This window comes from Phacochoerus africanus, chromosome 8 (assembly GCF_016906955.1).
Source record: "Phacochoerus africanus isolate WHEZ1 chromosome 8, ROS_Pafr_v1, whole genome shotgun sequence".
Classification (NCBI taxonomy): domain Eukaryota; kingdom Metazoa; phylum Chordata; class Mammalia; order Artiodactyla; family Suidae; genus Phacochoerus; species Phacochoerus africanus.
In genome coordinates this window covers 19,697,220-19,807,500 of record NC_062551.1, presented here as the reverse complement: position 1 = coordinate 19,807,500, position 110,281 = coordinate 19,697,220, and the positions used below count along the sequence as shown (strand labels likewise).

General features: G+C 44.4%; 2 protein-coding genes and 1 long non-coding RNA gene across 4 annotated transcripts; all 3 read left to right on the top strand.

The window, feature by feature from the left end:
* The first annotated feature begins 36,134 nt into the window (after positions 1 to 36,134).
* On the top strand, positions 36,135 to 78,703 carry CSNK2A2 (casein kinase 2 alpha 2). Of its 2 annotated transcripts, none has more exons than XM_047789304.1 (12): positions 36,135 to 36,615; positions 37,405 to 37,516; positions 48,073 to 48,174; positions 51,201 to 51,251; positions 62,047 to 62,106; positions 66,557 to 66,640; positions 67,633 to 67,743; positions 68,044 to 68,145; positions 68,631 to 68,731; positions 70,528 to 70,676; positions 72,570 to 72,663; positions 78,258 to 78,703. In XM_047789304.1, the coding sequence occupies exons 1-11, from the start codon at positions 36,512 to 36,514 to the stop codon at positions 72,644 to 72,646; spliced, it is 1,053 nt and encodes a 350-aa protein (XP_047645260.1). In that variant the 5' UTR covers positions 36,135 to 36,511; the 3' UTR covers positions 72,647 to 72,663; positions 78,258 to 78,703. The 2 variants fall into 2 exon arrangements, with proteins under 2 accessions (XP_047645260.1, XP_047645261.1); XM_047789305.1 differs by having other exon boundaries at positions 36,475 to 36,615; positions 76,925 to 78,703.
* Positions 78,704 to 84,329: 5,626 nt separating this feature from the next.
* Positions 84,330 to 98,651, top strand: CFAP20 (cilia and flagella associated protein 20). The gene is made up of 6 exons (XM_047792059.1): positions 84,330 to 84,663; positions 94,781 to 94,860; positions 95,557 to 95,668; positions 97,043 to 97,231; positions 97,585 to 97,695; positions 98,220 to 98,651. Exons 1-6 carry the CDS (start codon positions 84,580 to 84,582, stop codon positions 98,223 to 98,225), a joined length of 582 nt encoding a protein of 193 aa, XP_047648015.1. The 5' UTR covers positions 84,330 to 84,579; the 3' UTR covers positions 98,226 to 98,651.
* Positions 98,652 to 99,934: 1,283 nt separating this feature from the next.
* On the top strand, positions 99,935 to 104,502 carry LOC125133455 (uncharacterized). Its single transcript, XR_007136441.1, has 3 exons — positions 99,935 to 100,128; positions 100,238 to 100,391; positions 102,655 to 104,502. It is a non-coding gene; the product is annotated as an uncharacterized LOC125133455 (long non-coding RNA).
* Positions 104,503 to 110,281: the final 5,779 nt, after the last annotated feature.

Below are 110,281 nucleotides of genomic sequence, written 5' to 3'. Positions count from 1 at the left end.
TCAATTCATTTAATCCTCAAAACAATCTTATGAAATTGGTATTATTATCTTCCTCTTACAGATCAGGAAATTGAGGAATAGAGTTAGATGAGTGGCCCACAGCCACCCAGGAATGGAGTTACCCTCCAGCTAAACCTAAATCCCTTCTGTTGACTTCTAAACTGATGTACATCATGGCAAGGATCTGCAAGGCAGCAAGGTTTCTGTCTGTCTGCTCCCACCAGGACGGAGGAGGACAGAGAGAACGATGGGCAGACTTCTTTGAGGGAGGGTAGGCCTGGATGTGGTTAGAAAGCAGGCTGTGATAAACTGCTTAGAATGAGGGTCAGCCACTCCCTGACTCTCCCTGCCTCCCAAGAGACACATGTTAGCATCAACACATAGTCACAGAACTCCAAAGGACTTTGGTTTTGAGGTTTAGGATGCACAAGTTTAGAGCCAGAGCTACTAGAGATGAAAGCAGGGAGGCTGAGCCCTACTACCCTTCTCTTCTCTCTGCTGCTAGGGCTCTTGGGATGGGCTCTGGAACCAATGGTTAATATACTCACATAACACGTAATGCAAATGGGAACCAGCCTCAAGAGGGCCCAAAGCAAGAAAGAGCTCTGAAGTAGGTCTGGCTATGGTGCAAACAGCCCCCATCACTTGGGCAATGTGATACAGCAGACCCTAGGGTACTGGAGGTATGAGTGGTGGGAAAAGATGCAGCATGAAGCTTAAAGCAAGATCTACTGAGAGAATCATAATGCAGGACCTGGGATTTTGGAACAAGACCATGCAATCGATGGCAGGGATTTTCACACCTTCTGAGAAATTGCACCTAGTCTGTTACTAGACCTTGGTAGAGACAATACTTGACCATGCATCCAGTCCTGCCCATCATGAGCTGAGTCCTGTTCGAACTACCACATCATGAAGTTGGGCATGCCTAGTCTCAATCCGTTGTAAAATGGGAATGGTTTATCCAGGATGGAGTCCCAGCAGGCCCAGAGAGCATAAGTAAGTGACATGAGCAGGTAACCCAGACCAACATGTCATAAACCTCCCCCCCCCCCCCCCCCCCCCGTTTCACACTTGTGACCATATTAAGGAAGGAGACAGAGTCATGACCAGTTGAAAAAGGAAGGTAAAACTTGAGTTTGGTTTAGGGAGTGGTCTGGCTTGCAATTTGGGTACACGCCAAAAATGGACAGTGGCTGCACTGCAACCAGATACATGGGACACCTTGAAAGACACTGGAGAGAGAAAACCTTCTCAATGGGCAGAGCTGTGAGTGGTGCCCTTGCTCATTTATTTTGTGTGGAAGGAAAAGGGATCTCAGATGAAAAGTCACCTCAGGGGATTCAGCTAATAGGCAACTTTGACGCAAGGACTCTCCACATCAGCCTGGCTGAATGTTAGAATGGGGCTATAGCCTGAGAAATTTCCTCCCCAATCCTCCCTCCCTTTTTTTTCCAAGCATGAGACGTGCATCATTGTTTGAAGTCTCTCTCTGTCTACTCCTGCTTCTTTTCCTTTGTCCATCACAGGCATTTCCCCAGTAAATAAATCTCTTCATGTCTAATTGTCTTGGCTTAGAGAACCAGAATGAACACAAAAAATAAATTTTTTTTTTTTTAGAGCAAGGGCAATCTTTATTTTTATTTTTTGTCTTTTTGCCATTTCTTGGGCCGCTCCCGCGGCATATGGAGGTTCCCAGGCTAGGGGTCGAATCGGAGCTGGAGCCACCGGCCTACGCCAGAGCCACAGCAACACAGGATCCGAGCCACGTCTGCAACCTACACCACAGCTTACAGCAACGCCGGATCGTTAACCCACTGAGCAAGGGCAGGGATCGAACCCACAACCTCATGGTTCCTAGTCGGATTCATTAACCACTGTGCCACGACAGGAACTCCAAAAAATAAATTTTAATCTTAAAGATATTATTCAGATTTAGTAATACATTACATGTATGAACTAAAATGTGCATTTGCCAACCAAAAATATTACACTTTGCTGTTCACACTGTTTCACTGCTTTACAATTTTTAAAATTGCGGTAAAAAAATACACACAATTTAACATAACATAAAATTTTACCATTTAATCCATTTCTAAGTGTTCAGTAGTGTTACGTATAGGCACATTGTTATGAAACAGACCTCCAGAACTTCTTTTTTTTTTTTGTCTTTTTGCCTTTTCTAGGGCCGCTTCCAGCGGCATATGGAGGTTCCCAGGCTAGGGGTCTAGTCGGAGCTGTAGCCTCCAGCCTATGCCAGAGACACAGCAACGCAGGATCCGAGCCGCGTCTGCAACCTACACCACAGCTCACGGCAACGCCGGATTGTTAACCCACTGAGCAAGGCCAGGGATCGAACCCGCAACCTCATGGTTCCTAGTCGCATTCGTTAACCACTGAGCCACCATGGGAACTCCAACTATCCTCCCCATCCTTGGTATTTGCTATGCTTTATTTTTTTCCCACAACACCATAAATAAAATGCCGTGTGTTTTAATTGTTCACTTCTTTTCTCCCCAGCTCCATCCCCTGCCAACTGAAATATAAGCTCCATGAGGGAGCTTCATGTTTTACAGAGCTTTATCCTGAGTAACCTAAAACAACATCTGACATACAGTAAGTGCCCAGGGAGGTTTGCTGAATCAGTGAAAAATGTCAAGGGAAGACTACGATGGGTTTAAGAGCGCAGGTTCTGGGATCAAACAGACTCCCACTGGAATCTGGACACAGTCATTCTCTTGGTGTATGAGTGATTCTGGGCATATCTCTCATCATCTCTGTCCTAAAGTTTCTTCCTTCATAAAAAGGTGAATAAGTGGGATCAATACCCATCTCGTGGGTGACTGGGAAGATTCACCAAAGCAAAGAGGAAGTGCAGAAGGGACGTGACAGGAGATGTTCTTAGTCTAGTTCTACACTCCATTCCCACCATCTTCCCTCCACTCCCACCTGCGAGGGAACAGTAACTCTTGAGGATCAGCAGGGAGGCCATTGAGCCGGCACCTGCTGAGTAGTCCCAGACTCTAGAGAGGAAAGTTAAAGTCAGCTGGGCAAGCCTCCTTCTTCTGGGCTTAAATTAGACATAGGATCCTCCTCTGAGGTGGGCTGGGAAGGGAGGGAAGATGGGGCCTGTTCACAGAGACAAGCTTCCATGCATTGCCCCTTTCACATCCCTCCCTGAAATCCAGAATCCAGCCTTGCATGGTAGAAAGTGGCACTTCCTCTCCCTGGGGTGGGTGGGTGGGTGTAGGTAGTCTCAGAAAATATTTGCTTCTCCTCAAGAGCACAGCCAGCCTCGGTCATCGGACTGCCAGATGCGCTGGCTCCCTGTGCACCACCACCTTCCAACATCCATGCCCTTCAAAAAAGCCAATTAAATCACATAAACTCTGCTTTCATCACACCCCTGGTGAGTACTGGTTATCGGGACAGCTGGTTTTCAGAGACATAAATTACAAGTTTCAGTTATCTTTCAAGGATATCTCCTTCCTGCCCACTATTCAGTCCTGGCAATTTAGCACGAGAAGTTGACTGGTTTTAAAATAAGCACTGAGAATACAAAGGGAAGAGTTGATACGTTGAGGCTTCCTGCTCCTGGCAGGAGAGTTGGCATGAATAAAGCTCATCATGGCATCATCTCCTCACCCGTGCTGCCTGCTGACTCTCCCACTGCCCCTTCATAACACCACCTCTCCATCTCTGCTCTAGAGATGCTTCCATTCCCGCAACCCTAACCTTCCCTCCTAGATGCCCTGGAAGAATGTTTCCTGTGGACTCCATTTCCCAGGCTCCCTTGCTTGCTGACTTCCGGCTGCTTTCAGCCAATAAGAGGGGTACTCACAGGAGGCAGGGGGCGGGAAGAGAGAGCTTCCAGGGTATTTCTTCCCTGCTCCCTCCCTGCTCTGGGACCCCAGTTCTGGTCAGGCTGAATTCCTTGAAGATGGTACCTCCTGACATCCCCTCATTCACAGGGCCAGCCCTCAATGGACATGGGTTTCACCATCTCTCCCCTTCATTTGACATCTAGAATGCTGCTGGTCCCTGGATGCCTCACCGTCTTTGTTGGATCCCTTAGCTTTCTGCCCATGTGGTAGTAAATAGTCCTTTTACTAAGGGCTCTTCTGCTGAAATGAGTGGAATTCTGTTTCCTGCAGGACTCTGACTAACAAGCGGCTCTGGATTCCACCTGTCTGAGGAGTTCATCTCAGCTCCAAAAACTGTCAGAGACATTTGCTGTGAAGATATCCCTGGGAGAGACAACTCTTGAATAGAAAGTCATTCACAAGTGTAGACCATCCATTCCTTTTCTAGGAGTCAGGCTTTTTAGACAGGAAGTACAAGGCATCTAAAAGTAGTCGGGAAGGGGCTGCCTGAAAGGTGGGGGAGTCAGGTGCAGAGTGTTTCAGTGGCCCAGGGTTCCAGTCCTGACTTGGCTTCTGGCTGCTTAACTTGGATAATTCACTTGATGTTTTCTGCTTTTTAGGGCTGTACCTGCGGCATATGGAGGTTCCCAAGCTAGGGGTTGCGTCGGAGCTACAGCTGCTGGCCTACGCCAGAGCCACAGCAACACGGGATCTGAGCCACATCTGCAACCTACACCACTGTTCATGGCAACGCCGGATCCTTAACACTGAGTGAGGCCAGGGATCGAACCCGCAACCTCATGGACACTAGTCAGATTTGTATCCACTGTGCCACAACCGGAACGCCGTTGCTCAATGTTTTTGTCGCTCAGTATCCACTGCTGTGAAATGAGGATGACACATTTTAAGTGATGACTCTATGCCTCTTACAAACTTCCTCTTGGGCTCAAATGGGACAGAGTAAGAGAAAGTAGGAGTTTGGAAAGTATGATGCGAAGATGGGAATTCCAGCACCTCTTTCATCTTTAAGGAGCCACTGCCCTGGTTTGTCATCAGTCCGTAGCAGATTTTTATGAGAAAAACTGACTGAGCTCGAAAGTTTCAAAAATGATAATAGTGATAATTGCCATTGTTATTTCTTAATATATTTATTACCAATTAGGTAGCATTATTGTTGCTTAATGAAAACACGGCAGTTACTGCTTCAGTTACTATTTGTTGAATGCTTGCTATGGGCTAGATGCTGTGCTAACTAAGCATGTTCTACGCCTTCCCTTGTTGCATCCGCATGATGGCTCTTTGAGATACACGTACCTTTTTCACCCCCATTTTACTCATGCAGAGACTGAGGTTCAGAGATGTTTAGTGGCTTTCCCAAGGTCACATAGCTATTCTGGGTGGGGCTGAAATTTAAACCCAGCTTCACCCCACTCTGCTCTGTCCTCTCATCATATTTGCCCCATTAGAGCAGTGTGCTCAGCCAAGGGGGTGGAGGAGACTATTTGCTTCCCCCCACCCCCTGCCGGGACATTCTGTAATGTCTGGAGACATTTTTATTTGTTAATACCAAGAAAGAGGGGTAATACCATTTCTGGAGTGGAAGCCAGGGATTCTGCTTGCATTAGTTTCCAGGGCTGTCATAACAAATCACTGCAAAAGGATGGCTTAAGACATCTCACAATTGTGAGACTTGTTGTCTCAAGTCTAAACGTCCAAAAGCAAGGTGTGGGCAAGGCCACACTCCCTCTGAGGGCTCTAGGGAAGAATCCTTCCTAGCTTCTCTTGGCTCCCAGCAATCCTTGGCATTCCTTGGCCTGTAGCTCTATCACTCTAATCTCCTCCTCCATCTCTATGGCTTTCTTCCTTGCGTCTTAGGTGGCCTCTCCTCTTTGCATAAGGGCCCTAGTCACTAGACTTAGGGTCAGCTCTAAATCCGAGATGATTTCATCTCAAGATCCTTAACTAATCACCTCTACAAAGATCCTCATTTCAAACGAGGTCACATTCTGAGATTCTACATGGACATGGATTTTCAGGGATGCTGTCCAACCCACCACACTCATAAATACGCTGCAACACACAGGACCATCTCCCACAGCAAATAATTATATCAAAATATTGCTGCTGCTGAAGTTGGGAAACCCTGCTTTAGAAAGAGTGATTTCTTCTCTGGAAAACAAGACCAGGTGTCTCTGAAAGTCTCAGAGCAGCTTGAGGTCCAGAGGCCACCCTCTCCCTCCACTTTTCTGGGACCACTTTTCTGACAGCCTCCAGTATCTCCATGTGGATGCTGCCCCCTGCCTGGCATCTTTGTAGAGCTATGCAATTTGACTTAAGAATCTTCTGCTCGGATCCACCCAAAGTATTAAGCTTCAACCATAAATAAGTGTCTGGCCTCTTCCCTCCAAAATCAAAGGAGCTCAGGCTCACAGGCAAATGACTATTTGCATGTTATGGCAAAGGGACTAGCCCTTCAAAGTGAACCATCATCTGATGGCTGCCAAGGCGTTTTCTTCTAGTCTTTCAACAAATATTTATTGAACACCTACTATGTGCTTGGCCCTGGGGATACAGCAGTAAGCAGCAAGGCTGGTGTGTCTGCTCACATGGAGTTTCCAGTCCATGTAAACAATTACAGTCCAGTCGGGGCGTGCTACAACAGGGAGGGACAAGGCACGCACGTCTCAAGGGGTCATGGAAGGCCTCCCGGAACGAGTGAGCCTAACCTGAGATGGGAAGACTGAGTAGGATTCAAATCCAGGTGAGTCTGACTCTTTAGTCCAAACTCAAGCACAGCCTTAGCCCCCAAGAGAAGACCAAGGGAAGAGTAGTAGTAGAGAAGAGAAATCCTGTGCAAAGGCCCAGAGGAGAGCGGGCACGTTTGGGGAATTGAGAAAAGGTTGTCTAGGCGTCACCCCTTTAAGAAGACAGTAGGGAGGGTCATTACTTACTCCCACCTTCTGGTTTATCTCCAGAAAATCAGCATCAGAGGCATGTAGCTTAGGGCTCAGGGCCATGGTCAACACCACTTGTGTCTCCTGCTTCCTCTAGATCATAGAGGAGCAAAGTGGTTCAGATCCTGGGTTCGGAGATGAACACAGCCTGAGTTCAAATCCCATCCCAGCTACTTACTTGTTTCGTGGCTTGGAGCAAGTCACCTCACTGAGCCTCATCCCTTAGCACCATAGTGCTGCCCCAGCAGTGTGTGTGTGTGTGTGTGTGTGTGTGTGTGTGTGTGTATGTGTGTGGGCATGCAAGCACGTCTAAGGGGGTCATGAGACCCTCCTGTAAGAGCTCAGCACAGGGCTTGGCACCCAAAAAGAGCCCAGGCCTTCGGGTCTGTTTTTTTCTCATCTTTGGCCATGAGCCCAGGTCCAGCCTCCTCCTGCATCCAGTTTCCAGGGAAGCTCTCTGGGCTGAGATGAAGGATGCAGGAAGTGGGGAAAGAAAATGGGCCCTCTGCTAGGGCATTCTTTTTTTTTTTTTTTTTTTTTGCTTTTTAGGGCCACACCCACGGTATATGGAGGTTCCCAGGCTAGGGGTCGAATCTGAGCTGCAGCTGCTGGCCTGCACCAAAGCCATAGCAACGCAGGGTCTGAGCCGCATCTGTGACCTACACCACAGCTCATGGCAACGCCAGATCCTTAACCCACTGAGCGAGGCCAGGGAACAAACTCAAAACCTCATAGTTCATTCATTTCCACTGCACCATGATGGGAACTCCGGGGTATTCACTTTTTAAAAAGTATGCTTAGTTATAGAGTTCCTACTGTGGCCCAACTGTTGCCACAGCTGTGGCGTTGGTCGCAGCTCTGGCTCATATTCAATTCCCAGCCCAGGAACTCCATATGCTGTGAGGCAGCCAACAAAGGGGGGGGGGTAGTTAATTAAAGAATAACATAGACCAAAAGGTACACAAATCATAAATGTATAGCTTGACAACATTTCAAACCCTGAGCACACCTGTGTAACCAGCACATGGCTGGAAAAGCAGAACATTACCCAGAAGCCCCCCAAAGACTATTTCACTGCTGCCATCACCTCCGTGGGCAACCAGGACACCAACTTCTGAAGCAGGCAGAGCACTGCCTGTTTTTCTATTTATACAAGCAGAATCACGAAGCACAGACTTCTTAGTGCCTGGCTTCTTTCCCTCGCCATCGTGTTGATGAGAGTCCTCCACGTTGGCGTGGGTAGTTATAGATCACTCATTTCTTTGGTTGTATGGCGTTGCATTGTGTGCATCCACTCCACTGTTGATGAGCTTTGGGGGAATTTCCAGCATAAGGCTATTTTAATAAGCACCGCTAGGAACATTCTAGTAAATGTCTTCGGGTGAACATATGTAGGCTTTTATGTTAAATATAAACTTGGGAGTGCAATGGCTAGGCCATAGCGTGCTCAGCGTTAGCACGTGCTGCCAGGTCTCCAGAGTGATCATACCAGGTGTTCATTTCCTAAAACAATCACGCTGCCTTCCTTCCCCAATGGTCAATCTTTCGTTCTCACACATTAATGAAGCCTGGATCTGGGCCAGGCACTGGATGAGCTATTGCAATGCCAAGGTGGAAAGATCATGGGCTAGCCTGAGATCATAAATCAGCCCTTTGGGGATCACATTAATAATCCCACTCTAGGAGGTATATTTTTGATACTGCATTATTTTTAATTTTTTATTTTGAGATAATTTCAATTGCAAACTATAAGAACTGTCATAACACTATTTACCTAGATTTTCCACATTCCCTAAACATTAACATTTCACTACACCTGGTTTATCATTCTCCCTCTCTCTCTCTCTACATATATATATATATACACACATACCCATACATTCATACATACAAATGTAAAACAAAGATACATAGATGAGTGATAATCTATACAGGAAAGGAATTGAAAAAGAGGAGTTCCCGTCATGGCGCAGTGGAAATGAATCTGACTAGGAACCATGAGGTTGCAGGTTCGATCCCTGCCCTCACTCAGTGGGTTGGGGATCTGTCATTGAATGAGCTGCGGAGTAGATTGTGAACGTGGCTCGGATCTGGCGCTGCTGTGGCTGTGGTGTAGGCTGGCAGCAACAGCTCCGATTAGACCCCTGCCTGGGAAGCTCCATATGCCACAGGTGCAGCCCTAAAAAGACAAAAGACAAAAAAAAAAAAAGAATTGAAAAAGAATGGATGTGTGTATATGTATAACTGAATCACTTCAGTGAAATTATCACAACACTGTAAATCAACTATATTTCAATAAAACTTTGAAAAGATACATAGATAAAACACAGTAGATCTTCATCTGTATTTTTCTTACTCAAATATTTCTTTTTTCCAACACATCTGAGAATGATTGTGGACCTGAGGTACCCCTTCACCCCTAAATATTTCAGTCTGTGTTCCCTAAAAGCTACATTATGTCATAAGATTATAAAAATCAAGACGTTACATTAATTTCATATTGTGATTTAATATAGAGATCTTATTTAAACTTTGTCGATTGTCTCACTAATGTATTTAATAGTAAAATAAATACATGAGCTTTTCTGGTCCAGAATGGCATTGAGTGGTCATGTGTCTTCAGTTTCCTTTGATCTGGAACAGTTCCTTAGTCTCTATTTTTGTGACCTTGACATTTGTGAAGAGTCAAGGCTAGTTATTTTGAACAGCGCTTCTCAATTTGGGCTTGTCCGATGTTCCCCGTGATTAGATTCAGGTTCTGTATCTTGGGGAGGAAACTCACAGAGGTGATGTGTCATTCTCAGTGCAATGGGTCAGGAGGCATTTGATACATGTGATGTTAATTTTGATCAGTTGGTTAAACTTCAGCACATGGCTGGTTTCTCTGCTGTAAAGTTACTGTGTTTCTCTTTGCTGTTCTCAAGCATCTAGTGGGAAGATACTATATAAATATATAAATATTCTGTTTCTCATCATACTCTCAACCACCATCATCAGTGGTTCTTGCCTGAATCAGTTGTTACAATAACAAGTGCCAAATGGTGATTTTTCTAATTTCAGGATTCCTTTTATAGGTGTTATTGGGATTCTACTCTATTTATTTACATCTGGGTAGACTCATGAGTACTTATTTTCTTCTATGAGTTGTAATCCCTTACCATCATTATTTAATTTAATGCTCAAATTATCTTACATCTAGCCAATGGGAGCCTCTTAAAGCACTTTTTCTGTGCTTGCTTACTTTCCGACGAGCTTAAATGTTCATCGACATTTCCCTCACCCAAATCTGAAATCAGCCATTTCTCCAAACAGCCCTAGTTTCCTTAGCAGAGAATTTATACTTCAATTTTAAAAAGGAGGAAGGGAGAAGAACAAGGAAGAGGGCAGTAGGGGGTTACAATTATTGTGGAATGTGTTTAAGTGTTTACATTTACAAATCAGAAGGGTTTTTTTTTTAACATGATGCAGGAGTTCTCTTGTGGCACAGCAGGTTAAGGATCCAGCATCACTGCAGTGGCTCCAGTCACTGCTATGGTGCGGGTTTGATACCTGGCCTGGGAACTTCCCCATGCCATGGGCATGGTCAAAAGAATGTGATGTAAATATAATTGTACTCCTCATAAGATAATTACACCAAAAGCCTACATTTGAGGTTCTTCCTGCATATGGGTCCAAATTCTCTCTCTGCCTCCCCAGCGCCCTCTGCTAATGTGCTCAGATGAGGAGGAAAGGGAATTCCACAGTGTGATGGTGAATCTCAGTGAGCTCAGCTCTGACTTCTCTGACACTTGACCTTGACTCCCACCCCCAGAGCAGCTTTTTTAGTATCTATTTTATATCTTCAAATATTAGGATTTTATTCAGTTTTATCTGGGGAAATTTTAGGGCAGTGGGGTGGGGTGATTTCAAATCGTGGATCTGCAAGTGACTTAACATCTCTATGCCTCAGTCGCCTCATCTGTAAAAATGGGCATTTACTGCCCCCAGAGGATTTTGGGGAGAGTGGCACTAGTTGATGTATGTCAAGCACAGGGAGAAGCAGCTGGTACCTAGAAGTATTATTACCCATGATGGTGGTGGCTGTCATGACTTCAGAGAGGCTGCTGCCTTTAGAGATACCTTCCCATTCTCAAATTCATCAGGACTCTCCCTGCCCTCAAGGATTGGTGCTCACAAACTATTGTTCATAGCCCAGGACTGGAAGATCTCCGCTCTGACGTGTCTTCATCCCCAGGCACCTGCAGGCAGCTGTGCATCAGTCAGGAACGTTTCCAGTGCAAGTGACAGAATCCCAACTCCTACCAGGTTACACAAAACAAGAATCCATTGATTCCAGGGGTGCTCTCTCAACCTTCAGGCATGGCTGGATCCAGGGACACAATTATGCCATCAGGATACCAACTCCCTCCATCTCTTCTGGACTCAGTTTTCTTTACTTGGCTTTGCTCTGAAGCTTCACTGTTATGTGGCAGCAAGATGATCAATGGCATTAGGTTCATATCCTATGTGCTGAGCAATCCCAAGAGAGAGGGGGAGGGAAGAGGAGCGGGAGGGAGGGAGAGAGAGACTTTCCCAGTAGCTCCAACAATGGCTGCTGACCACTGGTGTGCTTGCATCACGAGCTGTGCTAGATCTCTTCTGTTTGCCCCTCCATAGCCACTCCCCACACCTTCTACCCCTCTCTGCCTTGAGGGGCTGACTCGTGCAGCCTATAAAAACAGGATCCTCTGCCTTCTGGTTTTGGGTTGGGCTCAGCAAATGAAAGGCACAGCAGGAGACTGGAGGGTGGAGAAGGGGTATGGTCAGGATGTTTATTGCCTAGCTCCTTCCCTCCCAGGTCAGCATGGGTTGCCTGTGTGTCTCCACGGAAGGTCCCAGCTCCTGCCAGGGTGCCTTCTACTTACATCACCATTCCTCCTGGGGCCAGGGATCACTCCCTGTCCTTGCCCCTCAAGCTAGGGGAGATGATGGCTCCCTGCCCATGCAGGCGCCAGGGACGGCAGTAGCTCTTGCTGATTTCCTTTCATCAACTCTCCTCAGTGACCCTGTCAAGTATGCCACCTGTGTCCTGCTGATGCTCACATGAAGTCTGTCCTAATCAACTGCATAAGAAGGGACAGACATTGTGACAAAGTTGTGAGCGTAGAAATACTCTGTAAACCTCAAAGCCTTAGACCATGTTGGGGGTGTTGGTGTGTAAGTCAGGATCCCTCCTAGTCTTGGTTTCACCTCCTGAGTTCCACTGAGTGACATGACAAAGAGGAGAACAGGATTTGGAGTCCAAAGCCAACCACCACCTTCCCTCTTATAGCTCCTACTTGCTGTGTGACCTGATCAAGTTACTCAGTTCCTCTGAGCCTCCCTGAGTGAAGAGATATTGTGGACCTGCCCTGAGGGTCTCTAGGAGAATGATGATGGTGGGAAGGGATTGCTCAAGTCTGGACTTCCCCACTCACTGTGCGTTGTGGGGCTTCTTGGGTATCTGCAGGTGCCTCCTTCCTTCTCGCTGATGGTTCTATTTATTAACATTTTGGCCGCAGAGGATCCCAGTCCTCTGCCAGCCACTCTCTGCATGACCTTAGAGGTAACCTCCTGTAACGACCGCCCCTCCCCTGCCCCGTGACCTGGAGGCCATGAGGCTCAAGAGTGATAACATCTGTGACGGTCTCTCTGCGCCGATCTGCGGCTCCTAGACGACCAGCACACCATCTGTTTCATCCACTGTCGGATGCCCGTGCCTACGAGAGACCAGCACAGACCAAGCGCTCGATAAATACCTCCGTGAACAGAGGCAAAGAGGAGTCAGGGAGGACCAACCGTTGTTTTACTCCCAGGCGTTAACCAACAAAAAGAAGAATTATAAACACAAGGTTACAGAAACCGTCCGCAGGGCTAGCGGGGCATCACCTGCCCCACGGGCTTCTCGCGAGACTGACGCGAGATCACGTGCGTGAAGCTCAGCGCAGTGTCCAGCCAGCAGGTGCTCCATCGATGTCAGGGGGATTCGCAAACAAGGACCCCCTCAGGGACCGGCATTGTCTGAGGGTCCCTCTACTCCTAGCAGCCTGGCACCAGCTGCTAAGCTTACGTTGGATTCCAAAGAGGGACATCGTTGTCCTGGGGACAGAGGTGTCTTTCTGCTTCCTTCTCAAGGAGGGATCCTGCGCCAGGTGAAAAGGTAAGGAGAGGCTGTGGGCCGGGCTGAGAGGACACTGCCCTCAGCTCCTAACCTGCCCCTCAGATAAGTGGTCTCTTTTTTCCAGGCCTCAGTCTTTTCATCTGGAAAATGGGCATGTTTACACCAGCAGCTTCTGCCTCACAGGGGTCCTGAGGGCCAAATGAGGAAATCATTTAAAAGCTCTTTTAAATAAAAGGTCACTAAGGAAGCTCAATGGATGATGAAAACCTTTCACTCTCCCAAACCAGACCTCACAAGGCCCAAGAGGTGCCCAGATACCCATTTTAAGACTCTTTCCCTGCTGCCCTCTATCCCCTCCTCTTCATCCTTTGCTCTAATCAATGGGCCTTGCACAACCCCCAACTCCCCGCCCTGTGCTGGCTCTGAGAGGGCTTTGTGTAAAGGCAGGGGTTGCAATGGTCCCTTATTTCTGTTGACTTGGAAAGGACTCCTCCTTTAGGATGACTGAAACAGGGTGCTCTATAGGCCCCAGCCCCACGGGCAGCTCACAGCCATCTCCACCCCTCCTGAAAGGTGAGTCACTCTGTCAACATGCCTGTCTGATGTCACAGCTGGTTCGACCAGATGCCCGTGGAGCTGGGCCCCCACCCTGGCCCAGCTGGAACCCTCACCCTCCTCAGTGTCAAAAGCCCATGTCACATGCCAGCCAGAATACCAGGACCCCAGAGCCCCACCTACTTAAAATCTTTCAGAGTATCACAGTCCAACAATTATTACTGAATGACATAGAGGAAAAAAGGGAAGTTTTCTCTCCTTCCCTCTCTGTCTCTATCCATGCCCCAAAGGAACCCACTATTAACAGCTTGCTGTGGAATTCCTGTAGTGGTGCAGCAGAAACAAATCCAACTAGGAACCATGAGGTTGCCGGTTTGATTCCTGGCCTCTCTCAGTGGGTTAAGGATCTGGTGTTGCCATGAGCTGTGGTGCAGGCCCCAGTGGCTCAGATCCAGCATTGCTGTGACTGTGGTGTAGGCCAGCAGCTGTTGCTCCAAGTCAACCCCTAGCCAGGGAACTTCCATATGCCACAGGTGAGGCCCTAAAAAGACAAAAGACAAAAAAAAAAAACCAAAACCACAAAAACAGCTTTCTGTGGAACATCCTGGATTCTATACAATGCCTATTCTATTGTATTCATTAGGATTTTGGGCGGTTTTGTTTTGTTGACTTTTTTTTTTTTTTGCTTTGATTTAGGTGCAGCATATGGAAGTTCCCAGGCTGGGGATTGGATCGGAGCTGCAGCTGCCGGCCTACACCACAGCCACAGCAACACAGGATTGGAGCCACATCTGCAACCTACACGGTGGCTCACAGCAACGCCAGCTCCTTAACCCATTGAGGGAGGCCAGGGATTGAACCTGCATCCTCATGGATACTAGTTGGGTTCATTATGGCTGAGCCACAGTGGGAACTCCTAGGGTGTTTTTTTTTTTTAAGTTTGTAGCGTTGTGTTCATTTCTGATGTACAGCAGTTATACTCCCATGTATATTCTTTTTCATGTTTGTTCCCATTATAGTTTATGGTTTATGACAAGACATTGCCTACAGTTCCCTGTGCTATGTAATAGGATCTTGCTGTCTATTTTTTTTTTTTTTAATCATCAGGACTTTATTTTTTGGAGCAGTTTTAGGTTCACAGCAAAACTGAGGGGCAGGTACAGAGATTTCCCATATACTCCCAGCCCGAACACATACCTAACTCCCTCACTATTAACTTCCCCGACCGGAGTGTGCATTTGTTACAAATGATGAAACTTGATGTATGATAATCACTCCAAGTCCGTAGTTTCCACTATGGTTTACTTTTTGGTGTTACGTATTCTGTGGGTTTGGACACAATACATCATCGCATGTATCCATCATTACAGTATCATAGAGCGTATTTTCACGGCCCTGAAAATCCTCTGTCCTTTGCTTATTCACCCCTCTCTCCACCTCCGACCCCTGGCCACTAACCCTTTTATTGTCCCCAGAGTTTCGCCTTTTCCTAAATGTCTTATAGGTGGACTCCTATTGTATACAGATTTTTCAGATGGGCTTCTTTTACTTAGTAATATACATTTAAATTTCTTCCCATATCTTCTCATGGCTTGGTAGCTCATTTCTTTTTCTTTCTTTTTTGGCCACCTGAGGCATATGGAGTTCCTGGGCCAGAGGTCAGATCTGAGCCACACTTGCGACCTAAGCTGCTGCTGCTGCAACACTTGATCCTTAACCCACTGTGCCAGGCCTGGAATCAAATCTGTGTCCCAGGGACTACAGCGCTCTAGGGATAGCACCGAGGTCGTTGCACCACAGTAGGAACTCCCCTTCCTTCCTTCCTTCCTTTCTTCTTTGGCTGTGGTGTACAGTGGCGTGTTGTGGGATCTCAGTTCCCAGACAAGGGATTGAACCCCGGCCACAGTGGTAAAAGCGTCAGATCCTAACCACTAGATCACCAGGAGTTCACGGTAGTTCATTTCTTTTTTTCTTTTTCTTTTTAGGTCTGCACCTGTGACATATGGAAGTTCCCAGGCTAGGGGTTGAATCAGAGCTACAGCCGCTGGCCTACACCGCAGCCACAGTAACGCAGGATTCAAGCCACGTCTGTGACCTACAGCTCGTGGCAACGCCAGATCCTTAACCCACTGAGTGAGGCCAGGGATCAAACCTAAATCCTCACAGACACTTTGTCCATTCCTTAACCTGCTGAGCCACAATGGGAACTCCCAGCTCATGTCTTTTTAACACCGAATAATATTCCATTGTCTAGATGTACCATAGTTTATTTCTCTATTTGCCTACTGAAGGACATCTTGGTTGCTTTCAAGTTTTGGCAATTACGAATAAAGCTGCTAGAAACATCTGTGTGCAGGTTTTGGTGTATGATTGCTGGATCATATGGTAAGAGTATGTTCAGTTTTTAATGAAAACACCAAATTGTCTTCCAAAGTGGCTATAGCAGTTTGCAATCCCATCAGAAGTGAATGAGGGTTTCCTGTTGCCCCACATTTTCTCCAGCATTTGGTGTTGTCAGTGTTCCAGATTTCGGCTATTCTAATTAAGGTGTATAATGGTATCTCGTTGTTGCTTTAATTTGAGTTTCCCTGATGACATATGATGTGGAGCATTTTTTCATGTTTGTCATCTGTATGTCTTCTTTGGTGAGATGCCTCAGGTTCTTTGGCCCGCTTTCTAAATTGGGTTGTTTGTTTTCTTAATGTCAAGTTAAAGTGTTCTTTGTAGATTTTGGATAACAGTGCTTTTTTTTTTTTTTTTTTCTTTGCTTTTTACAGCCACACTTGTAGCATATGGAAGTTCCCAGTCTAGGGGTCAAATCAGAGCTACAACTGCTGGCCTATGCCACAGCCACAACAATGCAGGATCAGAGCCGCGTCTGTGACCTACACCACAGCTCACAGCAATGCCAGATCCTTAACCCACTGATCGAGGCCAGGGATCGAACCAGCAACCTTATGGTTCCTAGTCAGATTTGTTTCCACTGGGCCATGAAAGGAGCTCTTTTTTTTTTTTCTTTCTTTCTTTTTATTTATTTATTTATTTATTATTTTTAGATAACAGTGCTTTTTCAGATGTATTTTTTTCTAAGAATTTCCTAACGATTTGTGACTTGTCTTCTCATTCTCTTGATGTATATTCAACAGCCACACTTGCAGCATATGGAAGTTCCACGGTGAGAGTGGACTCGAATGGGAGGTAAAAGTTAAGGTTCTGATTCCACCCCTAAATTTAATTAAATTTTACAAGTAATACAAAATTTTACCTTCTTTGGGAAAAAGCTGCAGAACAAAATCTACCTTAACTTTTACCTCCCATTCGAGTCCACTCTCACCGTGACCTGTGTGTCATGCCTGTTACCTCTTCCAAGTGTATTCTTCCCCATTTTTCTCTTTGTGCTTTTTATTTGTATATACTTCTATTCCTCTGGGAAATATATAGCTCTATTTTGTGTGCATGTGTTTTACATCAGTGCTGGCATATTGTACTTATTATTTGCCTATCACAGTTGTAATGAATCCTGAAGACCCAGCCATGTCAAGACATACACAGCTATCTCATTGTAAGCATAGAGTTGCACGCCATTAAATGATATGTCACAATTCATTTAGCCTCTCCCTAGTGACATACTTGAGTTGCTCTCATTTTTTTCTTTTGCTCCTTTACAAAAGTTTTTTTTTTTTTTTTAATTTGATCAAATTCATGCCTCTTGAGAGTTTCCTTCATGGCTCAGCAGTTCATGAACACTTAACCAGGATTCATGAGAATGTGAGTTTGATCCCTGGCCTCACTCAGTGGGTTAAGGATCTGAAGTTGCTGTGAGCTGTGGTGTAGGTTGAAGACGCAGCTCTGATCCTGCGTTGCCGTGGCTGTGGTGTAGGCTGGCAGCTGTAGCTCTGATTCCACCCCTAGCCTGGGAACTTCCATATGCCGTGAGTGCACCCTCCCCCCAAAAATTCATGTTTCTTAATTGTATTAAGAATAAATAAGATTCCAGTGTTTACAGCAAAAATCAGTAATGCATTCCCTTGCCTCTCCCCTTATATATACATTTATATATCCTGCTCCTCTGAGAAAATGACGTACTACTCTTTCAGCTGATTCTTCTGGTGTTTGTCTCCATATTTCTGAGTAATATGTTTATATGCTCTTGGTTGATGTATCAACCTGAAACATTATCTACTGTCTTCCTATTGGGGTAGATGCAAATTTCTTGCTTTATATGCACCACACCCACATACTTGCCTCCGCTCTCTCTGTCCTTCCCATATCGTTATATGACAATTTTCTGGGACTTCTCTGATGGCCTATCGGGTTGAGACTCCTGCGTTGTCACCAATGTGGCTCTGGTTGCTGCTGTGCGGTGTAGATTCAATCCCTGGCCCAGGAAGTCCCACATACTGCCTGTGTGGCAAAAAAGAAACAAACAAACAAAAAACAAAAATCAAAAAATCCAAGAGAGAACCTGAAATAAATGTTGCCAGTCTCATTAAAAAAAAAAAAAAAATTCTGGTTAAATCAGTATTCTCTGTTTATTGTGACTGTGGAAGTTTGTTTGTTTTTTGGGGGTTTTTTGTTTGTTTGTTTTTGTTTTTTGGTTTTTTTTTTTTTGTCTTTTTGCTATTTCTTGGGCTGCTCCTGCGGCTTATGGAGGTTCCCAGGCTAGGGGTCGAATCAGAGCTGTAGCCACCAGCCTACGCCAGAGCCACAGCAACACGGGATCCGAGCCGCGTCTGCAACCTACACCACATGAGCTGTGGCAACGCCAGATCGTTAACCCACTGAGCAAGGGCAGGGACCGAACCCGCAACCTCATGGTTCCTAGTCGGATTCGTTAACCACTGCGCCACGACAGGAACTCCTGTTTTTTTGTTTTTTTTTTGTTTTTTTTTCCCTCCAAGCAGTAGTTCTCTACTCTAACAGCACCCAGGGAGCTTTAAAATCACCCAGGGAAATTTAAATAATCCTGAAGCCCAGCCTGCATCCCAGTTCTATTAAGTCAGGCTGTCTTCTACTTTTTCCTTCTCAAACGTCCATGCAATTTTTATTTCTGTTCTCACCTTTTTCATTTGCAAGAACTCTTTCTTGTTTTCTGTTTGCCGCTTGTAGCGGACACTGCTGGCATAAGCCCTTGGCATTCACCCCTGTGCACTGCCCAAGGCTGTTTACTGCAAGAATCTATGATACTCTGCCCAAGGGCTGAGTTCTTCCAAGTAGCATCCTCAGCCTGAGCACAAGACAAGCTGGAATTAGTGAAGGTCACGTCTCCTGGAAGCAGTGGATCCTTATGCACCGCTTGAGACACCTCCGAGGGATATTCTGTACCATCTTCAAGGATTCCCCAACGAGATCAAGCTCCAGATGCCCACAGTAGTTAACTGGCTGGAATGATGCACCTTTTGTTGGCTTCCTGTTGCTCCGTATCTCACTTCCCAACTCCTCAACCAGTATTTTCTCGGATCACCTTTCCATAATCACTTGCAATGAATCATTATCTTAGATTTGGCTTCTGGGGAAACACACCCAAGATATCCCCCTTTTTTAATTTAATAAAATCTCATTTGTGTTTCATGGATGCGATAACTTATTGTTTCTCTGAGAATATTAATTGTAGGGAGATCTTACATTTGTTTAATAAGTTTCACTCTTGGAGTTCCTACTGTGGCACAGGGGATTGGTGGCATCTCTGGAGCCCTGGGACTCAGGTTCAATCCACAGCTGGGCACAGTGGGTTAAGGATCTGACATTGCTGCAGCCATGGCATAGGTCACAGCTGTGGCTTGGGTCTGATCCCTGGCCCAGGAACTCTGTATACCACAAGATGGCCAAAAAAAAAAAAAAAGTTTCACTCTTGCTGCTACATGGAAACTTAGCTTGGCCCGTAATATCTGCAAGTTAGCTTTCTGGGGTCTCTCCAGAGATAATGCTCCAGTGTTTCAGGGAGGGTGTGTGCCTGGCTAACAGCATCCTTAGAGCCAAGAGGTGAGAGGAACCAGGGTTCTTCCTACTCAGCACACAGACTTTCCTGTTACATCCCAGTTTGCAGTATAGTGACTCTCCCTACCTTCTGCCAGACGTAGGTCTGGAGAATCCCCAGTTCCATTTTTCTGTAGAACAAACTTCTGCCAAGGATGGAATGGGGTAGTTGCCTAGTTGCATCAGATCCGAAAGGGGGCCTAGGTGATTCTATTCCGGTTACAGTTGCTAAATAAAAAGTTACCTCAAACTCATCAAAGCAGCATTTATTTTATCATTTGTCATAGTTTCTGTGGCTAAAGAATTTAGGAAAGTCTTGGCAGGGTGTTTCTGGCTTGAGATCTCTAGTGAGGTTGCAGCCAGAAAGTGACTGAAGCTGGAATAGCCAGGGGCCAAAAATATCTCTTTCTGTCTCTGTGTCTCTGTCTCTGTCTCTCTCCTTAGTCTCAGGTCCAGTCCACGGGTTTGGGGCACTACTTTGGGCTTCCTCACAGCATGGTGATCTCAGAACAGTCACAGCGCTTACCTGGAGGCTTAGGATTCCAGCACTGTGTAAGTTCCAGCTTTGGAAATTACGCAGCGTAACCTCCACTGTGTTCTGCTGTTACAAGCCTGTCCCAATTCAAGGGGAGGGGACAGAAATTCCATCTCTCAACAGGAGGAGTGTCACGGTCATCCACGTGGAGTGAGACAGCTGTGATCGTCTTTGGAAAGTACAGCCCGCCGCGGTGGTCTCACTGCTTCTCATACACAGCTCCTAGCCTGCTTCTGCTGGTCGTCCCTCTCCAGCTCCAACACGTCGTTCTGATTCAGCTCCTGGCATTTTTAGATTCAGTGAAGAAATATTCCTGCTTCTCATGGGCGCCCCCCTTGTACAGATCTACAAGCTGGGCAGTACTGAGTAGAACCATATCTTAGGGGTGCCATTTATCTTGTAAACACTGACTTTGTTTACTTGTTTTGATCATCTTCCAGCGGGTGGCAGGAAAAGGGGTGCAGTGGGAAAGAGCATATTAGGTCCATTTCCCACCAGATGGAAGTCAAGTATCTAGCGCTACTTCCTCTTCATCCAATGAGGCTGTAAGCCTAGCGGGGAGTCTGGCTGCTTGTTGGCACCCCCTTCTGCAGGTACTTTCAGCTCTGCTAACTCACCTGCTCTCCACCTCCTCCAAATTTAACACCTCTCATCTGCTACTATCCTCTCACCTGCTCTGCTCTTTTTGGTTCTTCTGTAGGTTGATAGGTTTCGGTCAGATACTTTGATTTGCAAAGGGCTTTGGGAGAGGGCATGTAAAATACTATTATTTTAACTGAAAGCACCATGCTTCCATTTTTTCCCCTCATATAAATTGCTGCAATAAAATCTTGTTGTACACTTAAGCAAATGTTAATACTTCTCTGTATAGTTGACTTTTGCAAAAATGCATCATGCTATACACGTTGTTGGGCAATTCCCTTTTTTCAGTTAATGTATCCTGGGCATCTCACAAGGTCAGTCTACCTAGATCTGCTTTATTCTTTATGATAAGAGTGTAATGTCCATGGGAGGGACAGAACTTTATTCCAGAGGAAAGCAAAGGGGGGGGAAAATCTCCTTTTCATCATCCTTATCCCCCAGGCAGAGGGATGGTTCCCCAAGGGGCACCCCCAGGTCGGGGAGAGGGTTTGGTGGGAGGGGATAGCATGCACATAGGTGGTGTAACTATATCCATGACTCTATGTACATAATCATAATCATAATGTGGACACTGCAGATCCCGATTTCCCCCCATGGCTTTATTGTTAAAAACCAAGTTTTCTCTTGGAGTTCCCATCGTGGCTCAGCGGAAACGAATCTGACTAGTATCCGTGAGGTCACAGTTTCGATCCCTGGCCTCACTAGGTGGGTTACAGATCTGGTGTTGCTATGAGCTATGCTGTAGGTGGCAGGCGCAGCTCGGATCCCGTGTTGCTGTGGCTGTGGTGTAGGCCAGCAGCCGCAGTTCCAATTCAGCCCCTAGCCTGGCAACCTCCATATGCCATGGACACGGCCATAAAAAGACCAAAAAAAAAAAAATTAAAACAAAGTTTTCTCAACTTGGGCACAATTCACATTTTGACTGGAGGATTCTTTGTTGTGGGCTGGTCTGTGTGTTGGAGGATGTTGTGCAGCCTCCTTGGTCGCTACCCACTAGGGTAGCATTTCCTCCACACCCCCAGCCAGCGGTGACAAACAAAAATGTCTCTAGACTTTGCCTAAAATTCCCTGGGGCAAAGTCACCCCCCCACCCCCGTTAAAAACTGATTTGAAGTTCTCTTAGCAACAAAGGACCCAGTTAGCTGTTTTTGCTTCCTTTGTTTCTGGTAAGACTAGTTGGTTATGATTTTCTAGGAGAGGACATAGGTTTCCACGATGCTGTTCCCTGGAGTTGTTAAGATGGGGGGTAATTTCTCTCAATTTGCGCCCAGATTTTTTTTTTCCTATCAAGTTTATTTACTGGTTTTCTTTTAAATAACTTTGAAAAACTTTGAAATGTAATACATATTTATGATCGAAAGTTGTCAAATACAGAAAAGCATAGAAAAGAAATTTAAAAATTCCCTTTAGGCTCCCTTCAGATAATTACTAATAATAGAATTTTGGTGATTCCCCTAATAGCCTTCCAGTCTTTTTTCTCCCTCATTCTCTGTATAGGATGCGTGTGTATAAATATGCATATTGTGTGTATAATATTTTTTTGTCTTTTTTTTTGCTATTTCTTGGGCAGCTCCCGCGGCATATGGAGGTTCCCAGGCTAGGGGTCGAATCGGAGCTGTAGCTACCAGTCTACGCCAGAGCCATAGCAATGCTGGATCCGAGCCGCGTCTGCAACCTACACCACAGCTCACGGCAACGCCAGATCCTTAACCCACTGAGCAAGGGCAGGGACCGAACCTGCAACCTCATGGTTCCTAGTCGGATTCGTTAACCACTGCGCCACGACGGGAGCTCCGTGTGTATAATATTTTTTTTTAAATGCCTATTTTTCATATAGCATGGTAATCTCTCCTCTTGCTTAGGTCCCAGATCATTCTGTATTCATGCATCCAGAAAGCTACTCCTTACTGTTTAAATTCTGATTGTGTATACTGATTAAGCCGATCACTTTTTGAAATACAGCAAATGACCTCTGTTCCCTGTTAAAGTATAACTTTAAACGCATTAAAAAACATGACTCTCATACAAATGAGCATGCACCCAAGATATATTTATTTTGCTAATGAGGGAACCAATAGGACAGTGAAAGATGGTGCAAAGCAGGATTAGAGGAAAAGGCATTATCCAGTCCATCAGGAAAGGCACGCTAAAATCAGTTTGCTAGAGTAGAGATAACACTGATTAATATCCCACAGGGCAGTAAAACTGTAACCTTTAGGTTGTCCTTTCTACCAGAGAAAAACCATTTGCATCTCTACCAAACAGCATTCTGCAAGTTTACACACAACTTTATAGGATCCAGTCCCCAAGCAACAGGCAAGTTTAAGTCAAACAAAGGTACATCCCCCAGATAAAGAAATCATTCAGAGGCGGTCTGTTAAACAATGCTCCAGCACGAGCTTAAAGGAGACGCACACCTCCTTCTGCCTTATTTTCAAGTTTGAGATAATTTTTCTTAATATCCCTATTGAGAGCTGCTTCTCCAGGCAAATTCTGCAGTGTTTCCCTAAGGGAAAGGGCCGTAGTCTCTGCGGTCTCCTTGACATCTTCCATCTTGCTGCCTCTTCCCACATTCTGGGGAGGTGAGCCCCCAGGGACCTGGATATTTCCATTTAACTGTCATGTTGGGCCAGGTTTCCTATTCCATATGGCCCTTCTCCTTCCTCTCTCTCTTTTTCCTTTCTTACTTACACTTTAAAAAATATATAAAACCGCTTTACTGACATGTAACTCCCTTGCCACACACTCATTTAAAGTGTACAATTTGGAGTTCCTGTCGTGGCTCAGTGGTTAACGAATCCAACTAGGAACCATGAGGTTTCGGGTTCAATCCCTGGCCTTACTCAGTGGGTTAAGGATCTGGTATTGCTGTGAGCTGTGGTGTAGGTTGCAAACGCGGCTCAGTTCCTGCGTTGCTGTGGCTCTGGTGTAGGCTGGCAGCTACAGCTCCGATTTGACCCCTAGCCTGGGAACCTCCATATGCGGTGGGAGCGGCCCTAGAAAAGGCAAAAACAAACAAACAAAAAACAGTGTACCATTCCATGTTTTTTGGTGTATCCACAGAGATGTGCACTAAGTTGTTAAATATGTTTATCATCCCCCAAAGAAACCCATTAACAGTCACGTGCCATTACCTCCCAGCTCCTGGCAAACAGTAGCTTACACTCTGCCTCTATGTGTTTGCCTACTCTGGACATGTTCATGGAATCATAACAGCATGTAGGTCTTCTGTGTCTGGTCTCTTTCATTTAGCCTAATATTTTTAGGGTCCATCCATGTTGTACCATATATCAGAATTTCATCCCTTTTTATTGCCAAATTGTATTCCATTGGATAAATATATTATGTTTTTATCAGTTGATGAACAAAGAAGTTGTTCCCACTTTTTGGGATCTTATGAAAAACGCTGCTATAAATATTAATGACAATGTTGCATTTTTGTGTGGATATATGTTTCCATTTCTCTTGGGTGGAGTTTCAGAAGTTAAATTTATGAATCATAGAGTAAGGTTATATTTGACCTTTTTAGGAGGTGCCAAGCTGTTCTCCAAAGCAGCTGCCCATTTTACATTCCCACCAGCAGTGTAGAAGGGTTCTAATTTCTCCACATCCTTGTCAGCAGCTGGTATTTTATTAATGCCAGCCTAATACTACCTAACCAGGTTCATTTGCCCAGCGTGCAATAAATCAAAATGCTGATATGCCTAGTTTTTCCGCAAAGAAAGGGTTTATTTAAAAGGGAGCCAAGCAAGGAGATGGGAGAACAAATCTCAAATCTGCCTCCTTGAAGGGGGGTGCTTGGGATATTTATGGGTTAAAGAAATAGGTTGGTCTTAGGGGTGGGGAAGGATGTAGGAAAAGGTGAGATAATTGGTGTTCTCTTCAGGCATATCTGAATTACATGCTTCTTCATGGGATGCATGTTCAAAAATGGAGGTGCTTAGCATGACCTGAGGGTAGAGTTTTTGGCCACCTGACATCCAAAGGTCACCTAGCTGACACTGGTGCATGCCCAGTTGGAGGGTCAGTGGCCCTACCCTAACTTGCTCTGCTCCAACCAGACACCAGCTGACTCCAAGTGCCTGGACAAGAACTCTGGCAAACATCTTACTGTTTAGGCTACGTGCAACTTGGAGGACGTGCAAGGTTTTTCGTAGCAGCAATTAAAACTACCTTGATTAGTGAAGGCAGGTTATGGGTGTGACGGACGTACCTGATGATTACCTGCGGTTTTACTGGTGGCTGTGCAATGGTATCTCATTGTGCTTTTGTGGCCTTGCTACTTAAACCAGTCTTGCACAGAAAACAATTTTGCATACCATCGAGGTACTCAGCCCAGTGGCCTCAGTTATAAGCTTCTGTTGGTGAGTTGAGTCTGATGGGTGAGTAAAGGCTGCCTTGCTGAGCCATCCCATAGATGGCAGCTCCCAGAGGGCCAGGGTGGCTAGACCAAGCCCTGTTCACCTTGGGGAAAGCATCTAGAATGTGTAGTCTTCTGGCCAAGAGTGGATTTTGTTTTCTGGTAAATGGAGGCGGGAAATACCCGGGTTGTTGTGTGAGGCAAGAGAGGGGAGGAGCCCAGCCTGGTGCTGGACTGGACCCCTGCAAGGAGGTCCCAGACCTCTGTAAGCTGTCTTTTGAGTCTTGGCCAGAAAAAAATGACCTCCTTCAACACGCTGCCAAACTGTCAGAGATTCCACCACTTTCCCAGAGCTAAGTAAATAAGTTGCCACCTTTTAAAAAATGTGAATGGTTCTGGGAGGAGCAGTCATCTTGCAAGGAGTCAATACCTTATTGTGAATTAGCTTATCAGATAACTACTCACATCCTGCAGAGACAGGGCTGGGAGGAAGTGGGAGTTTTGACTCATTGGGAAGTCGGGGGAGGGATGGGAGGGAGCTCTAGTTGAAAAGGGGTGGCTCTGCTCAAGGGGTAATATCTTAGGAGGCTAGGATGGGGCCAGAATTGGGATCAGGAGCCTGCTGGGAAAGTTTTCACCTCCATTCAGCAACTGATCAACAGAGATCATGTGTAGTTTAGTATATGTCTTATGTCCTGCTAAGTGCTTTGCATACAAGTGTTCCATTTTATTTATTCAGTGATTAACCAACAATTTCGTGCCCCGACATCTCTCACACTCAACATGCTACATCTATTTATTTTTTTTTATTTTTTGTCTTTTTGCCATTTCTTGGGCCACTCCTGCGGCATATGGAGGTTCCTGGGCTAGGGGTCGAATCGGAGCTGCAGCTGCCAGCCTACACCAGAGCCACAGCAACGCAGGATCTGAGCCACGTCTGTGACCTACACCATAGCTCACGGCAACACCGGAACCTTGCTTGACCCACTGAGCAAGGGCAGGGATCGAACCCTCAACCTCATGGTTCCCAGTCGGATACGTTAACCACTGCGCCACGACGGGAACTCCTCAACATGCTACATCTAATTTATTGCAGATTCTGTTGACTCCCCCTGAAAAATGATTCTGGAATCTAGCCCTTCCTCACCACCTTCCTAGCGGAGTTGCTCATTCACTGGTTTACTGCTGGTCTCTCCCGCTCGTCTTCCTGCTTCCCTGTTTGCTCACTAGAGCAACCCTTTGAAAACAACGTCTCTCCTGTATTTGATGCTCCAGTGCCTTCCTATCTCAGTCATTATAAAAACCGAAGTCTACCAAGTCTAACAATGGCCTACAAGGCACTCGCTACCTGAACTATTCCCTCTTACCTGGCTGACGCCATCTGCCTACTGGCTCAGCTACAAGACTCCTGCTGTTCCTCAGACACGCATGAGTTTCTTGTTCAGCTCGGAGCCATGGCAAGGACTGTGTGTTCTGTCTAGAATGTTCCTCTCCCAGAAACTGCATGGTTTATGCCCCTACTTGCTTCAAGTCTCAGCTTAAATGTTGCCTCCTCAAAGAGGCCTTTCTTACCACCGCCTACTCCACCTAAAAGAGCTTACAGGTTCCATATTACCCACCATCAGAAAAGAGGGTTACAAATATGGGGAGGGAGAAAACTAGAATCAATTCTATGGTGTAATAGTGGAATTAGAGATATGGAGTGAACTCATGGTTTCCAATATACGCAGATCTAGAGAGAAAGAAACATAGAAGGAAATGAGGTGTGTGTGTGTGTGTGTATATATATATATATATATATATATATATATATATATATATATATTCTCTAGCTCAGTCCCCTGGAGAAGGCTTGGCAACCGGTCCAAAAGAGTGAGCATGACTTATGCCCAGATCTTGGTTTCAAAATACTCTTTTCCACTGAAAAGTATTGGGACACCTTGGAGAAATGGTTGATTCTGGGCCTGGAACATAGAAAGTACAAGATGGACTTGGAACATTTTTTTGTGCCAAAAAATTGAAAAGTGCTCAAAGGATGATAGAACATCAAAAGGATACAGGAGCCAGCTTGAAGGAGCTCCCACCAGCCAGATAAGGGACAGTTTGAACATCAAAATAACTGATGACAAGAAACTGACTATAATTCATTGAGTAAAATAGGAATCTTTGAATTCATGACAATATAAGGAAATACATAGAATGTTTGATGAGGACAAGGATAATTACCAGTTTTCAAAACACTTCCCCGTAAAATACCTAGTCCTTAAAAAGGTAAACGACATGAATGTACAGTGGAGAAATCTGACAGACACTATCTTAATAATCAGAGTGATAGACGTTAATACCTCGGGGAGTTCCTGTTGTGGCTCAGCGGTAACAAACCTGACTAGTATCCATGAGGACATGGGTTCGATCCCTGGCCTCGTTCAGTGGGTTAAGGCTCCAGCATTGCTGTGAGCTGTGGTATAGGTCATAGACACGGCTCACATCTGGCATGGCGGTGGCATGGGCTGGCAGCTGTAGCTCTGATTTGACCCCCTAGCCTGGGAATTCTATATGCCACAGGGGTAGCCCTAAAAAGAAGAAGAAAAAAAAAAGTTAATACCTCTGGTAATGGGATGATAGAAAATATACATCACTTGATAGGATGGTATGAGAAAAATGTGGCATTATTTTTGTAATATTTCTGCCAAGGACATATAATCTGAATCAAATCATGAAGAAATATTAGATAACCTCAAATTGAGGAAGAGGCAACAAAAGTACTGGCTTATAATTTTCCAAAAGAAACTGAGGAACTGTTCTAAATTGAGAGAGACTAAAGAACCATGACAGCTGTAAGTATGTGTGGTAATGGACATTAACTAGACTCAATGTGCTGGTCATTTCACAGTATCTACACATATATCAAATCCACATGCTGTGCACCTGCAACCAATGTCATAACTCAGTCATTGCTCAGTTTTTTAAAAAAGGAACAACTAAAAGCCACATGTTCTAAAGGACATTACAAATGGCAATTGTGGAGTTCCCCTCGTGGCTCAGTGGTTAACGAATCCAACTAGGAATCATGAGGTTGCGGGTTCGAACCCTGGCCTTGCTCAGTGGGTTGAGGATCTGGCGTTGCCGTGAGCTGTGGTGCAGGTCACAGATGCGGCTCGGATCTGGTGTTGCTGTGGCTGTGGCGTAGGCTGGCGGCTGCAGCTCCAATTAGACCCCTAGCCTGGGAACCTCCATGTGCTGTGGGAGTGGCCCTAGAAAAGGCAAAAAAAAAAAAGGCAAACAAACAACAATAAGAAAAACAAATGGCAACTGTAAGGGGCAAATGGCAAAATTAGAACAGGGTCTAAGGATTCTGACGTGGTCAGAATGACACAATTCTTGTGTAAATTAATTAGGGTGGGTCCCTGCTTGATTCGACTGTGGCTCCAGCAACCTCCAAGGTCTAGTGCATTTGCCACCTTCTCCCAGCTGTCTCTGTCACCAGTGTTTGTGTGTCCTCCCTCACTTTCTCAACGAAGGGATTTGTCCCCACCTTAGCGTGTAAAGTTCTGGTTTTCTTCTTGGGCTGGGATTGTCTTTCTGGGGCTGGCAGGTCATCCACAGGGAACTCCTGTTGTACTTTATTTTATTGCGGCAGCTGAGCTGGCAGGCCTGTGCCTTCACAGGAGCAGCCCATCACTAGCATTTGGGCTTCCCATGTCATCTTCTAGTCAAACAGGAAGACTTCTGCAAGCATCCAGAAAGGATATGCACTTCCTAAAAAAGAAAAAGTAGAACTTTCAGGTGCATCATCTTTTAGTTTAGCTGGTTCTTTGTTGTTGTTTTTGTGTGCTTTTTGTTTTTACTCCTCAGGCTATATCCCCTTGTATCTGTTGGAGGAAATAAAAGTGTCACATTTCAAGCTCAGAGTCTTCTAAACAGAGGCCTTAAGATGAGGAAGAGAGGGGGCTGGGAACACAGGGGGGAAAGCCCAACATCAGGAGGATTCCTCCAGATCCTTTGCCTCCACAATCAGAGCAGCTTTCCTGCTTTAAAATAAGACAAACCGGAGTTCTCACCGTGGTGCAACAGGATCAATGGTGTCTCTGCAGTGGCAGAACACAAGTTTGATCCCCAGCACAGTGGTTCAAGGATCTGGCATTGCCGCAACTGCGGTGTAGGTTACACCTTCAGCTTGGATCTGATCCCTGGCCCAGGAACTCCATATGCTGCAGGGTGACCAAAAATGGAAAACGAACAAGAAAAAAACGCCAACTGTAAATTGACAAGCAAATATCTGGGATTTCTGTGGTGACAAACTTGCAGGGACAGCTAATACTACTGTGCTTTGTTTTTATTCTATTCTATTCATTTCATTTCATTTTGCTTTTTAGGGCCACGTTTGCGGCACACTCAGGCTGGGGTCGAATCAGAGCTACAGCTGCCAGCCTGGACACAGCCACAGCAATGCCAGATCCAAGCGCTATCTGCGACCTACACCATAGCTTACAGCAACACTGGATCCCCAACCCACTGAGCGAGGCCAGGGATCGAACCTGCATCCTCATGGATACTAGTCATTTCTGCTGAGACACAACAGGAACTCCCTATTAATTTTCATACTACATCTATAATGGGAAAAAATGCTAAATTTTATTTAGAGGTTAGTGAAGAAATTTTTTTTCAGCCACGTTTATGAGCCTGCTGATTTCTAGCCAACCACCAAGTTAAGGACCCTGGGTTAGCACATGGTGAGTCTGACAGCCCAGAAATGGCTGCAGGAAAGGACTCACAGAAAACCCAAGGAGGAAATGATTCAGGCTGAAATCAGGGCCAATGCTGTGGGCATCTAGACAGGAGGGTGGAAGGGAGCTGCCAGCTGGACAGAAAACCAGCTGGACCTGGTGATGGATAGGAAGTGGGAGTTGATGGTGATTCTGGACAATTTAGAAGAGCATTTGGTTTGCCCGGAAGAGGATAAATGTTTTCGAAGTACAATGGCCTTGCCAGAGGGTGTAGTGCCTGCCTCAGTAGCGTTCAGCCCACGCCCCTCCAAATGCCCCCCTCAACCACTCAGGGTGGGCGCAGCTCTCAGGAAAATATTGTCTGCCCTCCAGAGTATCCCTCCACAGTCACTTGCCAGTCTGTGATGAAGGATCCTGCAGGACCTTTGGGTCCTGACCCTCCTTAAAATGCAAATCCCTTTTAGAGAGCTGTAATTTACATTTTAGTCTGAAAGAGTTTATCTATCTTTCCCTGAGAATAATGGGAGGGTTTAAATTCACTGAGCTTTTCAGAATAGGTGGGTGATGGGGCAGGGATGAAAAGTGTGACCCCAAACAAGGCTGAGTAAAAGGGGACCCCTCAGCAGCACCAGCAGAAAATTTCTGTTTTTAGTCTGGGCAGGCTCTGCCACATCCCCTCACCCCTCTTGGTGGGCATTTTCTGGGAGAAGGGCACACCATCATCCACACTTTAAGGATGATGAAGAAAAAAAAAAGAATCAAAAAATGATATCCCTTAGCACGTGGTAGGAATGGACTCAGGTGGAGGGCTGCTGTCAGTGGGGCTCAAATGAACAACTTGATTCACCTGCCTGGAACCTCAAAGACACACAGAGGTGGGAGCCCAGCAATCCCTGTGGATGCTTTGGATTCCAGAGGGAATTAAAACCCTACTCCCCCACCCTCTGCAACCTCCCAACTGGTGAAGAGCCCTCATAAACCCATAGATAGTTGAAGGGAAGGGCTAAGATAGTCAACAGCATCTACACATTGGTTATTTTTTCAGACTATAGAAGCAAAATCAGGGAGTTCTGTGGTTCAGTAGGTTAAGGCTCCAGCATTGTCACTGCAGTGGGTTTGATCCCTGTCTGGGGAACTTCCACATGCCATGGTTGGGGCCAAAATAATAATAATAATAATAATAATAATAATAATAATAATAATAATAAAAGTAAAATCAAATGATTCCAAGACTTAAAGGCACTTACAGTATCTCCTTGCTGTTCTTTTCCTATGCATTTGTTACAAGCCTGAGAATTTACCTACACAGTATGTGCATACACTTTGGTACAAAGCAAAGCAAAAGAGCATATGTTGTATTTTTTTATTGCAGAGAAAAAGGCCCCGGAAGAATACACACCAAACTGCAGGCATGTGGTTCACATTTTATCTCACTGACTGAATTTCTTGAAAAAAATGTTTGGTAACTACATTCTACTGAATGAGTTTCTTATTGCTGTTATAACAAATTCCACCAACTTGGTGGCTTAAAACAATACATATTTATTATCTCACAGTTCATGGGTTCAGGAGTTCAAACTTGCCTATGCCATGGGTGCAGCCGTAAAAAGACCAAAAAAAAAAAAAAATCCTATTTTAATCACATCTGCAAAGTCTCTTTTTCCATGTAAAGTCATATATTGACATACTCATCTGTCGCAGAGACTAGAAAGTCGATATTTTTGGGGAACAAGGCTGGCATCATTCTGGTTATCACAAATACTTGTGTAGTTTAAAAAAAACTATTAAAAACTTTATATAATTTTTATTATATAAAAATGCTAGAATTTTCTCATTACCTAAAATCCCTGATAATCACAATTTCTAAAGATGTCTAATATTTCACTGTAGGGATACACCATAATTTATTTCACCTGTCCCCCAACTGGGTATATTCAGGTTGTTTTACATTTTCATGATTTTAAAATGATGATTTTCATGAAGAACATCTTTGGGTCTTTTGAGGGATCTATTGAATCCAAAGTAGGTTAAGAGGAGTTGCCTGGAGGCCTAGCGATTAAGGACTCAGCCTTGTCACTGCTCTGGCTTGGGTTCGATCCCTGGCCTGTGAACTTCCACATGCTGCAGGTGTGGCCCCCCAAAAAAGGAAAAGAAAAAGCAAGAAAAGAAGTGGGTTAAGAAATAGACCTGGTGGTCAGAAAGACCGGAGTTCAAATCGAAGCTCTGCTTCAGTTATCCGTGTCATTAGAGTCTTTGCTTCTGCAACTTCGAAATGTGGATCTTTACAACAGCTTCAATATTACTGGCTTTTTAAACAGCTTTCTTGAGATATAATTCACATACCACACAATCCACTCCATACAGGGTTGAATTCAGTGGCTTTTAGCCTGAGGGTTTTTGCAGGATTCAATGATATTGAACACACAGACTGTTACTACTCTGGATAATTCTTTGATCATAATTTTCATTCTTTTCTTGGACTAGGTTCTTAGAACCAGTAATATAGTATAACAGCATGTAACTGCCTCAAATATTGTGGAAACAGGCCTTGTGAAGATAGAAGTTCTTGCAAGGGTTTTTTATGGGGCGGGGAGAGTTTGGAGAGTTATTTTTTAGTATTTGGATAGAATTGTGGGGCATAGGAGGAGTTGGTATGAAATTGTTGGGCTAGTTGACTCAAGACGCCCTCTTTCCTTCTCCCTTGTGTAACCCTGAATTATGCTCCCCCCAAACCCACACACACGGAGCAACTAGGGAAAGTCATTCTGGTTCACTGAATGTCCCTGGCATGTCTCCCACCCCTGAAGAGCCACTGGACTGTCCCTCTCCATATCCATCCAGTGAGAGTTGCATTGGCACCATCTCTGGTGGCCCATCTTAATTCACACCAAGCACATTGCATGGCAAACTGGCAGGAAGGAGAGGAGGTGGGTCTCCACCAAGTCTACGGGGTGTCTGATCTACCTACTAAGAAACCACAAAGGCATACTCCATTTGGCCGTGGGAGGACTGACTGCAGATTTCATGGCCGAGTTAGCAAAGTGTCAGGCAAACCCAAGAGCATGTTGCACCAGAGCGATGTGTGGGTGAATCCTCAGGCATCCCAGCAGGCGTGGGAGCAGGTTACATGAGATGGGTGTGGGTTTGCTAGTGAGGAATGAGAGGAAGGTGCAGGGAGGGTGGGTGGGGTCAGAGGTGGGCGAGGGTGGAGGTGAGGAATGGGGCCCCAGCTGGGGTTGGACCTAGTAGTTAGACCAGTAGTTTGGAACCATTTTTGGGTCATGGCCTCATTTGGGAATCTGATGAATGCTAAGATTTCCTGCACACGCACACACGCACGCGAGCACACACGCGCACACACACACACACACACACCCCAACCCATAAATCTTGCACACAGTGTCAGGAGTTCCATCAACCTAAAAAGCTCATCCAGGGGCTCAGGATTAAAAACCTCCGATCTAGACTAGTTCACAGGGACTTGTCACAAAGAAATCCAAATGCTGCATTAAGAATTTGAGAACATTTGTTTTTTTTTTTTTTTTCGTGTGACAGAGATTTGGGGAGTTTTGCAGGTTTGGGAATTAAATTCCAAGGCCCACTTATTCTATAAATGGTTTTTTCTTCCAATTTTTATTTTGAGAAATTTCAAAGTACCAAAAAATTGCAAGCTCACATAGTCTTTAATCACATTCCCCAAGTGTCAACATTTCTCCTGAATCTCTCCCCTCTCCCTGTTCATGCTTGTGCTCTCAGGAACTTATGTTTCTCTGCAGAACCGTTTGAAAGTTGCAGATGTTATGATACTTCATCCCCAAACATTTGGCATGTAATTTCCAAGATCAAGAGAGTTCAACCACAATATAATCCTCTCACTCATAAAACTGAACATTGATACTTTGATACTTTTATGTATTCAAGTTTCCCAAGTAGCCCCAATACGGTGTCCTTTTATCTGCATTCTTTCTCCTTCCCTTCCTCCCTCTCTCCTTCCTTTCCTTCCTACCTCTCTCATCTGGGATTGAATCCAGAATTATACACTTTATTTAAAATAGTTACATCTCTCAGTCTCCTTTAATCAAGAGCACTACTCCAGAGGTTTTTTGGGTTTCTTTCTTTTTTTTTTAGAGTCCAGGCTAGCTGCTTTGCAGAAAGCTCCCCGGTTTTGATTTGTCTGATTAGATTCAAGTTAAGGTTTGGCGGCAGATGTTGTGTCCTTTCTTGGTGCAGCACATCAGAGGGTCCCTTGGTCCCTTACTGGATGATGTCAAGTGTGATTCAGGATTAGAGTGATGACCTCCAGGTTCCCCTTTGTAATTAACACGTGCTCTGTAGGGTAACACTGTATTCACTGAAAGCCTTGAGCTGTGGCAAGTGCAGGGTGAGCCAGTGGTGAGCACCTACCTAGACTCAGTTTTTGCTCTTATGCTGTTTTTACAGTGGAGGAAATAGACAATAACCTAAGAAACAAATAATTACAAAATATGCAATTTTCTGAAGAATGTGGATGGGTGTTGAGCACTATCAACTCTAATATTTAAAATGAACTTAAAGCACTGGGAACTATATCTAGTCACTTATGATGGAGCTTGATAATTTATGTGTGCCTGGGTCACCTTGCTGTACAGTAGAAAATTGACAGAACACTGTAAACCACCTATAATGGGAAAAAAATCATTAAAAAATAATAAAATGGGAGTTCCCGTCGTGGCGCAGTGGTTAACGAATCCAACTAGGAACCATGAGGTTTTGGGTTCGATCCCTGCCCTTGCTCGGTGGGTTAGGGACCCGGCGTTGCCGTGAGCTGTGGTGTAGGTTGCAGACGAGGCTCGGATCCTGCGTTGCTGTGGCTCTGGCGTAGGCCAGGGTCTACAGCTCCAATTTGACCCCTAGCCTGGGAACCTCCATGTGCCTCGGGAGTGGCCCAAAGAAATAGCAAAAAAAATAAATAAATAAAATGAACATAAAAGTGAGACTTGGAGAGGAAAAAGGAGTCAGGCAGAGAAAAATGGAACTGGAGGGGGTAGAGGTGATGTCGGCCAAACTTGGAGGGTAGAAAAAACTGAAAGATGGGCATCTCAAGGAGAGCAATGTGTAGGGAAAGGCCCTGGTCAGATAATAATCATATTGAGCACTCAGTATCTGCTAGACACTGTTCTAAGTGTTTTTCATGGTTTATCTTGTCTAATCTGCTCCCTAGTCCTGTGAAGTAGGTGCCATTACTGCTTTTATTTTGTAAAATCCACAGCATAGAGAGGTTAAGTTATTGGCCCAAGGTAACACAGCTTGTAAGTAGCAGAGCTGGCATTCAAACACGGAAGGATCTAGCTTCAGAGTTTGTTCTCTTAATTCTATCAAGAAGGAGGAAGCAGGGCCTCACCTAGAAAACAGAATATGAAAAAGGATTGGATTCAAAGCAACCCAGGCTGAGTGAGGAAGTTCTACTGATTAAAAAATGTGGGATGGAAAAGCAAGACCAAAGAAAGGCCCAGAACATCAAGGAGAGAAGAGTGTTCAGGGCTAGAAGACAACCTAGTAAAATAGGCCAAAGTTTGGTTGGCCACCCCACCCTCAGTCCATACCCAACTCCTAGCCTGTCCCTTCAAGGCAGGACTCTCACAGTTCTCCTGCTCTCTGTCCTCCCAAACCAAAACAAGGTATTTATATGGTCTCAAAGTGTCTCCACGCATTTTGCTTATTAATTACAAAGGGAAAAATAGGAACTTTACAGTGAGTAACTTGGCTGACTCCAACTTAACCAAGTGAGGATATGAACATAAAGAGAGTTCTTAGGGAAGGTTCTGGAAGGATATTTTGGGGAAAATGTAAGATAAGGGTTTTGTGGATGAAGAGAGAAGGGGAAGTCTGGAGGTTCAAGAGTCTGTGGGTGGCAGGGGAGAGTCTATCAGGGAAGATGGGCTGTCTCTGGGAGGGGTGGGGAAATCAGGAGTTGGAGAGGTTCTGAGTGAAAAGAGCAAGTTTCATGAGGGAGGGACTTGATGGGAACAGTTTGGGTGACAAAAGTGTCACAGCAGGGTCGGTATGGGAGGTCTGGTGGTGAAACTCTGGATGATGAAAGGGTAGAGGGCTTGGGGTAGGGGGTCTCCAGGAGAGTCCTGGAAGAGTAGGCGAAGGGGCAAGGCTCTAGGACAGCAGCCTGTGGGCGGGGAGGCCCTGTGATGAGCGCTTTCTGCCAGACCAAGGATGGGTAGATTTGGAAGGGGATCCTGGAGGGGCGGGGCCAGGGGCGGGACCAGGCCGGCGGGCGGGTCCCCCCGCGCTGCAGGGGGCGCTGTGAGGCTGGGCGGCCCCGGGCCGGGCGTCGGCCGCTCCTAGTGAGCGCGGCCCCTTTTCCGGGTTTCCTCCTCCTCCTCCTCCTCCTCCTCCTCCTCCTTCTTCGCCGCCGCCGCCGCTGCCCCTTTCCCGGCCGGCGGCTGCCGCTGCTGGTGCCGCCGCCGCCGCCGCCGCCGCCGCCTCGGGGCCGCGAGCTGAGCGGAGGCCGCCGCGGAGCGCGAGCGCCGTCCGCCCCGCCGTCCCGCCGGCAGCTCCAGGGCCGGGCCGGCTTGGCCGGCGCCCCCCGCGCCCCCAGCCCGCCCGCCCCCGCGGGCCCGGCCTGGCGCGGCCGCCCGCCGCTGCGCTCCTCCTCCTCCTCCTCCGGCGGCCCGCGGCCCGTCGCCTCCTCCGCCCGCCGCCCCGCGCCCCCCGTCGCGCCGCCGCCGCCGCCCTCGGCGCCCCGCGGCGCCCCCCGGTCCCGCCCGCCATGCCGGGCCCGGCCGCGGGCAGCAGGGCCCGGGTCTACGCCGAGGTGAACAGCCTGAGGAGCCGCGAGTACTGGGACTATGAGTCTCACGTCCCGAGCTGGGGGTAAAGCCGCCGCCGCCCCCCGCCGGGCCCTCTCACTCCCACCCCCGTCCGGCCGTCCCCCCACCCCCCCGCGCAAACCGCACTTGTCCCTCGCTGTCTATCTCCTCGCCTGCCCCTTTGCTGGGCCTGCGCTTCTCCCGTCTGGGGTGGGAGGTCGACTCCCCCCACCAGTGCCCTCGTCTTCCTCTCCTCCCTTCCGCTTCTTCCTCTCCGTTGTGCGTACCCCTTACCCAAGGGTATACTTCCTTACAAATGTAGGGGTTCAGGGACCAGAGCCCGGTGGGAGTAAGGGAGCAGCCTTTCCTTTTACGCTTTGGGGTTTCTATTGGGGTGGGAAGTCAGCAGCTGTCCTCTTGAGCTATTAAAATTCTTTGCTTTTCTATTTTTTTGAAATGAGGATGGGTGGGAGGAAATTTTTTAAGGATGTCCAGATTCTCAAGGCAGGCGGTGTCTACCTTCTGGGTGTGCAATAGAAGGCAGGTGCTGGGCAGAGGGGCACCTCTGGGCCTCCAGGATGGATGCTTTGCTCACCTCTCTAGATTGAGTCAGACCCGTGCCTTCCACCTTATCTCCCCTAAGTTATGAGGGACCAATTAGGTTAGGAACTGCGTCTAGTGCGAGGAGCCAAGTTTATGTTGTGGCTTTCATTTAGGGAATGAGTTGTGGCATGATGTGTAGACACTTCCAAGTGCTTGATTAATGGAAGCGCCTGGATGGGGTGTGTAGTGGGCATAGGCTTGGTTAATCCTAAGTCCTGCCATTTATATTTGTCGCTCTTGGCTTTCACAGTAATCAAGATGATTACCAGCTGGTTCGAAAACTTGGTCGGGGAAAGTATAGTGAAGTATTTGAGGCCATTAACATCACCAACAACGAGAGAGTGGTTGTAAAAATTCTCAAGGTGAGTGTCTTATGAGCGGCGTTAAAATTTCTTTTTCACAGGTCAGAAGGGTATGAACTATTTCAGCCACGTTCTCCAATGAGCAGTTTGAGCTCTCATTTTGCATCTGTTCTGTCTGATGTCCCTCTCCTACTCCTCCCACCTCATTTTCCTGTGAACTTTCAAGAAAATCTGCAGAAATAGGCAGACCTGTTTCAACTCTAAGTGTGATGGTTCAGGAACATGCTTGTTCTGAAATGTAATTAAAGGCTTCCAAAGTGAAACTTCCAAAGGGGCTCCATTTGTTAGAAAATAAATAGGTATTCAGAAGCAAAAAGAGCCTTTTCATGAAGATCCTATCAACGCAAAGGCTCCTCAAGTACTGAATTTGTTATTCCAGAAAGTTGTAAAAAAGTAGCTTCAAGGATGCATTTGAAACCTGAGTGGAGGGAACTACTCCTGTGGATAATGACTTGTTTTTTCCTTCTTGGTGTTAAAAGTTTCAGGTAAGATGGATATAGTGAGCCAGTAGTGCCAGGAAGATTCGTTGTTGCTTATCAGCTAGTAAACGTGAAGTTGGGTTGTTTTGAATTGAAGCAAAACAACCTGTCTAGTTTATAGAACCCTGAGTTTGTCAAAGATACTTTTTGTCATCTCTTGAAGGAAGGCTTGATCTTGATGAACATGAAGAGTTGGCTAAATTCTCTTCTGAGTAACTGGTTGTGTAGCTTTGATAATGTGTCAAAGGCATATAAAAAATAATTCTTAGACTCTCTTCAATGATCATTGCCTGATCATTTAATGCGTGTGCATGTCATTTAGTGAAATCGTGAGAAGACCAAAGAGTTGATTAGTAGGAGCATATAAGCACTTTCACATATACAAGAGTTCCATTGTGGCCATTTTGGAGAGGCTCTGCGAACAAGAATGTAGGATTGAAAAGCTGTTTTTGTGTCTTAAGTAAAGTTGGGGCAGCTGTGTCCCGATTTAAAAAGGGAGGTCAGGCTTAGACTGTCAGAAAATCACCTTTCAGAAAAGTGATTGACTCTGTTACTGGTACCATTCTAGCCTTGTGATGAAGAGGCAGGTTTGCAGAGAAATAGGCAAGTTATTTGTGCTGTCAGAAACACTGGGGGGGGAGATGTGAGGAATTGATACTGAAGATGGGGAGTTTGACTCTCTTCTTCCCTAAATATGAACTGCTCCTACAAAGTCATGTGGTCTTTAATTTTTTTCTTCACAAACAAATATTTAAAGAAATATTCCCATCAGAGAAGTCACCTGGGAAACCATACAGTTTTTTTTCTGTTAAACATTAGCGTAAATGTTTTTAATAGAGCTACTTAAAATCTCTCTAGGAAATAAGCAAGGCATAAATTGACATTAGGAGTACCCATATCCCACTGTTGTGCAATCAGAAGAATAAACTGCTGACTCTAAAGCAATTCCAGAAAAATGTCTAAACTTTGATGTGATGGTAGCATTTTTAGAGTTAAGTATGCAACTTCCTGTGGCATCTTTTGAAAGGGAACCACATTCAGGTGTGTATATAAGTAATAGTACATTCATTTAGGGAAGTGTCATATTGTCCTTTTGTCATCCTTGTGGAGAACTTCATAGCCTCAGTTGCTGGATAGTTTTTTCCCCTGCTCTAAAGATTTATAGGATATCTTTAGGGTACCCGATATGGAAACCGAAGGACATTTTTTTTTGTCTTTTGTTGTTGTTGTTGTTGTTGTTGCTATTTCTTGGGCCGCTCCCGTGGCATATGGAGGTTCCCAGGCCAGGGGTTGAATCAGAGCTGTAGCCACCGGCCTACGCCAGAGCCACAGCAATGCGGGATCTGAGCCGCGTCTGCAACCTACACCACAGCTCACGGCAACACCAGATCCTTAACCCACTGAGCAAGGGCAGGGACCGAACCCGCAACCTCATGGTTCCTAGTCGGATTCGTTAACCACTGCGCCACGACGGGAACTCCCGGAAGGACATTTTTAACCAACCGGAAATTTAGGCACCAAGAAACATATCTAACGTCACTATGTTGAAATAACCCTTGGCCAGAACTCCTGTTTCCTATTTTTTCCTCTCTCTTACTGTTTGTTTTAGTGTTAGGTTGTAAGATCTTAACATTGAGCACAGAGTAAGTTCCAGTGTTCTAGAATAAGTCTTGGGAGGCCCCTTTGATGCTCTAGTTAATGAAGTGTTAGTGCTTAGATCTTTTTCACACACGTTCTTTTCAGGGTGCAGCCTGAACCACCTTGTTTCCACTGGTGAAAACTACTCTCAGTCTCTGTTTTTCAAAGCCCTATGACATTTCTGTCCAGATTTGTTCTATCTGAAGGATGGGGTTAGAAATTGCCTAGGGTACTGTTGGATTTTCTCCTTCTAACCAGCTGAATTAAAAGTAGGTTAAAAGTATTTTTTATATATATATATATATATATATATATATATATATATATATATATATATATATATATATATATAAATAAATAAAAGAATAGGGGTACTTCCCGCTGTGGCTTAGTGGGTTAAGAACCCGACACAGTGTCCATGAGGATGCGGGTTTGATCCCTGACCTTAACTCAGTGGGTTAAAAAACCACTGATGATGCAAGCTGCAGCATAGGCTCCTCGTGTGGCTCTGATTCGACCCCCTAGCCTGGGAACTTGCATATGCTGAGGGTGCAGCCATAAAAAAAAAAAAATTTAAAAAAATAGAAAGAGGAGTTCCTGGTGTGGTTCATCCATGAGGATGCAGATTAAGTCTTGGCCTTGCTCAGTAGGTTAAGGATCTGGTATTGCCATGAGCTGCGATGTAGGTCACAGACATGGCTCGGATCTGGGGGTTGCCATGGTTGTGGCATAGGCTGGCACCTGCAGCTCTATTTGACCCCTAGCCTGGGAACTTCCATATGCCACACTTGTGGCCCTAAAAAAGCAAAATAAAAAATAAAAAGAATAGGAACTTGGAGTTCCCTGGTTGCTCAATGGGTTAAGGATCTGGCATGATCACTGCTGTGGCATGGGTTCTATCCCTGACTCAGGAACTTCTGCATGCCTCAAGTGCAGCCAAAAAATAAAAATAAAAAGAATAGGGTCTTTACCCAAAGTTATGTGCCCCTATTCAGAGAAGTCAAATTTGTGACCAATACCTACTGTGGTATTTGGCCACAGGAAATTATGTCCTTAACAGAGGGCTAGATGCTCATAATTTGGAAGAATCTAGAAAAAGGTTCCTCTTCATATAGGCCTACTGTATTTCAATTGTGGGAAGAAACTTTTTTTTTTTTTTTTGTCTTTGCCTTTTCTAGGGCTGCACCCTCAGCATATGGAGGTTCCCAGGCTGGGGTCTTATCAGAGCTGCAGCTGCTGGCCTACACCAGAGCCACAGCAACACCAGATCTGAGCCGAATCTGCAACATATACCACAGCTGACGGTAATGCTGGATCCTTAACCCACTCAGTAAAGCCAGGGATTGAACCCACAACCTCATGGCTCCTAATTGGATTCGTTAACCACTGTGCCATGACGGGAACTCCTATTGTGGGAAGAAACTTATATATTGATGTTTACATTGTGACTGAGGCAAAGGGTACATTCCTTGAGGACAGGGCTGCCTGCCTTTTTGGTCAACAAGATTTGCATCCAATTCTTTCTGATATGTGAGAATGATTAGATGGTGAATGACCACGGAGGAATTTTATATCATTTACATCAGTAGATTTCTAAATATTTTTTTTGACCAAAGTATTGAAACTATGAAGAGGTTTTAGGAATTTAGAAATTGGTGGAGTTCCCTGGTGGCTCATTGGGTTAAGGATCCAGCTTTTTGGCTTGGATCACTGCTGAGGCTCATGTTTGATCCCTGGCCTGGGAACTTCTGTACATCGCAGGTTTGCTAAAAAAAAAAAAAAAGAAAGAAATTGGTGAGCAGAATGTTTCTGTCCTGAAGTGAGATTCTGGGGCTGAAATGGTTAACTTTCCAATCAATAGGGGATGATATCCTTTTTGACAGAAATTGTTTTGAGAACAAGTGGAGTGCTGGTGGTAAGGGTTAACAGAGCAGAGCAGAAAGCCACTTTTGTGCTTGAAGTTTCATCTTTTGATTCTAAAAAATCAACTTTTCAGTTCTTTTGTAGTACCTCTTAGGAAGGTTTACACAGAAATATAAGCATTTGGCCATTTTGGACAATTTTTAACATTTTGTAAGTACCACCTCTATGGATTTCATTTCTTTTTGTGTTCCTGGGATCCTTCAAATTCAACTGCTATTTCCTAAACAGAAGTTAAGAGCAGTAACATTTAAAACACAAATGTGTAGGCTTTTGGATCTATGCTGCAAGGACTGGAAATCCTCATATAAGACTTCTTTTTGGTAGTTTTACTTTATAAAGAACTTGATTAATTTTTTTCCCTCCAGAAATTATCAGGCTTCAAAGAATGATGGTAATACAAGTTTGTTTTTTCCAAGCCTGCTTGTTTGTAGACATTTTAAAAATTTGTGCTGTCAGGAGGCAGTGTTAAAAGAAGAATAAGGTGACTATTGATTACAGATTATTTTTCGTTACTTTATAGTGAGCTGGTGATCATTTAGGTCATAACAAAATGGTGTTTTCTCCATGCTGATACTGTACTTTTCCCTTTATTGTCTCAGGTGGTAGTTTTTTTACTCTCCATTTACTTTATTAGATGAGTGTACCAAAACATCATCTTCCTAAAGCAAGACATTAATACTAATTTATCTAATTTTTTTGGTATTTCTAGTTTTCACATGTCTCATATAAAAATTGTTTTAAAAAGTATTATTAAAGTATTAGTAACATTAAGGATAATATAGGAGTTCCCCTTGTGGCTCAGCGGTAATGAACCCAACTAGTATCCATGAGGATGCGGGTTTTATCCCTGGCCTCACTCGGTGGGTTAAGGGTAGGGTGTTGCTGTGAGCTGTGGTGTAGGTTGCAGGCTTGGTTCCCACATGGCCGCAGCTTAGGCTGGCAGCTGCAGCTCCAATTTGACCCCTATCCGGGAACTTCCACATGCCACAGCTGTGGCCCTAAAAAGAAAAAAGTAATAATAATACAGGTTTTTTAAATTGCAAATTAATCAGTGCTATTTTTTCATATTGCAGTTGTGAGATCAGAGATTAAGAGTGTGGTTAACCTGTTTGAAACAGAATCACAGAATGGGGAGCATAGAAGTTATTAGAACTGAAACTTTTTTTTTAACGAATTAAAACCCAGGTGTTTGCTCAGGGTCCTATGGTTACGGGGCTGGAAGCACTAGGCCCATGACCGTGGAGTCTTTGCCGTGGAGTCTAGTAGATGTGAGGGACACGGATAGGACGTTTGCTGGATGTGCTGAGCTGTGCTGGAAAGATGGACAGACACTCACTGGAAGACAAATGGAATCAATTTGTTTCTAATGATTTTTGGAGTTATTCTTCTGAGACTTGATGTCAATGGGTTGCTCCTTAAAGTGTGGAATGAATGAATGTCCAGGAAGCTATAGGGACCCAGACTTGGATTCTCTGGTTTGTATCCACAGCAGCATGTTTAACGCTTAAGTGAAATGTTAGTTTCTGTTCTTGGTTTGACACCAGAAGAACCAGTGTTTTCATACTTCATTAACCCATATAGTTCTTCCAAGTCTCATCCTGATCACTTGCCAGATTTAAGGGTTAACAGTTTTATCACTTTAATATATTAGAGTTTATTGGAGAGTGAACCATGTGTGAAAAGAATATCTTGATATTGCATATCCATTTTCATGTGTAGAGCATGGCTCCAGGTGATTTCTGGAGCCTGAGTTTTAGGATCTGTCACCTCAGTGTCAGGGTGGTAAAGTGCAAGGAGTGCTGTAAATGGAGGACAGGGGCTCAGGTTCTAGAACCAGCTTCTTCATTTATACCCGCCTGAGTGATTTCTTACCTGTGAAATGAGTGTACCTTTCTGTTTAACTCACAGGTTGTAGGAAAAAGCACATGAGGTACAGATAGGTGGTAGTGTTTTAGTAATCTACACAGTGAGCTTTCTGTTTTGTTGTTGTTTTTTTTTAATGTGGTCCTGAAAGTAGACTGCCTGCATTCAGATGTTAATTCCAACACTTAGGAGCTCGTGGCCTTGAGCAGTAATCTCAACTTCCTCAGTGCCCTCCTGTAAAATTGTGGTAGCTAACAGTTTTCATCTCAGAGTACTATTAAATGTGAATTAAACATGCCTAAAGCAGTGCCTGCACTTAGAACAGTAAAATATGGTTATAACAACAGTGTTTCAGATTGACCGAGTGAATGGTTTTAGAGGGCAGAACCAGAGTAGAAAGGACTGTACTGCTCTCTTGATGAGATTTATTTTAAATTAAAAAAATTTTTTTAATCCTGAGAATAGTTACCCTCAAGAAGTTGATAATGTAATTAGGAAGATGAAATTAGGGGAAGTTGCTGTGAAGAAGTAAACACTGCTCAGATAAATGTTCATATTTAGGTTAGTTGCAGTGGATTTTAAAGATGCTACCAAGGTAATAAAAGCCATCATCCAGACTGAGCTTGCTTTCTACTCCGTCCTACATTCCTCACAACCATTGTTCACTGTAATTGTTTATTGCAGCTGATAAAATCAATATCTTAATGGGGCAGTTGTTGCTTTGGTAGTAGAATAAAAGTAATCCCAGATTGGAAAGTTCTGAGCAATATTCCTGCTGCCTTCCTTGAATTTATTGGTTCAGTGGTGCTTGGAAAGAAAAATATAGAGACCTTGCTTGTCAATATTTGCTGGGCTGTATTCAGGTCATAATTCTTAAACCTTTGGTAGACATTACTTTGCAGATTCAATCACAATTAAATGTTAGTAGTTGAAACCATTCTCAGATCTGGCTTTTTATAAACCACCTCTGGCCGGGGAACCTCCATATGCCATGGAATTGGCCCTAGAAACGGCAAAAAGGCAAAAAAGATTAAAATAAATAAATAAATAAAAACCAGCTCTGGAGTTCCCACTGTGGTGCAGTGGAGTAATGATCTGGCTTGTCTCTGTGGTGGCCCTGGTTCCCTCCCTGGCCCCGCACAGTAGGTTAAAGGATATGGCATTGCTGCACCTGGCCGGGGAACTTCCATGTGCCTCGGGTGCAGCCAAAAAAGGAAAATAAAATAACAAAAGCAACTGTGAGAAAATGAATCAGCCAGATTACTTTATCAACTTTTGTTTTTCCAAGCAGCCCATCACTAAATTGGTCTGTTGTTTTAAAATGTTTAATGTTGATGGATAGGAAAAGAAGAAAAAAAAAAAGAAAAAGGAAATCCTTACTCTTGGATTACATTAAACAAGGTCTCCTAAATAGCTGAAACTCTTCACTTGTAAGCAGAAACCTTCTGAAATTCTTTCTCTTCAGAGCTCATACACAGAAGAATTTGAGTTTTTTCCCTTTAAATATTCTCTTTAGGTGTGTGCCAGAATTCATTTATTATTGAAACTAGATTTAATACATTAATTTTTTTTAGCTTTTTGCCATTTTATCTACTAGACTCTGAGTTTACATTTTTTTGTTGTGTAAAACAGCGAAACTAATTCAGTTAGAATCATACGCTTTCTGAGTTGGAATAAATGAAAGTTGGGTGAGAGAGAGGCGTTTTCTAGCACGCAGAATGAAATGTGAAATGATGAGGTTGTGATAGAAATGTATTCTCTGTTTTACTGGTGGTGAATGAGTCCAGACCCTGGGCTAGAGGGTCAAAGCATCCTTATTTCTATAAAAATTCATGGTCTTTTTTCCTTCAGATGCTAAGGGTCCTCCCTTAGAAATCCTAACTTTTTCTCTCCAATTCTAGTTATGGAATTTAAATCATTACCTTCACTCCCTGGGAGCTCATTGGTTTTTTAACTCCTGCAGCATCCCTCAGGTTCAGAGGAGTAAGCTTGAAATTAAAGGGAGTTACCTGTACCCTGGTTCCTTTAGAGACTTGGTGCCCCTGCTTTGGAGGGGAGTGTCCTGAACTGTCCATCACTTTTCCTTTTTTGCAGTATCTTGGTCTTTTGCCAGTTTGTGAGGATTCCAGCTGTGGATTTCAGCTGCAGTGTGACTCCATTGTACCACTTTAGAATTGTCCTGCTGTCGTCAGACTAGTTTGGGAAGTGGTTGAACAGGTGACACTAGGGTAGCAAAATATGCTTCATTTCCTCTATAAGTTATCTTTAGACATAATGAAAAATACGTTTATCTTAACTGAGTTGGCTAGGAACCGGGTGCCTGCCTGGTCTGTTGCTAAATAGCAGAGAACAGAGCAAGGTTTTATATCGGGCGTTCTCATAGAAGCAAATTCTTTAATGGCTTACCCCTGTACTGATTGACTGTTAGAGGGAGAGGAGGACTTTTGGTGAACACAGGCTTCTTTTGGCTGTGGTGTTTTTCTCCCTCTGTTACCACTCCCGCAGACTTGTAACTGCTTTCTAGTATGGGATGACAACTCTAGAATATGGTAGCAATGGCTGAGTTTTTAGATATAATAGCCAACTTTTTTTCTTTTAACTTTCTAGCAAAATTTCAGACTTAGAAATCATAAAAATTCTTGTGTCTCTCAGATTTCTCAAATACTGGCATCTGTTTTACTCTTCTCTCTCTCTTGTGTATATATAATATATATACATATAGATGCATACATGTGTTTATGCATATATATAATTATATTTGTTTTACATGTCTTAAGTGCTTGAGAGTAAATTGCAGTCATCCCTAATTTCCTATATTGCCTGAAGAACAATTTCTTACAAAACCCACAATGCCGTGATCAAAAATCAGAAATGAACATTGATGTAGTGTTGTTAGCTTATCTACAACCTTCGTTCTCATTGGCCAGTTGCCCTTACGATGTTATATTTATAACAAAGGAAAAATCCTGGATCATGTGTTATATTCAGTTGTCATACCTTTTTAATCTGGAGTAGTTGTTCATTCAGTGTATTTCATGATATTGACATTTTTGAAGCTTATAGGGTACTTATTTTGTAGTATGTCCTTCTCTGGCTCTTTTCTGACCACGTCGTACTTCATGTTCAAGTGCTTCCTTTTCCCAAAGTATTGAGCTCTGTAGTTAAGAAAAAGGGTAATTAGGAGTAAAATTCCTAAGTGGATGCAGGGAAGAACTGCAATGGCCAGATCTGTTCTACTGAGAACCCTGACCAAGTGAAGTGGGCATGACTGTGGTAGCTGGCTTGGAAGAATGCAGCAGGATCTCTCAGCCAAGGACCCTGTTATAGGGGATGCAGGTGTTTTGTATTTAATAATCTCTCTGTTTTGTTGTATGTTCAGAGCTGTAGCTTGGTGACCAGCAAGAGATGATGGTTTCTCCGTCATGTGTGTATATAACAACTCCCCCCATCCCACCACCACCACATACACAGACTGTTTTAATCTTGTTTCATGGCCAATCTATTGGACTCTATTTGCTTGTGCTGTTATAACAGTGTCTCAGTGATGGGACACTCCTTTCCTTAGTTATATCTCTCCCATAGCTGCACTTGGGAAATGAAAACATAATAGCTAAGAGTGAGGCAGGCCTGGGGACTGTCTAGATTTGAATCCTACCCCTACTCTTTACTATTAACTGTGTGAGCTTGGGCAAATAGCTCAACTTAGCCGAGTCTACTACATAGGAATTTTGTGAGGAAGAAATATGATTTATCACTAATGAAAACTTTAAAAATAATAAAGCTAACATTTATTGAGTGCTTCCTGTATGCCCGTTAAGTACTTTATAAAACATAATTGATTGTGATAATGCTTATTTTTCCACAGCTGCTTTTATTCTTCTTCAAACTCTTTAGCCCATTTCAGACAAGAAATAACATGTATAATGCTACTCTTTCTGCTTGAGGTTTTTCAAATTTTTTTTTTTTTTTTTTTTTTATCCAGGGAACTGAATGGTTAGTAGGTAGCAGGGGTTTTCAATCACTGCTATGTCAAAGATCAGTTTCTCCTTTGCTGATCCATCATCTCTTTCTTTAGGAGTGGGATCAGTTGGGAAGTTTTACTGGCTCTGAGCTGATTTCAGATTCTAGATATTAAGGAAATGGGAATGGTGACAGGAAATGGGACCTAGCAGCTGGGAAACAAGTTTGTAACTTGATGTCAGTGAACTGGTCTTCACTCCTAGAAGACAAAATTACATACAACTCATTGGAAGAGCAGGTGTCTCACCATTTTGTTTCAGTTTTTCCATTTGTGAGTGTGTGATAGACAGCTGTTCAGAGTTATAACATTTTCCATTTGGCACTTAGCTAGTAAGCATTTTATTTTTAAAGTATGACATGAGTGTTCAAAATTTTATGTGCCCTAATCGTAGCTGCTTAAAGATCTGACACATAAGCTATATGAGTCTGTGAATTCTTTGGTTTTTCTTATAAGTTTTTATGGGCAAGCCCATTTTATTTCCCTACCTCCTTTTCCCCTTCTAATTTAGACATGTTCTTTATAGCATAACATGGTGTGCAAGATAGTGCAATATCCATTTGGTGTATGGATTTGAATTTGTATTTATTAACTTCAAAAGGAGTCTTACTTCTCATTACTCTTGTGTATTTAAGCCAGTGAAGAAAAAGAAGATAAAACGAGAGGTAAAGATTCTGGAGAACCTTCGTGGTGGAACAAATATCATTAAGCTGATTGACACTGTGAAGGACCCTGTGGTAGGTGCCTGGTGTTTGTGGCAGAGTATGTGTGTGTGTGTCTCATAGAACCTTAAAGTAATGGGAAACATTATTACAATATAATGATTATATTTGTCTTTACAATTTAATGGTTTTGAAAACCAGAAAAAAATCCTGGTGGCCCAGTGATAAAATAGCCACCACCACTTTTATGGAACCTTTATGTAGAAAAAAATCCCTGTCCCAGATTTATTACCTCATTATTTTGATTTGGCCCACTAACATTTGCTGAATATCTCCTTTTCGCCTCTGCTTTTCTCCCAGTTTTGAGAGTACTGCCAGTTAACATTATTTTATATCATTTAAATAAGACTGACATTTGAAAATCTGGGTTTATATTAGGAGATAGGAAGTGTCTCCATGTGGACACTTGGCATAGAGAGCTGAACAAATCACAGCCCCACAGATACCCTGAGGTCACTATCTTGCTCTTTCTCATACTGATCTTTTAATTCAGGATCCACCATTAGGGCTAACATTGTGTGGGCAGATGCAGTTTAAATATTTTTGTTAAAATGCTTAATTGTTAGCAGTTTTACGTATGTGGTTTAATTTTGTTTTCTCTCCCCCTAGGGAGTAACCTAACTGTAAGTGTTTATGATTAGCAGAGTTTTTTGTTTGTTTTGTACCACTTTTATAGCACTTCCATCCAATTTCTGTCCTTCACCTGTTCTACCTCAAATATTCCCCTCTTCTCCTGTGAGCTTTTGTTTAAGAAGTAGGTCTTTGCTTCTGTCTGCTAAAGACATCCTCATAATAACGTAGCTAGCATGCATTGCATGCTTACTCTGTGCCAGGCACTGAGTGTTTACTGTATCACATCATTTAATCCCTACAGCAGTTCAGTGCGTAGGTACCATTATTATCCCCATTGTCCCATTGTGCAGATAAGAGAACTGACGTCTGCAGAGATTAAGTAATTTGCCCAGGATTATACAGTATTGTTGAATTGAAAAAAGAGGAAAGTTTTTCCTTTTGGACTCTGAAAATCAGATTGAGAAGGATGGTTGTATGCTAAATTCTATCTACTTGGCATTAAAAATGTATCCTAGCCTTATCAGCTCAGATTGAGTTTTACACTGACTTAACGTAGTGTAAGCCAGTACATAGTTTTATACCTGAAGTATCTTCATCCCCCCCCCCGCCTTGTTTTTTTTATGTTAACAAAACTCAGTGATTTTCTGTCTTATTATTTTTGTGATTTGTTGCACATGCTTTCGCGTGTGTGTTTTACATGATGCGTAACACAAGTAAATGGAAGTGAATGAAAGCTAACAAGGAACCTTCGTTCCCTAACTTGTAGGGGAACAGGCTTGCTCTCAGCCTGTAGAGGGATCTGGTGGTCTTGATTAGACCCATTCAGCATTGGAATAGTGAGGAATCCTTGGGCCAAGGCTGATGCTTATTCTGGCAGAGGCATGCATGCATGTACTGTGGCCCACTTCCTGGGTAATTTTCACCTGCTACCTTGAACAAAATCTTGTAGCCATCAAGATTTCCAGGATGGTATTGTTTCTTTCTATAAGAAACCCCTTCTTTAAACTTCTCCTTTTCTCTCAATTTTGAGAGCTTATTACCACCTGTTAGCATTATTGTACCTTACTTAAGTAAACCCAACGTTTGAAAATCTGTATTTACACAAGGAAATAGTAAAATTTTGTACTCATTGCATTAAAAGTTATGCTTTAAAAATATGTGATTTTATGGAGTTTCCATTGTGGATAGTGGGTTAAGAGCCTCACTAGTATCCATAAGGATGTGGGTTCAATCCTGGCCCCACTCAGTTGGATTAAGGATCTGACGTTACTGCCGGTTGTGGTGTAGGTTGCAGATTGGGCTCAGATCTGGTGTTGCTATGACTGGTATAGATCAGCAGCTACAGTTCTGATTCAACCCCTAGCCCAGGGACTTCAATATGCCACAGATGCGGCCCTAGAAAGAAAAAAGAACATGTGATTTTATATGATTTGGGGGGGAACATATCTTTGTAAAGCAAGACATTCTCTAATTGTCCCTAGGCAAGGCAGTAATTTCACATTATAACTTACTTATACTCATGGACTTCTTTTTTTAATCCTGTAGAGACTTATGATAAATTCACAAGACCAATGATAATTCTGTAAAATGCATCTGGTTCATTCATTGAACCAAAATTAAAACATATCCCTCTTTTTGTAGTTGGCAAATTGGAACACTGCAGAGTATAAATCTTCACTTAATGTGCCACACCCAACACCCACTGACAGGTTGGTCAGAGAATATATCTCTTTTTCAAAAAAAAAGCAAAACCTTTATTATGAAAAATTTCAGGAGTCCCCTTATAGCTCAGCAGGTTAAGGGTCCAGCTTTTCACTGCTGTGGCTCATTCCCTGGTCTGGGAATTTCTGCATGTCATGAGCATGACCAAAAACGTCAATGATTTAAAAAGATAAAATAATATAATGAGCCTCCCTGCACACATCATCCAACTTAGCTCAGGTTAATCAGCTTGTGGCCAGCTTTGCTTCATCTATACCCCACCACCTGCTCACTGCCTACCATCCCGTTATTTTGAAGCGAATTCCAAACATAAATTTCAGGACTTTTTCTTAATAGGCTCTCCCTGATGAGCGAATTTTTTCTTTCATCTAAAGTGGGATTGGGGGAGTTCCCGTTGTGGCGCAGTGGTTAACGAATCCGACTAGGAACCATGAGGTTGCGGGTTTGGTCCCTGCCCTAGCTCAGTGGGTTAACGATCCGGCTTTGCCATGAGCTGTGGTGTAGGTTGCAGACGCGGCTCGGATCCCGTGTTGCTATGGCTCTGGCGTAGGCCGGTGGCTACAGCTCCGATTCAACCCCTAGCCTGGGAACCTCCATATGCCACGGGAGCAGCCCAAAGAAATAGCAAAAAGACAATAAATAAATAAATAAATAAATAAAGTGGGATTGGGGGTGGACCAGTACATCAGAAGCAAATTACATTTATTGTTTGAATACTTATGAAGCATTAATATTTTCTCTTGCAGTCAAAGACACCAGCTTTGGTATTTGAATATATCAATAATACAGATTTTAAGGTGCGTATATACTTTTTCTTTCTGGCATGGGGTTAATGGGGAATGGGGAGGTGGCCTAAGTACTCTTGATACTCTAGAATATAAGGAGACCAAGAGAGGTCATTAGTAGGAGCAGAAGATAACATTGGATTCCTTGTAGCATTAGTACAGGTTGCAGAAAGCAATTAGGTTCTTGCATTGGGTGAAACTACTTATCACCTTTGCCTCACTTACTCTGGGAATAGCTCCTCTGCTGGGTCTAAGTTAATGCTTTATCATTAACATTCCTGTTGTCAAAAAAAAAAAAAAAAAAAGAAAGAAAAAAAATTTAGGGAGTTTCCGTCGTGGCGCAGTGGTTAACAAATCCGACTAGGAACCATGAGGTTGCGGGTTCGGTCCCTGCCCTTGCTCAGTGGGTTGACGATCGGGCGTTGCCGTGAGCTGTGGTGTAGGTTGCAGACGCGGCTCAGATCCCGTGTTGCTGTGGCTCTGGTATAGGCCAGTGGCTGCAGCTCCGATTGGACCCCTAGCCTGGGAACCTCCATATGCCGCAGGAGCGGCCCAAGAAGTAGCAAAAAGACAAAAAAAAAAAAAAAAGAACACTCCTGTTGTATACAGCATAGTTTTAGGTAGATGTTAGATTAAATTTTTGTAGGCATATTACATTCCTGATAGGAAGTGATAAGTGGATACAGGGCTTGTGTGAAAAAAGGCAATAAAGTACATTGGATTCAAGTTTCATGTGTGTTCCTGCACACTGCATATAAAGCACATGACACAGAGTCGCTGTGCTTTAGAAAAGCCTTTTTTTTTGGTTATTTATATTTCTTATGTTTACAATGCATATTAACTTAGACTTTGGAATACCCTTCTAAAAGCATGGGGTTTTCTTTTGTGTTCTTTTTGCTTTTTTTTTTTCCAGGGCCACAACCATGGCACATGGAGGTTGCCGGTCTAGGGGTCTAACCAGAGCTAAAACTGTCGGTCTACACCATGGCCACAGCTACAGCAGTGTGGGATCCGAGCCGCATCTGCAACCTACACCACAGCTCACGGCAACACCGGATCCTTAATCCACTGAGCGAGGCCAGGGATTGAACCCAAAACCTCATGGTTCCTAGTGGGATTTGTTTCTGCAACACCACAATGGGAACTCCTAAAAGCATGGTTTTCAAGCTGGTTTTTCATGAATTTATTTTTGTCGTTCAAACACTACAATCTTCTGATAAGATTTTGGGGGCCAGGCATATTGGATATGATAGAGCATAATGTGAAAACCAATGTAGGATTTCCTGTCATGGCTCAGTGGAAATGAATCTGACTAGCATCCGTGAGGACTCAGGTTTGATCCCTGGCCTTGCTCAGTGGGCTAAGGATCCGGGCATTGCCGTGAGCTGTGGTGGTGTAGGTCGCAGATATGACTGGGATCTGGTGTTGCTGGTGATCTGGCTGTGGCTTAGGCTGGCAGCTACATCTGATTCAACCCCTAGCCTGGGAACCTCCATATGCTTGGGGGCGGGGGGGCTAAAAAACAAAAAGAAAAAAAAAAGAAAACTAATGCAATAACAAATAGTGGTGTTGCTTTTTAGGGGCATTTAGAGAACCTTTAGGTAATTTTAATTCTCTGTCAGTGAATAAAAGGCTTGTGATTTCATTGTGATGGAAGTTAGTACAAAATGAAATGAGTAGTTGAAAGATGCTGGTATCAGGAGAGAGACTCTGGGATGAAAATAAAAGAATCTTATCCCCACATTTACTTTGTCTTAGATAATCGCTCTAAAATAAGGTTAATTAGTGAAAGATAAGCAGAAGTAGATATTATCACTTATAAAACAAGAAACAGGTTTTATATACAGTAATCACTTGGTATCCACAGGAATTGCTGATTGGTTCCAGGACCCCCAACACTACAAAAATCTGAGGACTTTCAAGTCCTTAACATAAAATGGCCTAGTATTTGCACATAACTATGCCTGTCATCCTATATACTTTAAATCATCTCTAGATTACTTATGATACCTAATACAGTGTAAATGCTATGTAAATAGGTGGTGGAGCATTCAAATTCAGCTTTCTGAATTTTTGTTTCTAGTCTATGCTTGGTTGAACTCTTGGATGTGGAGGGCCAGTTGGATAGCTTTTCCAGTTGGTAACAAGTTTCCTTGTTGCTATGACTCCATAAGGTGAATAGTGAACTCTTAAAAAGTGGGATGTAAATTCTTTCATTAACTAGCGTAGCACTGCTTAGCTGGTAGAATATTGTGCTGATATATGTAGCTGATTTTTACTATGAACAAAAACTGGTCTTAATGGAACTTCATGGTGAAATCCCTCAGATTTCAGTGCCGCTGCTTCCTCAGTGAGTTTTTACTAGTTATCTAGGCATACATGAAAATTTTCTCTTCAGCATTTTTGTGTTTCTTAGACAGCTGCTCTATTGATTAACATATAGACGATCAGTTTTTAATTCCTAGAGAAATCTTACAAAGGGGAAATTTTGATGGCATACATTCTCTTGGAGTTTCTTTTAAAAGTATCATGAGAAATTGATGTTTTTGGAGGCTTACATACCCCAAAGCATTTTTATTTTGTCCTCTCAATTAATTTATTTGCCATGGCATAGAATTCTAGGTTCTAATTAATAATTTCTTCAGAATTTTGAAGAGATTGTTCCACTATTACCACCAAAGCCATTATGGTTTAATATTATGTGATCTGTGTTTTTTTGTTTCAGGCTTTTAGGATTTTTGTTTTTGTTCTCAGTCTCTGAAATTTCACAGTGATGTACTTTCATGTGGTCACTTTCATCTTTTGTTCTGGGGGCTTATACTGGGCTTTTCAGTCCAGAAATTCATGTCCTTCCTTTTTGGAAAAATATTTTTAATGTTCTTTTATTTTCTTCCCTTTCTTCTTTCTAGAACTCATTCAAATGTCAGATTTCATATCTTAGAGCTCTATTTTCTCCTCTGAATTCTTAAAAATAGAATCCTATTTTATGTTTTATGTAATATCTTCTATTTTCTCACTGAGGATATGTGGGTTTTTTCCCATTATGTTTTCTTCATGCCCTTTTCTGTTTTTCTTCCAAATTCCTTTTTTGGGGGTGTTGAGCTACAGTCGTCTGAAATGTCATGGTTTTTGAATGTCTACTCATACTTTAGGGTGGTGAAATTACTGATATACTGAGTGTCAGCTCTTGTCTTGAGGATCAAGCCTGGCTGCTGGCTGAGTTGCCTCAAGTTGAGAAAAGCCCTCAGGTGTGACTTGTGCACTTAATGCCCCCTTGCCAGTGTGGAGTTTTAAACTCATTATCCTGTTTTCAGCTCAATCTCATTTACCCTCTTTCAGTGATACCTTGTCACCAATTCCTCAGACTTTGTGCAGTTTTCAAGATGAAGTGTTTGTTACCAGACCCCCTCATTGGCCGAATGTTAGCTGGATTCTCATCTTTTTTGGTCTGCTAAGGCAACTAGACATCTGTTTTATAGCTTCAAAATTTGTTATCTCTTCATTCTCTTAGTTACTGTGAGTTAGTCCCCGCTGCACCTCTTACAGTTATTTGAGAGGAGCTTTGGGAAGAAACAGGTAAGATGGGCTTGTTCAACCACATTAAACTGCTAGTCCCCTTTGAATGCTCAAGCCATGCCATTTTAGTCATTTTTTTTAAGATCTTATGTATCGGGGAGCAGATGTGTATTTTGGAAGAACAAATCATAACAGGAAGATTGTTTTCTTTTCTAGATCATATGTCAGGCCACAAATGGAGAAACCAGTTGATTTAATGTCCAGTGTCCTTCAGTCCTTCAGGCTTTTAATTTTTGTCTGGTGTTCATCTTATTAGGTTTTTTGTTTTGTTTTTTGTTTTGTTTGTTTGTTTTTAGGGCTGCATTTGCAGCATATGAAGGCTCCCAGGCTAGGGGTCAAATCGGAACTGTAGCCACCAGCCTACACCGTAGCCACAGCAGCACCGGATCCTTAACCCACTGAGCAAGGCCAGGGATCAAATCTATGTCCTCATGGATACTAGTCAGATTCATTTCCACTGAGCCATAATGGGAACACCTAGGAAAGGTTTTTCTTTTTTTTTTTTCCCCCCCATTTTACTGTTAAGCGTTTTGGGTTTTGGTTTTTTTTTTTGCCCACGGCATGCAGAAGTTCTTTGGTCGGGAATCGAACCTGAGCCACAGCAGTGACAACTTCAGATCCTTAACCACTAGGCCATCAGGGAACTCGTGTTAAGTGTATTAATAACTGATTTTAAGGTATCGTCCAGAGAATGTTTGTCCCAGGTTTAAGTATCAGGGATGAATCAACAGTGATACAGACTTTTTTTTTTTTTTTTTTTTAAGAACCACACCTGTAGGATATGCAAGTTCCTGGCCCAGGGGTCTAATCAGAGCCACAGCAGCACGGGATCTGAGCCACATCTGCCAGGGATCCAACTCGCATCCTCATGGATATTAGGTTTGTAACCCGCTGAGCCACAATGGGAATGCCTCAGTATTTTTATTGATACAATTGAAAATTTTGATCTATGATTTCCTTTTATTGCAGAGTCTTTCTTATTTTGGTATCAAGGTTATACTAATTTTATAACATTAGTTAGCTTTTCCTTTCCTTTCTCTGAAAATTATATAAAATTATAATAAGATAATGCCTTTTGGGGTGGGGAGAGGAGACTTTGGACTACACTTTTCTTTTTAAAATATACTATAGGTTAAAGTTTTATCTCAGTTTTCTGTCTTGAGTATTTGGATGATTATTCTAAAGTTGTCTACTTTCAGTTATATTCACATGAAGTTGTTTATAAATTCTCTTACATCTGAAAAACTTAATGTGTCTGTAATTATGCTTTCCTTTACATTTGTACTATTTTTACCTTTGCTCTTTTTTCCTCTTTTTTTTAAAAAAAAATTGGTGTTGCTAGAGCTCTCTTACTATTGTTTTCAAAGAATCAGCTTTTGGTTTTGTTAGGTTTTCTGTTTTATTGTTTCTGCTCTTCTCTTATTTTTTTCCATCTTTCCTCCTTTCTTTAATTATTTTCTTTCCTGGGTTTTCACTGTTTTTTCTTTAACTTCTTGGGTTGAAGTCAGCTCATTTGATTTGTTTCTGTCTTTCTTGGTCAATAGTAGGTATGCTTTAACTTTCTACACACCCAAACACCATTTCGCCACATTCTGTTTATGGAGTGCACTTCTATATAGTTTTCCAATTACAAGTACAAATTATAAACTTGTGAATTTGGATTTTTCTCCCCAGACTTACTTTGAAAATGCCTAAGCATACTGAAAATTGGAGAATAGCACAGTTAATACCCTTACATTACTCATGTAGATTTACCAGTTATTATTATTTTGCCACATTTATAGTTATTTCTCTCCCTTCTCCATCCTCCTTTCTTTGTCTCTCTTTGTTGAGTCATCTTAAAGTCTCAGAAATCATTCTGCTTTACTCTTTAAGTGTGCTTGCACTGGAACTAGCTATGACATTTTCCTGTATAACCACAATACTGTTAGCACACTTGAGAAAATTAATATTTATACAATAATGCCATCTAATATGTATCATAGAGTTTATAGTCAGAAGTGATAGATTCGAATCCTGCGTTGCTGTGACTAGTGTAGGCCAGCGCAGTAATTATTGTCCTAGGAACGTCCTTTATGGCTGTATGATTTAGGATCTCTTTGTTTTATTTTTTAATGATTCCTCTAGTTTGTTAGTGATTCTTTTAGTTTGTGCCTAATTTGATTGCACTGTGTCCAGAAAACTTGATCTGTAATGTCAGTTATTTGTAATTGGTTGATAGTTGTTTTGTGACTTTGGTACATAGTCATTTTGATATCAGAACTTGCTAATTTAGTTCAGATCTTCGATGGCCTTACTAATTTTTTCCCACGAATTTTATTTTGTGGTAGAAGTACTGGTTTAGTCCATTTCTTGAAATCATCAGTTATGCTTCATATATGTCAGAGTGATGATAAAAGATACATGGTGATACTTAGATCAGAATACTACACTTTGTGTACTTTTTTTTTTTTTTTGTCTTTTTAAGGCCATACCCATGGCATAAGGAGGTTCTGAGGCTAGGGGTCGAATCGGAGCTACAGCTGCCAGTCTATACCACAGCCACAGAAACACAGGATCCGAGCCACGTCTGTGACCTGTATCACAGCTCACAGCAATGCTGGATCCTTAACCCACTGAGCGAAGCCAGGGATTGAACCTGTGTCCTCGTGGATGCTAGTCAGATTTGTTTCCACTGAGCCAAGATAGGAACTCCCAAAATAGTAAACTTTAAAATAAATGCGTAGGAAAAGCCAGTTTCTGAAAGTTGGAATGAATAGTTGGAGAAAACTTCCAAACTTAAAATTGTGTCAAGGAAACTAAGGTTCTGGTTTAAGGTAGAAAGAGTTTTTGTTGAGACATGCTTCTGAGTTTTCTGTGCCTCTGGAAGAGCATAAATAAAACTGAATGTATATTCTAAATAAAATATATATCATTTGGGCATTTTAAATGATAAGACATCTGTCTTGAAAAGATAGTAGACCCATATTAGTCTGTGGAAAATTTCTGTTCTTTTTTCTTTTTCTTTTTTTTTTTTTTTTTTGCTTTTTAGGGCCGCTCCTGTGGCAAATGGAAGTTCGCAGGCTAGGGGTCGAATCCGAGATACAGCTGCCAGCCTTCATCACAGCCACGGCAGCATAGGATCCGAGCTGAGTCTTCGACGTATACCACAGCTCATGTCAATGATGGATCCCTGACCCACTGAGTGAAGCCAGGGATCGAGCCCACATCCTCATGGATTCTAGTCAGATTTGTTTCTGCTGTGCCACGACAGGAACTCCAGTCTGGGGGAAATTTCGTATCACCCACATAAAAGTGGGCCTTGACTACCCGTCTATCTTGAGACCTTGTTAACCAGTGCTGTTAGGGTTTGATCTGGAGAGGATAAGTGCACGAATGATCCTTAACTGAGGGGACAAAATCTACTATTATTATAGGTCACTGGCATTATTTTGTCATTTCTTTGTAAGACATTTTTAGTAACTTTGGTGTGCTTGATTAATGATTTGTTCTGCTTCCTTAAATTTCTGAAAATGTTGCCCTTGATTTCATTCTGGATCTTGGGATATATTATGTGAACAGTGCCAAAATGGGTGCTTCTGGCATCCAACGCCTTTCACTTGAAATCCCACTCCTCCCGCTTTCTTCTCCCCATGTGGGGACCACTGGTTTCTGGACGTAGACTGGGCTGTGTATGTTGGGGAACATGCACACTGTGTGTGCAGGATGAGAGTTTGCCCTGGTGGTGATTCCCACTCCTGGCTGGAAACCTTCTGGAAGTGACAGATCCTCCCGAATGACAGTCGTTGGGGATGGGGCCGTGGAATGTGTACCTGAACTGCTACCGGAGTCTAAAGAACTGTGTGTAGACAGTGTAAATGAGGCCCATTTGTAGCCTTTCCTTTCTGGACGTTGGATTCTCTGGATCAAATTGTATTTTTCCCATTATTCTCCTCAGACTTTGTGAGATTGATTAAAAGTCCCAAAAAATGTCTGCCTTGGGCCCTTTGAATAGTCCTGAAGTATAACTGATTTTGGGGGAAATGCCCAAGGTGTTTGAGGCTTTGGGACTAAACTAGGATTGGTGAGTAGTTTTCTTCCTCGACACCTTTGTAAATTGTGTGTGTGTGTGTTTGTGTGTGTGTGTGTTTAGGGCTGCACCCGCAGCACATGGAAGTTGTCAGGCTAGGGGTTGAATCTGAGCTGCAGGTGCTGGCCTGCATCACAGCCACAGCAACACCAGATCCGAGCTGAGTCTGCAACCTACGCCACAGCTCACAGTGGCACAGAATCCTTAACCCACTGAGCGAGGCCAGGGATTGAACCCACATCCTCATGGATCCTAGTTGGGTTCGTTACTGCTGAGTCATGACGGGAACCCTAGGCTTGTTTTGTTTTTGGTAAGTCTCTTACTTTATGAATGTAAATAAAGCCAAACTTCCCAGCAACATTTTGTAGTTGGTTGGTTAATGATGTTCTCTATGTAGCTGACTAAGAAAATGGAAGAGAAGTGTGATTCTTGTGAAACTTCCTTTTCTGATTTGTCATGGACTCTTAGTAGTTTACTTCTTTTTCTTTTTTTTTTCTTTTTTCTTTTGGCTTTTTAGGGCCACACCTGCGGCACATGGAGGTTCCCAGGCTAAGGGTCTGATCGGAGCTGTAGCCACAGGCCTATGCCAGAGCCACAGCAATGCCAGATCTGAGCTGCGTCTGCGACTTACACCACAGCTCAGGGCAACACCGGATCCCCAACCCACTGAGCGAGGCCAGGAATCAAACCTGCAACCTCATGGTTCCTAGTTGGATTTGTTTCCACTGTGCCACAATAGGACTCCTACTTCTATTTCTTGAAAGACAATTTTAATTTGATTCCATTGAATGGTGAGCATTATCAAAGACATACTTATGGACCACCTTCTATATGCAAGCAGAGAACCACACCCTGCATGCTCTGGGGTATGGAAAATGTATTGCTCTGCTGTGCGAGGACTAGAATACAAAGTTTTGGAGTGGACCCTTGACATAGCTTGGGGAGGGAACGTTCAGAGACCTTGAATCACCACATCAGTGACTGCCACGGCTCTGGCACCTCTTCCTCCCCATCAGGTATATGCCGTGGTATGCAGGGGTGGTGGCATAGGACTCTCGGCATGTGGACAAGGTGGAGACGCCTCTTGTTCACAGCGGAGTGAGAAGTCATTTTGAGGACGTCGGTCACTGTCAGTACCTGAGTGAGGAGTGTTAACTCTGGGGACGCTGCTGCTGTCGGTGTCCTGTGCGCATCCTGGAGGATACTAGACAGCTTGGCGGTTCAGAGAAGGAAGAGCTTTGCCAACTCTGCGGAGCTCACATGGGATGGTTATGACTTTTCCAGCTGAGGGGGAGGGGCGGTCATTCTAGATTTGATGGGGGGAAGAATGGAGGTGGCACACAGGTTTGTTTGGTCAGAGAGGGAAACTCCAGGGCTCTGCAGTGGAAAAAGAGCTACAAAAGTTGGAGGAGGCCAGACTCTGTGGAATCCTGAATTTCAGGCCTAGGTGGTAAAATATTAGTTTGGTCTCCTCCTCCCCAGAGCTCCTGAGAAATGACAGTGCGTGTCAGCCTGTCACTCAGGACTTTGTAATGTAGGAGGCCTAAAGGGTCCTAGTCAACTAGTATTTTTTAAAATTACATAGCATTGGTATTGGTTGAAATAGCTAGAAATACTGTGTTGGCAGTCCAAGGACACTTGTTTTTATGCCTTACATACCATTCACATGAATGCTTGGTACAGATACCACATGATATGAGAGGAAGGCGTCTCAGATAATCAGAAGTAGCCCATATTTGTATTCTGGAAATAAAGTATTCTTGCTCACTAGGGGTTAGAAAATGCCCTTTTCACATTCATGGCCTACTTTATTTGGCTGCACCCAGTGCATATGGAAGTCCCCGGGCCAGGGATCAAATCTCACACTGCACCTATTCCCTGTCCCATAGCTATGGCAATGCCAGGTCCTTATCTCACTGCACCACAGTGGGAGCTCTGTCATGGCCTATATATTGACTTGAGGTTCAACTTGGCCTGGTCTCTTGGAGTGATCTCCTTAACTCTCAGAGGAAGAGCTGATTTGGCACCCAAAGAGATGGTATCTTCGGCCTGTGTCTATACATCCAAGCTGTTGTTGTGCTGCCTGAGAAGCCTTTCTTGCTGTGCAGAGCTGGGACACCACAAAACACTTGGATGTTTGGCTGTTATGCAGTTGAGTCTCTCCTGAGCAGAAGCGATGGCCTCTTTGTGCTACTGGGCCTAAATGCGCTTCAGTCCCAACCAGGGTTGGCCTCAAGTAACGGAGCAGCGCCAAGGCACCACCAGTATACTGCTGAGTGTGTTTTCATTTTCTACAGTGCACTGAGCTAGTAGCTGCTACCTGAGGTTCAGGAAATCAGATACTCTGACTAATCTGGAGGGAGAATTCTTACTTGAAAGGGGAAATTTGAGAAAGAGGCTAAATCTTGGTGTTAGAAAATGTTAGATTTCATTCTTGGCATGTCCGTTGTTTTTCCGAAGGTGAAAAGTCTCCTTCATTCCCCTGTGCCCCAGCCATCCATCCCCTGCACACATATATACATGAAACAACTTTTCATTATTCTCTTTTATAACATTCTTACATGTGTAGTTTTAGTTTCCCCTCCATTTACACAGACACATTGTGTACGCTGTTCTGTATGTCTTAGATTGCTTACATGGCTTGAGTTTTCCAATAATTAAGAGAAACAAAACAGGTTTAATAAAGGTGTGCTGGTTAACTTTATAGGAGGTACTGCTTGGATTGATGGGGAGAGTTGAAAGTCTTTTGTCATCTCCAAATGCTATAGCAATTCACTTTCCTCATCTTATGAATAGACCGACTGTCTTACCGCTATTTTATTGTGCGAGCTAATGAAGTTTTTCAGGTTCTGCTGTCCACTTGGAACTCAGTTCGCTGAAGTAAACTGTGGTGCTGCAGTGGGGTTAATTTCTTTGAAGTGCAGTAAGAATATGAGGACAGTTGGACAACTTGGACTTCATCTCCATAATAATGTAATTGTGGGTGTTGAAATCCTGGAGCATTATACAAGTTTTTTGTTTTTTTTTTCTTCTGAAACAAATAAGTAGTAAGTTCTGGGATTCTCAGGTGACTTAATGAGCACTAAGTTTACAGAGAATGATGACCAGCTTTGGAATAACAAGATGCCATAATACTAAACTGCTTTCTGAAATCTGTTTCAGCAACTGTACCAGATCCTGACCGACTTTGATATCCGGTTTTATATGTATGAACTACTTAAAGTAAGTGACATTCATGACAATGAATTTTTTAGAATTATTCATTAAAAGACAAGTTTTTGAGAGGACAAAGAGAACGCAGGAACTCAAGAAGAATGTTTCTTGATACCCAGAGATTTTTAGTGGTTTTTTTTACTTGTTTTTAACTTACATTGAGGCCTCCAACGTGGAATCTTTACATAGAAACTTTCCAGTGGAACTGATAAAAATAGCCAGTTAGAGTACTGGGCACCTGATACCTGAAGTTAGAACCTCCCTCTTTATAGCTCTTGGTGGTCCTTGGGTTTTGTTTTTCTTGTTTTTGCCTTCTTTTTTTTTTTTTTTGCTTAATACTTATTATTAGTTTTCATTATAAAAAAATTTCTTGCAAAGAAAAATTATAGTGACGAAGTAGGTATATGAAAACATATCAACCCATTGATGTAAAATGTTTTTATCTTATGTTGTATTTTGGACTATTATTATATTCACACTACAAAATTTTAGTTTTTATACATTGTAATTTGTCAATATTTTTGATCATAAATTTTTCTGGTGTTTCAATGATGAAAAAAAGATAATTCCTTTTTAAAAAAAATCTCATGCAAACCTAGTGACTTTTTAAAAAAGATTTAGTCCCATAACTCAGTGGGTTGGCTGGGTGAGTCTTTTGGTCTGGGTCACCTGACTGGGGCAAACTGGTCCAGGGTTGACTCCGTCCACATAGCTGAGATGGCAGCTGGAAGACCTGAGGTCTCATCCCTAGGAGATTGGTCTGGGCTGCTTTCTGAGCTGGTCTCAGTGGGTCTTAACATCAAGAAAGGGCAAACCTTGACAGGCTCTTTTCAGACCTCTGCTTGGTTCACACTCCAGATATTATAGTCCTAATTAGTTTATTCCTTTGGGCAAAGACGAGGCAAAATTACAGAATCAATACTTGCTGAATTTTCTCATGAAAAAGGAAAAAAAATGGGGATGGAGAAGAGCAACCATCTAACATCATGAAAATGGAAGAGGAGGAGTTCCCGTCGTAGCGCAGTGGTTAACGAATCCGACTAGGAACCATGAGGTTGCGGGTTCAGTCCCTGCCCTTGCTCAGTGGGTTAACGATCCGGCTTTGCCATGAGCTGTGGTGTAGGTTGCAGATGCGGCTCGGATCCTGTGTTGCTGTGGCTCTGGCGTAGGCCGGAGGCTACAGCTCCGATTCAACCCCTAGCCTGGGAACCTCCATATGCCGCGGGAGCGGCCCAAGAAATAGCAACAACAACAATAACAACAACAACAACAACAAAAGGAAAATGGAAGAGGAGAGTTCCCGTCCTGGCTTGGCAGAAACAAATCTGACTAGCATCCGTGAGGACGCATGTACAACCCTTGGTCTCGATTAGTGGGTTAAGGATCCAGCGTTGCTTTGATTTATGGTATAGGTCCCAAACTCGGCTCGGATCTGCTATGGCTGTGGCCCGCAGTTGTAGCTCTGATTCAGCCCCTAGCCTGGGAACCTCCATATGCCAAGGGTGTGGCCCTAAAAAAGACAAGAGAAAGAAAACATAAGAGGAACTTAGGCAGAAGGCTGCAGAATGATTGCTCAGTGACTCGCTGAGGCTTTCTACCTTGTCTGAGCTCCTGATTCAGATTTAGGGAGGTGTGTCCTCAGGAGCCTGGTTTCTACAGCACTGCTGCCAAGCCACTGTGGACTTGCTGTGGACTCTTGGTACAGCTGACAAAGAGAAAAACAAGACAAAGAGAAAAATTAAGTAGAACCTACATAGATGAAGTGAATAAATCCTAAGGGTACAGTTTTTTTAGATTTTGCATGAGTGTGAAACCGTCACCCACATCCACACAGAACTGTTCCATCCACTATAGTAGTTACTGCTGAAGGTAGCTATTTCAGTTGAGTAAAATTAAAAATTCAGTTCCTTAGTCACATTTCAAGCATTCAGTGGCCTCATGTAGCTAGTGGCTACCATAAAGGGCAGTGCAGGTGTGGAATATTTCTTTTCCTTGCATCGATTATATTCTCACCACTCCCTCTATAGTTTAGTTTTACCCGTTCTTGACCTTCATACAAAAAGCATCATATGGAGAGTTCCCAGCTGGCTCAGCAGGTTAAGAATACTGTATTGTCACTGCTGTGATGAGGGTTCAGTCCCTGGCCTGAGAACTTCCACATGTCTTGGGTGTGGCAAAAAAAAAAAAAAAATCATTGTATACACTTGTCTAGAGGAGGTAAAATTTGCTGGACCTAGGGACCATTCTCTGGTTTATATACTCCCTCCCATGTAAAGATGCCTAGTACAGTGCCCTTGCTAATCTAGTCCAGTGGTTCTCAACCAAGTTAACTTTATCCCCCAGGGGACATTTGGCAGTGTCTGGAGCTATTTTTGGTTGTCACAATTGGGAGGGATGCTATTGGTATCTCCTGGGTAGAGGCCAGGAATTCTGTTAAACATCCTATAATGCACAGGACTGCTACCCGTAACAAAGAATCCTCTGGTCCAAAGTGTCAATGGTGCCGACATGGAAAAGACCTGATCTTGTCTCTTGGACAATTCCATTTTATAAGAGCTCTCAATGCCAGGCGCATCAGTAGGTACTCTTAAGATTATGGATTGCTGTCATCATTACTCAAGGAGTACTTTATGGATAAGACATAAAATGTGGGACTCATAGGCTTCAAGGGCTTTTTAAGACAAGTCAAAGGGCCCAACGTTGAAATTTATGAAAATTTATTTTCTGTATTGGAAAAGGCAGATTTAGAAGCAAATTTTTATATTACTTAAAACAAAAACAAACTTAACCCAAGTAAGAAATGGGTGAAAGATTTGAATTAACAGTTGTCCAAAGAAAAGATGTGCAATCTGATCATTCATTACAGAAATAACAAAACCATAATGAAATACCTCTTCAAACCCACTAGAAAGGCTCTAATCAGAAAGATAAACAGTAACAAGTGTTAGTGAGGATGTAGAGAAACTGGAGCCCCCATACATTGCTAATGGGAATGTAAAATGGTTCAGCCACTTTGGGAAATAATTAGGCAAACTCTTGAAAAGTTTATTGTAATTATAGCCCAGCACTTCCACCTTTAGAAATCTACCCAAGAGAAATAAAAACATATGTCCTCTCAAAGACTTTTTTTTTTAAACTACCTTTTTTTTTTTTGTCTTTTTGCTATTTCTTGGGCCGCTCCTACGGCATATGGAGGTTCCCAGGCTAGGGGTCGAATTGGAGCTGTTGCCTACGCCAGAGCCACAGCAACGCAGGATCCGAGCCGCATCTGCAACCTACACCACAGCTCATAGCAACCCCGGATTGTTAACCCACTGAGCAAGGGCAGGGACCGAACCCGCAACCTCATGGTTCCTAGTCAGATTTGTTAACCACTGCGCCATGACGAGAACTCCTCAAAGACTTTTTTGCATCAGCAGTGTATTCGGTCACTGGAATACTACTACAAGGAAAAAAAGCAACATGGATGAATCTTAGAAACATTATGCTTAGTGAAAGAAGATAAAGAACTGTATATATTATTTCATTTTATGAATGTCCAGAAAAGGCAAATCTGTAGCAACAGGTGGTGGATCAGTGGCATAGGTCACAGCTGTTGCTGGGATTCGATCCCTGGCCCAGGAACTTCCATGTGCCATGGGTGTGGCCAAAAAAAGAAAAAAAAATCTTAGCTGCATGTCAGTGGTCTTACAGGAAGCAGTTTTCTCCTTCAGAGTCATAATTCTTTAACTGGATCAGGGATTGTTTTTAAGGAAAATTCTAATATTAGAATACATCTTAGTCTACAAAACCCACGTGGGATTTCGTAAAAGACAGGCCACACTGCCGATATATTTAGATGTCATTCTTCATGTCTACATGGGTTCTTACATGTCATTTGAAACTGGCATGAGGAATGACTCCACTGAGGTTCCTAGATCTGGTTTTAGGCACACCAAATTAGACCAACAGATTCATGTACGTTTTAAATTCAGGCGACTGATAGTTGCTTCCAGCCATAGGTAGGAAACAAATGCCCAAAGAAATATGTAGTTTCCCCCTTTTAAGAAATCTTCATGGATTTCCTGCTGTGGCATTCTGCAGCACCAGGATGCAAGTTCAGTCCCCGACCTGGTGCAGTGGGTGAAGGGATCTGGTGTAGCTGCAGTGTCGGTCTAAACTGTGGCTCAAATCTGATCTCTGGTCCAGGAACTCCACATGCCGCAGGGTGGCTGAAAAAGGGAAGTCATCATAGTCCTTGATGACTCCCCTCCACAGCCCCCATTCTGCTAGCATAGTGTGCTCAGAGAGCAAGGGGTGCCTTCTGAAGCATGTTTTTTGTTGTTGTTACGACAGTAAGCTGCTCCTTGGGAGACTATTCAAATCAAGCTGGTGCGAACAAGTACTAAGAATATGCTTGCATTGGGAGGAGGGTGGTAGAGGGTTTGCTTACTTTTCTCTGTGCTTTCTTATCTAATAGGCTCTGGATTACTGCCACAGCAAGGGAATCATGCACAGGGATGTGAAACCTCACAATGTCATGATAGATCACCAACAGAAAAAGGTACCATTACAGCCAGGCAGTGCAAGCCTTTCATTGAAAGACTCTGGCCAGTACCTAGCTGGTTTATAAAGACCCATGTTGTTTTTTTCTTTGGAAGACTTGTGATGTTGTATTTCTTCAGTCTCCAGTGTACTTGGCGTAAGCATAGTACACAAGGAAAGTAGACAGCTGACCCTAAGTGTAGTTACTTGTTTACCTTGATGATGGTTTTCCGGGGGGCCTCAAGAAAGAAATTACGGTTGCTGATTTCTACTTCCTTTCTTAACGATCCTCAGACCAGTCGGCCTGGCCTTATTAAAAGTACACTTGGATGCCACCTCTTTTCAGTATTCAGTCCTGATTGTACCTCACTGGTGAATAAATGAATTAGCTAGTGTTAGATTAATGAAAAGCTAGAGCAGTGCTTCAGTCCTAGAACAGGGCACATGCTCCATTTCTTTCTGTTATGACTAGAGCTTTATAATGAAAGCTGTCAATAATGAGGTGGATGTGTTAACACATGCAACTGGATGGAGGCAGAAGAAAAATTTAAGCTTTATTGATCTAAAGAGAATGATAAGGAGTCCCTGTTGTGGCTCAGCAGCTTAAGAACTCAAACCCTTGTCTCTGTGAGGGTGCGGGTTTGATCCCTGGCTGGCTTAGTGGGTTAAGAATCCAGCGTTGCCACAGTATAGGTGACAGATGTGGCTTGGATCCCACATTGCTGCAGCTCTGATTCCACCCCTAGCCTGGGAACTCGAATGTTCCCCAGGTATGGCTGTAAAAAGGGGGGGTAAAAAGAATGATAAGCCAGGATAATTTAAATTTTTAAAAGAAAAAGCAAGTAAGATTCCAGGTGCTCTGCTTTAGAAATAATCTTAAATGTAGTTGCTGAAAGTATCAACAGTGTACTTTATGTGGCCAAATACTTATCTAAAATGATGTGGCCTTGTTGTAAGACACAGGCATCTAAAAAACATTCCTTTCCCACGTTTTATTTGCCATACTTATAGCTGCGACTGATAGACTGGGGTTTGGCAGAATTCTATCATCCAGCTCAGGAATACAATGTCCGAGTAGCCTCGCGGTACTTCAAGGGACCAGAGCTCCTTGTGGACTATCAGGTAAAATTGTTAGTGAAGCACCTCTGGGTCCCTTTTTTTTTTCTCTAGGGCTTTTCCTGTGGGTTTTTTTTGTTTTTTCTTCCCTGATTTTTATTTAGTCAATTTGGATACCTTCAAAATCCTGTCTATTCTATCTCAAAATGATAATTACTCGTTTTTCTCAGCTTCTTTTTTCTTTTTTTTTTTTTTTTTTCCTTTGAATTTTAAAACATCTGCAGAGGTCAGCTAAAGACTAGAAACTCAGGTCAGAAAAATGGCATTTGTAACACCCTTGATGACTGGTTGTCTTTATTTCCTCAGATGTATGATTATAGCTTGGATATGTGGAGTTTGGGCTGTATGTTAGCAAGCATGATCTTTCGAAAGGAGCCCTTCTTTCATGGACAGGATAACTATGACCAGGTAAGCAAATACCATCTGACTCCTATCCATTTGGGGACAGATGCCAAGAAAATAGCATCTTGTAGGGATGCTATGCATATAAGCTTTTTTCGGAGTAAAGAATTTCACAGAATCTTGTCTGTAGTTACCGGGTCCCTATAGATAAAGACAGATAATGCTGTTATGCCCAACTTCCAAAGTGAGTCTGTGAAGAAGTCAAGTACCTCCTTGTCTAATAAAATAAGGTTCTAATCGTTAGATGTTATACCATCATAACTGTTATTGCCTTAAGTTGTTGTTACTGTTTTAAAGGCATTTTGGAAATTTGCATTCATGTGAACTTCGTATCCATGGGTCTGCTGCCTGTCCACCCCAGGCTCAGATCTGTATCTGGTCCCTGGAGATTTACTGATGTGGAAGTCTTCTGATTCCTTGGTCCAGCATGTCCACGGGCTTGGCAGTGAGTTCTGTGCTCAGTGATTTGGTCAGTTTGTTTTGTGTTTCAGCTTGTTCGCATTGCCAAGGTTCTGGGTACAGATGAGCTGTATGGGTATCTGAAGAAGTATCACATAGACCTAGATCCACACTTCAACGATATCCTGGGACAGTAAGTAAGAGAGAGAAAGAAAGAGGGTTTTAACTTAGCCCATTTCAGAAGTGAAAAGGTTAGCTTTCTAAAAGCTCTTTTCCCCTTTCTAATCATGTCAGGATGGAAATACTTTTTCCCCCCATTTGTATTATTTTTTAACTTACCTTGAAATATTGGGCATTGTTTACACGTGTGTCTTCTAATCAGTATAATTCTCTGAGAGATAACCTGTTTATCAGTAGAAAATGGAAGACAAAATCAGCATATGCTTATTTTAATGGAAAAAATTTTTGTATTTTTTTATTACAGTACAATTGATTTATACTGTTCCAATTTCTTCTGTACAGTAAAGTGACCCAGTCATATATATGTGTGCGTGTGTGTGTGTATATATATATATATATATATACTTTTTCTCCTATCATCTCCTTTCATGTTCTATTCCAAGAGATTGGACACAGTTCCCTATGCTATACAGTAGTAACGGAAGATTATGGAAAGCTATAATTCTTTGATTTTTGGGGAGTTCCCATTGTGACTCAGTGGTAACAAACCTGGCTGGTGTCCATGAGGATGTGGGTTTGATCCCTGGCCTCGCTTGGTGGGTTAGGGATCTGGCATTGCCATGAGCTGCAGTGTAGATTGCAGACTGAGCTTGGATCCCGAATTGCTGTGACTGTGGTGTAGGCCAGCAGCTGTAGCTCTCATTCAACCCTTAGCCTGGGAACGTCCATATGGATGTGGCCCTTAAAAAAAAAGAGAGTTGGTTGCTTATTGTTCTGTGTAATGGATTTTCTAGAAGGGAGCAAATTTTAAAGCATGTTTTTAGATACAGTACAATAGTGTTGAAAAGTAAATGTAGTATTGACAATTTTTAGACAGTAATTTATAGAACGTCTGTGTTTCTAAAGCTAATGCTCTAAATGTACCTGCTAAACAATAAAGATTACTCAGCTACCTCTTTGCCTAACCCAGAATTGACAAAGCCTGGGATATAAAAACTTATCTAGGAGTTCCTGTCGTGGCGCAGTGGTTAACGAATCTGACTAGGAACCATGAGGTTGCAGGTTCGGTCCCTGCCCTGGATCAGTGGGTTAACGATCTGGCGTTGCCGTGAGCTGTGGTGTAGGTTGCAGACGCGGCTCAGATCCTGTGTTGCTGTGGCTCTGGCGTAGGCTGGTGGCTACGGCTCCGATTAGACCCCTAGCCTGGGAACCTCCATATGCCACAGGAGCGGCCCAAGAAATAGCAAAAAAAGACCAAAACAAAAAAACCAAAAAAACAAACTTATCTAAAAAGGTTCCACAACTTCTAAATCAGATGTAGAAGTTTTAATTAATTCTGTGTTAGCAGTCACAGAGCACTTTTTTTTTTTTTTTTTTTTGAGAATGTGATCATAACTGTGAGGGGAGGTGGGACAGGCAGCAGTAAGAAAGAGGTTTAATGAGCTTATCTTTTTTTTCTTTTCTTTTCTTTTTTTTTTGTCTTTTTAAGGCTGCTCCTGCAGCATATGGAGGAGCTGTAGCTGCCAGTCTACACCACAGCCAAAGCAACGCCAGATCCGAGCCACGTCTGCGACCTACACCACACTCATTGCAACGCCAGATCCCCACCCCACTGGGCGAGGCCAGGGATCAAACCCGAAACCTCGTGGTTCCTAGTCAGACTTGTTTCCACTTCGCCATGACGGGAACTCAGATTTAATGAGCTTGTAATCAGCACAGTGTTCTAAGACTTTGCTGGCTTGAGCCCTAATACGTAAGGATTCTTGTTGAATTAGTCTCAGAATACCAGTGCTTTCCTTTTCTTCTCAGACATTCGCGGAAACGCTGGGAAAACTTTATCCATAGTGAGAACAGACACCTCGTCAGCCCTGAGGCCCTAGATCTTCTGGACAAACTTCTGCGATATGACCATCAACAGAGACTGACCGCCAAAGAGGCCATGGAGCACCCATACTTCTGTGAGTCTCCAGGGGCCTGATTTGTCAGAGAAATTCTTCTACCCTTTATCTTAGAGGCTGGTTGAGAGAATTCTGAGTATCTGGATGAATCATCCTTGGTATTTGGCCTCATTAGTTCTAGACTATTGAAACAACCCTGCAAAGGTGTTTGCTTATTCACCACTGGAGCTCCCTTGAGTCTGGTCTGTTGGACTGTAGCCTGTGACTCTGAGTTGATAGATCGCAAGTATCTAAAATTTTGTTTTCAAATATGTACATTTGTGTGGAAACCTATTCAGAGATTCCCCCCACCCCCACCAATAAAACATGATTTGGAGTTCCCACTGTGGTCTGGTGGGTTAAGAACCAGACTGCAGCAGCTCAGGTTGCTGCAGAGTTACATGTTTGATCCCAGCCTGACACAGTGGGTTAAAGGATCCAGCGTTGCTGCAGCTGTGGATTGGATTCAGTCCGTGGCCTGGGAATTTCCATATGCCACAGGTGCAGCCATTTTAAAAAACAACCAAAAAACAAATGATTTGTTGAAAGTAATAAGGTGATCATAGTGTATTTTTTAAGGAGGAAATAAGTAAGTACAAGGAGTTTGAGGAAAGGAAGGACCTTACTAAAATCCCAAGTTACCCACCTCTCAGGTCTCACCTTGAAGTATGTGTGTATATTCACTTTATGTGGCTGCTTATTGGTCTTCATGTCTATGGTCTCCCCGCCCCCGGTAAAGTATGTCCCGGACTTTGATTATAGACAGTGCAAAATGCAAGGTCATTTAGTCCAGTGACAGAGGAGACTTTGTAAGGGCGGTTGAGTGACATGTCTCAGTTTTCTCTCTGTTGCTTGACCAAGACACTATCTTCCTTTCTCCCTTTTCTCCTCTCTGGAGATTAACTAAATCTTGCCCAAAGAATACATGACTCTGTGATGTTGAGCCTGCTGGTCCGTAAGCATAAGAGGACAGCAAATGTTGGAGTTCCTGTCATGGCTCAGCGATAACGAACCCAACTACTATCCATGAGGATGCGGGTACGATCCCTGGCCTCGCTCAGTGGGTTAAGGATCTGGCATTGCCATGAGCTGTGGCATAGACCAGCAGCTACAGCTCTGATTTGACCCCTAGCCTAGGAATTTCCATATGTAAATGTAAATAGTCCTACCAGTCATTCTTCCAGGCCTCAGACAAGTGGAAATGGATGTCCTCTGTCCAGAATCTGTCATGAAAAGCTATTTTTACCCTCTGAGTTGGATTGAATTAAGGACACTGGTGTTTATATTATGTAAATCATGACCTGTCTCCTTTTTCGAACACATTTTATATTTCTGTAAAAGAATTTTTATACTATTGCTTAAAATGGATAGATCTTCTCATGTCTCCTACCCTTTCCTCCCAAGTATTCATAATTGCACATGCTTTGAAGTTGGGGGTTGGATATGATGTTAGTATTCAAGGAGAATAATAAATAAAATTTGTAGGAGTTCCCACTGTGGCACAGCAGGAGCGGGGTGCCTCTGGAGCACTGGGACACAGGTTTGATCCCTAGCCCAACACAGTGGTTTAAGGATCCGGCATTGCCACAGCCGTGGCATAGGTTGTAACTGCAGCCCGAATCTGATCCCTGGCCCGGAAGCTCCATGTACATGGGGCAGCCAAAAGAGTAGACAAAAAAGAAAATGAGTAGACATTTTGAATGTGTTTCTGTGCTCCTTTTCTCTGAGTCTCAGCAGTTGAACTTGCACTCTGGGGAAGCATACGAGCTGACTGTATTTCCCCTGATCATTTCTCAGTGTCTGTGATTGGCGCCCTGTCTCTCTCTCCCTGTAGAGGAGGGTGGGTCTGTCCTGATGTTCTCCCCCGCACTGAGCTGCCAGGCGTCTGCTGACTGAACTCCTGTTTTCTTTCAGACCCTGTGGTGAAGGAGCAGTCCCAGCCTTGTGCAGATAATGCTGTACTTTCCAGTGGTCTCACGGCGGCCCGATGAAGACTGGAAAGCGACGGGTAATGCGGCATTGATGCTTGCCAATAAAACCAACCAACCAAACACAAACCTTGAAGGAAAACTACAGTGTGATAAAAGAAATTCTAGCCATTCCTTCTAAACGCAAAGAAGAGTAAAGACCTAAAAGTCTGTCAAAAAGAAAGAAACTCCCCAGTACTAGTCTGCAGGGAGCTGCCGTGCGGCAGCCTGTCGATGCACATAGTTGAGGATCTGAGGAGACGCTCCCTTTGGAATGCATGGGAGATGAGAGACTCGGAGTTGTTGTTCATTTACTTTACTTAACAGAAGACCACTGTTGAATTAACCCGTTCAGTCAACAAGCTCTGAATATCTGACTTCCTATCTATTCCACTGTGGTCTGGGTTTCCTTTGGTGAGATTCAGGCTCAAGTTCTAGCAAAATGTCAGCAGTCTGTACTGACACACCAGCCTCATTTACAAAAAGGAGAAACTAAAACAGTGACAGTATTTTTTTTTAAGCTCTTTTACAAATTCATGTTTTATGTATTTTTTTATGACATGAGCTCTCTAAGAAATGTACCTCATCCCTGCAGTTTTCTTCTAAGTGTTTTCATTTGTGAGCAAACTGCAGTCACTCTCACAGGAGTCCCCTTGGATGTCAGGAGGCAGCACTTTAAGCCTTGTGACACCAGACAGGTCCATCTGTCTCATCAAAGTTGGAGACTAAGTGCATAACTCAGAGCTCACTGTAACCTTCGTTGATTTGCCTAACCATAAAATCTTGTTGCTCTTTTTTTCATATAGCTTTTTTTTCTTTCTTCAGCCTCTTAAGGAAAACTTCATTTCCCAGCACAACCCTGTGTGTGCATCTATTTAAATGCATGTCTTTGAAACAAAGACTGTGTTCACAGCCATAACTAAAGCTGGAAAGTCAGGCTTCAGGGAGGTCAGGGAGGGAGAAAAAGACATCCTATTAGAATTTATTCAGGAAAGACTATTGGGTGAGAAAAAAAAATACTCCTCTCCTACCCTCCCATCCTGTACCCCTTTCTATCCCCATGAAAAACAATTTCCCACTGTAATCAGGATTATCTGTGTATTTAAGCTCTGATAGGTAACATGCGAATGTGTTGGCACAGATAAGTCTTTCTCATGTGCAGGGACTAGAGTTGTGTGGGCAGGGCCACCCACTACCCCAAGGCTAACATCCAAGGGGCTTAGAGAGGGATTGGAGCTCCTGGGGTGAATATCAGAGCTTGGGGCCCATTGTGCTAGCCTTGACATTAGCAAAAGAAGCTGGGTTTTGTCTAAGAAGATAAAAAGTAGGGCTGATTTCCCTCTGGGAACTTGTCATCCACACGGTTTGCACGCAGTCCCCTGACCCCAGCTGCAGAGCCCCCCCCCCCTCCCCCAGCTGTGGGGACCTCAACACACCTAGGCTGCAGCTCAAGGTGTCTGCCACCACATCACACTTTAGAATTTCTTTATTAAATATTTAATAATGCCGTACATTTTTATAAGGTTAGATTGTTTGTTTGAAAACATCTGTTTAACATTCCATGTTCCAATAAAATCATATTGGTATTGGTAGCAGGTCCTATCTCTAAGTGTAGGTTTTATATTTGTCATTTGGTTGATGGGAACTTAAAATAAAACTCTTACTATAGGGTTGAGCTTGTAGAGTAAAATAAGATCCCAAAGCCAGGAAATGCATTCAGTTAGGTTCTCATACCAGTGCTACCTGCCTGCATCGCACATTCTGTATGTTAATGTGTACATTTGTTCTACCTGAAAATCAAAAGACACAACAGGAGCTCTTGGCCAAACCTGTATTGATATGGCAGGCAGCAAAACTCAGTGTTTTGGATTATCAGAAGCCTTCTTAATGTGCCCTTCCAGGCAACACCGAACTGTTGGTTATTATTTATCAGGGAGATGTGCCACTGTGTGTCTTTCCTGCCCCACCCATCTCCTCCTCCATCACCCGTTCCCTCCTCTCACCTTCTTTTTTGAAGTCACCTATCTGGACCAGGCAGAAGGAGCCTAATGGATGGTCCTGGTGAAGCAGTAATCCTGTTTCTTTCTCTTGGGTCCCCCAGAGGCAATAAAAGCATCTGAAGGAGAAGAGTCAGGTGACTGACCTCTGCCTCTCTCCTCCAGTTACATGATCTAGTGGATGCAAACACAGCTAACCTCCCTGTCCTTGGGTTCTCTGGCTGAAGCTTGGCAAAGGAGTAATTCTTCCTTTTTATGCATACAGTTTACCTTTCCGCCACCTGTATACTTTTTACCTCTCTTCATGCCTTAGACATACGGCATAACTAAGTTTAAAATGCCCACTCCTTTCTGAGTCTGGTCTTGACATCCAGCTTCTGGCTGACTGACTATGGATGGTTCTTTCCCAGACTGAGCTGAGTCGTCCAGACCGTTCCTCTTTTACCATCTCCAGAACCATTCTGTGTCCAGATGGACCTCGCCCTCCTGAGGTTTTAGAGTATTTACCTGGGTTAGGAGGCGGTCTTGGAGAGTTCCAATAGAGGGATAAGCGCGTACATGCATGTGCGTGCGTGAGTCTGGTCTTAAGTGTACGTAGACAAAGCTATGGTAGATTTACCTGCTCAGTATCCTTTTTGGTTAGCGTATTTCTAAAATTCATCTCAGTGATTTTCGTTAGACATTTCGTTTGCTTCATTACCTTGTAACAGGTTAAAAGTGCCTATGATAAGGACTTATTTCCTAAAGAAAAGCAAAAAAAGGTGGGGAACAGGGTAGTGTTACACTGTCATCTCAGGTACTGCCTGTGTTCAGGAACATAGACCTGGTGTGGTGAGAACAAAAGGTTCCTGTGCCAAATACAGATCCACGTATCATTGGTCATTGGCCACAAATGAACATAACAGCAAGGGTTTGCTCCAGCTGAGCAGTCCCACGGCGAGAGCAGAACTGATGAAGTGCTAATGTTTTCATCAGGTTTGCCTGCAGTTCACTCTCCCGGGGATCTGTCTGCTGGCCTGCCCCATCCCATCCCATCCCTGCAGTAGGTGACCAGGTGGGAGAGGCCAGTGAGTGTATCACGCAGCCCAAGCATCCCCAGGTCTGACCCGTTAGAGGAGCACGGTGCCAGTTCTGTGAGGCACGTGAACCTCAGTCTGCTGGGTCTCCTAACAGATGTTGTCCAGCACGTCAGTACTTAATGAGGCTCAAGGCATGTGTATTCCCTTGCAGAGCAGGAAGGTACCCTCAAACTGATGAGAGGAGGCCGAAGAGCTTGTAATCCCTGGGAGCCGGGAGAGAAGATGGGAGAGGGGGCTGTTAAAATAGTATATCTTGAGGAGGGAACATGACTTCTTGAGGGGAGAAAGCAAGGAGCGGGGAGGCACAAAGTTCAAGTTCTGGAACATGTCCTGAGGTGGGCACTGCCCCTGGGATTGGTTCCAGAGGGACTGCATGGTGGTGCTCTCAAGGCAGATGCTGAGTCCCAGAGAGAGCCCGCAGCCGTGGGTCTCAGTCTGCGCCTACTCAGGGAAATGACTTCGCTTCTCCCAGGTGCTGCTTTGATGAGGATGGAAGCAAAATTATTTTGGGACACAAACAATTGGAAAATTTTTTGTATATGCATTGAAATGTATCTGAGAGAGCCCTGGTGACAGTTTTCTTTAATGCCAGTTCAGATTAGTGATTCATTTAGGAACCTGTGTTATTGCACAAGCACTCACAGGAAAAAAAGCAACCTTCCCTCCTACAAATTAATAGGAGTGGATGGTAAGTGATCAGTCAAGGCCATTGAGATATAAACCCCAAAGCAAAAGCAGGGTCCACATGAGCACACAAGAAGCCAAAGTTTGTCCACGAGCTTAATATAGCTGAGTAATATCTTGCCTTTAAAAGCTAACCCCAGGGTGGGGATGAGGGGATGGTAGATGGCGAGGAAACATCTGGCTAAGAAAACCAGTAATAACGTATGCTTTGGAGCTGTATGGATGTGTCAGTGAAAATGACCCCAACCAGGTATTGTAGAGGCTGGGGAAGGTGATGTGATGGAATTATACAGGTGATGCATACTTTTGTGTGGAGACTCAACAATGTGCTACAAATGTGATACTTAATCCTGAACTGCATGTAATGGGGATTGTTTAAAAAAAAAAATTTCAATGAATCAATAAATTAACAGTTTTTCACTTGCTGGCTTTTCTTGCTGTAAATCGTAACTAAGAGTTTGGGTCAGAAATCTTGACACCCAGTGGAAAGCTTGGATAAATCTTCAAGAACCATGGAGCCGACTGTTTCCTTCTGTTTGCAGAAAAGCAACACTGCCTGGGTCGTGATCCTTTACTTATGACTGCTTCAGATACAGTTGGCCACCTCTTTGTATCACTGGATGACCTATGTATGATTTATGTGCTGCTGCCCTTAGAGGAAAGAAAGATGCCATGTTTAATCCTGTTTTCATAAATAAAAATGTTGATAATCACCAGCCTTCCCAAGTGGGAGATGAGCCACTGCCAAGAGGACCGTAAACTTGTATTTCCTGTCTCTTGGGGGAGAGGAGGGGTAAACCTTGAACTTCAAAGATGTGTGGGTGGGTTGTTGCAGTTAATCACCTTGGTGTGAAGACTTCCCTTAAGCAGAAATGGTGGGGCTGGGGCGGGGTGGCAGGGATTGTTCTGTGTCTGGGTACTTGCTTGTGAATTGTACCACTCAGAACTTGCTGCTTGGGATTGACCATTTCATTGCATGACTTTAACCTTTATGGCAGAGCGTCCTGCACTTAAGAAAACCCACCTGCAGGCCCATTCCTGGGAACTTAAGCGGGCACACGCTGTTGTTTAGCAGATGGTAGTGTCTTTCATTAGTACACTTGCTTCTCACTTGGCAGTCATGCGCTGAAGAGTCATTTCTTTCTTAACTGTGCATCATGCAGCCTTCCTTCAGGACTAAGCAATAGAACCCTTTACCTAGAGAAAGTTTGGGTCATGAAATGTTTCTGTGTGACAGCTTCACAGGCACATAGTCCCTTCTGACGATGCTTTAATGCTGTTCTGAGATGCTGCTTCTAGAACTCTGCTGGCATCTTGCGACTCACTGGACTGTGCTGGACATGGAAGGAGAAATGAGGTTTTCAGGCCATGCCAGACAGCCTCTTCCAGGGGAGAATTTAAAGTGTTTGCACTCCCTTGGCGAATTTTATTAGTGAACTGGGCCCTTTCCTTGTGTAAATAAGGTCATCTGATTCTTGGTCCCAAGATGTCCTCAATAAATTGGGGCAGGTCAGATATAGGGATCTGGAGTTGGACTGCTGACCTTATAGCTTGGTTTGCACAGAATGGTCAAGAGTCTCTGGTGCTTCTAGAGCATCCTGGACCCTAGAGAAGAGGAGGGACTTGGTCAAAGAAAGGCCCGGACAAAGACTGCCTCTGTAAGTGGCGGTCAGAAGAGGAAGGAAAAGGGTACTGTTTGAAACTGGAGATCCTAAAGTCACTCCTTACCTGGTTCTCCACGAAGTGCCCTAGGAAAGATGGGCTTGCATCCCAGCACTCCCCAGGAGAAGGGCGCGCACGCCAGCGGAGGCCTGTCCTCACTGCAGGTCAGATTGATTAATGCCGTCTTTCCCCTCCTCCCGTCTCTCTCCCCAGGTCTGTTGCGGTTCCTCCCACTTTTCCATAAGCAGAACGAGAACCAAATCAAACGTCTTAACGTGTGTAGAGCGATCACGTTCCGTGAGCAGACACAAAACGGTGGCAGGTTTGGCGAGCGCGAACTAGACCCACCGAAGGGCAGCCCACCACCGTATATCAAACCTCACTTCCGAATGTAAAAGGTTCACACGCCCTTGGCTTCCTGTTGACTTCCTCCTGACCCAGAAAGCATGGGAAATGTGAAGGGTATGCAAAAATGGTTGTTGGTTACTGTTGCTCCCTGGTGGCCCGGCTCGTCCGTGGCGGCCTGTTTCTCCAACAGATCACGTTAACTTGCCGACCACAGACTCCGCAGTGGGGCTCGGGGCGAATATGGCATGAGGGGCGGTTACATATTATAATTTTCAAAGTATATATTATTGAATAAAAAGTTTTAAAAGAAATGTATGGAGAGTTTTCAGTGTGGAAGGGGCCATTCAGTGAGACCTGTAGCCACAGGACTGAGCAAGATAGAAGAACTTTTGTGCCAGGTTCTAGCAGAGGAAAGAGGGCCAGTCCCAGAAGTGAGGAGGGCGGTTTCAAGGATGCTTCTGGCGGGATGCGTAGAAGAGGTACGTGAAACCAACCGTCCTGGCAGGGGGCGCAGCAGGTGATTCAAATAGACTTGAAGCCAGAGCTTGCCTAGAGCACATGCATCTTCCTGGACCCTCCTTCCAAAGCAGGTGAGTCACCCAGCCGTTTAGGTGTCACCTCCAGTGAACTCAGGGAGCTGCCTTAGTCCCTTCTCTGCTTTCCTTTTGTTCGTGGCACTGTATTCCATCCCTCCTCCCAATCCTGCCCCCTCCATACACGCACACCTCCTTCCAAAAGCATCTCACTTTGAAGGCTGGTTGAGTCTGCTGCCCCGAGACCGGGAAGGGGGCGGGTCTTGTTGTAGAGCACCCTGAGGATCCCATAAACTGGGAAGCAGCCCATTCAAGGGTGAAAGAGGGAGGGATAGAAGCACCAGGTATATCTGTTAAGTGAGGAAATGGACCTGTTTTACAAATGAGCTTCCCTGGCTCCCTCAGTCCTCCCCTCCCAGCCCAGCTGTGTGACAGGGAGATGCAAGCATCGGCCTTGGCCTGTGTCCTCCCACCGCCTTAGAGCACAGAAGCAGTGGGCAAACCCTGATGCTCAGACGGCTGGATGGGCACCAGCTAGTTCTCCGCAAAAGCCTCGTGGTCTGCACAACCTCCCTCTTCTTCTGTCTTCTCTGCTGCTTGTCCTGAACAGGTGACTATGTGGATGCTCAGTTTTTGAAGCAGAGGCCCCTCAGGGCCGCCGCAGCATCAGCGTTCCCTGGAGCAGCTCCTGTCATATCCAAGCAGCTCCTCAGAGGTGGGAGCTCAACACTGTTCCTGCCCCGGACATCAGCAAGCAAGGGCCCACAGGCCTACCACCAGCTGACTTTGTAAGGCCAACAGGACACCAGATGGACTTGGTACTTTCCAACTCCAGCACTGGCCTCATGTTCTCAGGTGGTCACGGTCTCACGAGGCCCCCCTTTGTTTTTCGTCCATGCCTGTGGCATGCAGGAGTCCCCAGGCAAGGGATCTAACCTGTGCCACAGCAGTGACAACACCAAATCCTTACCCTCTATGCCACCAGGGAACTCCATCATGGGACCCTTTTTTGACTCAATGCTCTGTGAACTTCTGTTGGTCTCTCACATCTCTGAGACAGCATCTCAAAACTTTGTTTTGATGAGCACATCCTGGAAACTACTACAAAGGTCCTCGCATGTGCGTATCAATCTACATGGCATGGTATCACCTTGTTGACCTGCTGGTGTTGGCGGTCCTACCAGAGCCTGGGCCTGGGAGTTCTTCAGATGCTATGCAGAACTTAAAGGCTAGCTTTATCCAATTTCCTGTCTCAACCAGTAGGAAAGTCTTATTTTTCAGAAACCTCTCAAACAAGATAATCTTGATTTTTGTGGATCACTACAGTTGGGTGAAGTGCTCTGCTATAGAAAGAAGGGAAAGAGGTTATTCTGACTTCGAGAGAAGGGAACAAGGAACCTACTCACCTAAGAACGGTCTGAAGCTTATCCACAAGGTGCTTGGACATTCAGAACATCAGTTTACATCTTTCAGTAGTCCTGCTTGTGCTTGGGGTGTTTAAAGTAATATTTATTGACCTTTCCTGATTACCAAAGTAATATATGCTCATGATAAAAAAATTCAAATGTTACATAAAAGTAAATAATGAACGTCTCTGCCAACCACATACCCACACATACAAAAACGCTTTCCTCCCTTGGAAGTAAACACAAATTTGGCATGCATCTTTCAGGTTTTTTTCCCTGTGCATTTACTAACATTTTTTAATTACAAATTTTAATATAAAATATACATTTTAATAAAAGTATTTTTATTTTACAGAACTATAATCAAATTATACATTATTTTTCTGCAACTTGTGCTTTCACTTGGGAAAATTTTACTGTTAACATGTACAGATAAACCTCATCCTTTTCGTGGCTGCGTAGTATTCCATTGTGTGGTGTACCACAATTGAAGCAATCCTTTATGGATAGACTCTTACCAGTACTATTACCAGTATTGCTGCGATGAACAAATTTGTGTGTACATTTTTATATAGTCTGTATATTTGTAAATCTTAAAAAAATAATTTTTGTGCCATGTAGCTTTCTCTCTCTCTCTTTTTTTTTTTTGGCAAGAGTATTGTTATAATTCAGAGAAAGCAGTTTTCCATTCACCTCTCTCATTTGTGTAGGTTGGCGTGGTGATGCCTTTAGCCATGAAAGTCTTGTAGTGCTCTGAATTCTGAGGACATTAAAAAAAATTTTTTTTTTTTTGGCTGCTCCTGTAGCATATGAAGCTCCTGGGCCAGGGGTGGAATCTGTGCCACAGCTGTGACCTATGCCACAGCTGCAGGAACACTCGATCCTTAACTCACTGGTTGGTCCAGAGCAACGTCTCATGATTTAAATTTGCATTTTCTGGAGTTCCCACTGTGGCTCAAAAGGATCTGCAGAGTCTCTGCAGCACCAGGATGCAGATTCGATCTCCAACACAGTGGGCTAAAGGATCTGGCATTGCTGCAGCTTCGGCATAGGTAGCAACTGTGGCTGTTATCTGATCCCTGGCTGGGGAAGTCCATATGCCATGAGGCGACCAAAAAAGAAAAAGAAAAAAACTTGCATTTTTCTAATGACCAGGTATGGTGAGCATCTTTTCATATGCTTATTGGTCACTTGAATATTTTATTTTTCAAAATTGGGTTTACTATAGTTTGTTTTTGTTTTTTCCACATGCGGAAGTTCCTGGGCCAGGGATGGAGCCATAACTGTAAACAGAGCCACAGCAGTGACAATGTTGGATCCTTAACCCAATGAGCCACCAGGGAAATCCATACTTTTTCTTATTAATTTGTGGGAATTCTTTATATATTCTGGATAAAAGGGTTTTTTTGGTGTGATATATGTATTGCAAACACTTTCTTCCAGATTGTGGTATGCTTTTTCACTTTCCTAATGGTTGCCTCAACCCCCCCCCCCCCCGCCAACTTTTTGGCCATTCCCGAGCCATGCAGGATTTCCCAGGCCAGGGGTCAGACCCACGCCGCAGCTGCGGCGACACTGGATCCTTAACCCGATGCATCACAAGGGAACTTCTCTAGAGTTGCCTTTTAATTAATAGACTTTTAAAATTATAATGATGTCCAATTTATCTCTATTTTCTTTTATGTTAGTACACTTTGTGTCCTATTTAAGAAATTCTTGACTACCTCAAGATCTTAAAGATATTTCTAAGTTTGGGTTTTTTTTTAAGTAAGACCTTATTTTTTGGGAGCAATTTTAGATTCAGAGAAAAATTGAGGAGAAAGTACACATTTCCTATAATCCCCTACCCCCACACATGCAAGGCCTCACCCATTATCCACATCCCCGACTAGAGAGGTACATGTCTTATAATGACCTACATTGATGCATAATAATTACATAAAGTCCATTGTTTATATTAGGGTTCGCTCTTTGTGTTGTATATTCTATCAGTTTGGACAAATGTCCTAAAATCCTCTGTGCTCTACCTATTCATTTTTTCTCACCTCCTCACCCTTGGCAAGCACTAATCTTTTTACTGACCCCATGCCTTTTCCAGAATTCATATAGTAAAAATCATAGAGTATGCAGTGTTATTGGCTTCTTTCACTTAGTAATTTGCGTTTTAAGTTGTCCTCATCATTTCATGGCTTAGTAGCTCATTTATTTTTACTAAATAACATTCCAGTCTCTGGGTGTACCAGTTTATTTATCTGTGCATCTTTTGAGGGACATCTTTGTTGCGTACACGTTTTGGCAATTGCGAATAAGCCTGTAATAAACATCTGTGTACAAGTTTTGTGTGGGCATAAGTTCTCAACTCCTTTGAGTAAATACAAAGGAGTGGGATTGCTGAAACCTATGGTAAATGATCCAAAAATAACAGCTTCATACAAAAAAGTTTTGACTTTCTACTGCAGTCAGATTATATTTTCCCCTCTATATCTGGAAATTCTGGTTGGATTGTTCATGTCATTGCCACAAGGATTAAATGATTTAATAAAGGCTAAAGCACTTAGTATAGTGCCTGACATGTAATAAATGCTCAATTGATATTAGCTCTTATTAATTGTTACAGTGATGAAGTTAGCTGCAAACTACTTTTCTGTCAGCCACATAAAACCAGCACAGGCCTGAGCAAGAGTATGATATCCAAGCAAATGCTCAATGAGTGATTGGTTTCCAACACCCGGGATTTCTTCCACACTTGAAATAGCATAGCTTATTTTATGTTTTTTAAAAAAAACATTCTAGAGTTCCCATTGTGGCTCAGTGGGTTGAGAACCCAATGTAGTCTCCAAAAGGATGCGGGTTGGATCCCTGGCCTTGCTCAGTGTGTTAAGGACCTGGCATTACAAGTTGCAGATGTGGCTGAGATCCAGTGTTGCTGTGGCTATGGCATAGGCCTGCAGCTGCAGCTCCGATTCGACCCACTTCCTTATGCCACAGGTGAGGCATAAAAATAAATATTTTTAAAAATTAAACAATGTTGGAGTTCCCATCGTGGTGCAACAGAAATGAATCTGACTAGGAGACATGAGGTTGGGGGTTTGATCCCTGGCCTTGTTCAGCGGGTCAAGGATCCAGCATTGCTGTGAGCTATGGTGTAGGTCTCAGACAGTCTTGGATCCTGCGTTGCTATGGCTGTGGTGTAGGCTGGCAGCTGTAGCTCTGATTACACCTCTAGCCTGGGGACCTCCATATGCTGCAGGTGCGGCCCTAAAAAGACCAAAGGAAAAAAAAAATGTTCTAAGAACTAATTGATTAAAACCCTGCTGCTAATTCAACCTATTCAAAGTATTTTAATTGCATTAATTTCTGCTTTTAATGTTCAGACCTTGTTTTCTAATCATGCATTTAAGGTGATAAATTTTCCTTGAAGTATTGCTTTGACCACATACCACAAGTTAAGATATCTGGTGTATTCATAGTGATCCTGTTAATAATTAAAGCAATGATGCCTTTAAGACTTTTAATGTAGTTAGTGCGCATGTACTGGTTAGCTGCTTTAACCTTATCAAATAATGCCAAAGAGCATTATTCGTTATTTGCAGGAAACCAGGCAAGCACTTCCTTACATCCAAGCCACCCGTGCCTTTCCCCACTTTTCTTTCGCGCTAGTAACTCCTACTGTCCCCTAAGGGGGCGGGGCCTGGACTTCGCGCCCTTTGACTCCACCCCCTCCAGGTTCCCATGACACTGTGCAGATGCTAACAACGCATTCTATAACCTTGTGTCTCCTTCCGCTTTCTAGAAGCCGCTCTGAGACAACGATGGGAAAGTAGTCCCTTGGCAACGGGTTTTTTTTCTCCAGACGGCGGAACTAGGGCGGGGCTTAAGAGCGGAAGAAACAGGAAGTCCGTGATCCCTGTGGCAGGATTGGGCCCCGCTCTCTCGGGGGCGAGCTCAAACTGGCGGAGGGATCCACCTCTGGCGGCGGGCGGCCCACCGCCTCTATTTAAGGAAGGGAGAGAGGCGCAGGCGGCAGTTGCTGTGGTGTCGGTGCTGAGGTCTTTTCGTTCTTATGCTAGTGAGCCTCGCGAATGTAGAGTCCCGCGTCTAAGTCCTGCTGTCTGCGGCTACCAATTGGGAGGTCAGGAGCGCAGGGTACTTTCTTTGGGCCAGAGCCGGCCCCCTTTTTGGCCTTCGGCACTAAGTGAAGCCATTTAGGTCAGCTTCCGCGCGGCTGAGGAGAAGGCCGCCGGCGATATGTTCAAAAACACGTTCCAGAGCGGTTTCCTCTCCATTCTCTACAGCATTGGCAGCAAGCCCCTGCAGATCTGGGACAAAAAGGTCAGGGACTGGGGGCGGTGGCGGGGCGGGGTCCGCGGGCTGGGCCTTGTGTGGCGGGTAGTTATGTGGAGCTGGGAGCTGGGGGAAGGCCGGGCGGTCGCTGCTGTGCCCCGTCCCCAGCCTGGCGTGACTGAGGGTCGACGAGGGAGCGTCGTGTAAGCAGCTGGAGTGCATGTGGAGTGGGCGTGGCTGGGCTTTAAGTGACCTGCGGCCGTGGTCCGGTTAGGACAGTGGTTCCTCTTTGCAGATTTGACTGAGTCACTGGATTCCTCACCTTCGGTTTCTGTATCTATAATATGGTGGGGTTGAATAGTGCCCGTTTCACAGCGTTGAAAAGCGTAAACTCACGTGATGTTGCTTTGGGGACGTGCACATGAATTGCTGTTCACTGATTTCACAAACATTTACTGATACCCTGTATTGTGCCAGGCCCTATGCTCGGCACTAGACACAGAACCTTTGTTCCAGGCGCCCTTACAGAGGCAAAGCCAGGACTCAGTTATGTTTGGGTTTCATTCATTTGCTCCCTTCCTCCCACTGATCCCGAACAAGCCAGAATTCGGTGGCCCTTGGCACTTGCTCCACACTCACTGTGACTTGGGGTCTGTACTCTGCCTTTCCTTATTTCTCCATCAGGAAAATTGCAAAATGGTGATAACGTCTTGTTTGGGTTAACAAGCACAGACCCAGGTAAAACCTCTTTTTTTTTTTTTTTGTCTTTTTGCTATTTCTTGGGCCGCTTCCAAGGCATATGGAGGTTCCCAGCCTAGGGGTCTAATGGGAGTTGTAGGCGCCGGCCTACGCCAGAGCCACAGCAACACCGGATCCGAGCCACGTCTGCAACCCACACCACAGCTCATAGCAACTCCAGATCCCCAACCCACTGGGCCAGGCCAGGGATCGAACCCTCAACCTCATGGTTCTTAGTCGGATTTGTTAACCACTGCGCCACGACGGGAACTCCTAAAACCTCTTCTTCATCATCACTCAGGCGTCAGCTGCATGATACTTTCACTGACCCCACGAAATGGTGACCTTGTTCATTTTTTGGAAGTTTTGCGCAGGGGGCATGTGTGTTTTGCAAGTACAGGTTGGTCTACATTTGATTACTTTGATATTTTCTTTCTTATGCAAATTCCCAGGCAGTCTGTACCCTTCTTTGAAAAGAAGTTAATATAAGTGGAAGACAGGTGATTTAGGGTATAACCTTAGTACTGCCCTCCTCTTGGGAAAATGGAGAGAGATGGTGTGCTGATTGCTGTTTTTATAGAGATGGATATGGGATAGTCCAAATAAGCAGTTTATTGGTAATGAGGTAAAGAATTTTGGATTTCACCTCAGAACAATTCCCTATCTCCCCTTAGCGGAAAATGAGAGTTTTGTTTGGGCCACATAGAGACTTGGGGATAATACGGACAGCCTCCTGCCTGTCCCCATTAGGGCATTCTGTATTCTGAGAGCAGCTGTGGAGATGGTATGTTTATAGTGTTGTTTTTATAAGATAGTTGAGAGATCTGAATAGAATTAGTTTGGCCTTACGCATATGTGAAAAACCTGACCCGCTCTCCTCTTTCACAGTGATTCTATCCACAAGCTAGAGCTAATGCCAAGAGTTACTTATTTCAGAGGAAAGCAGTTCCTTAAGTGTTTTCCTACATCATTGAGCTTTTTCAGTTCCATGGTTTTGTTCACAGTGGAATAAAAACCATTGTAAACTCTGAAATTGTACCTCTGCAAAGAGAAACCGGAATGAGTGAGTGTACCTGGAAACTTTATAAGGATGGTGGCTTCTCAGCTGTGGCTTCACTGAGTTATGGACAGTCAAAAAGGCATGGAGAGAGTGGATTGTATGCCAGTTGAACTTGGAATTGTAACAGAAGTGTCAGTATGAGGCAGATGAATTAGAGAATGGGACTTGATCTTGGAGGAGAGGTTTTCAGAGCAGGTCAGAGAAGTTACTGACATTGCAAGAATTCCAGTGGTAGAGCCGTCTCAGCATTTCTGTTAGGTGAAACTTTTATCAAAGTTGTCCTGTTTTAATCCTTCTGGAATTGATCTTTTGCAGTGTGTTTTGTTTTCCAAATGCAGCTTTTTGGCTAGTCAACATGTTTACACATGGAATATAAAAGCAAAGTAACCATGGTGCATCATGTCCCTTAGCAACGCCACTAGAGGTCAGATGGTACCCTAATGACATAAGCATGTGTGAAAACATCAACTGGCAGGAATATGTGGAGTAAACCGAGCAGGCAATTTGACAAAGAAAATCTTTAGAAGAATCCTCATTTTAAGCAAAATTTTCATAATATAAAAAGTAAATTATATGTGCTGTTCTTCTAATTTAGACTAGATTGAAAGGTATTTATCTGTGAAGTTTTTTTTCCTTTGTGGCAAAGGAAGGAAAAGGAGGAAAAAATGGGAAGTTTGGGGCCGCATCCATAGGCTTTGGTATATGTGTGCCTTTCCTCAGCTGTCTTAAAAAGCCCTCAGGGGCGTTCCCCTTGTGGCTCAGCGGAAATGAATCTGACTAGCATCCGTGAGGATGCAGGTTCAGATCTCTGGCCTCGCTCAGTGGGTTAAGGATCCGCAGTCACCGTGAGCTGTGTTGTAGGCCGAAGATGTGAATCAGATCTGGGGTTACTGTGTGGCTGTGGCGAAGGCCAGGGGCTACAGCTCTGATTCGACCCCTAGACTGGGAACCTCCATATGCTGCCAATGTGGCCTAGTATGACCCCCCCCCCCAAAAAAAAGGATAACCTGGAAGTCGAGAGTTAGGTTTTATTTGGGGCAAAATTAGAGCTTAAGAAGCACAGGGAGACAGCATCACAGGTAGCCTTGAGACACCTCTCCGAGGCAGTGAGGAGGAAGCCCAAATTATAAAGGAGTTTTTGCAACAAAGGTCAGGTAGCAGGAACAAAAGAGGACTGGGCTTACTGAAATCCTTCATTTGATATGCACTTCCACTATCAGGGCCTGTATCCTGAATTTTCACAGCCTGCGGTACTCACCAGCTCTTAACCTTGAGGTGACTGCCTTCACAGATGACAGTGACATTCTTTGTTACATCCTTAACTACATAGCTCTGAAATAGCACCCAAAGAGGAAAAGGAGGAATATTAGGATATGAGAAAGGTGAGGGGTAGGTGCATGCAGTCTTGCACACTTTTTTTTTTTTTTTTTGCTTTTTAGGGCCAAACCCCAGCATGTGGAAGTTCCCAGGCTAGGGGTCTGAATCAGAGCTACAACTGCTGGCCTACACCACAGCCACAGCCACACCAGATCTCAGTTGCGTCTGTGACCTACACAACAGTTCACAGCAGTGCTGGATTGTTAACCCACTGATCGAGGCCAAGGATCAAACCCGAATCCTCATGGATCCTAGTCGGGTTCATTAACCACTGAGCCATGACCAGAACTCCCCATGCACACATTTTAAAAAGTTTGCTTCTGGTCTCCTGGAGGTTACTACTAGTCACAGGGAGCAGACATCACCATGAAGGATTTTAGTGTTTTTCTAGATATGAGGAGATGCAAGAATTGGGCACATAAAATCTTCTCCTAAAAATAATCTATCTGAAGACCTTTTTTTCCAGTTTTCCTGGAGTACAGAGTGCCTCCCTCCTGTTTTTCACCCTGAACTCTGACCCTTGGCACTGCTCCTGTGGCAGCTGCAGTGGCTCATGATTTTTTTTTTTTTTTTTGCTTTTTAGGGCTGCAGCCTCAGCATATGGAAATTCCCAGGCTAGGGGTCAAATCGGAGCTACAGGTGCTGGCCTACACCACAGCCACAGCAACGCCAGATCCTTAACCCACTAAGTGAGACCAGGGATTGAACCCACATCCTCGTGGATCCTAGTCGGGTTTGTTAACCACTGAGCCACGAAGGGAAGTGCCATCATGATTTAATCCATGTAGAGGCTGATGGCAAGTGCCAAACTTCAGTTCATACTGCATATTTTGATTTCAGAACTTGCCTATTCTTTCTGAATTTATGGAGAGAGAATATTTGTAATCTGTTTACAGTGAAGAACAGTCTTGGAAAAATTAGGTTCAGCTTATGTTTAGGCTCTGTATCTCCTTATGAATATAATGCCATATTTACAATACTAGTGAATTTGTAAACTCCAGTTTGTGGTTGTAGCTACATTTGTAACATCTGACACTCTGACCTTCTTAGGCCCTCTCCCATCTCATCATGCCAGTATCAGCTTAAATATTATTTCACTGTGAACTAAAGTTAGGTCTCCCCTGTGCTCCTGTGGCACTCTATATCACACTGTATGGCAGTTGCTTATTGTATTTTTCCTGTTAAACTACAGGTTCCTTTAAGGGGAGAATGGTATCTTACCTTGAAACATTAGTGCTAGAGTGTGATCAGTCACCTTGGATTTGCATCCTGACTGTCCTGTGCTGTGTAAACATTGGGCAAGTACTTAAATATTCAGTTTTCTCATCTTGTAATAAAGCCACTTCATTCTAATGCTTATGGAGATTAAATAAAGATATATATCAAATGCTTAGCAACAGCGATGGGTACAGTATTAAATAGGAGAAGGAACTGAGGCTTTTGCTTAAGAGTAAGTGAGAAATTTATAACTAAGCCCAGTATTCAAATGCATAGGAATAGGAAGTTCAGTAAAACCAGACTTTTAAAATTAGTATAATTTAGTCATTGTACCATGGCTTTCCCAGTCCAAAACTTTAATGTGGCTCTAAGGCCGTGCAGCTCGTGATCTGGTGCCCACCTAACTAGTTCTCAAGGCTCACCTATGTCATAATCCCCCTCTTATCAGTGACCACCACAAAGCTGAAAGAAGTCTGTTCTCGCCCAGCTTCAGGCTTTTGTACTTGCTGGTCCCTCTGCTATGACCCTCTCTTCCTCTTCATTAGTCTCTAGGTCACAGATCAGAGGTACTTACTCAGGTTAAGTTAATTTATATCCACTTATAGAACCTCTGTTTCCTCCTCATCACACTGGTCAGACTTGAAATTAGCTTCTCAAGATCTGTATTCCTGGCTGGACTGTAAGCTTCATGATAGAGACCTTTGTAATTTCTCAAATCAAGAGCTTAGAAGAAATTGAAGATTTCTTAATACTCCTGTAACTTCTGGAGCCAGCAAATATTACATTATTAAAGAACTCTTATGCTCAATGTAAACATTACTTATGGTTTGTAAAAAAAAAATACGAGGAGGTTCTATTCCCACTAATACCTTTGTAAAACATAAAATTTTCAGTTTCTACTGGTAATATTCAAGAAGTCTATTAGATGAGAATGTTTCATACAGCTTCTCTTTCTATCCTCTCACCTTGTCTTTCTCTCAGCTGCTACTGAGTCTCTCCTATTCCCAAAGGAAGTATTAGAACCGGAGTTCTTGTGGTTGTTGCTGGAAAATATTAGATTCCCATTCCCTAGTTTTAAAAATGAACAAAATCTCTCCAGAAAAAAGATTCCCCCATTCTGGCTTTCAATTAGTAGACTTTGTTGGTACATGTTAAACTGATGCAGTTTCCAGTAGTAGAATTGAGAGCATTTGTACCTGAGGGTATTACAACGAATTTTTTCAGATTATCCCTAGGTCAATCTGAGGATGTTCTTCAATATTCCAAATATTAGCTTTTACTGTAATTGGGCGAAGGCCTGGGTTTTAGTTACACTTGCCCTTTCAAGGAATTGTTAGGAAGAGACTGGTTGGAAATACACATAACTGTTCTTTAACTAAGAGGCTGTTTGTAAATGCCCAGATTTGCCAGTATGCTGTCTTTATTGTCAGTCACTGTACCTTTGCCCCACTGGAGTCTGCAAGGCCCAGGCCTTGAGTCAGAGCTATACCCAGCTTTCCCCACAGAGGTCTCCCTCTGCCTGTTTTCTAACTTAAGAGCCCAGCCCTTAGCCCAGGGCAGAAACTTTCCTGCTGAAATGGACTGCTCTAATGGCTTAATGTAAATTGGAACATGTGTCATTAAGACTAGGATGCCAGATGGCTGAGTGCTCAGCTGTCTGCCAGGATAAGTGGGTGGAGCCAGAAAAAAAGAAAGGTAGGAGTAGGGATGGGTGCAACTCACTCATGTGTTATTTTTAAAGCACTTGACAAAATATAGAGCATTGGCCAGCTTCCTTCCTATACCAGGAGTACTTTCCCCCCCTCAGCTTGATCTTCTCCCTGAGGATTAGTGTGTGTGTGGGGGGGAAATCAGTATTCTTTATTGGTTGCCCTAGCAACCAAGGAAAGCTTAAGAGAATGGTTGCAAGAAGGGCTTGAGGGTTCACTTCATGGTGTCTGCAAAGGCGGAGAACCATTCTGATTGTTAGTTGCCACTAGCCTGTGCTCTGAAGCTTCTAAAGTACCTCCAGCTTGTAGTTTGGGAGAGAAGGGGAGAAGCTCATGAAATTTTAAAATGTAAGATGGGCTTTATTTATTATTATTATGGGTGTGGGAGGAATAAAACACTCATAGGTCGCACTGTGGAAATGTGTCATGATATAAAAAGGAATAAGTCAAAAACAATCGGCACCTTCTAATTTAGAGGGGGAAGTAAAATAAAACCTATATGAACCAGGATCAGTAAGTGCTGACCAGTTCATTTTATCTTCATTTCAAAGCCAGGCCTGCCCCGTGGCCTCTGAACTGCAAGGGACTAAAGAAAGGAAGTTGATGCTTTCTGAGGCCTGTGTCTTGTTATACATGTTTGTTGGAAGCTGGACTGGGGAGGAGGGGTTGCTTCCTGAAAGATCTTTACAGTTTAAGGCAGTGACAGCCAGATTACCAGGGTGATTGGGAGGCCTTGTCCCAAATTGTCCACCTCTTTCTCCCCTTTGATCCTAGTTTTATAGCCTAGAGAGAGGTTTTGGGAGCTTTCCCACCCTTTAAGTGCTTATATCTCTGATTAATTGCACCCCTGCCTGCACTCTACTCTTTTCTTCCAATGAATTTTTATTTGTAGCCCTTTGAATTTAATAAAGAAAAAAATCATAATTCACTAAGAAATCAGCTTAATTTGATTTTAAAGCTCTGGCAGCTTGTGATATGAGAACGCTTGTGTTTTTCTTCTTTAAGGACTGAACATTGTCCTTGGGCAAAGCCCTATTTAGCTTTTTCTCCCTACCAGGCAGGTTAAACCCCTAGAGACTGGTGGGCATTCCTTCAAAGAGCTGCCTTTTTCTCCTCTGAGGTCTCTTGTTTTGTGGATTAGGTTAGTTCATTTTGTGAGAATTAAGTTTGTGAGTGCAGTTGTTGGTGTGTTGTGAAAGAATTTTTTCTTTTTTTTAATTGGTTGTACCTGTGGCTTTTGGGAGTTCCCGGGCCAGGGATTGAATTCAAGCTGCAGCTGCAACCTTCCTGTGGCAACACTGGATCATTTCACCCACTGTGCCAGGCTAGGGATTGAACCCAAGCTGCTGCAGGCACATTCGCTCCATGGTGGGAACTCTGCAGTTTCTCCTTAGAAGTTATTGAAAGTTAGCTTACCTCTGGGATGAAGTATAAGAATACACAAAGTCTATTTTGGCTTTCGGTCTGTGGGCTTCTGTGTGCATGTAAGGCATTGTTTTCTTCTGAATGGTCACATTTCAGAGTCATCTGCTATAAACCTTGAGATGGACAGAAGACAAGTTTCCTAACATTTCCTTCCTGTGAAATCTGGCTGGGCTTTCTGGAGCTGAGGGAGGCTTCCCATTGACTCTGGTCTGATAGGCCTTTGGGGATGTACGATTTGAGACCACACTTGCTTTATTTATTGCTTTTTAGGGTCACATTCATGGCATATAGAAGTGCCCAGGCCAGGGTTCCCGTTGAAGCTGCAGATGCTGGCTCATGCCACAGCCACACAGGATCTGAGCCACATCTGCCTATAGCTCATGGCAACTCGGGATCCTTAACCCACTGAGTGAGGCCAGGGATTGAACCCTCATCCTCAGGGGTCCTAGTTGGTTCGGTAATTGCTGAGCCATGATAGGAACTCCCTGAGGGCACACTTTAAAACAGTGTTGGATAAATAGCAACATATTGCCTTTTAGCAATTATAGTCCTTGGGCCCTAATTACTTAATCCTTTCCATTTAACCATCTGTTTGGTTTGTTGGATTCTGTACCTTTTTAAGAAAGAATGAAGTTATGGAGAATAATTAGTGATATGTTTTAAAATTAGCATTTGCTTATTGTTGAAATATTGCCAGCTCTTAACAATGTGACTACATCATATTATTTGGAAAAAATTTCTTGATGAATTCCTCCTTCACCAGCAAGTCTGCCTGCTTGTCCACAACAGCTGTGGGCTAGCAAATAGAGGAGGAATATTGCCACTTTGGGAGCATTTATATGGGGAATGAGGTGGGCAGTGTTGGCATGTGCAATACAGATCCAAGCCTTTGTGCTCTTAATCTTCCTTGGAAAGAGGCCCAGAATTCAAAGCAAGAGGGCATTGGATGTCGCCAGCTTTGTTTGAGAAGCACTTGAGTGTGATGTTTGTGACTTGAGAATCCAGAAATGCTACATTGGCAGAGATCTGGGGTACATCCACCCAGCATTCATTCTCTGACAATGGGTACCAAAAGATGATTTGTGGGAAGGCATTCTTCATGCTGGCAACCTCACCAGCTTTGAGATATAACCTAGGATCTCTGGTAATGGTCCATGGTGGATTGTATCCAGGAATTTTTTTAAAATCCTCCTTAAATCTCTTCATCTGTGCCAACTTTTAGGGTGACAGATTCCAGAAGTCAGCAAATATTTGAATGCTTAGTTTATGCCTAGCAGAGTACTAAACATTATGGAACAGAAACAATGCTTAATATTTGATCCTTGCCCTTGAGCTTATACTTTTTTAGGAGATAAGATTCAGTTGCATCTTGCAAAAAAGGATGAGCAGTAATATTAGATGTCACCTGGGGAACACCAAGCACACCACACGTGGATCACATTCACAGTAACAGAGCTCACAGAGACTGATGTCTAAAGATAGAATGCCGTATTATGAATAATCAGTGTCGAACAACATGACTATCAGGCTTGACTCTGTATTCCCTCCCTACATGCAGATATAATGGAAAACCAAATGATGAGTCATTGACTATGACAGCCGCATTTTCACTTTAACTAGAAAAAGACCACATGCTGGTCTTTCTGGTGCATCCAGTGATGTTTTTCGTGTGTTTATACATTCAGCCCTAACAGTCCAACCCTGTCTCTGAAGTGCCTTTGCATGTCTGCTCTCCCTGTGTTGGGTGCTTGAATGTAAAATTTGAAGATAATTGTGCTTTCCTAAATATTTTTTGAGAGGAAGAGTCCATATTAATATTGATTCCTCTCCATTATGTACCTCCTACATATGCACCAAACAATACAAAACAATGTAGGATGAAGTACTAAATTATGTGTCTAGGCTGCATGAGCCAGAAAAACAAATCATAAGAGAGGTTGGTGTGGGCTGAAAATGCTAAGTAAAGAAGGCTTCTGTGTGTGACACAGATGGGACTTGAATTCATTCTTGGAAAAGTAGAAACTCAGGGAAAAGAAGATAAGGAAGCATGAAGTAAGAATAAACCTGAAGTAGGAGTAATACTTTCAGTAATACTTTCAGACTTTCATTACCACCCTCCTCAGTGACACTCAGCATTTGACCATTCTCACCAAAGAAGTGTATGAGGCAGTATAGGCAGTGGAAAGCCTGGTCATTAATCCTGCCTCTGACGTAGGATCTGTTCTCTGCACTCCCTGGGTGTCTTGTCCACATCTGTAAAGTGAAAACTACCTTGTGATTTTCGTTGCTGTTAGGATTGAAATTGTTGTTGTTCGGAATATTCTTAATGCATAGTAGACACTTGGTAAACGTTAGCTGAATCTGAATCTAAATTGAGTTCATTTCTTTGGGGAGAAGTTTGTCCTGATTCATAGATTGCCAAGTTACTCTCAATTCCTGTGGTGGTTGGGCAGGGCCTGTATAGAGGTAACAGCATGTCTTACTTATAATATATAAGCTTCAGCATACCATATCACAGACTTCTGTGTTATGCTTCTTGGGCTACTGCGGTTTTCTTTAAATAATCCTATTCTGTTTTCAAAATCTTAGTTATTGTGAAATATTTCAGTATTAAGCAGTCTAATTTTCTTCCTTGTAGGTGAGGAATGGCCACATCAAAAGAATCACTGATAATGACATCCAGTCCCTGGTGCTAGAGATTGAAGGAACAAACGTCAGGTAGGTTGTCACTCTTCTCCCAGAGACATTGTATGCCAGAGGAGCAGTACCTCATAGAGGTATTTAACGGCACGGACTCAGAGTCAGACTGCCTGGTGTGAATCTAGCTCTGCCACTAAGTTCACCTTGGGCAAGCTACTTAATTCCTCAGGATTTCGTTTCTTCATTTGTAAAATGGGGATGATAATAGTACATCTCCCTTCGAGAGTTATTGTGAAGATTAAATCAATGAATGTGTGTAAAACACTTAAAACCTGCTTACTACTTAGTAAGAACTGTGTAAATCTTAGTTATTAATATTTAACCAAGGTTATTGTGGAGTAGGGGTGTTGTCATTAGTCAACTGATGAGTGGGCAGTATAGTTTTCAGTGCCAGAATGGTCTTAGTATTGGTTTCTATAATTTCATAGTTTCTTAGACCAGAATTCTCACTGGAAGAACTTCATCAGATCCACTAGTCCGGTTTTGTTTTTCAGATAGTTTATTGCTGATGTCTAGTGCTACATTAAGCTTTTGTTTCAGAGTCCACATTTTTAAAGCACTAGCGTAACTTAAAGGTTGAGGGATCATTGGCTGATGTATCTAGATCTTTTAGATCTGCCTTCCAGTTTATGCTCTTGGGCTGAATGTTATTGTTGTGCATACTACAAAGGAAAACGCCAGTAGTGTGTTTATTGGTGTTTCCTCTTTCTACAGCACCACATATATCACATGTCCTGCAGACCCAAAGAAAACATTGGGAATTAAACTTCCCTTCCTTGTCATGATTATCAAAAACCTGAAGAAATATTTTACCTTTGAAGTGCAGGTAAGTTTGTGCATATGGCTGTACCAAAGAGGTGTCCTGTCAGTTTATAGGAAAAAAGTGGCCCTAGGAAAGTATCTTCATCCTTTTGTGTGTCTTCTTTTCTGCCTCTACTGTACACTTGTTGCAGCCATTATTATTGTTACATAATTTTGGTATTAGTAATCAAAATTTAATGCCAAGTTTTAAGAACAGCAGTAAGCACTAGAAAATCTAATTAATAGCTGCAAGATTTTGGAGTTCCGGCTGTGGGGCAGTGGGTTAAGAATCCGACTGCAGGGAGTTCCTGTCATGGCACAGCAGAACCAAATCTGACTAGGAACTATGAGGTTTCGAGTTCAATCCCTGGCCTTGCTCAGTGGGTTAAGGATCTGGCCTTGCTGTGAGCTGTGGTATAGGTCACAGAAGCGGCTCAGATCCTGCATTGCTGTGGCTGTGGTGTAGGCCGGCAGATGTAGCTCTGATTGGACCCCTAGCCTGGGAACCTCCATATGCTGTGGATTCGGCCCTAAAAAAGCAAAAAAAAAAAAAAAAAAAAAGACTGACTGCAATGGCTCGAGTTGCTGAAGAAACACAGCTTTGATCCTCAGCTCGGTGCAGTGGGTTAAAGGATCCAGCATTGCAGCAGCTGTGGCCTGAGTCACAGTTGTGGCTTGGATTCAATCCCTGGCCCAGGAACTTTGATATGCTGTGGATGTGGCCAAAAAAAAAAAAAAAAAAAGGAAAGAGGGAGTTCCCATTGTGGCTCAGTGGTTAACGAATCCGACTAGGAACCATGAGGTTGCAGGTTCAATCCCTGGCCTTGCTCAGTGGATTAAGGATCTGGCGTTGCCGTGAGCTGTGGTGTAGGTCGCAGATGCAGCTCGGATCCCGCGCTGCTGTGGCTGTGGCGTAGGCCAGCGGCTACAGCTTTGATTAGACCCCTAGTGTGGGAACCTCCGTATGCCCAGGGAGCGGCCCTAGAGAAGGCAAAAAGACAAAAAAAAAAAGAAAGAAGAAAAAAGGCTGCAAGATTTCAAAGCTTGAGGGTTAGAGTAGTATCCATTTGGGAAATAACTAATACTGGGCTATTGTTTGTCTCTATTCTAGCATTTTAAATTTTTCAAAGGGAAGAATGTTTATAGAATTATTCTATGGTCTGAGGACCTGACGGATGTGTTATATGTCATAAGCAGCTGGTGTTGTCTTGGTAACAGACAAGATAAACTAGCTACTTCCGGGCCATCTGCATCCAGTGTGACCTGTATCTGTTCTGTTTATTCTCCCTTGGGTCTCTGCCTTGGGAAACCGGGCTGTGGGAGTTTCAGGTCCTTGTCTTACCAAGGTTATTTGCTTCTTCCAAGATGAAGTTATGTGATTCTTCTCTGTATTTCGTAGGTACTAGATGACAAGAATGTGCGTCGACGGTTTCGGGCAAGTAACTACCAGAGCACCACCCGGGTCAAACCCTTCATCTGTACCATGCCCATGCGGCTAGATGATGGCTGGAACCAAATTCAGTTCAACCTGTCAGACTTTACTCGTCGGGCATATGGCACAAATTACATTGAGACCCTAAGGGTGCAGGTACTGGCTTTTTTCCCAGTTGGAGCCACAAATGGGAGAGGGGACTACGCTCTGTTTGTTACTGGCTTGTGGCTCATGACAGAACAGTGTGGGTTTCTGGCAAAAGTTCCCAAGTCACTGTCCAGGGGACTTTGACCTCATTGAGGCCCAGGAGCTACTAAGGAATCTGCTCAGATACAGTGGGAAAAGACAGCAGGCAAAATACCCCTCTTGTCAGAATCTACCCTAAGCCAAGGTGAGGAGATGCCAAAGAGATAACGCTTTGACAGCACCATGAGTGGGGCTCAAAGAGAATCAGGAAGAGAGGAAAGACAATCATACTTTGCTTCTTAAAATTAATCTTGCATCCACAGATCCATGCAAACTGTCGCATCCGACGGGTTTACTTCTCAGACAGACTCTACTCAGAAGACGAACTGCCAGCAGAGTTCAAACTGTATCTTCCAGTTCAGAACAAAGCTAAGGTAAGCTGGCCTTCCTCAGAGGAAGGCTAGACAGTGATTTGGAGGAGCTATGTCCCTGGAAAATGCTCTGTTCTATGAGTTAAGCTGCCGAGCCTTGTTGACATGGAGTATAGAGGACTTTTACATTGTAAGATCTTACTTAGGTCATCCACCTCCAGCACTGAGTTAGGAATGATCCAGTGAACTGTTCTGTTACTACTGTCTCACCTCCACAAGGTGATCTAGTCCCTCCCTGGGGTGGGCAGTGGCACAGCGGTGTCCTGCTGCTTCCTGCTCGTAGGCCTTCCTTGAAGAATGTCTTCCAGCGGAAGCTCTTCATCAGCCCCAGCCACTCTCAGACAATCAGTCCCCTCTGGTGCGGCGATGGGTGCTTATGTGCCTGCCCACTGCTGACACATATGCATCTCCCCACAGTCAGCGTCCCTAGAGTGTAACAGAGGTCGGGGGTTAGTGGCACTGACCATCTGTTTTCTGATAATTTAAACTGATGCGTCTTTTCTATTTTTTTTTCCTTTCCCCTCCAGCAATAACTGAAATGCAACTAAAGGAATAGATCCTGGATATGACTCTTAGTTTAAAGGAAAACTATCTGGAGGACAATGCAAAAAACATATATTTATATTAGTTCACCGTACTGTGGTTCTTTTATCTTCTACTTCGCATCCCTTGTCATGGACACCAGTGACCGTGCCGTAATGCCATAATTGCATTGTAAGTACAGTGGAAGATAAGCCGTCCTTTGATACATGAATGCTGGAGTTTATCTTGCTGCCTGCCTCAGTGTGTGGGGAGGTACATTTACCATGAACTTAGAGAATTAAGGATGTCCTAGAAGGCAATTTCAGACCAATATTTCTTCCTACAGTTCTTTGTTTTATATATTACCTAAATATATGTATATGCTGTGTAATACTCATAATCCGGAAATGAATAAAATGTTATATTCTTGGTTTGTACGTTTGTGTCTTTTTTATGGCGACATTTCTCTTTCCTTATGAAAATAGAGCAGTTCCCGTCTTGGCGCAGCGGAAACAAATCTGACCAGGAACCACGAGGTTGTGGGGTTCGATCCCTGGCCTTGCTCAGTGGGTTAAGGATCTGGCGTTGCCATAAAACTGTGGTGTAGGTCGCAGATGCGGCTCAGATCTGGCGTTGTGGCTGTGGCACAGGCCAGCAGCTACAGCTCCAGTTAGACCCCTACCCTGGGGACCTCCATATGCCGTGGGTGCAGCCCTCAAAAGACAGAAAGAAAATAGAACTCTCTCCAAAGAATATCCCATACATCCATGCCGTGAAATAGTTTGCAGTAAGCACTTAAAGAACACATCTTACAGATGCTGTTTTGGAACAGCTTACAAGCTAAACAAAATGCAAAGAAACACGAATAGGGTAAGACTAGTAGAATCGCCAGACTAGAGGTGAGTGCCACATGGCGCTTTAGACAAAATAACATATATTCCAGGCAGCTCTTCAACATCTTAGGAAGGTGTCATGTTGGAGCCCCACGTGCTCTTTTGTAACAGTCGGCTCAGCTCGTGCTCCTCGGTACTGGAACAGTTCACTGTCTCCCTGTTTGAGCTCTAGATGAAGTACTTGCCTTGAATTTAGAGGCTTAGAGGAAAAGTGTTTCTTTAAGCATTGGACTCACTTGAGAAAACTGGAACCTCACATCACTCCCTAGTCACACTTATCCTGGAGCACGTGCTCAGTTAGAGAAATGACTTGGCACAGGTAAATTTGCAAAAGTTAAACCCTTATGTGATATAACTCTATCGTATGTAATATTTTGGGGAGAAAACCAGTTTGGAGAAGAGCATATGTAGCTATACCTAGATGATCTCATTAGGACACATTAAAAACTATATATAATGATTACATCTGGAAAGAATGGCTGTATTATTTCTTTTTTTGTACTCTAAAAATTTTTCTTTGAAAGGTAATATTTATGTAACAAGAATTTCAAAGTCAAGAACAAAAGGGAGTTCTTCCTGCGGCACAGCAGGATTGGCAGTGTCTCTGCAATGCCAGGACGCAGGTTTGATCCCCAGCCTGGCGCAGTGGGTTAAAGGATCTGGCATTGCCACAGCCATGGCATAGGCTGCAACAGTGGCTCGGGGATCTAACTGATCCCCTGGCCCAGCACCTCCATATGGCTCGAAGCGGCCAAAAAATAAAAAAGACCTGGCTATGAGTGGGTCATTAAAAAAAAAAAAGGAACAAAAGACCATCCTGTATACTGTTCTCTCCCCAACACTCCCTCTGGATTTGGTTTCATCCCACAGGATGAGGCTGGAATTCTGGGCATTGGCCATTTTGACTTTGATTAAAGGTAAAAACACAGTGCTGAATTCTTCCTCACGGTTACTGCTTCCTGAGAAGTTCAGTGGCAAGAAGCTCTGTTCTGCTGCATCCTAATCCTCCAGCGCGCTCTGGGTAAGCCTCCCGAACCTCTGAGTAGGGCAGGGCTGCAGGAGGTGGCGGGGCTGAGGGCAAAGTGCTCCTCTGCTACCTTAGACACTCACTGAGTTCTCACCTCTTACAGTGGTCCAGTGCCTGACACTTGGTGAGCTCAGTCAAAGCGACTCTGCCTTCCTCGTCCTGCTAACAGCTGGGCTGGAGCCACCATCACCATGGATGCCACCCCTGTCCTTGGAATGTCACCATCGTTCCACATGGCGGAGCACCCGTCAGCTCAGGTGACAACCCGCTAGCTCAGGACCAATGCCAGTTGCATCTGAAACTTATCCAGCTTCTCCATCCTTAGACACATTAGCATTGCTGTTGTTTGACACCTTGTGTCTGTCTCCCAAGCTTTCTGGGTTTCAGAGGGATCCTCATAAGCGGGTGGGTGGTGGTCAGGGGTTTCAACAGAACATCTTATCACTGGCTGCTCTGCAGTGAAATCGTCCCTCCAATCTGGAGTCTCTTGTGGGATGAAAGATGCTTTTGTGGAGGCGAGAAAACCCAGTTAACTTTTCATCTTTTCGGTGCCAGTGGCGTGCTCCTGGAAGTCCAGAGAAATACAGTAATGCACTCTCCTCCAACAGAGCCCCTTTCACCCTGAGGCGCTTGTCAGACTATGTATGGGGATTACCTCACCATCCTCTCTGGGTGGAAGGCAGCAGCTGCTGACTTCCCAGATGCTTCACATATCCATCCGAGAGGAAATGAGGGGGCGTTGAGGGTGATGGGATGTATTATCTAAGCTGGACCCAGGCCAGTGTGAATTGTGGCACCAATGACTGCTCTGCCCTCGGCTTTCCAGCTCATCAGGAAGACGCCAACGACTAATTATGAGGCCAAGGGAAGGAGGAAGGAAAGGAGAGGCTGCAGGGCCCAAAGGCCTCCTTCATGGAGACGGGGCCAGAGTGACCTTAGGTTGAGGAAATTGGAGCAGGCAGAGTCATGTTACCTGACCCCTTGGAAATCATGGTTTGTTTTAGGAGGAGTTGCCTTCCAAAGGCTAGTGTTAGTTAATTGACATGAACTTGAGTGGACAGACATGCAACCCTTCCCAACAGAGCCCATCTTGGAGAGCAGATCCTGCTACAGCCCTTACTTACCACTGGCCCACTGACTGCTTCCCCTGCAGTCAGGCCCCCTCCTGGGGTGTTTCTCAAGGAGGCAGGTGTGCCAGAGATCAGCCAAGTTAATTTCTCTAGCACTGTAGCAGCTTTAGCCCAAAGTCTCAGTTGTCAGGAATTCACTGGAAAAGGTCTTGGCATGCTTTTATCCAAGCCCTCTCTTTCCCGATTTTGCTAATGAGGACACTGTAGATTTGGGATGGCTCCCCTAATAGTGGCAAGGGTGGAACAAGGGCCTGAATCACCTGATGGGAGTCATATGCCATCCTTGTCCTCCCTTGTGTTGGTGTCTCCCTGCTTCCTGTGTGGCTGGCTGTGTCCTTTTTGTCAAGACAGGTCAGATAATGTCCACTGGGGAGGCTGGGCCAGGCCAGACTGGGCTGCTCAAGAGAACTTGAGGCCTAGACTCTGCTCTGCTTGTGCAGTGAGGGCTTGCCTGGTTCATCCCATTATGGTTGCACGTCAGCTGCACTTCAGGGCCTGAGGCTTGAGGGTAAAAAGCTGTGGGGCAAAGTTTGGTGTCTAATGGATCATAAAAGTAACATAGACTCATGGGAAATTCAAACCGTACAAAGAATGTGAAGAAAGATGGAAGTTCTTGTTCCCGAAAAAGTATTCAAATGGGTCAGGCCAGGTTTTAACTACTTGACCTGTATCGTTTTACTGAATTATCACAGCACTGAAACAGGAACAATTATTCTCATTTTACTTATAAGAAAATCAAGACATAGAGGTTGATGTACCCATGCTTACACGGTGATACCTCTGTTAGAAGCAAATTTCAACTCAGGCTATTTAACCTCCATACTGGGCTGATAAATCACTTGACTTCTCTGACCCACTGTTTCCTCCTCCATAAAATTAGCTTCATGATAAAACATGTGAAATTTACCTCAGGGCTGGACTGGGAGAGCTATCCACCTATGAACAATAGATTAGATTAGTTTTAGCTTCACACAGTGACATACTCTACAGAAATGAAAAGAACAAATTACCGCCAGGTGCAACAACAGAAGAAACACACAACCATAATGCAGAGTGAAATCAGCAAGGTCCAATATATTAGGGATGAATCCATTTCTATGCCGTTTTCTTTTCTTTTTCAGCTGCACCCATGGCATATGGAAGTTTCCAGGCCAGGGATCTAATCTGAGTTGCAGCCCGTGCCACAGCTGCAGCAACACTGGATCCTTAACCCACTGTGCCAGGCCAGGGATCAAACCTGTGCCACTGCAGGGACAATGCTGGATGGTTAACCCACTGCACCACAGTGGGAACTCCTTTTCTATACAGTTTTTAAATAGACAAAACAATTAGGATGCATTTATAAACAACAATACCCCCTTATCCGCAGTTTTGCTTTTCCTGGTTTCAGTTACCCGAGGTCGACTGGAGTGCGAAATTTTTAATGGAAAATCCCATTAAAGGAAACAAACAATTCTTAAGTTTTAAACTGTGCGGCATGCTGAGTAGCACGAGGTACTGCCCCATCTGGGATCCCCAACCATCGACATTGTCATGGCTTGAAGATGCAGGATCCGCTGAAGCAGATGATCCTCCTCTGGGTCATCACAGGTCAGTAGCGGCCTAACACTGTGTCACCATGCCTGTGTCATTCACCTCACCTCATCTCATCACATAGGCATTTTATCCTCTCACATCGCAAGAAGCATGAGTACAGTACAATAAGATCATTTGAGAGAGAGACCAAATTCACATAACTTTTAATATTTTTATAATTTTTCTATTTTATTATTGTTAACATCTTGCTGTGTGTAATTTATAAATCACACTTTATCATAGGCATTTATATTTCAGGAAAAAAAGCAGTATATATAGGATTTGGTACTATTTGTGGTTTCTGGCATCACTTGGGTTTCTTAGAACGTCTCCCTCTTGGAGATGGCTATGTGACAACAGGCAGAGGATTGAGCATCTCAAAACTCTGGAGAATGCTCTATCTAGAGAAGGGGTAGTTTAGGGGGTAGAGTCACGGGCGATGAGAGAGGCACTTCCGGGGCTTCCACAGACCACCAAGGCTTTATTTCCTAACCTGGGGAGTATTGGCACATAGATGTTTGCTTCATTACTATTGGAATTATGCATGGTTGAATATATTCTTCTGATTCTAGTTCTCAATTTCCAAAAAAAAAAGTCAAATTTGAATTACTTCGTCCCGGCCTTTCAATAATGCAGGCTGTTGGTGCCCAGCTCATTCAACTGCGGATTCTCTTTCAGAAGATCTAAATCTAGCCCAGAAATCTATATGTTAATATCTTCCCCTGGTGATTTTTGGTGTTTCTGTCACTTGAAACTGCTGCAAGTTGGAGTGAGCAAGAGTTGATGTGATACCTCTTAGTGTAGAGACAGATGCAGGGAGGGCCGAGAGCATAAAGCAGCCCACCCTGGCACATCTGCAGACAGCCACCCCCATCCCCCAAATCCTTAAGTTCCCTTTATACAAAAGTCTAGTATGTAACTTATATCTCTGTATCCTTTCTATAACTTGAAAATGTGGAGTCCTGTAATGCAAACTCCCAGCGCCTCTCAGCTGCAATAGAGGCCCTCCAACTTGTAAATCCGCAAGGCATTGAACATCTGGACAGAGCATGTGCCTTGGAAAAAGTGTGCTTCTTGGTATCCATGGTGTCTGCAGCAAAGCAAAACTGTGCAAGGGGTGGAATATGGAAACACATTGGACAGAACCCTTATTAAAGGGTGTAAAGTGTCACTGAGAGCCTCTGCTCTTTTACTGCAGGAGGGTTATAAATATTAATAAGGGCCTTCGTGAGTTCTCTCATCACATGGGTTTCCCCCAACTGTTTTTTCCATAAAGTCTTAAGTTGCGAATCCTCCTGGTATTTGGAAAGGAATACAGTAAAATCAGGAAATAGAGCAGAATTGGTCCACATACACGCCAGCCTTTGGGTCCCAAGTCACTCTCAAAGATGTGCCCCCACCCGCAAGTCTGCTCCTTTGAAGCCTTCCTCAAGCATTCCTCCAAGCCCTGGGATTCTCTTTGGTATTAGAAACTGATGTAAGCCAATGTGTCAGAGTCCTGGTAACTCTCGGGGGCCTCCAACTATCAGAGGTGGGCAAGCTGAGTTCTCTCTCCTTCATGCTGGCTACCACACGGTGTGCTATGAAAGCAATTCTCAGACCGCTAATTCAAAATCGACAGGGCAGAGTTCCTACTGCGGCTCAGTGGGTTAAGAACCCAACCGGTATCCATGAGGATGCAGGTTCAATCCCTGGCCTTGCTGCGAGCTGTGGTGTAGGTTGCAGATGTGGCTTGGATCTGACGTTGCTATGGCTGTGGCATAGGCTGGCAGCTACAGCTTTGATTTGTCCTCTAGCCTGCGGATGTCCATAGGCCGTGGGTGCAGCCCCAAAAAGAAAAAAAAAGTTGATCAGTGCAAAATTGGCATGCTGAAAATATTCCTGCCACCTCCTCCTAAAACTCAGTGAAGTGTCCTTGCCCTATCTCTTGATGCACTTCTGTGGGGAATGTAAGGATGTGTGGACAGTAGGATTGTACTGAGAAAGCAGGATTACATGGGGATTCTTTGCTAAGTGTGTGCAATGAGAGGCAGGAAGGAGTTGCAGGTCCTTTCTGAGTTCCAGACTAAAAGGTTCTGAAGGTCTTAGATGGCCGGGCTTGCCAAATTCTTATGCCCCATTTCAGTGAGAACAGAGATACCTGTATGTTCCTGGCCAGTCACATATTTTAGACTAGACTGATTTCACCAGTGGCAAGGTAGTTTTGATGTACTGCTTTTAGGGAGTAGAAACTCATTCCCAGAGGCTGTGCTCACTTCACTCCTTTGCTGGCAGAGGAGTAGAGGAGGGGAGGTGCTCTTCCCCAGTCCTCAAACAGGAGACATGGAGAAGCTGGAGCTTCCTTAGGGGCCACTGGCCTTCCCCTGTGGGATTTGGGCATTAGCTTTGTCCCACTCTACTCCCTGTGCCCAGGGATGCTGTTGAGGCCTGAAGAGTGCTTCAGGGCATCACCCAGTTCCCCAGGAGGCTGAGCTCACCTGGTGTGGGGACCCATAGTGGCTGCCTATGTTGTTACATCCTGCTAATTTGGGGGCCTCCAGTGAATGCCGCCTCCCAGGATTCACATCTGGTGTAGTGCTGGCCCTGCCGCATGCTTTTAACTACAGAATATAGCAAAGGCAGTGTGGTGCCAGTTCTGAGCCAAAGCCTTCAGGAAGACTAGCTGCTTCTCCTTTTTTTTTTTTTTTTTTTTGTCTTTTTGCTATTTCTTGGGCCGCTCCCGCGGCATATGGAGGTTCCCAGGCTAGGGGTCGAATCGGAGCTGTAGCCACCGGCCTACGCCAGAGCCACAGCAACGCGGGATCCGAGCCGCGTCTGCAACCTACACCACAGCTCAAGGCAACGCCGGATCCTTAACCCACTGAGCAAGGGCAGGGACCGAACCCGCAACCTCATGGTTCCTAGTCGGATTCGTTAACCATTGCGCCACGACGGGAACTCCTGCTTCTCCTTTTTAACTGTGGGAAGCGCTTGGCTACTTTGCCAGAGTGATATTGTCAGGTGACTGCATGGAGAGAAGGAGCCAGAGGACCAAACTCTGTGGAGAAGGGGAAGCTTAACCTCAGCCCCCAGCTGAACGAGCTTCACAAGACTAGCAAGACCAGCTGAAGACCTGCCCAGAGAGCTCAGCCAAGATGGAATAATCAGGAGCAAATCAAATGGCAGTGGTTTTGGAGTTCCCATTGTGGCTCAGCGGTAACAAAACCTGAATAGTATCCATGAGGATGCAGGTTCCACCCCTGTCCTCACTTAGTGGGTTAAGGCTCAGGCATTTCTGTGAGTTGTGGTGTAGGCTGGCACCCGTAGCTCTGATTCAGTGCCTAGCCTGGGAAGTTCCTTATGCCACAGGTGCGACCATAAAAGAAGAAGAAAAAAAAAATGAAGGTGGTTTTAAGCCAGAAAGTTTCACGGTGGTTCCCTGGGTAGCAAGAAATTACCAAAAGCTAAATGACACAGGACACAGGTAATAGAGGCATGCACAGCCCCTCCCTCTTAGTAACCCCTTCCCTGGGCTGCCCCCCTCTCCTCAGACCCCATGTGCCCTTAGGCTGCGTTAATGCATAAGAGAAAGGCAGGATATTTATTTACTAACAGGTGTCTCATCTCAGTTCCAGAAAGTATATGAAGTGGTTTATCAAAAAGCATGTCAGATTTTCTTACACGTTGGAAGGGTGAGGCGGAAGGGGGAAGGCTGAGGGTGTGAGGGTCAGGTGCCACCTGCCGGATGAAGGTGCGTTGACATGCCAGCTCTCCCTCTCGTGCTTGCTTAGGGAGGGGCTGGCCTGAATGTGAATGTGTGGCCTTGAGAGCCCTTGTGCACAAGACCTGCAGGGAGAAAACGACCATCCATCAGCCTGCCTCCGGAAAGGGATGCAGGGACCTTGGGGTGCCTGCAAACTGAGGAGGAGCCACACGTGGGGGTGGAGGGTGAGGTGGACCCCAAGTGGCCTCAGGGAAGAATGGTGCAGGCCCAAAGGGACAGTCCCGATAGGGAGGCAGCAGCCCCGGAGGTGGCAGGGACAGGTGGCAGGGACATGCGCACTGAGGCTGGCATTCCTATGACACTGTCCTGCCTTGGGGACTTGGCCTGGAGCTCTCTGGGGGCCTCCCTAGCCCAGTCATGCCTCCCCTCATCCTTTGGCTGAGCTGGCCTTGAGTGAGGCCTGGCCTTCAGTTCAACTCTGGGGTCTAAGAGAGCCCCCCGTCTCCTCCCACGGAGGGTGGCTCAGTCCTCTCACTGAGTCGTACCAGGGGTCAGTTCCCATGAGAAGTACTGCTAGAGATGGTTGTGTGGGCAGGTAAAAGGGGTATAACTCGCGGCCTTTGAATTTTGTCAGAGGCGTGGGGGGATCAAGGCAGGCTCTGTGGAGGAGGCCTTTGTGGGGCCAGGAGGTGTGGACCCCAGGCCATAGGAGGAAGGGCTGGCCAGACAGAGGGAACTACAGGAGCAAAGGCCGAGAAGTGGGAACTTCCTGCTACAGCTAGAGCATGCTGTTCCTTTTTATCTTTTTAAGCAGCAGCCTCAGGCTGGGTGCCCAGGTCTGGCCACAAGTGGGCCCGGCTGGGGCACTGGGCTGGGGGAGGCAGCTGTCCTTCACCTCCTTTCTTTCACCTCCGGCTCTTGGGAAAAAGGACTTCATTGCAGAGGAGAGGCTGCCATGGACTCGGGGGTGGGGCAGGCTTCTCCCTCCATGTCGGCGGCCCAGCCTCCAGCTTGGTGGGTGGGGGGTGGGGGTTCTCTGGTTCCATTCCGCACCCCTAATCCCTTGCAGCTGTTGTCCTTCCCAGGACAGACAGTTGTGTTGGAGGGAAGGGAAGTCGTTATTTTGAGTTGGTCAGTGGCTTCTGACCAGGAGAGGTGGATGGCTCTGTTGGGGCCTGGCAATCGGGTGGGCGAGCAGCAGCAGAAGCGAGCCTGTCTGGGAGGGCAGCTGGGACGATTAATTACAGGAGGTGTTGGGGAAGAGGACATGGCCTCGACAAGATGGGGGCGACAGAGGAGAGTGAGGGATGAGGGGATGAAACAGGTCCCCAGTGGGGAAGGCAGAAAACAGCCGGTATCCTGAGTGTTGTCTGGATTGGGTAGAGAGGGTGGGGAAGGTGGACACAGCCTCCCCACATTGGCCCCTGTGTCACGAGAGGTCCCTGTAACCTCGACTGGGGCTGTTGGGGTGGGTTGTCTCTTCCTGAATGAGCTGCCTGTAAAGGACTGGGCCGGCTCCTCCGAGTCCTCCCTCTTCCAGGCAGCACCCCCGACCCCAGCACCTCCCTCCCAGCAGAAAGCAAGTTTGATGGAGACCAGATCCTCTGGGGCATCTGCCCTTCCTGCCTGTGGGGTCATTGTAGGGCAATGGGATGAATGGCTGCGCCCACTCTGGGCCTGGAAAAGCCAAGTGGCCAGTGGTTAAGCCCTTCCCTGTAGGGCATGCCAGTGTCGGCTTGAATCCTGGCTCTACTGCTTACCAGCCCTGTGAGCTCAGGGGGTACACTTCGCCTCCCTGAGCCTTCCCACTTTACAGAAAGAGGAAATGCAATAGCAAAAAAACACCTTGTAGGACTGTGGTAGGGATACGCCGAATGAGTGGACATTGCTTAGGGTAGGACCCAGCTCTGGGTGGGTGTTGTCATGGTGATTGTCGTTGTCCTTGGTTCTTCATCCTTACGGGTGTCAGCAAGGTTGGCCTTCTTGTGTCCTGGTCCAGGCGTGCCTCCCTGCTTAGAGGGGTTTCATGGAAAAGAGAAACGAAGAAATCTTCATCAGGGAGGAAGACGGAGGCTCCCAGAAACATGGGGCGGGGAGGAGCCCATCAGACTGTGTGCCCCAGAGGATGGAGCCCATGTCCGTCAACTTCCCTGCTGTATCCGCAGCACTTAGGATCGTGCCTGGCACTGGTTCGGTGCTCAGAGCAAATATTTTGAATGAATAAATGAATGAATTTTTTAGTGACTCCTAGGTTGCCTTGAATGCGTACCCGGGCTCCCTGGCTGAAGGTGATTGGATGATGAATTCTTGGTCTGGTCAGTGACCCAGGGCACAGCCATCAGGCCCCTCTGTCTGGAATTTGAATAGGGAAATAGAGAAGGGGCACTTGGCAGCAGAGGTCAGGAAATGGAAGTGAGAAATAGGCCCAACAGAGCAGGATGGAGTTGGCCCTTCCAAGAGGGAAGCAACCCTGGGGGAGAGAGTGGTACCTCCTCCCTCTCTTGGGCGTCCCTTCATCTCCCCAGCCACCTCAAGTGGCCAGAGCAGGGAGGGCTGTGCTCCCTGGGGCCTGTCCCCCATCCTAGAGACCCTCAGCTGTGAGCAGCTTATTCTCATTCACAGGCCCCCTTACTGAGTAAACACTGAGCCCCTGCTGTGTATCAGCTATGGTGCTGGGAGCTGGGGCTGAACCTCAGCCCTACAGAGTGGGTTCTACCACGGGTAAGAGTCCAGAGAGGAACTCATAGTCCCAGCTTCATGGGGGCAGGGGGAGAGCAAGCACCTTGGAGGGAGCTGTGTTTGCTGTTTGCCCTGAGAGCTGAGGGATGGGTGCAGGTTGGCCAGGAAAAAGAAAGGGGCAGTTAGTTTCCAGGCAGAAGGGACAGCACAGGCAAAGAGAGAGCCTGGCCAGTTGGAGGAGTTGCAAGAAGTTCTGTGTGTCTGGGCAGGGCTTGGTGAGAGATGGGGCGAGAGACCACACTGGATGGGGTCTCCACTCTGGGGTCAGAGTCTGCCTGTGCCATGGCATCCAACCAAACCCTGTGAGGGGCAGCTGCACTTGAGCGACTTGTTCTCAGAGCAGAGCCAAGTGCCAGGCCTGGGGCCAGATAGAGCCGGGCCCCATCCCCAGCTCCGCAGCTGGCTGGCTGCGTGACCCCAGGCAGCTCGCTGCTCCTCCCTGGGACGACTTCCCCATCTGTACTGCAGAGGGCCCAGCTTTGGAGGTGGGGTGGGAGGATGGAGGGGGCAAGAAGGCAGTCTGGAGGGGTCAGGCAGCCCCACGTTTGGCCTTTATAAGGAAGCCCCTTTTTCAGAGCCCATTGCTGGCATCACTCCAGGTCCTCGGATTAGGCCTGAAAGGGATGGATTCCAACGTCTCCTGGCTTGAGTGGCTTTGTTCTTCTCTGAGAGACTGTCCCCATCTATAGACCAGGCCCTGGGCCGCTTGGCCCTCCACTCCCTGCCAGGCCCTGGGCTGCCTGGCTTTTCAGGGATGGCTGACTCACAGCTTTGGCAGCCCCAAGCTCAGCCTTTTCTTCCAGCTGGGGGCCGAAGGGAACCAAGCCTTTCTCTGGAGTCCTTCCCACACCCGAACTTCCTGGCAGCTTCAGGCCTTTGCAGAGGGGTCTGCGCCTTCACAGTTTGGTCCCGGGAGCCCTTTCTGGAGTTCTCACCTGTGCTTCTCACAGATGCACCTGCTAAGCAGGTGTTACTGCCCCACTTTACAGGGGCTGAGGGA

Coding starts and splice junctions, on each gene's coding strand:
- CFAP20 (XM_047792059.1), top strand. CDS start 84,580: ATGTTCAAAAACACGTTCCAGAGCGGTTTCCTCTCCATTCTCTACAGC. Junction 95,669..97,042: donor ATTTTACCTTTGAAGTGCAG/GTAAGTTTGTGC, acceptor TGTATTTCGTAG/GTACTAGATGACAAGAATGT. Junction 97,232..97,584: donor TTGAGACCCTAAGGGTGCAG/GTACTGGCTTTT, acceptor TTGCATCCACAG/ATCCATGCAAACTGTCGCAT.
- CSNK2A2 (XM_047789304.1), top strand. CDS start 36,512: ATGCCGGGCCCGGCCGCGGGCAGCAGGGCCCGGGTCTACGCCGAGGTG. Junction 51,252..62,046: donor TCAATAATACAGATTTTAAG/GTGCGTATATAC, acceptor AATCTGTTTCAG/CAACTGTACCAGATCCTGAC. Junction 70,677..72,569: donor CATGGAGCACCCATACTTCT/GTGAGTCTCCAG, acceptor GTTTTCTTTCAG/ACCCTGTGGTGAAGGAGCAG.